The sequence below is a fragment of the Mus caroli genome, unplaced genomic scaffold (assembly GCF_978045245.1).
Source record: "Mus caroli unplaced genomic scaffold, Mus_caroli_1 scaffold_4, whole genome shotgun sequence".
Classification (NCBI taxonomy): Eukaryota; Metazoa; Chordata; class Mammalia; order Rodentia; family Muridae; genus Mus; species Mus caroli.
In genome coordinates, this window is record NW_028227259.1 from 19,677,154 (window position 1) to 19,821,332 (window position 144,179).

At 41.1% G+C, this 144,179-nt stretch overlaps 2 protein-coding genes and 2 pseudogenes across 4 annotated transcripts; 1 reads left to right on the forward strand and 3 right to left on the reverse strand.

Annotated features, from left to right (window-relative positions):
• The first annotated feature begins 5,396 nt into the window (after positions 1 to 5,396).
• On the forward strand, positions 5,397 to 41,709 carry Crot (carnitine O-octanoyltransferase). Its single transcript, XM_021163000.3, has 18 exons — positions 5,397 to 5,505; positions 6,037 to 6,132; positions 8,859 to 8,994; positions 12,764 to 12,888; positions 14,314 to 14,495; positions 14,707 to 14,831; positions 26,453 to 26,561; positions 32,256 to 32,349; positions 32,965 to 33,090; positions 34,422 to 34,523; positions 36,299 to 36,382; positions 36,463 to 36,570; positions 36,800 to 36,930; positions 37,734 to 37,857; positions 38,669 to 38,747; positions 38,832 to 38,925; positions 39,029 to 39,148; positions 40,971 to 41,709. Exons 3-18 carry the CDS (start codon positions 8,880 to 8,882, stop codon positions 41,089 to 41,091), a joined length of 1,839 nt encoding a protein of 612 aa, XP_021018659.1. The 5' UTR covers positions 5,397 to 5,505; positions 6,037 to 6,132; positions 8,859 to 8,879; the 3' UTR covers positions 41,092 to 41,709.
• Positions 41,710 to 48,514: 6,805 nt separating this feature from the next.
• Abcb4 (ATP binding cassette subfamily B member 4) lies at positions 48,515 to 109,793 on the reverse strand. 3 transcript variants are annotated; one of them, XM_021162750.2, is made up of 28 exons: positions 109,637 to 109,793; positions 109,362 to 109,438; positions 106,925 to 106,979; positions 103,789 to 103,939; positions 97,239 to 97,296; positions 95,956 to 96,147; positions 94,180 to 94,351; positions 92,748 to 92,872; positions 88,344 to 88,515; positions 84,821 to 84,934; positions 83,330 to 83,440; positions 83,001 to 83,126; positions 79,622 to 79,825; positions 79,014 to 79,184; positions 76,916 to 77,077; positions 73,655 to 73,825; positions 72,656 to 72,802; positions 70,690 to 70,794; positions 69,324 to 69,401; positions 68,074 to 68,157; positions 66,868 to 67,071; positions 63,345 to 63,445; positions 62,013 to 62,153; positions 58,414 to 58,570; positions 57,655 to 57,852; positions 52,023 to 52,229; positions 49,291 to 49,437; positions 48,515 to 48,772 (listed from the first exon to the last, which is right to left on the reverse strand). In XM_021162750.2, exons 2-28 carry the CDS (start codon positions 109,430 to 109,432, stop codon positions 48,566 to 48,568), a joined length of 3,831 nt encoding a protein of 1,276 aa, XP_021018409.1. In that variant the 5' UTR covers positions 109,433 to 109,438; positions 109,637 to 109,793; the 3' UTR covers positions 48,515 to 48,565. The 3 variants fall into 3 exon arrangements, with proteins under 3 accessions (XP_021018409.1, XP_029333981.1, XP_029333983.1); XM_029478121.1 differs by lacking the exon at positions 109,637 to 109,793 and having other exon boundaries at positions 79,760 to 79,825; positions 109,362 to 109,630; XM_029478123.1 differs by lacking the exons at positions 97,239 to 97,296; positions 103,789 to 103,939; positions 106,925 to 106,979; positions 109,362 to 109,438; positions 109,637 to 109,793 and having other exon boundaries at positions 94,180 to 94,274; positions 95,956 to 96,043.
• Positions 88,522 to 92,741, reverse strand: LOC115031141 (calponin-3 pseudogene; annotated as a pseudogene).
• An 11,909-nt stretch (positions 109,794 to 121,702) lies between the features above and the next one.
• LOC147004972 (small ribosomal subunit protein eS19 pseudogene) lies at positions 121,703 to 122,209 on the reverse strand (annotated as a pseudogene).
• Positions 122,210 to 144,179: the final 21,970 nt, after the last annotated feature.

A 144,179-nucleotide genomic window follows, 5' to 3' on the forward strand; every position in this document is an offset into this window, starting at 1 on the left:
TTCCTTCCCTGAAAGATATAAAAAACATCCGCCCCTCCTTCTAAGGTCCCAATAGAGAACCAATATATTTATTAGACTTATGCACAGAGCAATGAGTGTAGGTGTCTGCATAGAAGTATTGCTGTTCAGAAAGCATCCACACTGGACAGTCTGCTATCAGTACAGTCCTTCCCTATATTCTCTGGTCCTTCCCCAAGGCCATGTATAATTTTGTCAGAATTGTAACCACACAGCCTATTGCAAGAGATGACTGATACTAAGAAAAGGGTCTCATGACTCCTTCTCTCTCTTTCTTAACGGGAATATCAGTAGTCAAAAAGCCCAGCTATTATAGTGTTTTGAGAGCAGACCAACAGAACTCTAAAGATGATGGTGGTGTGGCTCAGAGGACAGTTTACAACAACTTGTAAGTCAACAATAAGATGGAGTGAAAGATCAGTAGAGACGTTTATTTAAAGGTGTATAAGTGGCTAGTAAGAGCATGAACTTAAGTCAGTGATAGTGTTTGTAGAGATAAACAAAATAAAACCTACAATAAAACCTGCAAATAAAACCTACAAGCTGTACCCACTAGGCTGGTGATAGTGAAAATGGCAGGAGCAAATGGTATTTATTGTTTCCTTAGTGTAATCTGGAAAATGGAAAAGTGTTGGCCGATACATAAAAATGTTACAGCAATTTTACAAAACAGCTTGACATTTTCTAAAAGTGTTAGACATAGAATTCCTATCACACATTTCTACTCTTAAGATGTGCCTAGGGTAACTGAAAACATAAGTGTATAGTTGGACGGTTTTAAAAAATCAAAAGGGAAGCTGGCATGGTGGTACAAAATTGGGAAGCAGAGATAGGAGGGCCAAGAAGTTCAAACTTATCTTCAACTGATTTCTTTTTTTTCTAGTTCAAGACAAGCCTGGGCTACATGAGACCCTATTTCAAAAAAAAAAACAAATGTTGGGGTGAGACCTTAGTCAATAAAAGGCTTGACTTGTAAGCATAAGGACTTGAGTTTTGACCTTAGAACCCAGTTTTTTTTTTTTTAAGATAGGTGTGCTGGTACACATTTGGGGCTGGAGAAGCAAGTGGAGACAGGGAGATTGTAGGGCTTGCTGGGTTTGCCTACTCAGGGAGTTCCAGGCCAGTAAGAGAACCTATCTAAAAAAGGAAGAGAAAAGGGTAGACGGCAACCCAGGAACAATATCTAAGGTTGTTCTCTGATACCAACATGCACTCATACACATACTAATGCCCACAAACATAAACAGACACAAAGAAAATCAAAAGGTGGCAACAGTTACCTAATGAATGGATAGACAGAATATGGTATATTCATTCATAGATTGTGATATTATATGGCGCATTAAAATAAAGAAATAGTTATAGGCAAAACCAGAGGTGAATCTGAAGAGTGTAAGTAAAAGAATTCCAGTTACAAAAGGCCAGCTAGTGTATGATTCAGCTCCTACAAAGTTCCTGGATCAGGTACATCTACAGTGACAGACAGTACATGGCTGGTCACACAGGGCTGGGAAGTCAAGGGCAGGGATGGATAGTGAGTGACTGCTGATGATACTTCTTTGGAGGAGTAACAAAACATTCTAAAAATTACATTATAACTATGCGTTGGCTAGTTTTTGCCTACTTGACACAAATTAGAGGCACCTGACAAGAAGAAACCAGATGAGAAATTCAGATTGGCCTATGTACATGTCTGTGGGGGCATTTTCTTGATTGATGGGCTATGACTTCCTGGGCAGATAGTCTTGTTAACAAAACAGGCTGAGCAAGTCACAGAGAGCAAGCATTCCTCTATGATCTCGGCTTCAGTTCCTGCCTTGGCTTCTCTTAATTATGGACTGTGATGTAGAAGTATAAGCCAAATAAGCCCTTTCTTGCTCAAGTTGCTTTTTAAAGGGCTAATAACTCCCAAACCTCAGGTGAGCTGAGAAACTGGACAGGAAAGTTGACACATTGCTAACAGCTTTTGCCGGTTAGGATCAGGGACACATCTATTCCAACAAGGCCATACCTCCAAATAGTGCCACTCCCTAGGCAAGCGTATTGAAAGCATCACAGGAGGTGTAGAAGATCCTGGCCACTGAGTTAAAAGCATATTAAAAATAAGCTAATGTGTGTGTGTGTGTGTGTGTGTGTGTCTTTCACTTGAGGATCCAAGGGAACCTGTGCAGGGCTTGGTTCACCAGAGCTTAAAGCAGGGTACTAGAAACCACACACTACAGATTTTTTTTTTTAATTTAATTTTTTGATACTTGAAATGTTGAGACTGCAAGGGAACAGAACTGGAGAGACCTCTGCCCTTCATTGCTCTGATCAAAGCACAGTTAGCTTTTGTAGAAGTTGGTCTCCCTTATTTCCATGTTGTTGTCTCCATCATTTCTACTCTAACAGAAGTGGTCAGTGCTTTACTACAGGACTAGATAGCAAACTAACACAGACAACATAACTACAAATATAATTAAGTATTTATTTATACACTTTAAAGGAGTGGGTTTTTTTTTTTTTTTTGGAATATAAGTTACATCTCAATACAGCTGTAAACATTGAAATGCTCTGTTTGGGAGTAAGGAACTTGTCTGAGGTATGAAGAGCTCATAGTTAAGTTACACGTCTCCTAGGATTCGGAAGCAGACTTTTATACACAATGGCAATCAAAAGCTATCTAGTGCTAAAGTGAGCCCATCTGTGTGAGACAGTATGCATATGCCCTTGTATGGAGGATCGTCATTTTAGAGGGCCCAGTGAGACAGCACAGTTGATTTTTAACATCATCTATTTGTATCTAGCTTACTCTAGTTTGCTGTTGGCTGTTCCCCAAAATCACTATGCCCATACTATCCCCTCATTAAAAATAAGAAAATATATTTCTTCAATTTGGATAAATTTGGGTTAGAGGCCTATCCCATAGATTAAGGCTATATACTACATTCCATTACTCAATAAATTCACAAGCCTTATAAGTAAGCTAGCTTTAAAGATAGATACAAGAAATTAGGACATTCTTATAATTTTTGTGGTCCACGCTATCCAGTCTTGTCTGTAAAAGTCTTCCTTTTAATTTGGTAGCGTATGGAGAAAGAGCTACACTGAATGGACTCTAGCCAGCCCGAGCACGTCACAGATGGCTCTGGTAGGCATTGCCTTTCTCCCTGATTCCCACTGTCTTGCTAGAAACTATTAGATTCTATTCCTAAAGCTAGCCAACAAGGTCGATTCCCTTTTTTGGTCATTTCCGTCTCCTGAGGCTGACTACCAAATTCTAGTTATCAAAGTATTGCAGTTCACCTATCACCCTTCCCCTCCTTTGACTTACCCAATTTGTCTAATGAAAGTCAACACCTCATCCTAGCCCCGGGCTTGCCCTTGACTTGACACTGTCATTTGCCTATGTGCCACATCTGCCTCCTCTCTAGCCAGAGGTAGTCCCTTGCCCTGGGGTCTTGGGTCCATATGGATCCCTTCATACACATAAATGAATGATTTTTTTAAAAGATTTATTTATTTTATGTATATGAGTACACTGTACAGATGGTAGTGAGCCTTCATGTGGCTGTTGGGAATTGAATTTTTAGGACCTCTGCTCACTCCGGTTGGATACTCCAGAAGAGGGAGTCAGATCTCATTATGGATGGTTGTGAGCCACCATGTAGTTGCTGGGATTTGAACTCAGGACCTGTGGAAGAGCAGACGGTGCTCTTACCTGCTGAGCCATCTCTCCAGTCCGAATGATTTTTTTTATATAAACTTTAATAGTCAATTTTAAGACTTGGGACAAGTTGTTGCTATAAGACATACTCCAAAAGCTTGGAATATCTTCCTCAGCCATCAAGATCTGTCTATTCTGAGCTAAGAAATACAAGCTTGTTCAAATTTAATCTGAGTGCTACCCGATTTTAAATTTGACATTAAAATGTCTATTATACATTTGGTGGAAAATATTTTCAGGACTCTGCTTAATTATAGTTTTCCAGAGATGGTCATTTTCCTCACATTCTCCAGGTTCCACTGATTTTCTTCAGTCCCGAGGTTTTCTCTTTGTGAGAAGCCACGATCTTCATGGAGACACTGTTTTTGCTTAACAAAACCAGGAAGAAGAGAAACTCGCAGCAGGGCTCATAGCTCAGTGTTAGAGACCCTGCGTAAAGGCCTGGTTTGGTGAGATTACCAAACTCACAAAAACAGTGAAGGTGAGTGGCCCTAAATTCTTTGCCACCAGCAACACATTCAATATGCGGAAACTTCTAAAGAGGTGCCAATTTTTTTTTTTACTAAAAAAAAAAAAAAAAGACAATGAAGGTTTCTGAGAAATCCAGTCAGTCTAAGAATTCTATTTTCTAAGCATAATATAATATCCAGAACGGAACACTTACATACTATGAGGGGGAAAAGTTCTTTAACACAGTCGCTTTGACAAGCTTAGAGAGATTATCCAGCTTGATTATGTAATAATACCTCCAGCAACCCTGTGCAGTCATGAAACATATTAGAAATTCTGCAGGAAACTCAAAAGGATTTCGGAAAGACAGCAGCTTTTAATATGCCAATTTGAAATGAAGTCTTTAAACTGTTGTACAACTTAACTATGCATGAGCAGGTAAAATATTTTTCCTTCCACGAAAACAAAACAGAAGTACAAATAAAAAGTGTATATACGCTTAAAATTGTATCAATTTATTTCAGGAGGTAAATGGAAAAAGGGCATTGACCTGTGAAACTAAAATTACCTCATAGTCTTCCTCTAGAACGTGCTAGCTTTTTAAAAACGCAACTTCTTGGATGATAAAAATATTCAGGCCAGATCAAAGCTTGAAGCTTGACCATCGCTAGAGACTGCAAGGGCTTGCCCTAGAGGGCTGGGAGTTGGCCAAATCTTAGTCTCAAAGAGGCGACGAGGCCAAACCGGATCCATTCGCCTGCTATTCTCTTGCCAGCACACAGGGTAGACAAAATAAAATGTCTCAGTATAGATGCTTAAATTTATATCTAAAGTAGTATAAATTCTTGCCTGGGCCATGCAAAGGAGGCTGGCACTCGCAAGGGGGAGCGACTGGGAAGAAAGAACACAGCGCCAAGCCCCTAAGAGTTCGGCGAAAAGCAGGCTGAGCCGTGGGCCTCCTTACGCAGCCACAGAGCTGTGCCCGAGAGTGGGCAGAGCCGCCTACATCTCTGGACGGAGGCCAATCTCCCGCAGCATCCGGAAGGAAGCTGCGGTAGCAGGGACTGCAGAGCGCTCATCCGACTTTCTGTTCGCGTTCCCGGGGTCCGCAGCCTTGGACGCCACCAGAGCCGGAGAACCCGGCGGGGGCGGGACCAGCAAGCCTCGACAGCCCACCCCTTCCAGCGCGGGGTGGGACCCTCGCGGCTTCCCGTCCAATCCCGTTCCCCGACGCGCGCAGGGCGGGACCCTCGCGGTTTTCCGTTCTGGTCCGGCCTCAGGGCAGCCCAGAGCTTGCAGGCCGACGCAGAGGGACAAGAGGGGTGCGGGAGGTGAGGATTCTGGGGCCGGCTGCTCCCTCTCCTTCCCCTCCCACATGGCGAGGGGGTCGAAGGGTATTGCAGTAGCGGGAAGCCGAGCTGAGTGCGGTCGGGCTGTGCGCTGAGGCGTGGTGCACCCCCCCTCCCCCCCGAGCATCTTGCCCTTCTGGTTTGGGGTGTCCCCTCTCAGTTGCACCGGCCTTGCTAGAGTATGGGGGTGCTTGATCGATCGATTGGTTTTGCGTGTGCATGTTTCTTGGTTGCATGTTTCTTGGTTTTTCTCCCCTTGTCCTTACCCTCGGTGCGAAGCTGCCCTTGTTTTGGTGGGAGGAGTTTCTGAACTTTATTGCTTTCTGCTTCTGCGGGCACGGAAGGTTCCTGATGCCCCTTGGGTCCATCTGATAGGCTGCTTGGAACATAGCTAGCTCTGTAGTGATATAAACTTGATGTCTAGCAGATGTCCGTTCTTGTATTTCCAGCTTCTGTCACTAGCCTTTTCTCTTTTCCTGATCCTTACTTGAGTGTATTTCTTCCTTTCCGCAGTCACCAGGCTTGGCCAGTTCGGGTTCCCTGTGGTTTCCAATCCGAATTGTTCAAGCACGCTCCTGGAGGTCCTGAGCACTTCTTCGCGGTTTACTGGTATGTGACCCTATTTGTTTACTTCCTGGTTCTGTTTTCCCACCTCTCTCGCGTTCATATCACCTTGCTTTCAGAAAGTCCACTGTCATCGTTTTCTTAATTTTATTGGAATCATTTAACTTAGTTTTATATGGTTGAAAACTTAAGACAACTCTTAAAGAATCTGTAGTCGGCTTAACCTTGCAGGGGCTAAGCACTACAGCAGGCATAAAATTAGTACTCCGGTCTTCTTTGTGGGATCTGTTAAGTGACAAGGAAGTGTAATGAGAGCAGCTTGCCCGGCATGCTTGCATTAGTTTCCTATTGCTGTTAGAGCAGACAGTGACAAGTTTAGTGGTTAAAGGAACACAGACTTTGAGTTTCTGAAGATCTGAAGTCCGAGCGAGCTTAGCTGCTTACCCTGCATGGACACACAAAAGGAGAGACCAGGGTTTCTGTTATGAGTTACTTTCTGAAGTTTGAGGGGGAGACTCCCTTTTCAGGTTCATTCAAGTTGGCAGAGTCTAACTCCTGTTCACTTGCATTAGAATTAATCCCATTTCCTGCGAGTCCTGTTTGTCTCTGAGTTCGTTAAGGACATGGATGTAGACACAGATCATTAAAGACATAGATGTAGACACAGAGGTATGGCAGTATCTCTGCCCAAGCACTCAAATGATTAGGTTAGGTCCTCTCTATTTTAAGCTTTTTTTTTTTTTTTTTTTTTGAAACCCAGTTGCAACCATAGGAGCAATGATGTTCTATCATAATGACAAGTTCTTGGGACTAAAAAGAGTAGGTAGGAGTTTAGGTCATCATAACAATTCTGCCCACTATAGTCCATAATATAGTTGTTTCAGGATGAGTTGTTTTTATGGCATTAAAAAGTCTGATGACTAATTATATGGTTATACATGCCAAGATAAAGAGATTCAATTAAAGTTACTTGCCTAGAGCTGGGTGGGTGTTGGTGGCATATATCCCCAGCACCAGAGAGTCAGAGGCAGGCTGACCCATGTGAATTCAGGCAAGCCTGTCTGACAAAAGTTAGTTCCAAGCCTGTCTGGGGTATATAGTAATATTCTAACCCCTGCCCCCCCAAAAAAGACAAATTTTGAGGCTCAGTGAGATGGTTCATTGGATATTGACACCTGCAGGCAAACCTGATGACCCAAGTGTGATCCCCAGGACCCACATGGTAGAAAAGAGAATGAACTCCTGCGAGCTGTCCTTTATTTCCTCATGTATGCTATGGCAGCCCACTACCAAATAAATGGTCCTGTTTTTTCCAGTCACTTGCCTAGGAGCAAATGGTTAGAACATGGCTGAGTCTATATTTAGGACCGAGAACTATATTTCTGTCAGATCCAAAGTGGTTTATCAATATTCAAATGGGATGTAAGCAAAACCATTAAAAAGGAAGGGGTGGAGCTTTGAGGTCCAATGCATTGTCTGGTTATATTACTAGAACAGTCTAACCTCCTCGCTGTAACAAAGCCAACAAGACATGGTATTAAGAAAGCAAGAGGGCTTTGTTGTTATCATCTAGTCTCACTACATTACCCTGGGCTGAAGCGTCCTCTTGCTTCTGCAGCTAGGTACATGCCACCATACCCAGCACTGGGCCTTGTCCTCTCCTTCCATTTCCTTTCTCATCTAGAAGTAGGGCCAGAAAGGTGATTCTGGCAAAATGGCTTCTGTAAATGGGTCCCAGGTGCTTGTTCTGGTTGGCAGCCAGCTGGATCAGCACTGAGAAAGAGATAAAGAGTAAGGAAAACATATGCCATGCATCTGAGGACTGTGACCAGAAGGTGACACATGCAGAGGACAGGAGAAATATGGATAGGTCACTATATATGTATACAGCAAAAATTCTAGATTTGGTTAATAATGGGAGAAAAAGGTATTAGTCAAAAATAATCTACCATGCCTTTGTTTTTGGTATTGTTAACTTTTATAACATATGAATAGTATATTTTATTTAACTTTGCTATTTTAAAATAGGATATAAAAGGACAGGAAATTTTCACTCAGTATCAATTCTCTGTTTTCTTAGTTATTGGTTTTATATAGGATCTATAAATGATTTTCTCAGAAAACTTATTTTTTACTCAATACCAATATAGCCTATTCATATATGGTGTTTGTTTTATTTTGATGAAAATTACCACAAATGTAGAAAATATTGAAGTTTGGTTTGTGATATTCAAAGCCAGTGTGATTAGGGCCCATGCCATCTGCACAGTGTTAAGTGACATCAGCCTGTCACATGAATTCTTACAGTCTATAATATCCCATGCTCTACACCTCTGCATATACTTTTGAGAATTTCTCAGACCATAATCTTGTTCTACACATCTAATCCTACCCACCCAGCAAGACTCTCTGCAGTTCCCTAATGGCCTGTAATACCTCCTGGTCAGCGGGGAGATTGTAACCTAACACATCGGCATTTGGGTACCAAGTGTGACTTCTTAAACGTGACTAAACCTGAAATGCTTGTTTGCATATGTGAAGTGGCAGAGAATGTTGCCTCTAGAAGACAGTGTGAAGGTTAGGAGTAAGCATGTTTTCTCTAACACCGCACTACCTGGTGTTGGGTGGCCACATCTTTCTGATGACACATTGTTCCTGGCATGCTAAGCTCACATTCTTAATAGTGAAGCTACTTTTCCTTATTTGACAAGTTTACAAATAGCTCAGGGGTTTGACGTTGTGACCGATGTCCCGCCTGTTTTTTCTTTTAGTTTTCTTACTGTGACTATATCATGGAAAATCAATTGACTAAATCAGTTGAAGAACGGACATTTCAGTACCAGGACTCTCTTCCGTCATTGCCTGTTCCTTCACTTGAAGAATCATTAAAAAAATACCTCGAATCAGGTGTGTTCATAATTGTCCAGTGTAGCTTAATGTTGTTAGTAACGTAGAAATGATGTTGATTGGGGTCTCATTGCGGGTGCCTCCAGGCTCATCCTTAAAACATGCAAAGCTTTTTGAAAGTTGTTTCCCCATAGTTTGGAAAGTCAGATAGTATTAGTAGGTCTGCAGTGTAAATGGAAGTCCTCTGTCTCTACCTCCTTGTACTAAGTCCACAGAGGGCAAAGATTTTGAAATCCTCTCTGTTTCTTTTGCTCTCTCCATATTTGAAATAATCTTCCATTTCTTGGATCTTGTAGTTTTGACATTATGAATTAATTCCTTAAAATAGTTTTGATGTTTGTTCCCTAACATCTGTCTAGAGCATATGTACAATCCGTCATATCCAAATTTCCCTCACATTCTCATTATCTATATATAAAATCAGGATTTTAAATTAGCAGCTACCTGATCTTTTTTTGTTGTTGTTTCTTTTGTTTTTCGAGACAGGGTTTCTCTGTGTAGTCCTGGTAGTCCTGGAGTTCACTCTGTAGACCAGGCTAGCCTCGAACTGAGAAATCCACCTGCCTTTGCCTCCCAAGTGCTGGGATTACAGGCATGCGCAACCACTGCCTGGCCCACCTGATCTTAATAAATCTTTACCTTAATTTGGCTGGCCGTTCAGGGTCTAGAGCAGTGGTCCTCACCCTTCCTGATGCAGTGGCCCTTGCTGCTGCTCCTCATGTTGTGGTGACCCACAGCCATAAAAGTATTTTTGATCATACTTTGTAACTGTAAATTTGTTACTGTTTTGAATCACAATGTAAATTTCAAATGTGTATTTTGGTGGTCTTAGGTGACCCCTGTGAAAGGGCCATTCAACCCCCTAAGGGTTGCACAGGTAGAGAAGCACTGGCTTACAGCCTTATAGTTGTTCATGAATGAGCGTGTCATTTCACTTTGGTACGTATTTGCTGCATTTCCTCTTTCTTCATTGCTTAATTTTTTTCTTTGTATTCATAATTTGTTCCTAAACATTTGCCTGGGTGAGTACTCTTGACTCAGTTGTATTTCCTCTTGGAAACCATGCCTTGTGGAGCTCTCTCCCTTCTCCTCCCCTGCCCTCCTTTCTTTCTCTTCTCCTCCCTGTCTTCCCTCTTTTCTTTGCACTTGCTGCACAGCTGCTGTGCAGAGCGTTCCCTTTGCTAACACTCTTCGCTTCTCTCCTACCTACTCTTTCTTAGTATACTTCCTCATATCGCTTCATCCTGCCTGGGGAAGAATATTTGAGGAGGGCAAAAAAGAGCTAAATGTTTTTACTTGATTTTTATCTTCTTCTTTTTTTTTTTTTTTAGCTGAGTGTAGATTTCTGAATTGGGTGTGCTTTAAGACTTTGGAAGGCCTTGTTTGTTCCTTATGGGAAATGGGGCCATTCTGACTTTGGGGTCCCTCCTACTGAAGATCTTAGTGCTTCCCGCCTCTTCTCCTTCCCATCTTCATGTACCTGTTAAAGCCATTTACTGATTTATCTAACTAACCCGCAGATTCTAGCTACTGCTACCTGTATGAGTCCTGCAGTGGGACAGGGGAGCTGATAGGTGCTACACTTCTAAAGAAAAGTAATTCTCTCTCAGTAGCCATCAGCTCCTCTCCCTCTGCTAGCGGTGAAGCCTTGAGAGCCCCTCCCCACTCCCTGCTGGAATTAGCTCTCTTGGTCTTGTGCAGATAAACCCAGGGCCAACATCATGAGCACATCAGCGGTGTTGTGTCCAGAGGACTTCAGTTCACAGCACTCCTTCCTGTACTCGAGTTCTGAAAACACACACACACACACACACACACACACACACACACACACACACACACGCTCATGAGCTGCCACTGTGTGATTTCACTATATGTATACTGTATAATGTTTATAGTAGGTCAAACATCTGTCTCTTCAGACATTGTTTCATTATGTCAAAAACATTCAAAAATCTTCTCTCTGAGATACTCAGGAGAAGTATTCCTGTCTGCAGTAGCCCGCCATAACGTGAGTCTCACTTAGTAGCCACTGGCTACTTTCCACACCCTCCCTGCATCTCCCCCTCCAGGTATCAGTGTTTCCGAATGGTGTTGGTTACCATTCTAGGCTTTGTTCATTTAGCATTTTCCAGTTCCATTTGGGTTGTAACCAATGTCAGTATTTCATTTTATTTTTTATGGCTCAGTATCGTGTCAGTGTGTGTATAGTACAGACAGATACTGTTTGCATCTGCTGGTTTTCATGAATATTGAATATAGGATGTGTATTTTCAGTACAATTCCACTTATTTGATGTGGACAGAATCCAGGCATTCTGTTTCATGTGATTCACTTTCAATATTTTTCCTGGCGCTGAGAGAGTTGTGAGATGGGTGCCTGGCTCTGATTTGGGAGAAGACCCTGCAGCCATCTTGTTCATCCTTCTTTGTCTTCTGTTTGTTTTTGGAGGTACCTTGTGCCTTGAATTCTTGAACCCTGGATTCAACTATCAGAATTAGCTTGTTTCTTGACTTACATTTGACCATTTTTTGTATTTTCTGTGACTTTTATTTCCTGGCCTTAGATACTTCTTTTCTCTATTTTACAAGCCAGTCATCATCTCCCCCAGTTGGTATGTTTGTTTACCTTGGGGTTTTTGAAACAGGGTCCCAGTATGTTGCCCGGGCTGACCTTGAACTTCTCCCACCTCAGCCTCTCGAGTGGCTGGGACTCTAGGTATATTTTTAAGTATTTTATGTATATGAGTGCTTTGTTTGTATGTCCGTCTAAAATACCAGAAGAGGGCATCAGATCCCGTTGCAGGTGGTTGTGAGTTGCCACGTGGGAGCTGGAAAGTGAGCTCAGGGCCCGTGGCGAGCAGCTAGTGCTCCTAACTGCTGAGTTCTCTGGCGCCCCTGCACTCCTTCTGAAAATTGCTTTACTGTCACTTTAGTGGGATTCTGGAAGGATTGGAGATATTTATATGTCTGGTTCCCTGGCTGAACTGGAAGCAGGCGTGTGCATGTGAATGCCATCCCTTTTCATTTGTTATTACTATTTTTTGGATGGTGTATACCTGCTTGCCTCTATCTCATACTGTTTGTATTTTTGTTTGTTTGTTAATTTTTAACATGGGTTCTAGGTATCAAACCCAGGCACTTATGCCAAAAAGTAGCTGTCATCTCAGACCTATTTTGTTTTGCTTTTTAAATACCTTTTTTTTTCTTTAAAAAAAAAAAACCTATCATAGTAGCATATTTTAAATTCATAGATTATTGACTCTTTTTGAGTATTTACTTTACTTTTTTCTGAAAACATATTTTGGAATGGACTATACATTGTGCTAGTTCAGATTTTAAAGAAGCAAATATGAAAGAAAAAGGATACATTAATTTGATTTCTAACAAACTAATTTTCAAAACAGTTGATTTTCATAAGCAATAATGGAAAATGCTTTAATCTCTCTTATTTGTGGTTATATAGGACTTACTTTCTATTACAGTACTAGCTAGATGATAGCTTCACCTCTTTAACTATCAGCTACAGTAATTTGGGGATAATTTCAGGATATTGTGACTACATTATTACAATACCCACTGTTTTCTTTCTTTCTTTCTTTCTTTCTTTCTTTCTTTCTTTCTTTCTTTCTTTCTTTCTTTCTTTCTTTTTTAAATTACAGTTTTCATGTTGCAAACTAAAGCCTTCCTGTGTGCTAGCAGTGTTTAGATTTATGTACGAGTGGTTGAGATGGTGTGGAGATACTTATGTCGAATCACTTTTTCTATAGTGAAGCCATTCGCAAATGAAGCCGAGTATAAGAAGACTGAAGAAATAGTTCGAAAGTTTCAAGAAGGAGCTGGCAAAGGCTTGCATCAGAAGTTACTTGAAAGGGCTAAAGGAAAACGAAACTGGGTATGTATACTTATAGCTGAAAACTTGATATTGAAAGGAGACTTAGAGTGTGCTTGGCTTTATGTTTACATCATTGCTAGAAAACACCTGAAGTCATTGTCATGGTCACACACAACAGCGTGACTCATTTAACTGGAAAGCATTTGTTTTATAAGTGAGCTTTTCTCCTTCTTGAGAACGTGTTAAAATAGAGGTTTCCTGGAATCAGTAGTTTCTGACTCAGTAAGTCCACAATGGAGCCCAGACTCCCTATTTTAATTCTTGTGTGTGGTATGTGTGTTGGTCACTATTGCCACAGGAGTCAGAGTTACACATGCCAGGCAAGCTCTCCACTGAGCCTTACAGAGCCTCGCCCATCCATGTGGTGAGCTACAGACGTGCTTGCTAGAAAGGGCCTTCCAGGCCACCGTAGCCTGACAGATCCTCAGGCACAGGTGGCACAACAGAGCTAAACAGAGCGTGGAGAGGTGGGAGTGGACACGCTCTGACTTCCTAGTCTCCATTCCCAGAAGTCTTTCCCGACTCTTTGAAAGTAACCACTTCTCCAGTACATGGATTAGAGGGTGGTGTTTCACCATTAGAAAGCGTTGCCTTAGTTGGAAAATAATGATGGTGACTTACAATTTTATAGAGAAAAATGCCTGATGTTTTCATTGAGACATTGCTCTTTGTGATAAAAAACAAAAAAACAAACAACAACAACAACAAAAAAAAAACAACAAAAAAAAACCCCAAAAAACCAAACAAACCAATCTGCTTCCAATTTTCTTTGTTCTCAATTTTGAGGAGATTTTCATTAAAATGGGGGTAAAGGTAAAGAAGTCTTTTTTCACTCTGGTCTTTTTCTGGGTAACTAGCTACACTTCGTGCCATCAATTAAAAAAAAAAAAAAAAAAAGAATGCCAGGTAACTGATAATATCAGATTACTTCGGTGAGAAATTCAGTTACTTGCTGTGACCGGGGACACGGTAAAAAGGGGTATCAGAGAAAAGTGTAAATTAGTTTGAAGCATACTGAAGGGTCTTGCATTTCTAAGTAGAATTTTAGGGTTTTTTGTTTGTTTGTTTTGCTTTGCTTTTGTTTTTTTGATTTGGTAAAGCAACATTGTAAGTGTCTTACTCAATAACTGTTATTAAGTGTGCTTCAGTGAATATCTCTTAGACTCTAGGACTCCTAAATAACTTGTTGGCTAATAGGGAAAGTTGGGTAGTAGGGTTTCATGGCGGAGCTAAACCAGCTAGTGTTTAGGAGTTAATGGTCGAAAAAGTGAGAAGGAGGGAAGAAGGGAAGGGAGGTCATTGCAGCCGCATTTCTCATTCTCTGTGGTTTTGAGCTGGAAGGGTAATGGACAAATGTAGCGTGTTCTCTTGCTAGCAGCTACATATGGAGCATTTGGAAGAAGTAATGTTCTTAATTCCTTTTAGCTGGAAGAATGGTGGCTCAATGTTGCCTACCTGGACGTACGTATTCCATCACAACTGAATGTGAACTTTGTGGGTCCGTGTCCTCATTTTGAGCACTACTGGCCTGCAAGGGAAGGCACTCAGTTAGAAAGAGGAAGCTTACTGCTGTGGCACAACTTGAACTACTGGCAGCTGCTAAGAAGGTAAGAGTGCCAAGGATCCTGGCACGGGTTGGACTGAGAAGGGACAGGCACCAAGGGCCCTGACAGAGGCTGAGAGGTGAGCTTGCCCAACGTGGGAAATAAGCAGATGCTGTCAATTTAACTAGGCTATTTGGGGGGAGAATAACATAGTTGTGGTAGCTCTATAGCAAGTTTTAATAATGACTTTTTAATCAAAATGCTTTTTTAATAGAGAAAAATTGCCTGTACATAAATCTGGAAATACTCCTCTAGACATGAACCAATTCCGAATGTTGTTTTCTACCTGCAAGGTTCCAGGAATTACTAGAGATTCGATTATGAATTATTTTAAGACTGGTAAGTAAAGACATGGAATGTGGCTGATATTTGGCAGGGCAGGGGGGGCACTGACATTTGAGTAGTTTTGTGGTGATTTCTAAGATACTATTTTAAACAGTTGGGTTCTGGAAAGTTTATCAGAGACTTTCTGTGAAACTGTCTTCTCTCCCATTACTAGCTCAGTAATATTCTTGATGAACATTACGGAGAATGGCTTTAGCTCCTAGTTATACATTATCCAAGGCCTTATTTTTTTCATCAGAACCTTTATTTCAGTAAGGTCTTTTTCCTGCAGATACACCCTAGACCCTGTTAACTTAAAACTCCATCACCCCGAATGTTGCAGTTTCCGTTATCCCTGGGAACAGCCACATCCATCAGTGGTCCACCTTGGCTGTTTTGGTGTCCACATTGTGACACACCATATCATGGCCTTAGTGCTCTGGACAGCCACACTCTTCTCTCTCTTTTGGCCCATAGTGTCTTGCTATAATTGTTAGTGTTTTAGTTAGGGTTTTGCTGCTGTGAACAGACACCATGACTAAGGCAAGTCTTATAAAAACAACATTTAATTGGGGCTGGCTTACAGGTTCAGAGGTTCAGTCCATTATCATCAAGGTGGGAGCATGGCAGCATCCAGGCAGGCATGATGCAGGAGAGCTGAGAGTTCTATGTATTAATCCAAAGGCTGCTAGTGGAAGACTGACTTCCAGGCAACTAGGGTGAGCCCACACCCACAGAGGCACACCTACTCCAACCAGGTCACAGCTCCAAATGGTGCCACTCCCTGGCCCAAGAATATACAAACCGTCACAGTTAGTTTATTCCTGCTCTTTGCCTTGTGCCTCATTCTCAACTATTGAACTTTTTCTGAAGGAATCCTATTTTCATTTATTCATGTTAAAGCAAGATGGCCCTACCATTTCTGATGGTAGTGGTGAGGATAGATGGCTAGCTTCCATAAGTACCCATACCTTCCCTTCTTGGGAAACCCACAGAGTATATAACTAACTCTTGTGTTTGACCTCATGAAGCAAGGACTTGAACATTCCTCACTCAGCCTCCTCAGAGTGACAGTGGATCCCAAACCTTTATCTCATGCTGAGTGACATGAAGAGAGTATATAGGTGGAATCGAGGTTTATGTAAGCTGCTCTGTTTGACCTCTGTACACCCAGAGACTGTGGTTGGTGGGGATGTTCCTTGTCATATTTCTTTTTTTTTTTTTTTTTTTTTAATATTTTTATTACATAATTTCCTCAATTACATTTCCAATACTATCCCAAAAGTCCCCCATAGCGCCCCCCACTTCCCTACCCACCCATTCCCATTCTTTTGGCCCTGGCATTCCCCTATATTGGGGCATATAAAGTTTGCAAGTCCAATGGGCCTCTCTTTCCATTGATGGCCGACTAGGCCATCTTTCGATACATATGCAGCTAGAGACAAGAGCTCCAGGGTTCCAGTTAGTACATCATGTTGTTCCAACAATAGGGTTGCAGATCCCTTTATCTCCTTGGGTACTTTCTCTAGCTTCTCCATTGGGAGCCCTGTGATACATCCAATAGCTGACTGTGAACATCCACTCCTGTGTTTGCTAGGCCCCGGCATCGTCTCACAAGAGACAGCTATATTTGGGTCCTTTCAGCAAGATCTTGCTAGTGTATGCAATGGTGTCAGCGTTTAGAAGCTGATTATGGGACGGATCCCTGGATACAGCAGTCTCTAAATGGTCCATCCTTTCATCACAGCTACGAACTTTGTCTCTGTAGCTCCTTCCCTGGGTGTTTTGTTCCCAATTCTAAGAAGGTGCACAGTGTCCACACTTTGGTCTTCATTCTTCTTGAGTTTCATGCGTTTAGCAAATTGTATCTTATATCTTGGGTATCCTAAGTTTTGGGCTAATATCCACTTATCAATGAATACATATTGTGTGAGTTCTTTTGTGATTGTGTTACTTCACTCAAGATGATGCCCTCCAGGTCCATCCATTTGGCTAGGAATTTCATAAATTCATTCTTTTTAATAGCTGAGTAGTACTCCATTGTGTAAATGTACCATAATTTCTGTATCCATTCCTCTGTTGAGGGACATCTGGGTTCTTTCCAGCTTCTGGCTATTATAAATAGGGCTGCTATGAACATAGTGGAGCATGTGTCCTTTTTACCGGTTGGGACATCTTCTGGATATATGCCCAGGAGAGGTATTGCTGGATCCTCCGGTAGTACTATGTCCAATTTTCTGAGGAACCGCCAGACTGATTTCCAGAGTGGTTGTACAAGCTTGCAATCCCACCAACAATGGAGGAGTGTTCCTCTTTCTCCACATCCTCGCCAGCATCTGCTGTCACCTGAATTTTTGATCTTAGCCATTCTGACTGGTGTGAGGTGGAATCTCAGGGTTGTTTTGCTTTGCATTTCCCTGATGATTAAGGATGTTGAACATTTTTTCAGGTGCTTCTCTGCCATTCGGTATTCCTCAGGTGAGAATTCTTTGTTCAGTTCTGAGCCCCATTTTTTAATGGGGTTATTTGACTTTCTGGAGTCCACCTTCTTGAGTTCTTTATATATATTGGATATTAGTCCCTTATCTGATTTAGGATAGGTGAAGATCCTTTCCCAATCTGTTGGTGGTTTTTTTGTCTTATTGATGGTGTCTTTAGCCTTGCAGAAGCTTTGTAGTTTCATGAGGTCCCACTTGTCAATTCTCGATCTTACAGCACAAGCCATTACTGTTCTATTCAGGAATTTTTCCCCTGTGCCCATATCTTCAAGGCTTTTCCCCACTTTCTCCTCTATAAGTTTCAGTGTCTCTGGTTTTATGTGAAGTTCCTTGATCCACTTAGACTTGACCTTAGTACAAGGAGATAGGAATGGATCGATTCGCATTCTTCTACATGTTAACAACCAGTTGTGCCAGCACCATTTGTTGAAAATGCTGTCTTTCTTCCACTGGATGTTTTTAGCTCCCTTGTCGAAGATCAAGTGACCATAGGTGTGTGGGTTCATTTCTGGGTCTTCAATTCTATTCCATTGGTCTATTTGTCTGTCACTATACCAGTACCATGCAGTTTTTATCACAATTGCTCTGTAGTAGAGCTTTAGGTCCGGCATGGTGATTCCACCAGAGGTTCTTTTATCCTTGAGAAGAGTTTTTGCTATCCTAGGTTTTTTGTTATTCCAGATGAATTTGCAGATTGCACTTTCTAATTCGTTGAAGAATTGATTTGGAATTTTGATGGGGATTGCATTGAATCTGTAGATTGCTTTTGGCAAGATAGCCATTTTTACAATGTTGATCCTGCCAATCCATGAGCATGGGAGATCTTTCCATCTTCTGAGATCTTCTATAATTTCTTTCTTCAGAGACTTGAAGTTTTTATTATACAGATCTTTCACTTCCTTAGTTAGAGTCACGCCAAGATATTGTATATTATTTGTGACTATTGAGAAGGGTGTTGTTTCCCTAATTTCTTTCTCAGCCTGTTTATTCTTTGTGTAGAGAAAGGCCATTGATTTGTTTGAGTTAATTTTATATCCAGCTACTTCACCGAAGCTGTTTATCAGGCTTAGGAGTTCTCTGGTGGAATTTTTAGGGTCACTTATATATACTATCATATCATCTGCAAAAAGTGATATTTTGACTTCCTCTTTTCCAATTTGTATCCCTTTGATCTCCTTTTGTTGTCGAATTGCTCTGGCTAGGACTTCAAGTACAATGTTGAATAGGTATGGAGAAAGTGGACAGCCTTGTCTAGTCCCTGATTTTAGAGGGATTGCTTCAAGCTTCTCACCATTTACTTTGATGTTGGCTACTGGTTTGCTGTAGATTGCTTTTATCATGTTTAGGTATGGGCCTTGAATTCCTGATCTTTCCAAGACTTTTATCATGAATGGGTGTTGGATCTTGTCAAATGCTTTTTCCGCATCTAAGGAGATGACCATGTGGTTTTTATCTTTGAGTTTGTTTATATACTGGATTACGTTGATGGATTTCCGTATATTGAACCATCCCTGCATCCCTGGGATGAAACCTACTTGGTCAGGATGGATGATTGTTTTGATGTGTTCTTGGATTCGGTTAGCAAGAACTTTATTGAGGATTTTTGCATCAATATTCATAAGGGATATTGGTCTGAAGTTTTCTATCTTTGTTGGGTCTTTTTGTGGTTTAGGTATCAGAGTAATTGTGGCTTCATAGAATGAGTTGGGTAGAGTACCTTCTGTTTCTATTTTGTGGAATAGTTTGTGAAGAACTGGGATTAGATCTTCTTTGAAGGTCTGATAGAACTCTGCACTAAACCCATCTGGTCCTGGGCTTTTTTTAGTTGGGAGACTATTAATGACTGCTTCTATTTCTTTGGGGGATATAGGGCTGTTTAGATCATTAACCTGATCTTGATTCAACTTTGGTACCTGGTATCTGTCTAGGAACTTGTCCATTTCATCCAGGTTCTCCAGTTTTGTTGAGTATAGCCTTTGGTAGAAGGATCTGATGGTGTTTTGGATGTCTTCAGGATCTGTTGTTATGTCTCCTTTTTCATTTCTGATTTTGTTAATTAGGATGCTTTCCCTGTGCCCTCTAGTGAGTCTGGCTAAGGGTTTATCTATCTTGTTGATTTTCTCAAAGAACCAGCTCCTTGATTGGTTGATTCTTTGAATAGTTTTTCTTGTTTCCACTTGGTTGATTTCACCCCTGAGTTTGATTATTTCCTGCCGTCTACTCCTCTTGGGTGAATTTCCTTCCTTTTGTTCTAGTGCTTTTAGGTGTGTTGTCAAGCTGCTAATGTGTGCTCTCTCTAGTTTCCTTTTGGAGGCACTCAGAGCTATGAGTTTTCCTCTTAAAAATGCTTTCATTGCGTCCCATAAGTTTGGGTATGTTGTGGCTTCATTTTCATTGAACTCTAAAAAGTCCTTAATTTCTTTCTTTATTCCTTCCTTGACCAAGGTATCATTGAGAAGAGTGTTGTTCAGTTTCCACGTGAAGGTGGGCTTTCTATTATTTATTTTGTTATTGAAGATCAGCCTTAGTCCATGGTGATCTGATAGGATGCATGGGACAATTTCAATATTTTTATATCTGTTGAGGCCTGTTTTGTGACCAATTATGTGGTCAATTTTGGAGAAGGTACCATGAGGTGCTGAGAAGAAGGTATATCCTTTTGTTTTAGGATAGAATGTTCTGTAGATATCTGCCAGATCCATTTGATTCATAATTTCTCTTAGTTTCACTGTGTCCCTGTTTAGTTTCTGTTTCCATGATCTGTCCATTGGTGAAAGTGGTGTGTTGAAGTCTCCCACTATTATTGTATGAGGTGCAATGTGTGCTTTGAGATTTACTAAAGTTTCTTTAATGAATGTGGCTGCCTTTGTATTTGGAGCATAGATATTCAGGATTGATAGTTCCTCTTGGAGGATTTTACCTTTGATGAGTATGAAGTGTCCCTCCCTGTCTTTTTTAATGACTTTGGGTTGGAAGTCAATCTTATCAGATATTAGAATGGCTACTCCAGCTTGTTTCTTCATGCCATTTGCTTGGAGAATTGTTTTCCAGCCTTTCATTCTGAGGTAGTGTCTATCCTTTTCTCTGAGATGAGTTTCCTGTAAGCAGCAAAATGTTGGGTCTTGTTTGTGTAGCCAGTTTGTTAGTCTATGTCTTTTTATCGGGGAGTTGAGTCCATTGATATTAAGAGATATTAAGGAAAAGAAATTGGTGTTTCCTGTTATTTTTGATGTTAAAGTTGGCATTTTGTTCTTGTGGCTGTCTTCTTTTAGGTTTGTTGAGGGATTACCTTCTTGTTGTTTCTAGGGCGTGGTTCCTGTCCTTGTATTGGTTTTTTTCTGTTATTATCCTTTGAAGGGCTGGATTCGTGGAGAGATAATGTGTGAATTTGGTTTTGTCGTGGAATACTTTGGTTTCTCCATCTATGTTAATTGAGAGTTTGGCTGGGTATAGTAGCCTGGGCTGGAATTTGTGTTCTTTTAGTGTCTGTATAACATCTGTCCAGGATCTTCTGGCTTTCATAGTCTCTGGTGAAAAATCTGGTGTAATTCTGATAGGCTTGCCTTTATATGTTACTTGGCCTTTTTCTCTTACTGCTTTTAGTATTCTATCTTTATTTAGAGCATTTGTTGCTCTGATTATTATGTGTCGGGAGGTATTTCTTTTCTGATCCAGTCTATTTGGAGTTCTGTAGGCTTCTTGTATGTTCATGGGCATCTCTTTCTTTAGATTTGGGAAGTTTTCTTCTATAATTTTGTTGAAGATGTTTGCTGGTCCTTTGAGTTGAAAATCTTCATTCTCATCCACTCCTATTATCCGTAGGTTTGGTCTTCTCATTATGTCCTGTATTTCTTGGATGTTTTGAGTTAGGATCTTTTTGCATTTTCCATTTTCCTTGATTGTTGTGCCGATGTTCTCTATGGAATCTTCTGCACCTGAGATTCTCTCTTCCATCTCTTGTATTCTGTTGCTGATGCTTGCATCTATGGTTCCAGATTTCTTTCCTAGGGTTTCTATCTCCAGTGTTGCCTCATTTTGGGTTTTCTTTATTGTGTCTACTTCCCTTTTTAGGTCTAGTATGGTTTTGTTCATTTCCATCATCTGTTTGGATGTGTTTTCCTGTTTTTCTGTAAGGACTTCTACCTGTTTGATTATGTTATCATGTTTTTCTTTAAGGATTTGTAACTCTTTAGCAGTGTTCTCCTGCAATTCTTTAAGGGATTTTTGTGCTTCCTCTTTATTGTCTTCTTCCTTTTTAGCAGTGTTCTCCTGCATTTCTTTAAGTGTGTTATTAACGTCCTTCTTGAAGTCCTCTATCATCATCAGGAGATATGCTTTTAAATCCGTGTCTAGCTTTTCCGGTGTGTTGGGGTGCCCTGGACTGGGTGAAGTGGGGGTGCTGGGTTCTGATGATGGTGAGTGGTCTTGGTTTCTGTTAGTAAGATTATTACGTTTACCTTTCGCCATCTGGTAATCTCTGGGGTTAGTTGTTATAGTTGTCACTATTTAAAGATTGGAGCAGAAGTTGTGTTCCACTCACCAGCAGTCCCAAAATCCTGCGGCGGGCGTCGTGGGTAGCTGGCGGGTGTCAGGCAACCCTGCGCTCCCGCTACCCTGGCGCTGATCCGGCCGGGTGAGGCCTGTGGCCCTACTCAGGCTGGTTTCTGCTTCCCTAACTAATGCAGTCTCAGGTCCCGCGCAATTGGATTGGAGCAGAAGCTGTGCTCCCCTCACCAGAAGTCTTAAGATCCTGTGGCGGGTGTTGTGGGCAGTTGGCGAGTGTCAGCAGACCCTGCGCCCCAGCTGCTCAGGTGCTTTTCTGACCGGAAGAGGCTTGTGGCCCTGTGTGGGCCGGATTTCTCTCTCCCCAACCAGAGTAGTCTCAGGTCCCGCGTGATTGGACTGGAGCAGAAGCTGTGTTCCACTCACCAGCAGTCCCAAAATCCTGCGGCGGGGGTCGTGGGTAGCTGGCGGGTGTCAGGCAACCCTGCGCTCCCGCTACCCTGGCGCTGATCCGGCCGGGTGAGGCCTGTGGCCCTACTCAGGCCGGTTTCTGCTTCCCTAACTAATGCAGTCTCAGGTCCCGCGCAATTGGATTGGAGCAGAAGCTGTGTTCCACTCACCAGCAGTCCCAAAATCCTGCGGGGGGGGGGGGGGGGTCGTGGGTAGCTGGCGGGTGTCAGGCAACCCTGCGCTCCCGCTACCCCGGCGCTGATCCAGCCGGATGAGGCCTGTGGTCCTACTCAGGCCGGTTTCTGCTTCCCTAACTAATGCAGTCTCAGGTCCCGCGCAATTGGATTGGAGCAGAAGCTGTGCTCCCCTCACCAGAAGTCTTAAGATCCTGTGGCGGGTGTTGTGGGCAGTTGGCGAGTGTCAGCAGACCCTGCGCCCCAGCTGCTCAGGTGCTTTTCTGACCGGAAGAGGCTTGTGGCCCTGTGTGGGCCGGATTTCTCTCTCCCCAACCAGAGCAGTCTCAGGTCCCGCGTGATTGGACTGGAGCAGAAGCTGTGTTCCACTCACCAGCAGTCCCAAAATCCTGCGGGGGGGGGGGGGTCGTGGGTAGCTGGCGGGTGTCAGGCAACCCTGCGCTCCCGCTACCCTGGCGCTGATCCGGCCGGGTGAGGCCTGTGGCCCTACTCAGGCTGGTTTCTGCTTCCCTAACTAATGCAGTCTCAGGTCCCGCGCAATTGGATTGGAGCAGAAGCTGTGCTCCCCTCACCAGAAGTCTTAAGATCCTGTGGCGGGTGTTGTGGGCAGTTGGCGAGTGTCAGCAGACCCTGCGCCCCAGCTGCTCAGGTGCTTTTCTGACCGGAAGAGCCCTTGTCATATTTCTAACTGTGAAAACATCTTGAATGTTTGTTTCTCATTTGGGGAAAATAAAATAAATAATTCTTTTACTTTGGTAGTTTCCCACAAGGTGAGGGAAAGATGACATCTTTTTATCCTTTTTGCTGTGAATGTCATGTGTCTTGTTTTTTTTTTTTTTTTTTTTTTTTTTTTGGTTTAGTTCTCTTTCCTGTGCCTACAAAAGATACAGTGTCCCAAGATCATTAAGCCTTCCAGTTGCTGACAGGTGCTTAATAAAAGCTCACATAATCAGAATGACAACCTGTCTACATAGGGGGAATAGTAGCCCTGTAAAGGAGCTGTGTCCCAGTCTCCAGCAAGGACGGATTAAGGCTGTTAATGTGTTGACCTGGAGATGAGGTTAGGATGAACTAATCACACAGATCTGAGAGTCTTAACAAAGAAAACCAGAGGTGGCAGCACAGCCAGGCTGTGATCTCCCCTTGATGGCTTTGAAGGTAGAAGGAAGGGCTCCTGAGCTGAGGAGGGAAACTGTCTTTCCAGAGCCTTCAGAAGGAAGAGAGCCTCACCTTCATTTCATCACAGAAAAAGGAACTTCAGATTCATCCTTTAACCCCCTAAGATATAATAAATTGGTTGTTTCAAGTCACTCAGGGATAATTTTTTCAGCAGCCCTAAAATAGTTAGCCACATATTTGCCCACCCTATTTTCTTGTAGTATTACATAATTGCACATTTGTGTAGTTTACAAAAGTAGATGGTTAACAAGCTGGGGGTAGCTCAGAGGTGGGAGGCCCTGAGCTCCACCCTACAGAACCACAGACAAAAGAAACTTCAAAAGAATCCCTGGCCAACTCTTGTGGTCTTGAGGACAGCTGCTGTGGGTCAGATCCACTTCCTGCTTGTTCCTTACCCCACCTTCCTATTGTGTTAGCAGTTCTCTTGCTTTAGGAGGTTGCTCCAATTTGTGTTATTTCTTGTACTAAAAGAAAAGCAGTTACCTCTTTTTTCCTGCAAGTGACACATCAATCAAAACCATCATCTCTGAAAAGCGAGAAGATGCAGGCCTGTAGTCTGTACCCTGGAGACTGAGACAGGATTGGGAGTTCAAGGCAAGGCTGGGTTGCATACTGAAACCCTCCCTCAAAAACCAACCAACCAACCAACCAACTAACCAACCAACCAACCAACCTTACAGCTCCGTTAGGTTGTTCTCACCTGAACCCCCTTCATTATCTACTAACTGATCTAGTTATGTTAAACTTTTCTCCACTGATCCGTTCATATAGTCCCTGGAGGGACCTTGTTAAAGTACTGGTCAGATCACGTTACACTCTCCTAAGTTAAACCTCCCTTCGCTTCCTGCCAATCATCCTTAGCACTCAAGCCCTTTCTGAGTCACAGGTGGTCTAGTCTCAGCCTGACTTACCACTCTGCCTTCTCTCTGCTGACGTTCACTGAGCTCTTTTGCATGTAGCAAGCCAGGTCACTTTTGTCCTGTAGGTTTACAGTTACTGTTCCCTCTGCACAGTACTGTCTGCAGAATTTCCATGGTTCATATTTTCCATTTCATTCAGCTCCCTTTTCACACATTTCCGTCAGGTCATTGTGTGACACCACACTCCTGACACACACTCTCCCAGGTATTTATTGGTTAAACGGGGGTAAGTCTATTTTCTTTTCAAGCTCTGAGTTTTGGGAAGGATGTCAATAGAAGATGGTAATAAAGGGCATGTATGGGAAATGTTAAGGGACCTGGGGATGTTTAAAGGGGTCAGAGAGAAGAAATGGCTTGGACATATTCGGAGGAACAAAAACATTTATCTCCTAAATATTGAGGAAGTAGATGATAGAGAAGGTGGTGGTGGGGCTATGAAGAGATGGTCTTTCCTCACAGTAGAGGAATAGATTTCAAGAAATCATATGTATGAAGCAATGAATAAGTTCCAACCAATAAACATTGTTCTGTGGTACTGTGCATCTCATCCTTCATCCCTTTTCACTCTTCTGTCTGAGAGACAAGGATCAGGGACATAGATTGCTAAAGTTCTTCCCCTACTGAGAGCTTTCATTGAGGAATTGTTAAACTGTCTGACTACTCCAGGTATAGTGCTCCAGCTCCTTCACTTGGGGATTAGGGGAGGGGCTACGAAGGTTCGGAGTGGTGTAGGTCTAGATGTCAATAAGTTATCCAGTGATAAATGAACATTAAATAATCTCAAGGAGAAGTTCTCTCAAGTGGTTCCCCCAGAGTTCCTCAGGTCCCCATCTTCTCTTCCCATTCCTCTTTGTTTGGTTGGTTTTTAGTTATTACTTTTTTATTACATTTCAACTATTGTCCCCTTTCCTGGTTTCCCCCTCTGTAAACGTCCCATCCCAGTCCCCTCCGCTTTTGCCTCTAAGAGGGTGCTTCCCCACTCTCCCATCCACTGCTGCCTCACCCCTGTAGCATCTCTCTTCTCTGTGGCAACAAGTTGGTTGCTTTTTTGAGACAGGGTTTCTCTGTGTAGCCCTGGCTGTCCTGGAACTCACTCTGTAGACCAGGCTGGCCTCAAACTGAGATCCGCCTGCCTCTGCCTCCCGAGTGCTGGGATTAAAGGCGTATGCCACCCCACCTGGCTTCCCATTCCCATTTCTGTCTCCTAAGTTAAAAAACTCTTGCAGCACTTTGGTATCTTTCACAGAACACAAACACTTGAAACTTAACGAGTTCAAGATTCACATGGTCAAGTTCCAAGAGTACTTATTTATATCATAGTAACTGAAATTCTGCCAACTTATCATTTCTTCCTTATGATATAGGGACCATACTTGGTCTCAGGCATCGTAGGCAAGCAGTATACCACTCAGCTATACCTAGTGTCTTGAGTTTTTTCCTTAAGTTGTGTTTTCTGATTAAAAAGATATAAACATAAAAGTTATACAGTATATATATTATGTACTGTATGATGTCAGAATATGTCTACATTATGTAATCAAGTTAAATATGCCTGTCTCCTCAAACATCTGGCACTCTTTATGGCAAATTGGAAGTCCTTTCTTCTAATTTTTTTGAAATATGCAGTTCATGGTCCGGTGTCTGGTTACCTTGCTGTGAAGTAGCACACCCGGACTTACTGTTACCTGACTGTAGCTTTGTGTTCATTGGCGGATTTTCCTCGCTCTCTTCTGTGAGCACTTTGTCTAGGAGATTCATTTTACATATCACACATGATAAATTTATCATTATTTAAAATTTATCATTTATGATAAATAAAATACTAGCGTAATTATAATGTCTTGGCTGAATGTCACTTTACTGAGTCGTCTGTTTTCTGTGTCCTTTTCCAGAGAGTGAAGGGCATTGTCCAACCCACATTGCCGTGCTGTGTCGAGGCAGAGCGTTTGTCTTTGATGTACTACATGACGGATGTTTGATCACCCCACCAGAACTTCTCAGGTCTTTAAACTACTTTAATTAATGTTGTTCTTTAACAGTTTTATACATGTGTAGACTGTATTCTTCTTCTCCCCACGTTGATGTCACTCCTGTCCTCCCTGTCAGCCTGCCTTTTCCAGACAACTCTCTTTCCCACACTCCTGACATTTTGTTTTGTTGTGATTCATGGAGTTTGCCCAGGGCCGTCGGGCTCAGCAGTGAATGCACAGGTCAAGACTATGAGCTTTCTTCTCTGAGAATCTATCAGTAGTCAGTCGTCTTAGCTACTGTTCGATTGCTGTAAAGAGACACTGTGTCTAAGGAAACTTATAGGAGACAGCATTTAAGTGAAGGCTTGCTTACAATTTCAGAGGATTAGTGCGTTGTCATCAAGGTGGGCAGCAGAGTGGCAGACAGACAGGCACTTGTGAACTGTCCATTTTACTGAGTACTAGTACTAAGTTCTCCACAGGGCCTCATGGAGCTGCTAGGGCCTGTGCTCTTCCAAGCATGTGTATTTGACTGGTTATTAGCACTAGGTATGGAGCCAGTGTGGCAGGAGTTGGTTACCCCGATAGCTTTCATTACACGGGCATGGTATTGTTCATGGTGTTCGCAACAAGGGGAGACTGTTGATGCCTTTTCTTCCCCAGAAGCCTGCAAAGCACCAGCAGCACTTTTGAGAGCTAGCCAGCACTGGGGGCCGTTTCTTGCTCAGTTCCAGCTCCGTTCCTCTATTTTGCAATCAGGGTCTATGGTGTTCTATCTGGCTTTAGTTGGTGACTGACTTGGTTAGGGCTTCTATTGCTATAATAAAACACCACGAGCAAAAGCAACTTGGGGGAAAAAGGTTTATTTCAGCTTATATTCAAGTCCTTCATGAAGGGCAGTCAGGGCAGGCACTGGAGGCAGAGATCATGGAGGGGTGCTGCTGACTGGATCACTCCTTATGGCTCGCTCAGCCTGCTTTCTTATAGAGCCCAGGACCTCCTGCTCAGGAGTGGCATCAACTACAATGGGCTGAGCCTTCCACACCAATCACTATTTAAGAAAATATGCCACACCTATCCTACAGGATAATCTGGTAGGGACATTTTCTCAGTTGAGGTTCCTTCTTCCCAAAGGGCTCTCTGTAGCGTGTGTCAAGTTGAAATCAAAGTAGCCAGCACAGCAACCAAGATGAATAGAAGGGGCTATTATTTTGGATTCTTTTTGGGACCTCCCTGAACAGCAGCTTCTATGAAAGTACCCCATACCTGTCACTGCAACTTTTAGTTAGTGACCTGTTGCTTCTAGAACCACCATTATGTAACCTGTGTGGAGTATCTCCTTTCAAATTTGTTTTTCATATTTTTAATTTAGTTACAAGATAGTAGGCTTCCATAGCTTTTTTATACCTGCTTTTTGAAAAAGCTTTATCTTTTTCTTTTGAAATTAAGATACAAGTATGTCATTTCCTCCTTTCCCTTTCCTCCCGCTGACCCTTCCCATGTGCACCCCTCTTGCCTTGCTCTCTTTCAAATTCATGGCCTCTCTTTCTTTAATTGTGCACATGCACACACACACGCGCACACACACGCACGCGCACACACACAGTACCGAGAGGTTAGTCATGGACTTTACATACGCACACCTTTGTTTTAGTTACGCAGCTCTCTCGTGTCCCCTGCCCTCCTGTGTAAACCTTTGTGCCCCTTGTGTTTCTCTTGCCGTTTTCCTTCGCTGCAGTGCTGGCACAGAGGCCTGCCCTTCCAGCAGGAGGATCAGGAGTGAAGGCTTTTCAAGATCATCCTGGCCGTAGCCAGCTCCTGGCCCACTTACACTATCTGAGGAGACTGTCTCAGACCACTCTCCTGGATTTCCTTAGGTCTCAAGCTCTTGCTTGGGTTAGAAAATAAGTGTTCAGAATTTCCTTTCTTTAAATGACAGTAAGTTTTACAATTGGAATTTCATAATGCTGTTCTTAAAAATACCTACTTTTAATTTTCAGTTTTACCAGATATATTTGCATGTATTCTAGTTGGAGAAAAGAAAAAAAATTCCATGTATTACTGGTCCCACGTCCCTACTCTGGAATTAGATACTGTTATTAGTTTAGTGTGTCCCATCCTTCCAGATCAAGTGTGGTGAAGTCACTTGTACTATATATTGTTATCATGTACCTTTTTACAGTACTCCTGGGTTTCCAAACATAAAGAAACTCAGTTACAAGAGGCAGGCCTCATCATGCTCAGCTCCTGACCTCTGACCTCTGCAGTTAGGACTAGGATCACTTTTCAACTGGACCTTATTTTTTCTTGGCTTCCAAAGAATTGGGTTTCATTATGACATTTCTCAGGCAAAACTTGTTTTTGTTTACCTTCCCCAGTCTCCTCATCCCCTTCCCCTGTCCCTCACTCTCCAGTCCTTTCAGTTTCCACCTCACTTGACCTTCTGTCCCTTCCCGCTTTCTCGCATGCTTATGGTCTTCAATACCTCTTCCCTCCAGTTGTATTCTGTGTCTCTCCCTTCAGTTCCCTGTGGGTAGTTTGAAGTAAATCTCAGACAATGTGTCTGTTACTGTAAATATTTTAGTATGTGTCTCTAAAATATAAGTAAAATATACATATAATTGCTATATCACAGCCAATGGCTTGTCTCGTAAATTAACAGCTTCCCTTTAGTGTATTAATTTATAGTTACTTCATTTTCCTAAATGATTTTTATAAATGTTGAGTCGTATATATCTGTATATAATTTAAATGACTTTTAAATTTTTATATATTTGAATGCATATGTGTGTGTGTATGTGGATACATGTACTTATACCTCTGTGTGTATGTGTGTGTAGGCCAGAGGTGGAAGTTAGGTGTTGTCCACTATGAGTCTTCACTGTCTTTTCTGAGAGAAGGTCCCTTACTGAACCTGGTGCTCTGTGTCTGCCTAGAATGGCTGACCAGTAAGCTCTGTAGATATACCTGTCACTCCCCTCCCCCACTGCCGTCCCAGCTCTAGGGTTACAGGTGGGTATTCCCATGCCTCGACTCATCCATGGATGCTTGGGGCTGAGATCAGACTTTCTTGCTTGCACAGGAAGCACACATTGAGTTATCTTCCAGCCCCTTAAATGATGTATTTTTCTACATATTACACACAAGTAGAAAAATACACTCAGAGTATAGCTAAATACTCATATAGTATACATCCCCACACAGGTCAAAATAGAGTAATGAACTTAGCTACTGAGAAACCCTTATACAAGACTTAGATGTATTCAGAGAACTTGACAAGTCATGGAGTGTTTCAGGCAACAGCAGTAGGCAAGGACAGGTGCCCAGCACAGTTTTACAAATAAGCATCCTAGCTGGTGTGTGAATGCTGCGGTTCTCTGCATGAGAGCTCTTTCTTGGATTTAAGTACGCTATACAAAATAGGATATGAAGCTGAAATAGGTTCTTCTCCTCTATTGGAGGCAGTTTTTAAAATAAACAGTCCATAATTTGAATGTGATCCAGCTTATTATACTTTGCCACATGAGCTCTATTTTGTTTTCTATTTATGTATGTATTTATTTACTTATTTATTCATTTATTTAATGTATGAGTGCTCTGCTGCATATACAACCACATGCCAGAAGAAGACAACAGATGCCCTTACAGATGGCCGTGAGCCACCATGTGGTTGCTGGGAATTGAACTCAAGTCCTCTGGAAGAGCAGCCAGTGCTCTTAACTTCTGAGCCATCTCATCAGCCTATTTTTATATTCTTTATTTTTTTTCCCCTCTAAAGTAATCAGGAGGAGGCAAGGAAAGCTTTCTCGTAGATGCAGGTGGTTTGATGAAGAAATCCTCCTGTACTCAGAATACTGTTAGTTGGAAATACAGCCCAGTGGTGGCGGCGCACACCTTCAATCCCAGCACGAGGGTGGCAGAGGCAGGCGGGTTTCCCAAGTTGAAAGCCAGCCTGGTCTACAGAGTGAGTTCCAGGACAGACAGGGATGCACAGAGAAATCTTGTCTCAAAACCAAAACAAAACAAAAAAAGGAAGGAAGGAAGGGAGGGAGGGAGGAAGGAAAAGAAGGAAGGAAGAAAGGAAAGAAGGAAGGGAAAAAAGGAAGGAAGGAAGAAAAGAAAGAAGGAAGAGAATTTTTTTGTTGTTGCTGGGAACAACAACAAAATCTTTCTTTCTTCCTTTCTCTTTTCTTTCCTTTCTCTTCCTCCCTCCCTCTTTCTTTCTTTCTTTCTTTCTTTCTTTCTTTCTTTCTTTCTTTCTCTCTCTCTCTCTCTCTTTCTTTCTCTCTCTCTTTCTTTCTTTCTTTCTTTCTTTCTCTCTTTCTTTCTTTCTCTCTTTCTTTCTCTCTTTCTTTCTTTCTCTCTTTCTTTCTTTCTTTCTCTCTTTCTTTCTTTCTTTCTCTCTTTCTTTCTTTCTTTCTTTCTTTCTCTCTTTCTCTCTTTCTTTCTTTCTCTCTCTCTTTCTTTCTCTCTTTCTTTCTTTCTTTCTTTCTTTCTTTCTCTCTCTCTCTCTCTCTCTCTCTCTCTCTCTCTCTCTCTCTCCTTCCTTCCTTCCTTCCTTCCTTCCTTCCTTCCTTCCTTCCTTCCTTCCTTCCTTTCTTTCTTTCTTTCTTTCTTTCTTTCTTTCTTTCTTTCTTTCTTTCCTTTTCCCAGACAGGGTTTCTCTGTGTAGCCCTGGCTGTCCTGGAACTCACTTTGTAGACCAGGCTGGCCTCGAACTCAGAAATCCAACTGCCTCTGCCTCTCGAGTGCTGGGATTAAAGGCATGTGCCACTACTCCCAGCCAAAATCTGTTTCTTTATCAGTGTTACAAATACAAATAAACAGAAGAACCTGCACCCATCATTTTTGACTGATGAAACCATAAATAAAGGATATAACTGGTGGTGTTTATTGACCATTTATTAAGCTACAATAATCTCTTGAGTAAGCCCTGACTATTTAAGTTATAGCTTCTTACCATGCTATGTGAGGAAGAGGGGTAAAAACTACAGCTGTCGGTTTGGACTACTGAAAGTGTCATCATGTGCAGTCCCTGTTACTCACTTGCTCCATGTTTAAAGAGAGATAAAACACTTTATCCTCATCCCATAAACTCTTTAGACAACATGAGCTTCCTGCCCCCTTTTTTCTCTCTTTGAGTCAAGGTCTTACTATATTATTCAGGCTTGCTGTGCTGCCCTGCCTTCTACGGTGCTTGAATTACAGGCTGTGCTCCATCACATGTGGTCAAGTGTTTAGAATATACTTGTCAGCATTAATACAATGATACTTATCAAACCATTTCAAATTGGTTACATGGTACTTCTGTTTCTGGGTAAAGCACAGATAATTGAGCATATAGTAAGTTTTCTAGTTTTATACATGTGTTTACAATTTTTAATTAGAAGTACATAATACCTATGAGATTAACTATCAAAATACTTTTTTAGATTTTTCCCATAGAGAAGGTATTTATTTGAACCCTGGAAATGCTCATATATTCCAAGTTTAAATTATATCATGTAAGCTTATTTTGAAATATAAATTATTGTCCAATATATTTTTGGTATAAATAGAATAATCACTACACATATAATATACACATACACATTATATATAGTGCATGTGTGTGTGTGTGTGTGTGTGTGTGCGCACGCATGCGCCGTGTGTACAGGCTTCTGTAGCTCCTGTGTGTCTTGTCCATTCTCTTTTTGAGTATGCTTTTTTTTAAATCTTCTATAAGACAACTGACATATATCCACAAGAAGTGCTGGAACGAACCTGTTGGACCCAGTATAGCGGCATTAACTAGCGAGGAGCGAACTCGGTGGGCGAAGGTAATAATTCATGCTATTCTTCTTTGCATATGCTAATTTCTTCTTTTGTTTTTATTCTTTGAAATTTCAAATCGTATATTATATTCTTTCCCTCTCAGATTCTCCTCCCCCTTTCTACCTGCTCAACTTGAAGGTTTTTCTTTCTTAAAAACAAGCGACTAAAAGCACAGAGTCACATTTGTGTATGCCAGCTCCTTCTGAGGGTGAAGCCTGCTCTGGAGCACGGTTGAGTGGTCCTTTCTGTTGGAGACAACCGACCTTCCCTCTCCCAGCTGTCGTGTGTGAATAGCTGAGTCAGGGGTGTGACTTCGTGCCGTTTCCCTTCCTTCGTGCTGGGATTTTGTCTGGCTAGAGCATGTGCAGGTCTTGTGTGTGCTACCTCAGCCTCTGTGAGAGTTCACATAGGTCCCGAGCCTTGAGGGGAGGGGTGACAGAGACATCCCATCAGGACTGAGCAACCCAGAAGTCTATCGCGCTGTTCATTGTCCAGTCATGAATCTCAGTGCTAGTCACAATCTTATGTCGTTCTTAATAAACTTTCTCTAACAAACCCTTGACATTTTCTAGATGTGCTATATTTAAACAGTGATATTTAATCATCTCCTTTCCCTTTAGGCAAGAGAATATCTGATTGGTCTTGATCCAGAGAACTTGACTTTATTAGAAAAAATTCAAACCAGTTTATTTGTGTATTCCATAGAAGATACCAGTCCACATGTAACCCCAGAAGAATATTCTCAGGTAACTTTTTGTTCTCTTATCTTCCTAGACAGTTTTCTTGAAGAGTTTTTCTATTTGTTAAACATGAGATTTTTTTTTCTTTTAAATCAGGGTCTTAGAATTTTTCTTAGCTATGAACTATATTGTGTAGGGAATTGACTCCCATACATAGTGAAGAGTGCTCTGTAAATACTTGATGCTTAGTCTGTTTAGATGCATTTTGAACCTTGTTTAAAGAAGAGTGGCTATTATTTATTTGCATACATGTCATGTTTTCTAAACTTTTCCATCAATTGCATGCATAGAATATTTTTATGAAACACTGAGGCAAGTTAGCTTCTCGTTCCAAAGGTGATATAAGACTCTAACCCACCCTGGTGGTGCTGTATTGATTGGGGTGGAGAGTCTATCTTAAGGATTACATCACCCTTGCAAGTCATTGACTATATCATTCAGGTTGATTGAACACATTGAATGTTTAAGTGAGTTTAAGTATAAATGTGGCTTATTTATTCTTTTTATTTCCCAACCCTGGGTAGTGCTTTTACCTTCTAGGAAACATATTAGTAAAGTCTCATCTTTGGGAAGAATTTGTTACTTCATAGTACATTAATTAGCATTAAATTATAGGAGAGAAAATGCAGGATTAAAACCTTCTAGTTAAAAAGCAAAACAAAACAGTTTTTAACTATATTTCAGAGAGGAGGAAATTGCTGAAGTGCCATTTAAGGAAAAATTCAATGTTATTCAAACCATAGTCTATACTTGCAAACACAGATTGTAGCCTACTACAGTTAAACACACACACACACACACACACACACACACACACACACACACACACACGCGCGCGCGCGCTTATGAGCATTCACATATTTAATTGAAGTTTCATAAAACAATGAGTACTTTTACTCTCGTCATGTACTTTGATATTTCTACTTTGTTTTATTACTTGTAAGGAATAGTATTTATTCTGCTGTAAGTTGTTTCATGACTCAGTGTGTGAGGACCTACAGGTTGAAAAACATTATGTTAGTGTTAGTATATGAGTTGTTAAGATGTTTTACTCTTAACTCTCTAGGCTTCTTATACTGCCCACGTGTCAGAAGGCTTCTGCTTGTAATTATATGTATGCTCTGGAAACATTAGTGAGTAATTATTAACATCCTATTTTCTGGTTAGATTTTCATAATTTGAGCTTTAAGAAATAGCTCAAGCCAGACCCAGAATTACCTGCTGAGTCCTCACAAAACTACCATTGCATGGAATTTGGTTGCCTTAGAAGTGAGATGATACATGTTCTTAATCAGTGTCAAAACACTTAATTTTGGAAAAAATAAAATGTTTTCTAGGTCTTTGAAATGCTTCTTGGTGGAGATCCATCAGTACGCTGGGGTGACAAGTCCTATAATTTGATTTCCTTTGCTAATGGAATATTTGGCTGTTGCTGTGATGTGAGTATGCTGTTACCAGGGTGCAACTCCCCCCCCCCCCCCTTAACTTCTTACGTTAACTTGAACATACAAAGAGTACAACTACAAAGACTTGTATCATTCCATGGTGCACTGTAAATAAACAGCTTTTTTAGTTTTATGTTATTATAATAAAAAGTTTTGTCCTGAATTGTCAGGGAAAGCTGAACATCGGTCAGTTCTGTTGTAGACAACAGTTTGAAGCATGTCTGCAAAAAGGATTTTGAATGTAATTTTTATGCAGAGTAATTTCTTAAAACCTATTGTTATCAAATAGTTCTCCCCAGGGAAGAGCACACCAATTGATTGCCCAATAACAAACAGTCATCCCTGAGAACAAACAAGCAACATTATACAGACTGAATGGGTTGTATTTGCAAATACGTGTGTATGTACATATATGCAGATAACAACCATTAATGATAAAAGAGGCCATAAATTTCACAGAGAACAAGGAGGATTTGGAAGGAGGAAAGAGAATGGGAAATTATGATATTATAATCTCAAAAGGAAAGGAAAAGTTGTTTTTTTTTTTTTAATCAGTGAAAAAAATTGAAAAAAAGTGTAGAGACTGCTGCCATTTTACCCTTCACAAAATGACAGCTTCCTTGTTTCTCTTGTATCATTTCCCATGGACTTGACCTGCTCTGTCTCACCAAGGGAATGAAATAAAACAAAGACTGCAAACCTCAGGCTTGCAGTGGGCTCTGAATGCCTTAGTGGTGTGGAGAGTGAACATAGGGTTCTCTGCATGTTAGGCAAGTGATCCACTCTGAGCTACCTCCCTCATCTTGTGACAGTGGTTTTATTAATGATAACTTATTCCGTTTCATTTGATGGAATTTAATCTGGCAATAGCTTAAGAAGACGTTGGCATGTCATATTCTTAGATACGTCTAAATGTTCTCATTATAAAAATATTTCCTCACTTTTGCAGTTGGGGCTGCTTTTCAGGGGCAGTGCCCAGTGTGGTTATTGTATTTACAGATATAGGGTCACTGTAGCTCTCCTAGCTGTGTGACTAGCCAGCATGTTCTAGTGGCTCCAGAAGAGGTCCTGAAGTAGTTCTCATTGGTTGTTATTGGCTTGTGTGAAATGGAGTCCTTGGGAGTTAAGTGTGCCCTCATTAGCCTGGCTTAGGCTAACCTTGGAACATTGTGGACAGATCAGTTTCCTTCAACTTAATACGAGGGCTACGGTGGTTACCTAGAGAACAGGAAGTAGCTATTATTGCAGAAGTAGGTGGAGATGGAAGTAGCACAGCCCATCTTTCCCACAGCGCTTAACATTACAAGTTATGTCTGCAGAATCTAGGCATGTGTGTAGATCTGTGCGCACTAGCCCTGCTTTCTAGTTCTTTCTTAGTGGTCTTCTCTTAGCCAGAGATGTTCACACTCTTGATTGCTATAGTCTGGTGTCCTCACATGATTACTACACTATAATTCCATAATATTTGCACCAGACACAGGGGGTGTACATGTTGCAACTCCCAGTAATTTCTTTGGATTGTTGTTACAGCCAAAACTCCAAGAGCCCTACTATGTGCTTTCAGTTTTGAATACTTGTTCTTTTTTTTTTTTTTTTTTTTGTCTTGAAAAATCAGCAGCTCCTATTCTGTAGGACAGAATTGTATCATTAGGGAGTCAGATACTGGAAGGCGGGCATACCTTTTACCAGGTAAAAGTAAAAAAGTGAAAAGTTCTGGGTCAGATTTTAGTTTGACACAAACTATTCAGACTCTTGTGTTTTCATTTCAGCATGCTCCTTACGATGCAATGGTTATGGTGAACATTGCACATTATGTTGATGAGAGAATCTTAGAGACAGAAGGAAGATGGAAGGTATGTCAGAGCAAGCCCGTCAGCTTTTCTCCTAGATTTTCTCCCCCCACAGATATATATTTAACGCCTTCTCTTTTCAGGGTTCAGAAAAAGTCCGGGACATCCCATTGCCAGAGGAGCTGGTCTTCACTGTGGATGAGAAAATACTGAATGATGTGTCCCAAGCCAAAGCCCAGCACCTCAAAGCGGTATGGTTTAGTTTTTCATTTACATTAATATTTTTTTTTTCTGTTAGCTGACATAAATGAAAATGAGGTCATTACTCAAACATGGCTTCATAAGATATCTTAAAATTATAACCTTAGTACCTTTAATTCTTTATGTGTGATGATTAATGCAAATAATAATTTGATTCCCTTTGAGCGTTGAGTTTGCTTTTCTGTGATATCTCACTGCTTCTGCTTGGTTTTCTGTTAGGCGTCTGACCTGCAGATAGCAGCGTCTACCTTCACATCTTTTGGCAAAAAGCTCACCAAGGAGGAAGCCCTTCACCCTGATACCTTTATTCAGCTCGCTCTTCAGCTTGCCTACTACAGACTTCATGGACGGTAAACCATTTTCCTGCTTCATGTCTTAACTTCACATGGCCATTGCTTCCTAACTGCATAGTGCATTTTCTCACCTGCTCTTCCTTTGGTGTCCCACCAGTTTAGTAGAGCCCAGTCTGTGACAGTTGTGTATGTTTTTCTGTTGATTCTCTGTCACGATCCTTTGAAGGATCTATGCTCTAAGAGTGCTTTACCATGTGAAACCACTGTGCACTCCTGTTTAAATTCATTTTTATATATGGTGTAAGGAAAGAGTCTATGTTAGGATTCTTCATAGAATCAACCTGTTTTGTGTATGCCCATGCAGTTGAGGGAGGGTATTTAAGGGATGAAGTTTATTGAGGAAATTGGCTTACATGATTAGAGAGTCAGTGTCCCATCATCTGCCAACCCGAGAAACAGTGAAAGCCGCTGAGCTATAGTAAAGAACCTGTGTTAGCTGGGTGGTGGCAGGACACATCGTTAATCCAAGCACTCGAGAGACAGAGGCAGGCAGAGCTCAGTGAGTTCCAGGCCAGCCTGGTGTACGGAGCAAGTTCCAAGACGGCCAGGGATATTGTACCGAGAAACCATGTCTCAAAAGAAAACAAAATAAAGGGAGAAAAAAATAGTCGATGCTATCAGACTGTTTTCTTACTCTTTGGTTTTGAAAACAGCCTTTGTTGAAAGTCTCGCTTTTAGACTGACTTGTAGTCTTGGTCTGTGATTGGAAAATTGTTTTAGTATTTGACTATATTTGTAATATATTAGAAAATTAGAAATGAATTAGAAAATAATCTTCTGATACCCTTAAAACTATTTAGCCCTGGTTGCTGCTATGAGACAGCTATGACAAGATACTTTTACCATGGCCGAACAGAGACTGTGCGATCTTGCACAGAGGAGGCCGTCAGGTGGTGCCAGTCCATGCAGGATCCCTCTGCTAGTGTGAGTATTGGACAGAAAAGACCGACAGAGTTGGCCTCTCAATGGTGGTTTTGCTTCTATTTCCTGGATTATTTTAAGGCATTTTCCTTAAAGTTTGAAAAATATTAATTTGCCACTGATGTATGTGCCCAGGAGGATTAGGCCTCAGATCTGAAAAACCTATTGGTATCATTTTCTAAGGCAGATGTCTTCAGTTCTGAGATTTTCAGCAATGTTCATTTACCTTTAGACCAGTGACAATACAAAGTAGAATTTTCCAAAGAGTTTTAAAAGGATGCATTCATCATGTAGTTGAATGTCTAGTTCTTGTTGGAAGTCACTAGGACCAGAGCTGGTGTATATGTTTAGTTTTGAATATTTTTAAGTATTTAGACAACAGTATGATTCTTCACTATTATTGTGAAATCTTGCCTGTTTTAGTTTGGAAAGACATGATTATATAAGTTTATACAGGGATTATTTTTGTAGTTAGGTTTTCATTTTTAAATTCCACTGTTTGTTTATTAATATTACAGGTATCGCAAAGCAGTTGTCAGCTCTGCTCTTTCGAATTTTAGGGAAGAAGACAATAAAAAAAAAGAAATTCAAGGCTGATGGGGAAGGGAGGGCAATAGGACTAAGAGAAGAGAGAAGCAAGCGTCACAGTTCTACCGAGGGCTCTTCTCCTCCTCCTCCCCTTTACCCCGTTCCAACAATAGCTGAGTCTTCTCTCGCTGCTTGGGTTTCATACAGTTTGGTATTGAGTTGATTAATAGATTTGTTTTGAAAATTAACTGTTTTTTTTTTTTTTTTTTTTTTTTTTGTGGCACAGCTCCTTGAGCGTCAGCAAAAGATGCTAGAAGCTTTTGCCAAGCATAATAAGATGATGAAAGATTGTTCACACGGAAAAGGTACTTAAACTTGAATTGTTCTTGTTTAAAAAATCTTTTCTGGAAACTCTTTTTTCTGATGTCAGGCTTGGGATTTCATTGCAGGATTTGACCGTCACCTTTTAGGTCTTTTGCTCATAGCAAAAGAGGAAGGTCTCCCTGTTCCAGAACTATTTGAGGACCCACTTTTCTCCAGAAGGTAACTTGGGGTAGTGGTCCATCGTGTGCATCCCAGAGTTCTCTCTGGATGTCAGAACATGGCATCTGCAGCCTAATGGACATCTTTTCTTTGTGCTACACAGTGGAGGAGGTGGAAATTTTGTGCTCTCAACAAGTTTGGTTGGTTACTTACGAGTTCAGGGCGTCGTGGTTCCCATGGTACACAATGGATATGGATTTTTCTACCACATCAGAGATGACAGGTAAGCCTCCTGCCCTTTGTTCTTCAGACTCAGTAAGAATTGTAACTTGTCCCTGGTTTTCGTTTTCTCCACACTAGGACTTTACTCATGTTACCTGCCATTGTCTACAGGACTAGCTACTTTGCCACCCAAGTAATTAACATGTTACCTGCCATTGTCTACAGGACTAGCTACTTTGCCACCCAAGTAATTAACATGTTACCTGCCATTGTCTACAGGACTAGCTACTTTGCCACCCAAGTAATTAACATGTATTGATAGTTCTCTCCTCTGCTTTTGAGATCTTTGTAAAATCACTGTCTGGGGCTTTTATGCAGAATGATATTTAAGGATGTTTCCCTGTGTTACAGTCACATCATCTGTGAAACCTGTACATTTAAAAAACACAGTTGACCATACAAGTACTTTTGGCAAGTTAAAATTGGAAATGTATGTAGCTCTCCATACTTGTGGGTCTACCTGCAGACTGAAGTTGGGCTTGGGGCACTTCATGTGGGATGCAGAAAACTGAGTGATAATTACTACTTTTGTTTCCAGTGATTTTTTTTGAAAAACTAAATTCTTAAATGCAGATAATTTAGAAATATTTTTGATATTGCTAAATATTTGAGAATTTTATTCACATTATAGTTGGAAAATAACTCATTGCTCTTGAATTATTAGATAAAAATAAGGAACAAGTTCGGGATTCCTATAGGTTTTTCAGTATATGCTAAAAGCACCCAAGGCCAGCTCCTCTGTCTGAGAGTGTAACTGAACTGTAGCTTAGCTTCTTAGCATGAAGGAGGCTCAGGTTCATTCTCTAACATTGCACCCGTAAAAGCTTCATCATTAGATACGAGGACAGAGGGGCAGAGTGTGCTTTTATTTCATTTTGCTTGAGCTAAAGCCCACGTTGAAGATGTGCTTTGCCATCATTTCCAGTGATGTGAAGGTTGCATAGCTGGCCAGAATCTTTGCCCTGCATATTTGGCTTTGATATTTATCCATAACATTCCGTAAGACTTTGCGAGGCTAGTCCCAAGTAGGAACCACATGTTCTGTTGGGAATCGGGCAAAAGCCAGGCTTTCTCCTATTTACTTGAGCTCCCTGGGAATCACTTATTTTACTTTCCAGATCTGGAATTGTACAATTAGGAGATGGTGGAAGGGAAGACTGTCGTAAGAGACCACTTTAGCTCATGTAGAAATAGCTTTTCTTAGTCTTATCTGTCCTATTTAAAATGCTTGTCAACTGATAAACAGGTCAAATTGCCTTACAAAGAATGACATAAGATCATACTGTAGTATGATCATTCTAGTATCAACTTTTAGGAAGAAATTTCTTGTGGGCTTTTGTTTGTTTCTTTGGTTAGTTGGTGGTTGATTGGTATTTGGTTGATGGTTGGTTGGTGGTTAGTTGGTTGGTTAGTTGGTGATTGGTTGGTTAGTTGATGGTTGATTGGTGGTTGGTTGGTTGGTGGTTGGTTAGTTGGTGATTGGTTGGTTGGTTGGTTGGTGGTTGGTTAGTTGGTTGGTTGGTGCTTGATTAGTGGTTGGTGGTTGGTTGATCATTTGATGTTTGGTTGTTTGTGTCTAGACATAAACTTCTGCTCCAAAGGTTGCTTACGGACGATTGTCCTCAGGCATTGTCTAATCCATTGAGGTAGAGATTCCATAGCCTTGTGTAAGTGTGTTATCTGTGGCTCTGTCTTCTTGTGTCAAGTTGCATAGACCTAATATCATCAAGAACTCACATTTTATGTTTGAGGAGACAGGTAGAGTGTCCAGCATCACAACTTGGAACTATGACATAATCGTTCATGTGTTGTGTATTTCTCAGGTTTGTGGTGGCATGTTCATCCTGGAGGTCATGTCCGGAGACTGATGCTGAAAAGCTTGTTCAGATGATTTTTCATGCTTTCCACGATATGATACAGCTGATGAACACCGCTCATCTTTAGAGACTCAGACAGACACAGATCATAGAAACTCGGTATGAAGAGTAGGATGGTGATGTGACATGGAAGGAATGTTGACTTAAAGGAAGCCTGTTAATTTAGGGGTTAGGAGAGTGATGCTCTCTAGAGTCATTCTACCTTAAAGCCTCCTGTGTTGCAACCGCAGTGCAAAGTCAGATATAGTGAATAGAACTATGCAATGTTTAAGCCTCAACAAAGCAAATCTATATATCTTAACATTACAAATCCTACTCTGATGTTAAAATATTTTTGTTGGCACATGTGTAGGTTGCAAGTCCTCTGTGAACATGATTATAGAGTCTATTTCTCAAGCACTTTAATACTTTCTAATTGCCAGAGGGATAAAGCACACAGTTAGAAGCTAATTTCTCTGACATCAGTGCCTTCCACACCCAGCACAGGAGTACAGCCTGTGAGAGTTCATGGGAAAACCACTATTGTACAATAGTGATCTTAAATAGCTCCTTTGAGCAGACAAAAGGATCAAGTTGTATTAGAAATTTTTACACTACCACAGAAAAGAATATTAGCAAAACTCATTATGATATGTTGTAATTCATTTTGTGAATATAAAATTAAAGCATTTCCATTTAATCCCAATTGTTAGAGCCAGCAGCTTTTAATGGGTTAAATGTTGAGTATGATTATCAGAACTTGACAATTATTTCCCAGTGTTATTCAAAATGGTGGCTTAAAGACGTTCTCCCATTGCTATTCAAAGTGGTTTATATTCTCAAAGAATAAATCATCCAGAATCCTTATAATTTCTCATCTTATGGTTGAAAAAAATGATTGTCTGCTTTCTTCACATTTTCTGATATCAGATCAATATTGTGTAATAAACTACTTAAAACGTAGTGTCTGGGCTGAAGAGATGGCTCAGATGAAGAGCACTGGCTTTTACTTCAGAGGGTCTAGGTTCAATTCTGTGTGGAGGGTAAGCATGGAACACTTGGAAAAGACAAGTGTGTGTAGCGCAGTTTTTGAAGTGACTGAGAACTTTCCAGTTATTAAGAGAGAAATTGGAAGGGGATCTCACATCTTATAGTGTGTACCTAGGGTGTTGCAGATAAAAGCCATCTTTGGAAATGAAGTGTTTTAGACTGGCCTAAAGGTCAGAATCTCCTGCCCATTCCTCTCTGAAATTACAGATATTATTTGCTTGTGTTCGCTACCTGTGACTCCAACTTGGCACAGCAGAATGTATAAACTGGGAGATGGGGTGTTTGTCGTCTGAGTGCAAGAACAGGATCGGCAGTATGTAGAACTGGCTGATGTTAGCACTTAGACAGATGTTCCCACTTCCCTCAGGGTGCCTACCTATTACAGGGCACAGAAGGGCCACTGCTCCCAGCCTGTGTCCTGCCCACAGGTGCCTACTAAGAGAGAACTGAACAAGTCAGGAGTTCCAGCTGTTGCTCTGACAGGTTTTCGTAGCTCTAGAAAGGAGGGCGTTCCCAAGGTTGGTATTTTTTCTTTTGTTTTGGTATTGGGTATGTGTGTGTGGGGGTCTTTTTTTGAGATCGGGGTGGGGGGTGTCTATATAGTCCTAACTGTCTAGGAACTCACTTATGTAGACTAGGCTGACCTTGAACTAATGGAGATCTACTTACCACTATCTTCTAAGTACTGAGATTAAAGATATGTGCCTCCAGAGCTTGCTCCAAAGTAGTTTTCCTCAGCTCTAGCCAGGGTCCTTTTTTTGGATAGTCACTACCACAAAAGGAGCCAAGAATACCTCAGCTCTCATTGTTGCTTCTGTTGTTGCTGTTGTTGCTGCTGCTGCTGCTGAACCTCACTCGGGAATATAACTGATAAGGTAAATGGAATGCAGTTTCCACTGCTTCTCTGATTTTTTTTTTTTTTTTTTTTTTTGTTTTTTTTGTTTTTCGAGACAGGGTTTCTCTGTGTAGCCCTGGCTGTCCTGGAACTCACTCTGTAGACCAGGGTGGCCTCGAACTCAGAAATCCGCCTGCCTCTGCCTCCCAAGTGCTGGGATTAAAGGTGTGTGCCACCACCGCCCGGCCTGCTTCTCTGATCTTATGCATGCTATAGCTGAAGTAGTCAAAGATGGAGCTCCAACCATCGGTGCCAACACACATGCCCAAGCAGGGCTGAGTGGAACAGTGCCCAGTACCAGCCATAGTCCAGTTCCTGGATGTGCACTGCCATTTCAGAGAAGAAGACCATGGAACCTCCTGCTACATACATAGTTCTTGCTGCCTCTCCTCCAGGGAGGGCTGTGTTTCCTTCCACCACCACATCTCATCAACTTCCTTCTGTGTCTACCACTGACTGGTCAGAGGAGAAGTGCTTTAATAGCTTCACCACTGCTGAGGCATCCAGGACCAGAAGCTCTTGCTAGTAGCACAGGCGGCGTCAGCTGTGGTAGGGGAAATCCCCCATTGTTCAGAGAGTACACCATTTCCACTGCCAGAGCCAAAACCTATACCACACTTCCCTGGACTATTAGGTGTCCCCACTTTCAGATGCCCCACAGAGACAACTCCACCAAGGTAAAGAACTGTCTTCAAGTCAAACACACTGAAGAAGCCAGATGAGACAACACTATGGTGCCCACCTGGAATTAAAGCCAACACTATAGCAAAGCAATACCTCAATCTACATTTTTCAGAAGTAAGCTGCTAAGGGCAGCCCATGAAGGAGATGCTTCATCTACCAGATGCACAAATCTCAAGGCACCTGTGAAAGAAATAGAGAAAATAAGGCAGCATGCCTCCAAAGGAAAACATCTCTAGGCAAAAATGTAGAGGGACTTATAGGGGCAAACTACCCGGTAAAGGAGTGGAGACTGGGGATACTGAAGTACTTGTTAGGCAGCAGAAGAACCCAAATTCAGTGCCCGTGCAGAACGCTAGGCGTAGCAGCATATGCTCCTGAGAGCTGCTGACACAGAGATGGGGATCCCTGGGGCTTGCTGGCCAGCCACCCGAGCACACTCAGTGAGTCCAAGGCCAATACAGGCCTGGTCTTAAAAACAACAGCAACAACAACAAAACCAGCACAGAGCAGTACCACAGGTTGACGTTGGCCCCCCTGTTAAGTGGCTTTTCCTGAAGATGTGTAAAAACATGTCTGTACCCTCCAGACAGAGCACTGACTACAGAAATCATTTGTACCCAAGACTAGCTTGTTGAGTGTGTGAGTTTAATGAGTTTTGGTTTGTTTGTTTGTTTGTTTTTACAAGATTATGGGTAAGGAGTTGCTTAATGGGGCAATGTACATCTCAGAAGAAGCAGCAGCAGTGAAGAGCCCACCCAAGCATGGGATGGCTCAGGAAGGCTGTGTCCCTGAAACACTCTTTGTGACTTGCTGTGGATCTGTGACTTAAGTGAATCTAGTCAGAGATTCATTTCCCACAAAAATAGTTACTATTTACATGAACCCAAGGAGGGGCCTTGTGTTCTCTCAAGTGTTAGAAGTTTCCTGAGATTTCTAAGTTTGTTTACTTTCTGAGTCTTTCATTAGTTCCTGAGTGTTAATGAGTTCCCAAACACACATCGAAATGTTTTAATGTAATCACTGCACATACCCTGTGCATGTTTGCATACAAGCAAATATATAAGAAGAATTTAAAGAAATATTCATAGTGCTCAATAAAGTATAAGAGACCACGGGGTAAACAGTACCATGAAATTGGGAAGATGATGTGGGGTATGAATGAGAAACTCAGCAAAAAGAGTGTTGAAAAAATAAAGCATGGAACCTCAAAGGATTCAACGAGTTAAATAAAATGGACTGTAGAAAATGGCCGCAGATTAGATCGAGAAGAAGAAACGATCTGAACTTGGAAATAGGTTTTTTGAAGATGCTTAAGAAGTGGGGGAATGAAGTTCAGGGAGCAAAAGGAAGAGAGGAAAAAGCAATGAACAAAGAATTGATAAGACTTAAAACATTGAGCATTGTTGTACAAATACCCACATATTTTTGAATATCCAAAGGTGAAAACAAAAGTTAAAGGCTTAGAGAGACCCATTGAGTTAAATCATAACAGAAAATATCCTCGATCTTAGGAAACATAAACATTCATGGCATATAGGAAGCCAAATAGATAATGGTGTGAAAAAAAAAGATCAGCCATATAGGACAGCTGTGGCTTTACTGTACTTCAGTGACAGAGCGTTTGCCTAGCATGTACTATGTGACACTACGCAGGAAGGGTAGACATGATATAAAGGAGAAATAGAATCACATCACAGTTAAACATAGGGAATTCATGACTGTAGGATTCTCCTTAGAAAAGATACTTAGTGGAGTCCTACAACCAAAACAGTAAGTACCATCAGAAAGCACAATCAAACCTGAACAATAACTGCCATTATGAAAGCATGTGGCATATAAATTCCACTAGAAGAGTAGATGCACACAAGAGAAAAACACTTAGGGGTCTGGAGAGAGCCTCTTTTAAATAAAAACAAACAAACAAAACCCTACTACATTGAAGTATACAATTATCCAGCTTTCTGGAGGATTAAGAGGTCAAGGCCAGTGTAGGTTAACAGCAAGTTCAGGGCCAGCCTGTGCTGCATGAGACACTGCATCAAAAACAAACTAAACTATATTGGTATTCTATCTCGTCCCAGTCAGTGGGCATACATCAGGAAGGCAAACAATAAACTATGACAAAGATGTATAGAGAACGGAGTCCTTGCCTATTGGTGGGGGGTGTACACTGAAACGGTCACTATAGAAACCAGTATGGAGGGTTCACATAAATCTAAAAGAAGAGCTGCAAGCATACCAGAGAAATACCAGGTCCACATTTATAGTCACACTCTTCACTTGGCTGAGACATGAAATCACTGTAGGGGTTCATCAGCAAATGAATGAATAGAGAAATGATGGTGTATATACACAATGAAACTGTATCCAGGTGTAAAGAATAAAATGTTGACATCTGGAGAAGATGAATGAGACTGGTAATCATTAAGAAAAATAAAACGGAAAAATATTGCTTATGTTCTCTCACATACTGTTCCTAAAATTCCTTTCCTTACGTAACATCTATTTCTCCTAAGATCTTAGTGACAAACTGAGATATGATTTCATCAAAGTTTACATGGGAAAAACAATAAATGTGTTAGACTTACTTACAGAGCAAACTGGGGAACGGTTCCACACAGGTGCATAGTTGACCTTACAGCAGCCACACTAGAAGAATTTGCACTCGGTGGGGATGATGGCTTTCCCATGGCTGTGTAGAAGGAGCTCCTTCCCTTTATCCTCTCCCACCTTAGCCCCTCCCCCAAGACAATAGTCAGAGAATATTTGCATACAACTCCACTAGGAGGCTGGACACTCAGGTAAAGGGTCTAATGACCTTTCTCAACCCTTCTGTGCTGAATTGTTTTTAACATTAACTCAACATAGGTTAGAGTCATAGACAAGGGCACCTCAACTGAGAAAATGCCCTCTACCAGACTGGCCTGTGGACAGACTTGTGGTACATTTTCTTGATTGGTGTGGGAGGGTCCAGGTCACTGTGGACAGTTCCATCCCTCAGCAGGTAGTCCTGGTTGTTACAAGTGGGTAGCTGAGCAAGCCACACAGAGCAAGCAAATAAGCAGCATTCCCTCATGGCTTGAACTTCAGTTCCTGCCTGGAGTTCTTTTGATGATAGAGTGTGATGTAGAGCTATAAGCTTGAAGTAAACCCTTTCCTTCCATAGGTAAACAGTCAACAAACACAGCTATGATAATTGTTTAGGAGAAGCCCCAGTAGAGTCCTAAAGATAATCTAGGTAGGTGTGTCTGTGTGTGTAGGTTATGAAAAGAGAGGCCATGAAAAGAGAGGAAGAAGTTTGTAGCAATGCAGAACAAGGTCATTGAATGTATGAAATGAAAGAAGGAAGCCAAGGGTCATGGTATTTATCACAGCAAACAGTAAAGTCAGTAACGCAGCACTCCAGCTATGTCTACGAACATAAAGAAAAAAAAAACTACAAATGTAGCTGAAAAAGGAACGTGCATGCACTGTTGGTAGGACTATATTTTACTATTAGGATTATGGACAACAGGAGAGATTTTAGTCAAAAAGCTGAAACTCGAATCATCATATGATCCAGACAACCCACTTCTGAGTGTATATCCACAGGACATGGAGTGAACACGTCTGGTGCCTATGTTTTGCTTGCTAACTGGCACACCGGGAGGAGGAACCTCAACTGAGGAATAGCCTCTATTATATTAGTGAGTGGGCATGTCTGTGTGTGCTGTATTTAATAGTGGAATATTATTCAGTCGTAAGGAAGAAAGGAAGAAGCCTGAGCATTTAGCTCAGTGTTAGAATGTGCCCTGCCCCCATCCACAAGCAGGCTGATCAGACCTTAATTATTTGCCACAGTCCAGTCAGTCTTCTGCCAACCTGAGTGGTGTCTTCCAACCTAAGTGGAAGTCTCCTGCCTTGCTCACCTGCAATTTCTTACAGAAGCAGTCTGCCTGCTGAGCTGCTGAGTTTGTTTTGCAACAGAATCCAGCTGACACAAAGCACGAGAATGCAGCTGAAACAAAGGATGGGTTTTTGAGGTTTCCCCTCTATAAACGCAGAGCTGAAAATTAAACTTTGAACCTTGATCAGAGAACCTTTGTCTTGGCTTCATTCTTCTCTTGCCTGCCCCTCCTATTTCATTCCCAGCCTCCCTTTCAGGTGTACTCAGTTCTCTGTGGCTGCTAAGTTTGATCTCTAGTAGCACAAGAGGGAAAGAGCCAAGGAAAATGAAGTCAACATTTACAGCAATATGGATGGAATGGACCAGATGTTAAGCAAAATGAGCCAGACAGAAAGATGAGTACTGCATGTCCATGCAAAGCTAAAATGTGACCACCTGAACACAGAAATAATGTTTACTAAAGGCTGGGGAGGGAACGTGAGGGGATGGGAAAGGGCGGTTGGATCTGCTGCTGCACATTCCAAGTATGACAATACCACAATTGAACCCATTAGTGTGTCGGATTGAATGTGTTGATGAAAAAATAAACAATCCATATGGTCATGACAGCCAACACCTTCTATTCCATAGTAGAGGGATTCAGAATGCTAATTTAGTTCTCCTCTGTACTTGGAAACTTGTTCCCATACCATCCTGTCACACGTCTACCTATTTAGAACCATGGGAATGTGTCCTCATTTGGGATTTCTATTCATGCTTCCCATGCATGTCTGGTCTCTCTGAGGGATGCTGACAGCTCAGGGAGAGAGAGAGCCACGCTGTAGTAATTCTTCTGTTTTGTCAAGGAAGGGGTCACATTTGTCCAGGCAGATGTTGCTTCCAGGTTTCTAGTTTCAGATGCTGTAGCACAAAGCATCAAGGCTGAACTTTAAACTGATGTGGAATAAGATAGATCTATATTTTGTAACTCCAATGAGAAACTTCTTTTACACGCTATAAAGTGAAAAACAACTTGAATTTATTTTAAAAATATACTGTAACAAGAGTTCATAAGTTCTGTGTGCCGGCCTGGATGTTGACCATTGAGAAATAGATGCCCTTCTGCGCCAGCAGCTGCTGGTGGGTGCCGTGCTCCTTGACCTTGCCGTTCTCAATCACCACGATCAAGTCTGCGTTCTGGATGGTGGACAGGCGGTGAGCGATCACAATGCAGGTGCGGCCTTCTCTGGCTTTGTCCAGCGCTTCCTGGACAACCTGTTGAAAGCCCAACCAGAGCTTTGTACTGAGAACTGCAGTAGCAAGTCTGATGAATTTCTAAAGCTTTACCATCTGAGTAGCAGCAGCTACCATAATTCCTTTTTCTAATCTCTGTGAACACGGCTGTAGGCATGTGTATTTTACATGGCTACCATTGTGCCCCTCATCGGATTGTTTTGTTTTGTAATTATGACAGAGATGGGCTTCCATGATACAAATGACCCTCAAAACTGTTGAAACTTTCTAGTTAATTGCCAGTATCATCTTCTTAAGTTCCTTTTAAAGGCCCTTTTCAGTCTTTTCATTACAACTAATATATCAAAATTGTGATTTTTTTGCAGCATTTTTCCTTTTGAATGCTGCTTTTATGTTTAGAAATATATATGCATTTTTTTTTTAGAAAAACACATTCTATTACTTCAAAATAATCACATCAAAGTCTAGTGTCTGCCTTTCTCATGTTGGCGTTCCTCATCACTCTTTCTGCTAGGTTAGTAAGACAGGTGGAGACAGACCTTTTCGCTCTCAGTATCCAGAGCTGACGTGGCTTCATCCAGCAGTAGGACCCGAGGCTGTCTGATGAGGGCTCGGGCGATGGCAATCCTCTGCTTCTGGCCCCCAGAGAGCTGCGTCCCCTTATCTCCTACTCTTGTGTTATATTTCTGCAAGTTAGTCATCAATAAAGGTAATACAGTTTTAAGACAGTTGTCTTTACAAGAAAAAAATTAAAATCAATAGATGTTTCTATAATAAGATATTGTTTTCAGTAATGTATTTTCAGTTCCATAGAATATTTGTCTTTAAAACTGAACTAAAATACAGTGCCTGTAGATTTCAGTGGTATTCTGTTACAAGAAATTGAGCTATTTCAAATTCCTGCCATTAACATGAATAGCATTTAATCTGATTTCCGTGGAATCACAGCTTAGACTCACAAAGGGTTTTTTTTTTCAGTTTGAAGTAGTTATTTGATCCATGTAAAAACTAGTTTATTCTCTTTTAATAGCTTAGCAATCAATATCTACTTAAATGTTAATTATAATTATTATCTAAAAACAATATAAAAGAGAAGGAAGGAATGTGGAGATAAGATGGAAGGGGAATTTTTAAAAGAGGAGGTAAATACAGGAAAGAAAACTTTGTATACTTTAGGAGACTGCATTTAGGAAAGCTTTCAGGCTTGGGAAAAGAAAGGATGGCAGATGTATATTTAGATGTATATTTCTTTGCAAAGCTCAGGGTGCTGTGCAACGAGTGAATTCATCTCCTAAGGTCCAGTGTCAATATCAGGTCAAAAGGTGAAAGTTAAAGTCTTCCTGCAGTCGTCACTTCTTGATTCAGTCAGTGCCTAGGTACCAGAGGTTGACTGGGAGACATCACAGAAAAATTTAAAGTCATTTATTTGTGTGACTCACTTTTAATTCCCAGGGGGAGGGAAACAATTAAGCTCTTCTGCCTTGAGTTCTGGAAGCACTCATAAAATGAAGTACCTCTACCTTCACCCTAGTGGAAGTCGTCTTGCCATAATTATATAGGACTCAAGTAATATGAAGCACAGAATGGACCATACACTCGAAGGTAAGTTGTAAAACAACCAGACTCCTTTAAAATAGAGAGCATCTTCCAGACAGGAATGTGTAGACTTTGGGACAGATTTGACATCAGAAGCAAGATGCATGAAAGGAAAATAAATTCACTAAGATTGAAAGTTCTGTTCTGTTAAGCCTCTGCTTAAGAGAAAAAAAAGCCCAAATGATAACTTGAAGAAAAATACATATCATAAAATCCATATCTAAAAGTAATTAGGATAAAAGACTCAAAGCTCAACAGTTAAAAAAAAAAAAAACCTAGAACATTTTACCAAAGAGGTTAAATGACAGGGACTTCACTTTCCCTTTAGGAAATGCATATGAGGACCATTGTGATGTATCTTATATTCCTATCAAACTGTTGCAAATAAAAACCTCATAGCTGGGCTCAAAAGATGGCTCAGTGGTTAAGAGCACTGAAGGCTCTTCCATACGTCATGAGTTCAAATCCTAGCAACCACATGGTGGCTCACAGCCATCTGTAATGAGATCTGATACCCTCTTCTGGTGTGTCTGAAGACAGCTACAGTGTAGCTATAATAAATAAATAAATAATTTTTTTTTTTTTTTACAAAACCTCATAGCCATATTAAATGCTGGAAAGTCTTTAGAACTTGCTGGGAGGGCTATAAGTGGCGGTTACAGGAAGTCTTTTGGTGTACTGTTTTGTAAAACAAACAGACAATTAGGATATGTTTCAATGATTTGCTGCTGAGCATTTATTCCAGAAATATTAGGACCTAGGTTTATGTAAAGTATCAGTATTCAGGAATTTACAACCTCAAATTTAGATTAACTGCCGTAAGCTTCTCTAGGAGACAGGTAACCTGTGGTTTAGCCATGCATGGAATGTCATTCAGCAAATAAGAGGATAGCTGTGCTGGGTGAGAACCTGGCCATGCAAGTTTACATCCTATGTGTATATACTGTCTCTACAATGGCAAGTGATACAAACTGAGAACAGATTAGAGTTGCCAGAGCTGTGGAGACTGAAGTGGGAGGAAGGGGTATATGAATGGAAGGATGGTAGCTCGAGGGATCTTCATGTGATGAACATGCTCTGTATCTTCAGTGTCAGTACAAGAATGTGTACCTTCACTGCAGCTGCATAGAATGCACAGCTGTATGGCAGCTGCCCAGGATACACAGCTGTACTGCAGCTGCCCAGGATGCATAGCTCTACTGCAGCTGTGCAGAAACACACACACACACACACACACACACACACACACACAAGCATGAGTAAACTGGTCTGGATGTCAGCATCCTGAATTACTGTTGTGTTATAGTTCTGAACGAGGTTAATATTAGGGAAGACTAGATAAAGAAAACAAAATCTCTGTATTCCACACAATGATATGTGGATCTATTATATTCTCAAAATCAAAGCATACATTTGTGGGGAAGTAGCATATGGACAGCACCTAACTGAAATGCACATGTAGTCTAGAAACTAGTGTGAGACCTGGGGTAAGGTCTTGCCTCCTTGGTGTCTCATGGCCTGAGGGTGATGAAACATCCTGTCATCAAGGCCAGAGTCTTCTCCCAGATACATCAGCCCCTTAGCTACCAGACTATTGCAAGAACTTTGGGAATAGCTTCAGGGATAAAAATGAGCCTGCCTTGATTTCAGCTGAGAAGTTTGGAGTTTAACTCACTTGGGGCAGCGTCTCGATGAAGGGGTGTATGTTGGCCTCCTTGGCTGCCCTCACAATCTCATCACGAGACACGACCCGGCTGTTGTCTCCATAGGCGATGTTCTCGGCGATGCTACAGTCAAACAGGATGGGTTCCTGGGACACAATGCCCAGTTGAGCTCGGAGCCACTGAACATTGAGTTTCTTTGCTTCTTGACCATCTAGGAGCTTAAAAACAGAAATCCACAAACTATTAAGGTTTTTAAAAAAAGAAAACAATGCTAAATAGCAAGTGGCTGAACTGAGAAAAGGACTGTTAAAGTGTGTACCTGCAGCTGTGAAATGCCAAGCTTCGTGTCTAATGCCAACATGCTGAAGGAGAGCATGGCTAGCAGAGAGACTCTTATGACGAGCCTCTCTTGCTGTGGTCTAGATGGTAAACTGAAACACATTTGGCCATGTCTTTCAACATGTCTTTTGTCTTCATGTGCCCTCCACCAGGCATCTGTGCCATCTGTCTTTAGGAAGTCTGCATCAAATGTGACCCTCAGATCCGCTGTCCCTAGAATAACCTTGACTTTCCTTGCTCTCCTAGGCATACCAGGAAAAGAACGGAACAGATTGGTAATGCAGTGCAGCCCTAGGTTTGAGAAGGTGGTCCCTGTTCCTCTATTCTGTGAAAGCCACTGGCTTTAAACTTCCCCCCATATTTTTGTGCAATGTATTTGCATGCATGAATATATGCATATGATCATGCATGCACGCAAGCATATGTCTACACATGCATGTGCTAGAAGTTGATGTTGGGTATCTCCCTCAATCATTTTTCCACCTTACTTTTTTTGAGCCAGGGTCCCTCCCTGAACCCGAACTCACAAATATAGCTAGATTTGGCTGGCCAGTGAGCACCGGAGGTCTGCTTGTCTCTGCCTCCCTAGTGTGGGATTACAGACAGACACCTCTAGGCCAGACCTTTTAAACTTACTTTTTTATTAAAAATTTTTGCACACAATATATTTTGATCATGTTCTTTTCCTTCCTGGGCTCTTCACAGCCTCCCAATATCCCTAGCTCTCATGCATGATCTCTCTCTCCAAAAGCAAACAAGCAAGAAAAAGATGAAAATCAAAACACACAGCAAGATAAAAACAAAAAAGTATACATGAAAAACTAAAAAAAGTCAACCAAACAAACATGGAGTCTATTTTGTGTTGGCCAAGTATGTCTGGGCATGAGGCAGGTTCTAGGGATTGAACATGGGTCCTTGTGCTTGAACTGCAAGCACTTTGTCCACAGAGCCATCTCTCTAGTCCCAGCTTCTACATGTTGACTATATCAGGTAGAGACAGATCTTGAGGAAGCAGGTATGTGCCATACATCTATGATTAAAGCCAAATGTGACTGGGCTAGAGTTTGAGAGTCAATGTCAGAGAACCCAGAGTTCAAGGTTAGAGGGATTAGGCAAAGCAGAGGGTACTGGGTAAAAATAAGCAGGCACATGCCTGTTTGGAGAGTCTCTGGTTGATTTTGGCATTACTCTTCTCTCTCTGAGAGCTGCCAGTCTTCAGCTTCCCCCTCTTCTCCCTTCTCCCAACACAGGGTAAGAATTTAATGGAAAGCAAAGAAGAAACAAGTGAAAGTAAAGAGCTAGAGGAAGCAGAGCCTTTAGGAGACGGGGTTCTGATGTTAATTTTGTTCCTGTTTTGTTCCTGTTGCTATGAGTGAAGGATGTGGTCTCCTTCCTGCCTCCAGAAGTTAGCTCAGTTTTGGTTTAAAAAGATTTCCTAACCCACAACTCTGGCAGCAGCCCTCTTCTACACTGAAAGCCATGCTAGTACCCGGAACCCCAGGTAAGACATTGCTCATCACCTGAACACTCTCCACCCGCCGGCAGCTGTCTTGTTGGGAGCAAACACATGAGACTTGTCCTAAGTACTGCCATTTTGTTCTTAGACTCCATTTTGAACATAAGGTGAAATTAAGCTCAATTTCCCAGGTTCTAGAGGGGCTGAAGACTTTCCAGATGGCTAGCCTGCTTTCTTCTTCTTCTTCTTTTTTTTTTTCTTATTTTTCCTTTGTTCCACAAAACATAATGATTATTTCTAGCCACAAAAGAACAAATGATCCTGATTGATGAAAAATTGTAACTGTATTCTGGCACAGATGCTTATGGGTTTTGTGATTTTTCTACTTAAAAAGTTACTAAGATGAATATTTGGGGACTTGGTCAGCTCACAAGTCTGTGCTATTGTCCCTGACCTTTAAATTTCTGCTGCCTAATTCAAATAAACATTTTGCTTTGCATGTACTCTTGTGCCCACTTGGGTTGTTTTGGATGTTTAGTCCTAAACAGACTCCAACAGTACTCCCACCACCTCAGCCTCATATCCAGGCCCACAACTTCAGCAGAAGCCCTCAGCTCTACCAAAGGCCAACCTGGGACCCAGAATACCAGAGACCTGAAAACCCAGAGGCCATGCTGGTATCCAAAACCCCTGAAGCTCCCTGTTCTACCCGAGGCAATCCTATTATCTGGAACCCCAGAGGCTATGACAGTTCCCAGAACCATAGAACCACAGATGCAATACTGGCACACAAAATCCCAGAGATCCCACAGGCTGTCAAAAATCCCAGAGATCCCACAGGCTGTCAAAATCCCAGTGGAGACACCCTACTACACCTGAGAGTTTTCCTGTCACCAGAACCACAGGCCACTCAGGCCAGAAGACCAGAGAGGAACCAGAAACCAAGGTTTCAACAAAGATAAACTCAGAAACTGACACCTAAACCTATAATTACCCCTAACCCAGATTCTCATACGCTGGTGTAAGAACACAATTAAGAGCAACTAGAGCAATATGGCACCACTAGAGCCCAGCTATCATACTATAGCAAGTCCTGGATATTCTAACGCAGCTGAAGCACAAGAAAATGACCCTAAAACCAATTTTGTGGAGACGATAGAGGTCTTTAAAGTGGAAATAAATAAACACATCAAAGAAATTCAGGAAAAGCTGGGTGGTGGTGGCACATGCTTTTCATCCCAGCACTTGGGAGCCAGAGGAAGGTGGATCTAAAGTCTTAGTCCAGTCTGGTTTACAGAGTGAGTTCCAGGACAGTCAGGGCTACAAGCAAACAAGTGGAGAAAACGAATAAAATTCTTAAAGAAAGCCAAGAAAAGATGAACAGATGAATGAAATCAGTAAAACTATTCAAGACCTGAGAACTGAAATGGAAGCAACAAGAAAACAGAAACTGAGGGAGATGGAAAATCCAGTTAAGTGAACAGAAACTACAGACATAAGAATCAACAACAGAATCAACACAACAATTCTTTCAGATCTTAAAAGAACATCACTTAACTTCACATGGAAAAAACAAAACAACAACTACAGAAAAAAAAAAAAAAAAAAACAACCCAGGCTAGCTAAAACAATCCTGCCCAATGAAAGAACTTCCACAGGTATCACCATTCCTGATTTTAAGCTGTACTACAGAGCTATAATAAAAACAAACAAACAAACAAACAAACATGGTACTGGCATAAAAACACACCTATGGACACCTTATTTTTTGATAAAGTAACCAGAACCATACAATGAAAAAAAAAAAAAAAGAAGAAAGAAAGAAGGCATCTTCAACAAATGGTTCTGGTCTAACTATATGTCAGTATGTAGAAAATGCAAACAGATCCACATCTATCACCATGCACAAAATTGAAGTCCAAGTGGATCGAAGACCTCAACATAAAACCAGATACACTGAACCTGATAGAAGAGAAAGTGGAAAATAGGCTTGAATGCATGGCACAAGAGACAGTTTCCTGAACAGTACACTAATAGCACAGCCACTAAGATCAACAATAATAAATGGAACCTCATGAAACTGGAAAGGGGAAATAGAAAGATATTTCAGGTGGACTGGCCGTGGTTGGGGACGGGAACAGGAGGGATCAGACATCAGGAAGATGGAGGGAGAGACTTCTGGGAGAGACTACTGAAATTGGGGGATATTTCTAGGTTGAGGTAGAAACCTAGTGCAATGGAAACTCCCAGGAACCTACTAGGGTGAGCCTAGCAAAGACTCTGAGCAATAGTGGGATAATGAGCCTGAAGTGGCCATCTCCTCTAACCAAGCAAGGTTTCCAGTAGAGGGACTGGGGCACCAACCCAACCATAAAACCTTTAACCAACAATTTGTGCTGGGGTAAAGATGGTGCAGAAATTGGGTGAGTGGCCAACCAATGACTGGTCCAGCTTGAGATCTATGCCATGAGAGGAAGCTCAGTCCTGATATTGCCTGGAAGGCCAGGACCCAGAGGCTGGATAGTCCAAAAACCTAGTACTGAAACAAACATGACTGGTCCTCTCCCCAAATTAATGAAATTATTCCTAATGCTGTTGGGTTATACTCATAGATTGGTGCCTAGTCCAATTGTCATCAGAAAGGCTTCATCCAGCAACTGGTGGAAACAGATACAGAAACTCACTGCCATACATTAGGCAGAGCTTGGGACTCCTGTGGAAAAGGGGAAGAAAGCAGTGTAGGAGTCTGAGGTGTCAAGAGCACCGAAAGAAAACCCACAGAATCAATTAACCAAGGCTTGTAGGGGCTCACAGAGATTGAACCAACAATCAGGTTCAATGTTTGCCTGCCTGGGTTTGACCTAGGTCCTCCGTATATATGTGATGGTTGTGTAGTCTCTTAGTCAGGGTTTCTATTCCTGCACAGACATCATGACCAAAAAGCAAGTTGGGGAGAAAAGGGTTTATTCAGCTTATACTTCCATATTGCTGTTCATCACCAAAGAAAGTCAGGACGGGAACTCAAGCAGGTCAGGAAGCAGGAGCTGATGCAGAGGCCATGGAGAGATATTCTTTACTGGCTTGCTTCCCCTGGCTTGCTCAGCCTGCTCTCTTATAGAACCAAGCCTACCAGCCCAGAGATGGCACCACCCACAAGGGGCCCTTCCCCCTTGATCACTAATTGAGAAAATGCTCCACAGCTGGATCTCATGGAGGCATTTCCCCGACTGAAGCTCCTTTCTCTGTGGTAACTCCAGCTGTGTCAAGTTGACACAAAACTAGCCACTACATGTAGCTTGGTCTTCCTTCTTGTGGGACTCCCAACAGTGTGAGCAGGGGCTGCATCTGACTCTTTGCTTGCTTTGCAGATCCTTTTCTTCCACTGGGTTGCCTTGTCCAGCCTCGATATGAGAGATGCCACCTAGTCTTATTGGAACTTGCTATGTCATGTTTGGCTGATATCCCTGGGAGGCCTGGCCTTTTCTGAAGGGAAACTGAGGAGGAGAAGTTTGAGGATAGATAGGAGGTGTGGCGGGGGGTGGGGCTGAGAAGGGAAGGGAAACTGCCTTTGGGATGTAACATAGAATAGATAGATAGATAGATAGATAATATTGGACCAGGACAAAAGGCCCACTGGCTACCAGAGATTAGTCTTATATTGTATTTTTAGTACAATACTTTTTGATATTCTGCCCTAATAGCCTGGTATATTTACTTCATACAGGTGCCAGTTTAGAGTTTACAGGCTGTGGTTATTATATCAGGTAGGGTTTTGGACCTTCTCTTGACCATTAGTTTGATCATCTAAAATACATTCATGAATCAATTCATTAAGAAAATGTGCTCACCACTGATCCAGCCATGGGGTCATAGAAGCGCTCGAGCAGCTGGACCACTGTGCTCTTCCCGCAGCCACTGCTGCCCACCAGGGCCAGCGTCTGGCCCTTCTTCACCTCGAGGCTCAGCCCCTGAAGCACTGGCACGTTGGCCCGGGTGGGATAGTTGAACACGACTTCATTAAATGTCACGCTTCCTTCAAACTTATCCTAAAAGTTTTTTACATTTTTTTAAAATTGACCTCACAGTCATTAGAAATAAAAGTATTATTACAAGGAAACTTTACCAATAATATTGAAACATGAAGTGCCTATTTGGTATAGTGCTTGCACAAGTTCACATGGTTAGCAAGTCCATTATGATAGAGAATAAAGATGTGAGTACTGATTGGACAAAAAGTCACTACAAAGACAGGCTACTGAAACTCAAGTTTCTGATTTGTGCAAACCTAACACTGAGCCAAGGGCTCTGAGGCTTAAGAAAAGCTGCAGCAGTGTCTAAATCTAAATTGCTAACTGTATCATCGTGACTGAATTATATTGCATAGACCTCCATGTAGAAGTGGCTAAGCTATTATCAAAACTGTTTTGTTTCAGTATATCTTCATTTTTCTTTTCTAAAGTTGTGTTAAATTTTTTTAAATGCTAAAAAAGTTGTTGAGATACTAGCCACATAAATATCACAGTGAAGCAAAGTATGTGATCATGTCGTTGTGATAGAAAGAAAACCTTTAGGACAGAGCTCAGCCATCTAGCCTGACAAACACTTACAGGCCACAGCCCTTCTCCACTGTAGCTGTCAATCAGAGGTTGTCTTTCAAACAGGCTGAACAAGTACGCTGCAGACAGCTTGGCTTTTGCATAGTCTGGAGCAAATGAGCTGGCGTGTCCTAGAGCCACTGCGCCAAGCACGATTGCAGAAAAGACCCTGGAGAGAGGTTGAGGGGTTCAAATTAGCTCCACAGTGTTCAAAGTCCAAAGGCAAACTTTTAACTAACATTTACATAGTTTTTCTTCAATTGTCATTTCCCCAAGCCCACATACATTGCTGTGAGATTCCAGTAACTACAGCAACAAGAATTTAGAGGGGAGGCAAGACCCACTGTCTCAGTCTAGTCCTCTGTTCACCTTCTGGCTGTGGGGCGCTCGTTCTGAGTTGGTGTACACCTCCAAAGGTTTTCATTTTCCTGAAATGGCTTACAACTGAATCTGATTTGTATCTCAACTCATTTTAGATGCCAGGTATACCCCTTTTAACATTAAAAAAAATCCCTGAAGCCCAAAGTACCTAAGAGGCTCAATGAGAGGCAGAGCTAGCTATCATTAGTTTAGGGCACTGCATCCCAAGTGTGTGGTTTTGATAGTCCTGTACCACATGTGATAGCAATCTCTGTAATAAATAATTTTTAATAGGTATACATCAACAGATTATTTTATCTAACACATACGGAATATACATTCTTAGCAGTTCATGGAGTTCTTTCTAAAATAGATTAGTCTTAGATCAAAAGAATTGAAATTTTATCTTCCTGATCACAGGGGGAGATGCCAACAACTAAAGACATTTTAGAAATTTTCTAAGTGCCTGGAGACAGAACAAAAACTTTTAAATGAACAGTAGGCTACTTACTGATGAACTGAGAAATGAAGTCAGTCTCCTAAAACAGATGCATTTGGGAACACAGCGTAGTGTTCAGATTCTCATGCAGGCTGCAGAGAACCAATACCAGGAAGAAACTGTATAGCAGTGAGTGCCAACATCAAAAGAAGAAATCTTCAAACTACCTAAAAAATGCACTCCCAGGATGGAGAGATGCAAGAATAAGGGCCTAGGGCATGGCTTAGTGGGGAAAATGGCGTGTTACACAAGCCTGAAGAAGAGAGTAAGACTCCCAAGGCATCCCCTGCCCTCCATACTTGTGTATGTGCTATGGCAAATACATAATTCTCTTTCTCTCTCTCTTTCTCTTTCTCTTCTCTGTCTCTCTCCTCCCCCCTCTTCTTTAATGCACACACATATATACACTACACATTAATAATAATAATAATACACAAACAAAAATTAGAAGATCAGAGCAAAATAAACAAGTACAAAAGATAAGTGAAACAGAGTTAGTCCTTCAATAAAATTAAAAGAAAATAAAAAACCTTGAACTAGATTGGCCAGGAACAAAAAAAGACCTGTATAAATAAAATCAGAGTTGAAAACTACAAGTCAATCTCACTTTTCATAGCTACAAAAATAAGTAAATAACATTGGGATAAACTTTACCAAAGAATGGAAAGCCATTAAAAATAATGATTTTAGAAATTGAAGAGAATAAGAAAAGGAAAATTCTTCCTTCTTCATGCTACGCCCTGGTCGAGTCAACTGGACAAGCCGAGAGGCTTAAAAGTCACTCATGAGGCAAAAGAGTTTCAAAGAAGCTCTCCTCCTGGAGTCTAGCGTTCCCTACCCATACAGTAACTTTTCATTCCCGAGTTCCATTCCCGAGTTAGTCTAATGTATGGATCCACGTGCTCTCTTTCAATATTTTCCTATCATAAGTGCCTTTTAAGATTGAATTCTGACATAGCTAAACCAGTGTTCCAACAGTCCTAGTTCGTCCTTAGCGAGACCTTGGGCTTGGATTTCAGTACTGCCCCTGGTATTACACTAAAAGTTAGGTCACTGCCCTTCACAGGAATCTACCATCACCTAGGAAGAAAGAAGTTTCTGATCGTAGGGGAAACCAGAATAGATGCTTAGTATTTATAGCGGAATTACACCTATTTACAGGAATTTACTATGGTTTAGGAAACAGATCGGGCTGTGGTTTTAGAGTATTGTATTATTCATGAGATGGTTAGCTAGAACGGAACTCCCTAGTTAGAACCATGACTTGGGTGTGAAAGCCCTTGCCCTAGGAGTGAAAAGTTCTCACACCTGGCTTCTATGACTATAGCTGACCTTAGATAGAGCTGACTTTGTCTCAGTTATTTTACTGCCCAGTTCCTTCCGATCTTTGTGTTTTCATTCCTCTGTTCTGTGTAAGAGTCATTAAGCATCTGGTTACCTCATTTGTACCTTGCGGGTATGTCACCCAACTTCTTTATTGTCTTCTGTATAAAAAGTCTGAAGCTCGAATTGTAAAATTACATTCAGATTCTACACACGAACTCTCCTGTGTGTGTCTGTTTGTCACTCGCTCATCCATGCTTTGCCCACCCGCGATGAGAGACCCCGTTCCACGCAGACACAGGGACCCAGAGGGTCTGCAGCATCTTCATGAATTGGAAGTATGTTGTGCAATGTTCATATTACTCAAAGCAATCTAAAGATTTAATGCACCCAGTCTCCACCAAAATACTAATGCTATTATCTACAGAACTATAAAAAATGTTTAAAATCTTATGAAATCAGACACAGAAAACTAGAATATAATCTTGAGCAAAAGAACTAAAGCTGAGGACATCATTATACTTGGGTTTTAAAAAAACATATATTTATTTATTTTATGTATGTGAGTACACTGTCACTGTCTTTGGACACACCAGAGGAGGGCATCAGATCCCATTACAGATGGTTGTGAGCCACCTTGTGGTTGCTGGGAATTGAACTCAGGACCTCTGGAAGAGCAGTCAGTGCTCTTAACCACTGAGCTATCTCTCCAGCCCATAATACTTGGTTTTAAGACAAACTACTGAGCCTCAGTAACTAAGATAGCATTGTACTGGCATAAATACAAACACACAAACCAAGCGAATACAACAGACATCTTGGAAATAAACCCATGTATCTGTATCTAATGGCTTTTCAACAAAACAAAACAAAACAAAATAAAACAAAACAAAACCCCCTCCAACAATAGACACTAGCAAAGGGCAGCCCCATAATAAATAATGCAGGCAACACTGGGTGTACATATGTAAGACAGACACTCGACCCCTGACTCTTGACAGTTAGGGAAAAGAATAGATTTGCCAGACTTTAGGCAGACTTCTCATCCCATTGTCAGGGCCATGGTTTGGTTATAGAAATTTAATCCCACCCTGATTTGACTCCACTATCTCTAACAACTTCCTAATTGCATTTAAACAGTTTTCTCTGCTTACTTCTGTCCTGAAAAGGTTCACATACACCTTCATGCTTTGCAGTCAATGTCACAAGCTTGGTGAACTTTAGACCACTGGGATGATGAAACTGCTTGGTGTGGTGACAAGATCAGATTTCTGTGCCTACCAGGATAACAGCTCCAGGAGACTGAACTCCTTGATCTGTTCTTTGCATGGTTGATCCCCCCACCCCATGGCACACTTTTGCATAAGCCTATTAAAACCCTATTATAGGATTAGTATAAATTAATCCTAGTATTTTTAAAGCTACTTACAGAATGACATCTTTGAAGCGCATATGTCCATTCACAATTAGGTAAGAACCAAATCGAAAACAGCCAGCATAAGAAAAATACATGAATGCTTGGGAGATGCTAAAAGTGATGCCGTAGATGTGTGCCTTCCGCACCGAATTCCTGGAAAGCAAATCATTTATTCAAATTAATACTCATAGACATTATTCAGCTTCTTTTACCCTGTGTCTAGCTGAAAGAACTGGCTTAGCCTGTTCTAGCCTAGCCTGGCCAACCTGAGTTAAACTCCTGCCTTAAAAGATAATAGGTTAAGTAGGAAATTCAGTGGATTTCTGACTTACACAATGGAATAGTTCTATAATGAAAAGTTGTTTGGGGAATTAAATGCAGTAAACACCATGAATAGCCATCATAGTACCTATCATGTCATGTAGGTTCAAATGATAAGTGGTATTGACATTATTTAATAATTCATATATTCACACCATATTGTGAAATGATTGTGTCAAAATACTAGGATAGCATTGAAATTATCTGAACACCATATATTATTACAGGTCCCGAAACAACTATAGTCACATGTTAAGACTCATTTTAGTTTCACAGAAGTTGGATAATTGATGTTTGTATAAATACACAGCCAAGGTTCTCCAAGCCAGATCCTGCTTGGAGGATCTAGCTTTTTGTTTTACATTATTTCTAATTTAGAACTGTGGCTATACTTTATTAGATTTCTAAATTCATCCACAGTAATTTACTTATTCTCAAAGCAGGAGGTATTTGGCAAAGAAATGCATTGTATTGTTGATTTGGGTGGCATGGTGGTGTGTGTGCTTGTGTGCACTTGCGTACTGTGAGCCTGGTGCTATGCTGACTTGGGAGGTATCACTTGCATACTGTCAAATACTGTGACTACAATGCCACACTTAACAGTATGAAACCGTTTTCAGTCTTTAAATTATGATCACATGAATAATGTTTTCAGCTTTTCATTCTCTAGAGTTCTAAATTTTCCATAAAGTAATGGGAAAATGCTATACCCTTAAGTCAACCTACATACTAAAGAAAACAAAACTGTAGACAGCTCTTTCAGAGAATGCTCATCCTGAGTCACCCAGCTGGGTTACACTGCAATGACTGGGTTGTCATACAGCTCTCTGTACCTCTTGGCCCTCAGAGACCTCATCTTACTGTGTTCACAATAGAAATGAAATTGAGTCCTGGGACTTGATGAGATAATTATCGGACAAGGGTCATTATCATTGTTCCGAGCAGACATGTCTAAATGCTCTCAGGGAACGGCAGCACAGCCCTGGGGAAGCAGCAGGTATGTAGCAATCGTATGTATATTACCTGTAAGGTCCATGCAATTTTTCAACATACATTGACTCAAATTTTCTTTCTTGGGTCAAGGATACAACAGTTCGAATATTTTCTATTGCCTCTGTTGCAATCTATAACAGAAAGATCTTCATTAGAAGTGTTACTTTTATTTCTGAAGTGAAAAATAACTGTCAGGTGTAATTTAAGTGCCAAGTAAATGTGGTTCCTTCCAATAAAATCAAAAGGCAGAATATGTTCTTTAAGACCAGGTCTCTAACAAAACCGGGCTTGGGTTGGGCACAGTAGAGTAGCTAAGTCTCTGGGTGCTCATGGAAGCTTATACCTGAGGCCCAGAATGGAACATAAACCCTTGCCATCAGGCAGTCACTTCAATCACAGCCCTTTAGTGACCTTGCTTTCTTTATAGGGTAGAATCTAGAAGACATGATTTAGCAATGGTTTCTAGAGGTCATTTGAAATCATGACCATTTTCACCTTGGTCACATCCTTTCTTAAACAAGCTGTCTGCCCACAAGCAGGAGACTCCAACTGGAAATGAATTGACCCGGCTTTATATTGTTATTTAAATGATGGAAGCATGCCTGAATCTGGTTAATCAGATTTGGTTTCCTGGAGCTGGAGGAAGTACCTGTTGGAAGGCCCTGTGGAGAGGTAGCCGTCATTTGGGGAGCAGATATGAATGCAGATGGTTGAGGAGTAAAGCAGATGTGCAGAGAGGCTTAAAGAGAGCACAGACCGGGGGTTCAGGAGGCAGAGACTCAGAGCGAATGTAGCCCATGGGACTAAGAGACAGAGACATACGTACAGAGAGACTCAGAGACAATACAGCCTGAGAGTCTAAGAGACAGAGGCATATGTAAAGAGAGACTCAGAGACAATAAGGCCTGTGGGTCTAAGAGACAGTGAGCTTACTATTGTCTCCTCTTGAAATACATTCTTTATGTCAAACCACTTTAACCCAAGCCAGTCAGAAGTTTTGCTGTTTTGTTTTTAATTCTTATAGCCAAACCACCCTTAGTGTATTGACTGTGATTAGCTATTGAGTCTAAATCACATCAACACCAGGATTATCAGATGTTAAATTTTGTGTTTTCGTTTCATCAGCTTCAACACTTGTAGCCTTCCGTTGTAAGTAGGTGAAAGATTTTTTTACATTAGGCTAAACTCTATCTTTAAAATAGTAATAATAATCTAATAGATAGTACAAGCAGCCAAAATGTTGCCACATTGAAGGACACAGTTTCCTTTAGCCTGAGGACAGCCCTGTAGGGTAATATTACTCCTGTTTTTACAGATGAGGAAGTAAGGTGCAGAGGGGGTTCCCCACAAGCCTAAAGACTCAGAATTAACTCAGAGCATGAGGACTGCCAGGCAACCTGATGCCAAGTCTGCTCTTAGCCAATTGCACTGGCTGCTCTGTCTATTTTGAGATTTTGCACATGGAGAAACCAGTTACAAACAAGTTTACCATTAACCCTTGATTTTCTGGTCATGGAATAACTTTGTGGTCTAGTTCTGATACACAGGCTCCTGAGCTCAGTAAATGGGATCTAGTCAAGATGGTCATGATATAAATTTGTTATTTGGATCACAAAGGATGGTCTGATGGAACTAATTAGTAGGCTGTGCATATATTAATGTTATATTTAGAGGATTGTATTACATGTGTAATATGATTTATAACTATAATCTTATTTTGCTATCTTCCTCCTACTGCCTAGCACCAGTTGCTCATATTAAGAAGTCCTCCTTGGAAAATTGAAATGAGACTATCCCAATTCCTGATATATTTTATTCACTAATAAAAATTTGTACCCAAGTAAAATATCATATCTTTTTGAGCAAGTGACCATGTTCTCTTGAGGAATGAAGAAGGACTACAGGATGGTGGAAGACAGAACTTTTTTTTTTTTAAGGGGGATTTGTTTGTTTGTCTGTTTGGTTGGTTTTGTTGTTAATACTGTTGTTTTTTAGTCTGTGACATACAGTGTGAAGAAAATGGTACCCTTCAGTACCTAACAACAGTACATAAGAAACAGCTCAGCACCTGGGAACAAGAATGAAGTCCAGGACCCACAACACACAGGTTTCCAGAGAACTCTTATTCCAGGGCAAGGCCATGCCTGCAGAAGTGACAAGTGTCTGGGGGACACTGACCCCACGGAATGGCAGCCATGACCACTGATGGGAGGAAGTGGCAGATCTCAGTGAACGGAACTGGTTAAGTGGAAACATGCATCACTGCAATCCTGGTCTCCGTTATGTTTTTGTTTATTTTATGATAGTGTATTGCTATGTTAACCAGAATGGCTTTGAAGTAACAGCAATTCTCATGCCTCTAACTCTTGAGTAATGAGCGTATAAGCATGTGCCACCTCTCATGTCAGCCACATTTAGGTAGACAGTCACTCAGTACCAAAGCCTGTCTCTTCATAAAGTAGAGACACTGTCTTTCCCACTATACATAGTTGTTATGAAAGTGTTTGCAGCGATGCTTGTGAGAGAATTTGAAGACTGGTGCTGTAGAAACTATCAGTTTATACTAACCATGTGCTTTACTTCCTAATTTTTCATTAAAGGATGATGTATGCTTTGCCATCTGAATGTGTGTGCCTTGTGTTTATATGTAGATTTAGACATAGATACGTAATGAGAGACTAGTAATGTGCTTTGGCTTGGACTTACTTCCTGTCCACATGTCTACATTTGCAAAAGTGAAGGGTCTGGCTCAGCAGGTCAGAGTCCTTGCTCTCAAAGCACCTGGACCTCAGTTCAAATATGCAGCAAACATACAAGAAGCCTGCCAGCCCAGTGGCCAGGAGCAGAAGCAGGCAGATCCTAGGAGTTCACTGAGAGGCCAACCTCTCTAAGGAAAACAGTAAGACTGAGGTTTAGTGAGGGATCATCTATCAAGGAATAGCAGAAAGCAATAAAGGACCACACTCAATATACTTCTATGGTCTTGCACACTTGCCTGCATATGCACAAACACACACATACATCTACACAGGTAAGATAGCATTATCATCTACCTCACAGGATGGCCAGGAAGATATTAAGTCAATAATAACAATGAGTTCCCATTGGTAGTACAGTTGTCACACAGTCTCATTTTTTCACTACATGTTAATTAGAATTACAAAATAGGGAAATACTGCCACCTGGTGGAGCTAACTTTAACAATAAAAAATCATATCAGGGTGGGGGACAGGTACCAGGAATCTTCTCTTAGATAATTCATTTCTATACTCTGCCTTACATTTGTAAAAACAGAGACATTTATTCTATCAATGATGCCAGGATATGATATCATGATGAAATACATTCAGGCAGTTTGAAAGATTTATAACAAGTTCTGTCTGGAAGCTAGAAATGTCACAAGAACTATCTCGGTCTCAGTTCCAGGCATTATCAATACAGTAGAACATTTCTGCACAGCCCGTGTATTATCAGCTGTAGTGTGTAACGTGACAAAGCAAGCCAGGTGTGTGTACCAGCAGCCCTTCTGTTAGCTGATCCCCGCTTAGCTCACCTTTCCAGCAGCTTCCATTTCCTTTTTATCTCTCTTGGCATTGCCAGCCAACATTTTCATTTCAACAATTCCTGCTACAGCAATGAATGGAACAACCGATAACAGCAGAAGTGTCAGTTGCCAACCGTAAATAAATGATATAATAATACCGGTTCCAAGGTTGGCTGTGTTCTGTGCAATTAAAGCCAACCTGGTTCCCGTGGCCTGCAAGAGAAAACGAATAAGGCAGCTGAGTGCCTCGGAAAGCCATGTGTTCCAGGCTTAGGGCCCCTACTCAAGAATGTGACGAGTTTCACCTGCTCAATAAACCCACAGCTTGTGCCTAACCCACAAGGCTGGACAGGGTCTGTTCTCATCCCTCCAGCCCATGGAGTCACCTACTGTACAGATAAGCTGTGAGGACATGAACCTTTCAAAAGGGGAGTCTAACCACAACCCCAATAATTTAAATAACCACTTGTTTCAATTGTTCAGATAGAAATTTACACTCTCCTTGAAACCAAGTTACCAAGTATTCACTTCCTACAAGACTGTCAACCACCAAACACTACAGTTGAATTAGTTGTTGTGCAGTTCAAAAAATCAGGACCATTGTCATAGACATTGCTGTCAACTCTCTGGTGTGTCTCTTCCCTTCTCTTCTCCTGTGAGATCAGTGAACCACACAGGGTGGGGACCTAAGCTGGCCAGAGATCAGCCTTCTCTTGAGCTAGCTATTGGCTCAGGCTTGAGTGTGTGACTTCTGAGCTGTTACAACAAGAGTTATGGAAAGGGCTTTCATTGGATGGATGAGGTACAGATTTGTGTCCTTTTCAGAGGAGAAATGAAGAAGCTTTTAGTTCTAGTTGCTATTGGCCGCTAACCAGGAGATGAGCCCCACAAAGCCATCATGGAAGAGGCAATGCACGAGACAGACAGAAGGAACCTGGGCCTCTGATGCCTGTACCAAGCCAGCCCATTAGTCTACTTGAAGTCTAAACTTTCCATTGCTGTTCAAGTCCGTTTCACCTGGATGTTCTTGGTTTTCCAATTAAAAATATCTTTGCAAAACTGTTTTTAGGGCCTTGTGCACTCCAGGCAAGCTCTCCACCACTGAGCTATCCACTCCGCCCCCACCCCCAACCCCAGCTGAAAGCATCTCAGTAGATGGAGCAATGCCATGCTTGCTTTCTTAAGGAAAAGACTAGCAGAGCGCAGTCTTCTTACTCCTTGGACTTGCGCAGCATCTGTGGCGAGTCTTGTAGAAAGTGCACCAGTACTGTTTTTATGATCATCAAACCAGCTCATGTCCTGTGGGATAAAACACACCTTTAAATTAACTCACAGTTAAAACCAACAAAAACAAAGCACTCTCGAAGTACTTCAGTGAAGAGAGATATCTAAACTGACTGTGGGTATTGGAATTCAGGGGAGACCTTCTATACAGAGTGGGGGTCCAGACACAACCCTGAGCACCCCACTGAAGACACACAAGGCCACATGTCCTAACTATTCCCCATAAGAGAAAGGGGTCCTAGTCAGAGGGAAGGAATGGGTTCACCTGCCAAGTCCACCCAAGGCTGGGCTCCTGTGGGTTCTCTATCTACCAAATTGTCACAGATAGCACTTGTTACAACTTGTACTGTGGACACCTCTGCTCTCTAGGATGAAATTCTCACTAAGAGACAAGTCTTTTTTTTTTTAAATAAACTGTAAACAAGGGAATTAATTAAATGTTGAATTCTTGCTATGCTTTTATTTTGTCTGCACAAGGATTTTTAAAGTGTGTCTTGGTTTGATACTAATTATAAGTATTTATTGGCAGTATATTTTACTTTCATTTAAAGTTATTTCTCCCACATAGCAGGAGTTTGGAAGGTCTCCCAAAGAATTCATCAATTCAGACATGCTCAAACTGCGATGCCTGCCGTGTGCCCAGTGTGAACAGGGACAATGCCAATTCAAGTCTACTGGCTCTCTTCATGACCTGTTCTTTAAAGATGGGACACATGTTTTCACTTCCCATACAACCTACCCCAGAATAGGAACTTACACAATATGTACAATTTCAATAAATGAACAGGTGAATAAAAGTGAAAACAGGCACAAGACAAAACATAATTCAATTTCTAGCATTTGGGAAAACCTAGTTGGAAGGTCGACTGTGACAGATGAACATGGACACCATCTTCTCCAAGGACTGGCCAGTGTCTGCAGAATCCTAAGATCAGATACACATACTGTAAATGACTACACATGGAGACAGATAGTTGCAGAATAAGCCAAAGAGCTCTTGAAATGTCTGCTCCCAGGAAAACCTTGAGAAGTCATGGGCTATTTCAGAACCCCAGTAACTTGTAGGGCCCTAGTCATTCTTTGCATGGAAGTCTTGGAGGGGAAATATGAGCATTGGCTTGCCAACAGCAGCAGGCAGAGTCCTAAATCTAAACACTACGCACCATCTGCAATGCACTCACCTGCCTTAGCATTGCTTTAAAGGCCATGGACCGGAGCCTTGTGGTGAGGATCTCTCCAGCTTTCCCAAACGTGAAGCCCTAGGGGAGACAAAAAGTCTCAGGACCCCTTTGCTTCTCATTAGTGTCCTGACACAACTACAGACACTCACACTTATTTTACTATTCAGCCAATAAAAGTTAACTTGAAATGTAGGTGCTGCTGAGGTTTGGAACTGTAACACCAAAAGTCCCAGTTTGGCTTCTCTCCCATTTCAATAACTTTTGAGGGCAGAATCTCAGTAACTAAGACACCGTGTTTTTATGTGTTCCTAACACTTTGAATATAATTCAAAGCGCCTAGCTTTTAAATTCTGCAGTTGCACTCTGGTTGCTGCACTCTAGAAAGAAAGATGTTCCAGTAATGCTATAAGCCATGGTGCAGAGACCTTGGGAGCATGTACTGCTGAACTCTAGTCTAAACCAGGGATGGGTGTGTGGGGTGAAGCTGCCCCACAGGTTCCTTATTCAGGACTGGCCTGTCCTCACCTGCCTTTTCAGGAGGGCTGCTGCACACTACCCCATTGCTCCTTTATGTTTAGAATTCCCCTTCCTGGTGAGCATGGGTTTGGAATTGCATCAGACCTCTGAGGTGCTACTAGCATGGCAATGATTTCCAGATGAGGATTTCATCTTACTGTTGCCTCTGACTCCATAGTGAAAAAGGAACGGCATGCTGGGTGACTAGTTACATCTTTCGGGCACTCTGGATTGTGAAGTCTGTCATGCAACTGGATTGAATGTAGCTTGGGGGAAAGCTTAATTAGGTAGAAAAGAAAACAGGCACCAAACTCCTGCTCTTGCTTGACTCAGGATCTCACTGTGTAGCCCAGCCTTACCTGTAACTTGTGATCTTTCTGCCTCAGCTTCCAGAGTGCTGGGATTTCAGATGTACGCCATCTGCCTAGCTTTGGCCAGCTTATTTTCTGGCCAGGTCTACAGTATATGAATGTAAATGTATGTTCTTTCTAATAGTTTATTAATTAGGAAGGAGAAAGGTCAAAGTTACTTGGTATTGGGGAAAGTAACAACAAAGAGAATGTTACTCTACTGTGGTTTTTGTTGTTGTTATTGTTTTGGTTTGGTGTTTTGGTTTGTTTTTCAGTTTTCAACCAGTAAGCCCAAGTCTCATTCCATGATAGTGATCATTTGCTGAAGATACACTCGTAGTTTTCATGGTCAGTTTCCCAGTCAGTGAAGGAGGTTGCATGTTACCAAGCCTTGCCCCCGCTAGATTCTCAACTCATCTCAATGTGATGATCTGGAAGTTTGGTTAGAGCTTCACTAATTTCTCTATCCATAGATTTGAAGAACAATTACCTCTGCTTACCTGAAGGAAGAAAGTAAAGAAGGAAAGGACTCCTAGGCCCAAGAAGACCAGCGAGAACATGTTACACTTTTGCTGCTTCACTGCGTCATCCCCAGGGCCGAAGATCTAGAAGAGAGCATAAAAACCTGGGTGTCTGGATCCACCCTGCTAATTCCTACCCCAGGCAGTGGCTTGAGGGTCACATCAGTGAAAATAGATTTTGAATATGTGGTTTTTCTAAATTATGATAAAATACAACTAGCATACCTTATTAAGTGTACAGTCCAGGGGCATTACATATATGCATCTTGTCATACCACCACCACCACCACCACCACCACCCCCAGTTGCCAACATGTTTTCATGATCCCAATAGACATTTCCTTGTTTCTGCTCCTGCATTTGTGTCTTTGGAGATTATAGGTCATAACTAGGTTGAGCCCAGCAATGGGCCCCCCTTCTTCTGTCCCCATCCCCAGACCTCCACCTTCCATTCTGGGGGCGCTGACTGACCATCACCTTCCTCCATCACCATACACTGCTTTTAAAGCACTCATTAGCATCTGGAACATTATAAATCTGTATTTTTGTTTCTGCCCTGTGTGTGTTAGCACAGAAGAAGTTGGCTTTTGTAGGCACAACTTAGTTTCTTTTGTGAACTGTCTTTCTAGTGACTGGATTCTAAAAAAAATTGTACCTGTAACTTATGTATGTCTTGAACTGCAAGAAAGCCAAACATTGTCTTACATTGAAATTTAATAGGATTCAGAGGGTCGTTTTAAGCTTTTCATTGTTTGTTTATGGTCTTAACGTATAGCAACGCCCAACATCATGAGACTAATATTAGCTTATTGGAGGAGAATTTGTTCTTATCCAATGTCTCTCCAGTAATAATAGAGGGTGTACTGGCTAGTTTTGTGTCAACTTGACACAGCTGGAGTTATCACAGAGAAAGGAGCTTCAGTTGAGGAAATGCCTCCATGAGATCCAACTGTAAGGCATTTCCTCAATTAGTGATCAAGGGGGAAAGGCCCCTTGTGGGTGGGACCATCTCTGGGCTGGTAATCTTGGTTCTATAAGAGAGTAGGCTGAGCAAGCCAGGGGAAGCAAGCCAGCAAGGAACATCCCCTCCATGGCCTCTGCATCAGTTCCTGCTTTCTGACCTGCTTGAGTTCCAGTCCTGACTTCCTTTAGTGATGAACAGCAATGTGGAAATGTAAGCTGAATAAACCCTTTCCTCCCCAACTTGCTTCTTGGTCATGATCTTTGTGCAGGAATAGAAACTCTGATTAAGACAGAGGGTAATAAAGGAGTTTATATAACATAAGGACCAACATTTTGAATAACTTTGTACACATATCAGTCAATAGATTTAATGATTGACTAGTATGGATTTACTTTTTTAGTTGCAGACTTCTGCATATGTAGAGAATTGCTAAAGCACTATGTTTTGAGGTTGCACAACTGGGAAGCCACTCTGAAATGCACCCATGTGATTACCTATGTACTCTCAATCCTCAAAAACTCTTTGAAACAGGTTTATTTTGTAGATGAAGAATCCATGGCGCAGATGAAAGGAATCATTCCTGGTCTTACCCACTTGTTCAATGTGGAGGCCAGGCTGTGTCTAAAAACCTGGACTTACAGGCAGGCTAGCATATGAAGTCACCTTCCACTCCATCCTGACCTCTCCAGGTCCACATCCTGTGAGCCAAGTGCCAGCCCTCCCCCAAAACAAGTAAGCACCATCTCTGGACCCAAGTGATGACAATTAGAGAGCTTTCTCCATTGATCTTGTACTTTGTAAGTCCACTAATATTGGAACAGGGTGCTTCAAAGGTAAGTCCTTTTCTCTTATAAGGAGTTTAACTTTAAAACAGAATTACTTTGGCTTAATTTAAGTTAAAGCTATTAACCCCAGAATTGGTGGGGCTTTAACTGATGGGCTGTTTCTGTTTTGGTCACTGTGGGATGTTTTTAAACTTACAGCTATCATCTCAGACAGGATGATGGAGAAAGCCGGCTGGAGGGCCCCATTGGCAATGGCACAGACTGTTCCCACCACAAAGTAGGGCCACTCTGTTTTATTCAGTTTTAAGACCTTCAGAAAAGACACAGGTGGCACGTTTGCATCCTAGAACATAAAAATACAGGACAAACAGCTAACACAAACATTTGGTGTTGCAGACAGAGAAAACATGACTATTATCCTCAAAAGAGTTTTCAAACTAGATACAATAAAAATATCCTGCCCTTGACTAGAGAATAAGGGGCAGAACCTACTGTCGAGCAGAGCATGAATCTTACACACAGGTGGATATTTCCAGGGTGCAGGCACTGCTGTGCAGGCCTGGTCCACACGTGTGAGACACCAGCTCTGGGCATGGATAACTGGGTCTGTGTGACAGTCATGACTAGGCTATGTGAGGTAACCTGTAGTTTTTTCATCAAATGGGATGTCCCTGCCTCTCTAACAGTGATCCTATCAGCATCACAAGGCAATAGACACAAGGGACAGCCCCCATCTTCTCAATTTAGAGCAACTTCATGATCATTCACAAAAGGACATGAGCTTGTCCTCCTTGCTCTGCCTAGAGCTGCCAAATTAATCACCACCCCTTTTCCGTATCATCATATGCTGACAGCAGGACTCATTCTAGACTAGCTTTATTATCCAGGGACTAAAAATATACTTTATAAAATTATTTTTATAAAATATAAACATATTCACTATATGTAAATATAAATAAATTTGATTTTAAAGTTAAACATCTCAGCACAAAGATTATATTTTGTCTGTTTTGCCCCCTGGAAATTTATTTTTAATTGGCATTCATTTAATTCACTGTCAGATACATCAAAAAATTAGATTTTTTTCTTTAAAGTAGCATGTGACCCATTATAAGAGTCATGTGTTCTTCTGGGCTAAAGATTTCAATAGCAAAACTCTAAGGTAAAGGCTTCACTGGCATGGGAAAAAACTTACAAGTTCATTGGTTTCTACATCCAGCCTATTCTGATGTGGACTTTTAAGACTTTTCTTTGTAGAATTCCTAAATATGCGTGCTTTCCAGCCATTTGGGGCCACATCTCCAGCAGTCTTTTCGTCACTTAGCTCAACTTCAAATTCTTCTGACAGGATCTGGTTTCCTGATGTCTGAATGACAAGATAAGACATTAAATAGTGTGTGTGTGTGTGTGTGTGTGTGTGTGTGTGTGTGTATGCATGCATGTGAATATGTCCACATGGATAAAATCTTGAAGTTTAGAATAATAAAGTAACTCTATTACATGTATCAAGATTTTTTACAAAGTTGAATTAAAACTATGTTGAGGTTTAAAATCAAGGACAGGACACTAAATTGAAAAATCCAGTGAATCCTCACAGGCACTGTGGCACCATCCTCCATCTCTCCAAGAGAACCAACAAGGAACTGGGAGTGCAAAACAAAAGTCAGAAGTAGGCATGCTGAGGGAACCAAGAGAGAAAGAAGCATGCACTGGTCCTGAGAACCACAGAACTGGTGGTAGCAGCTGAGGTGACTTCATAGCAAGCCCCGTTCACTTAACAGGATAATATCAAGGCCCAATCATGCTAAATTTAGCAGCACTATGGCCAAGTAGTTTATTATTTATTCCTCTGCCCAGGGAATGGTTCCACCCACAGTTAAGATGGATCGTCCTACATCATTAATGACATCAAGATAATTCCTCGCCTAATATAGCTATCTCCTGAGTCAGAGCCTGACAAATACAGAGGTAGATGCTTGCAGCTAGCCATTGAACTGAGCATGAGGTCCCCAATGGAGGAGTTAGAGAAAGGACTGAAGGAGCTGAAGGGGTTTGCAATTCTACAGGAAGAACAACAATATCAACCAACCAGACCCCCCAGAACTCCGAGGAACTAAACCACCAACCAAAGAGTACATGTGGAGGGACTCATGGCTCCAACCACATAGGTAGCAGAGGATGGCTTTCTCAGTCATCAATGTGAGGAGAGGCCCTTGGTCCTGTAAAGCCTCAATGCCCCAGTATAGGGGAATGCTAGGGCAGGTAGGTAGGAGTGGGTGGGGGAACGCCCTCATAGAAGCAGGGGGTGAGGAAATGGGATAGAGGGTTTTTGGGGACGAACTGGGAAAGGGGATATTAATATTTGAAATGTAAATAAAGAAAATATCCAATTAAAAAAAAAGATAATTCCCCATGGGCATGACCCACAGGCTCATTTCCTTGTGGCTCTAGATTCTGTCAAGGTGACAATTAACATTACCCATTATAATTTTATACATTTTTAAAGCAGTAAGTTATAAAGAGGTTATATAAAACTGAATTATAAAACTTTCTAACACTCCACTCTTTGAGTAATTTGAAATTTTCAGTAACTATTTTGTGTTGGGTTCTTTAAAAAATAGTAATAGCTCAATGACATGTGATCCAAATAATAAATCCATCTTTTAAAAACCAACAGTGGCTTTCCAGTATACTCAGACATTCATGTCATTTGTTTTTTGGGATATATATATATATATATATATATATATATATATATCACAAATACTAATATATGTGTCTTATTTGACATATATTGTACATATTTATTGAGCTCAATATGGTACTTTGTGTATGTGTGTATGTTGTAAATGTATGTGTGGGAATGTGTATGTGTGCCCAAGCAAACAAGGGAGTAAGGCCAGGAGACAACCTCAGATTTTGTCTCTTTCTTTTTTTTGAAAGGGGGTTTCTTATTGGTCTGGAGTTCACCAAGTAAGGTACACCAGCTAACCAGAGTTCCTAAGGATTCACCTGTCCTTCCCAACAATGGGATTATATGTGTGCATGGCATCATGCCTGGCTCTTTTTCTTGCCTGAGCACAAACTTAGGTCTTCATGCTTATAGGATAAACACACTATCAGCTGAGCTACTGACCCCTGCCACCAGAGCACTTTTCAACATGTGTATATGCTCATCATTGCTCATAAGGATAATTGGCGTATTGGTCACTTTAAACATTATCGTTTTTATTACAAAGATCCAAAGTCTTCTTCTTGAGCTGGGGAAATGACTCAGTGGTGGGATGTTTGCCTTATATAAAGAAGGCCCTAGTTTCAATCCTTACAACTGAAAAAGAAATAGACTCTCCTAGCCATTTTGAAGCACACAGCTCACTGTTGTCAGTCATATTACCCTACTGTGCTCCAGAGCATTAGTTATTTCTCCCCTTTGCCTGTGCCTCTCTGTACCTGTCAATCATCTTCTCCCTTACCCTCTCCAGTACTCCCTGGGCTTTACAAACCATTACCCTGCTGTCTTCTGTAAGAGTAACATCTTAGCTCACACATTTTAGTGCTAGGCAGGCATTTGTTTCTTAAATGCACAGCGATAGCTCACAGTAGGATTGCTAATCCAAATGAAGGATTGATGCTCAGCAGACTGGTGCTTGTCAGAACTTAGGGATTCGAGGCTATTTTTAAATTTGTGCTTGTCCTAGCAGTGTTTAAAAAGAAAACATAAATATTGAAATAAGCTAATTATTCATCTCTAGAGAAACTAAGCTATAAGTTAGTTTCTAGAGAAAATAGGTTACATGAAACATATTTCTTATAAGTACTGCTGAATAATTGAAATAATATTTCATGGAGTATATCTGGAATGTCAAGGGGAAAAATCTGAAATACACATGTATAAGCTTTTTACAAGGCCAAAGTATACATAGTTAGTACACATAGTTTAAAGTTTATGAACTCGAGTCATAGGAAAGCTTTAGGTTATGTATCCTGAAAGTTTGCTAAAATGATAGTGCAAAATATGAGACAAACTAATGATTTTTTAGTGAGAAGAGCAAGCAGTTTTTAAAACCAACTATTTAACCTGCTAAAGCTGCAAATGTTGCCATTTGAGCTATACCAGGTTTGTCTACAAAGCATTTATAAATTGTACCTCTCTCCCAACCACTATAGATCTCTTTCTCTTTCCACTGGGAAGAACTTGTAGTTTGGACACATTCCCTAGACAATCTTATTGACCTAATGAATACATTAACTGTGAGTTTTACATTTGCCTTTCTTCCCCTGAGCCCTTCACTCTTTCCCAGGTTCTGACTTAAGACTTCGGTTTTACCTAATTTTAATGCCTCATCCTAGTCATGGTTTCTTTGTATACCATCAGCTGTAATCTATTTTAATAACTTAAAGACTACCATATAAGCAACCCAGGCAACAGAGAAAACCATCCGAGATGTGCTTATACCTGCATGTTAACGAGTCTGAAGTAGATCCCTTCCTTCTTCATCAGCTCACTATGACTTCCTTGTTCCACAATGACTCCATCCTCAAACCCAGCGATGACATCTGCGTTCCGGATGGTAGACAATCGGTGAGCTATCACAATGGTGGTTCGGCCTTCTCTGGCCTAAAGAGGAAAAGGACAGATGTGTGGCACACTAGGGTTGTGGCACTAATAAACCAGCAGTGAGCAGGCACAATTAACCCTTGGGCAGATGCTGCTTGCAAGCAGCGGTGAGAAAGTGACACTCCATACTTCTGTGTACTTGAAGCACGGGTACCACTCCTTTTTAAAAAAAAAAAAAAAAAAAACAGAAGTCACTTCTGAGTTCAGGACCAGACTGGTGGCTGACCCTTTCAATATGAGCAAAGGTTACTCTGGAAGCTATGGTGGTTTCTGATACTCAAGAAAGTTAAAGATTTGCCCTGATAAGTATCCTCACACTTGTGGGATGAGCCCTAGCTCTGAGCTATTTGGTGTACCAGAGACTCTGGCAGAAGCATTTTAGGGAGATCATTATGAACTGACAGCCTTCGCCAGAACTCCATATTTACATAATTCCAATGGACTATACGGCAGTAGTGTGGGTCTCTGAGGATAGTTCAAATTAGAACTCAGAGATCTTCAAGAGTAGGGCCAATTCTGCTGCCTTTTAAACTCTGCCCCACTTGGCTTTCATAAACACTGAAATCAGACCAGTCCTCTAAGTCATTCAGTGACCTCACATGTTGGTTTAATGGAGTTAATGACCATTTAAACAGTGAGTTATGCCCACCAAATTATTCATGTTATATCAATTTCTGGTGCTCATTAGCTTCATTTGACCAATAATCTCTTGAGATGAATACCTACATCATAGACTCATCATAATTTAGTTTAATTGACCTAAGTAATTAGAATAATAATAGCTAAAGAAGTAGGAATAATCTAAATTCTCATCAGTTGAAAATGGTTAACCAGATGTGTTATGTCTATACAACTGGAATCCACTGAACCCTGTAAAGAATGACATTCGATGCCAATTACTACATTGGTTAAGCTTGAAAATTCTGTGCTACATGAAAAAGACAGTAACGAAGGCCAGGAAGATGGCTTAGCAGGTAAGGGTGTTTGCGATTCAAGCCTGGTGATATCACTGGAGTCTGGGAACACATGCCAAGATGGAAGGAAAGAACTGACTCCATAAAGTTGTCTTCTGACCTCTGCACAAGTGCTGTGGCATATGTACCATATCATACACACACACACGTGTGTGTGTATATACACACATATATATACATATGTGTGTGTATATATATATATATATATATATATATATATATATATATATATATATAATGTACACATAACAACAGCAAAAACAACAGCAAAGTATGGTTACATCTATATAAAATGTCTAGAACTAGCATAGCCACAGAGACAGAAGAGTGTGCACAGGGCTACTGAGAAGTAGTCAACTAGTTTCTTTTGGGCAATGAACTATTTCTGGAATTTAGGGCAGTGTTTAGGTAATCAGAGTTACATGTATATGCATATATGCATATATGAATTACATTCTCATATATATGTATTTATATGTATTTCCACATATACTTGAATATAAGTGTTTGTCTTTTTACTGATTTAACAAAAAAAAATCCACAAAGAAATAGATTAAAACTTAGAATGAAATACAATACATCCAAGAAAATGACAGCATATCATCACTAAAACTTGTTACATAAAAATACCTGAATTTATAAATTAATTTCTTCACATATTTTAGCATATTGTTATCAAATAAAACCCATGTGTGCAAGAAAGAAAAAAAACCAACCCCCACAGTTCCTCCACAGGCCTGGGTCTAGGTTCACTGAACCATGGAGGAAACCTGTAAAGATCATTGACCTCTCTCTGCGACAATGTAACCAACTGGCTGCTAGAAATCAATAAATCCCAAGAGACAACCTCATCTGCCCTTTGGGTTTTATTTCTCAATCTAGATTCCCAAAGGACTGGGAAAAGTCTGCAAAACAATTTGCTCCCCATCCCCCACCCTGGGTGTTTGCCTCTGGGTACTGACCTTATCCAGTGCGGCCTGCACCTCAGCTTCACTTTCAGTGTCCAGGGCTGATGTGGCCTCGTCCAGCAGGAGGATCTTGGGGTTGCGGACCAGGGCCCGGGCAATGGCGATTCTCTGTTTCTGTCCCCCACTCAGCTGTGCCCCTCTATCACCAACCAGGGTGTCAAATTTCTAAACAGAAAACCCAGAACAGCTCTGGAAACCTACTCATTCATTCAATTTTATAGTGTTGGGGATCAAACTCAGACAGGACCTTGAATATGCTAAGAAAGGTCTCTATCACTGAGCTAGCTATATGTCAGCCTTTTAAAAGTATTTTAAATACAAAAGTATAGAGAGTTTTGTAGAAATAAATGAAGACAACTGAAACTTTGACTCTTGTAGTGTATCATGAAGTATAATAAATTAACACTGAATTACAATAATTACCAATACATGTCCTATATGTCTTTATGTTATTTACATATAGAATATAGTCTTTAAGCCTTGTCTGAATAATTTAAGGGATTTGCCCAACAAGGTTGAATAACATTATAACCCAAAGCTTAGCTTTTGAAGCAAGAACTTGGTGCCTCACATTTCAGTTGTGATTTTAAGGGAAACTTTACCTGGGGCAGTTTCATGATGAAGTCATAGGCATTGGCCTCTTTGACAGCTTTCTCAATCTCATCCATCGTTACATTCCCACGGCCATAGCGGATATTTTCAGCGATCGTGGTAGAGAACAGTACAGGCTCTTGACTTACCACACCAATGATTTCCCTCAGACACCTGACGTTAAAGTTCCGGATGTCCTGCCCGTCGATGCTAATCTGAAAGAAAGAAGGATTTCCTAGTCAATGTTTTAAGCAACCTGATTTCAAAGGCACAAGGGCTTTTTACTAGTATTGAGTTCATTCAAAAGTTAGAAATAAAAACTAAACATTAATAAGCAGGAATAAAATAAAGCAACCATATTTTTCCTGATATATATACATATATTTTTTTCAAGAACAGATTATTGGAGACAGCTATATGAGGGTCCTGTTGGCATGCACTTGTTGGCATCCACAGTAATGTCTGCGTTTGGTGACTGTATATGGGATGGATGCCCAGGTGGGGCAGTCTCTGGATGGTCTTTCCTTCAGTCTCTGCTCCACACTTTGCCTCCATATTTGCTCCCGTAAGTATTTTGTTACCCTAAGATAGCTGTATCCTGAGAGGTTCTACCAACCTGACATATACAGAGGCGATGCTCGCAGCCAACCATTGAACTAATCACAGGGTCCCCAATGAAAGAACTGAAGGAGCTGAAGGGGTTTGCAACCCCAATAGGAAGAACAATAATATCAACCAACTGGAGCTCCCAGGGTCTAAACCACCCAAGGAGTACACTTGGAGGGACGAGTGGCTCCTGCCGTATATGTAGCAGAGGATGGCCTTGTCAGGCATCAATGGAAGAAGATGCCCTTGGTCCCATGAAGGCTTGATGCCACAGTGTAGGGGAATGCAAGGGCAGGGAGGTGGGAGTGGGTGGGTAGGGGCACACCCTCACAGAAGCAAGAGAAGGGGGGATGAAATAGAGGTTTTCTGCCGGGGAAAACTGGGAAAGGAGATAACATTTGAAAGGTAAATAAATAAAATATCCAAATTGGTTATCTACCATAAGAAAATTTGGATATATTAGTTAATTGTCATAGTGCTTAAAAAATGATCCCAAAGCGTCTGTACACTCAGGAAAGCACTCTGGGACATAGCCTCCAGCCCCAGTTAGGTTTTAGGCATGCCACTATATTTAATTTCCGATGATAAATTTAAGCTAAAATGTCCCCTTATCCAACATATATATAGATGACATTTTGGTGTTTTGCTATGCTTAACACACCATAATCTACTTTATCATTTCTTAACTTTTAGCCATTTAATATTTTCTTAATTGTTATAAAAGCAAAGAATCATTAAATTGAAAGACATGATTTATGTTCCTATGTTAATATCAATTGCTTTACTGTAAATGACTAGTGTTTATGGGGCATTTATTCCTTGATGAACATAAGCTAAATAAATGACTCTTTATAAGTAATTTAATAATGGACATCAGCGAAATATATAATACATCTGCTTCATTGTACTTTGTTAGATATGGGAGCTCTTGAAGGAGCAGTTTATCTTTGTAATGCTGATCACTTTTTAATTAAGTTTGTTCTTTGGTAATTGAATACAGACATACATACACCCCCCTCCACACACACCCCCCACAGACACACAGACACAAACACACACACTGTTTCTTTTCTTTTTTCTTTTTTCTTTTTTCTTTTTTTGTTTTGTTTTGTTTTGGTTTTGGTTTTTGTTTTTTGAGACAAGGTTTCTCTGTAGCCCTGGAACTCACTTTGTAGACCAGGCTGGCCTCGAACTCAGAAATCTGCTTGCCTCTGCCCCGCAAGTGCTGGAATTAAAGGTGTGTGCCACCACGCCCCGCCATATTTTCACCCTCAACCTCTACCTTCCTCCCAGCACTGTCAACCTTCCTCCTCCCTATAAATCCTTTCCCTAGCTCATGTCTTTTTGCTGTGGGTTTTTTTTTAATCTACTGAGTTTAACCAAGACCATCTATGTGACTGTGGGTTTGAAATATCTATTAGTGCCCAGAGGGCTCATGGCACTAGGGTATATAAGTAAAGAAATGATTGCTCCTCTTCCAGTATCCATCATAGCCAATAATTTAAGCTGACCACTTCTCAAAAATATATATTTATCCTCTCTTTTAAAGATTGTTTGAGAATTTCATACTTTGTGTTTTTATACACCTACCATATTGTCCCCCTCCACACCCTCCAACTCTGGGTCCTCATTTAGAATACCCATGGAATCCAACCTGTGTTGACTTCATATTCTTGGATGTTGTCATCCACTAAAATGTAGGAGGTCTACCAAGGCCCATAAAGAAAAATAACTCTCTGTATTTATTCTCAAATCACAGGTAGGGGTGCTTTCATTAATTTCTTAAATACTAAACTGCTAAGTGATGTAGGAAGGCCCAGCACACTGTCCGTAGTTCCATTGAGAAAGTGGTTCTGGACTAGAGAATGTAGCTGATCATGGTCCAGAAGGAGCCAGCAAGCAGACATTCTCTGGGACTTCTGTTCCAAGCTCCTTCACGAGTGTCTGTTCTGACTCAATGATGGGCTGTAGCCTATAAGTATAAGCCAAATACACCCTTTTCTTTCCCAAGGGGCTTTCCGTTACAGTGTTTGTCAACACAGCAGAAAGAAAGCTAAGGCCATTTGTAAAGTTGTGTTTTACAGTTGTTGACTAACATTGGAAAACTCAATGTCCTTAAGTTGGGACAACTGATGAACAAACTGTGAGTTAGTGTTGTTTACTTAGGATTTCATTAGTACTGATCATTGTTCTCTCTGTAAGAGAATATCGTTCTTTGTAAACATATTCTGAAGTATTTGTCTGTTTAGAATGCATATATAGGAAAGGAGAATAAATCAAGTGGATAAAAATAAAATTAGTGAGTAGAGCTGTGGGAAGGGTATATGTGTTCCCTGCAAGAAAGAGCATCCTGACCTAGTCTCATGCTCTATGCACCTTCCAGAGATTCAGGCTTCTCTGTGCTATGCTGTTCTTTGTTTTAGATGACCCAAAGATAAAGAAAATGATCATTTTGCTGAATTTAATTACTGTTTTAAGATTTGTGGCTTCTATTACCAGGCTGTCAAGAATAACTATATGGAATTTGTTTGGGGAAATCAAACTCACTGGGAGCGACCCTCTTAGTCTTTGAATAATAGAAGAGTCCTTTCTAGCTCCAACTGTTTTCAAGGCTTCTACAAAAACACCTGCCCAAAAAATACATGATTTGTCCAGATACATTGCAATATTGCATACTCTTTCCAAAATCAGACTCACATACAGATTTATTTGTAAGGAAACAATTTCTAAGGGCCTACTTCTGCCCACCGTCCGATGTTGGGGACCTTTGTTCTTCCCACTTACCGTACCCTCTGTGGGGTCGTAGAGCCTCTGCAGCAGCTGGACAGTCGTGCTTTTTCCACAGCCACTGTTGCCAACCAGGGCCACCGTCTGTCCACTCTTCACCTTCAGGTTGAGGCCCTTCAAGATCTGCAGAGGAAAGCGAGGAAGAGCACACTTCACAACCAAGCTCCAAGAAAGGACTAATTCAATTCTATTTAGAATTTAGAAAAGAAGTATGACTTAAGAGTTTAACTCCAATAGGGCAAAGTATATAAATATCAAAGGAATCAGACTCTATTGGGAAGATCAGAGATCAGCTTAAGATAGGAAACTAGTGTTGCTAACAGTACCTTGATATTGGCCCGAGATGGATAGGAAAAATGAACATCACTGAACTCCAAATTTCCTTTGATGCTGTCTGGTTTGTGTCCTCTCTCTGAAAAACTGTCAATTTTAGGATTCTAAATAAAACAAAATTCAATGACTATTTTATCAAATAAGAAATTGTATGTTTAAGGAATAGGGTGCATTAAATTCTAAACACAGAGTTCAGAGTATCACAATCCCCTTCATGTAAGCGAGCTCACAGTGAACATGCGGGATATGTGTGTGTGTGTGTGTGTGTGTGTGTGTGTGTGTGTGAATCCACACATGCATGTGTGTCTGCACGCATGTTGGCACACAAGTGTATGTGCATGTATGTGTGTATACATTAATCTCCTTCATGAGAGTGAATACACAGTGAACATGTGGGATATGTGTGTGTGTGTGCATGCACACATGCATGTGTGTCTGCACGCATGTTAGCACACAAGTATATGTGCATGTATGTGTGTATACATTAATCTCCTTCATGAGAGTGAATACACAGTGAACATGTGGGATATGTGTGTATGTGTGTGTGTGTGTGCATGCACACATGCATGTGTGTCTGCACGCATGTTAGCACACACGTGTATGTGCATGTATGTGTGTATACATTAGTCTCCTTCCTGTGAGCCAACACACAGTGAACATGTGGAATGTGTGTGTGTGTGTGTGTGTGTGTGCATGCACACATGCATGTGTATCTGCACACATGTTAGCACAAAAGTGTGCATGCATGTGTGTATACATGTGTGTGATTTACTAAAACTTTTCTGAAAATGCATAGGGAATATTCATTTTATTTCATGCAACACTTTATTTCCAGTTTTTGGCATATATTCGTAAATTTTATAAATGGTCAGTTACATGTTTAGACAAATAACAAAAACATATTGGATAAGTGCTGTTATTTCTGCCTTTAGTGAAACTTATTTCTTCCTAAACAATAAACAAGAACATGGATTGAATGACAAGCACAGTATTACTTAGGAACCATGTAAACTTCCAATACATTTAGAATTATAAATTAGATCTACTTCTATAATTTCAATTTCCAACTTTGAATTTTACTATGTAGATGCAGTGGCATGCTTTAGTATGTAAATCTTTTCATTTTCAATGTAGTCAGTTCAGTTTATTCAGTGTAGTTGATTTAAGGTTAGGGAGAAGAGCAAACCTCATAGCAAAGTTCACTGTTAATTTGGTCCTATACACAATTTATCCCCCTGCCCACTCTACTGTATAGAAATCATAATCTGGTTAAACACGGAAAGGAAGCATCTTTAACCTACACTATCGTGATGGACTAATATAAACAGACTCAAGTGGAATCAGTGATTTGATGTTGCCAAATAAACTTGTAGAGTTTCCTGTTGTTACAGTGTACCTTACTAAATAACTTAATACACTTGATTCAATACTTGTTTATCAACACCGCCATGACTCTCTCAGCTTTCAGACAATGAAAAACTTACATTATCAATAATGTCAAAGATCACATAGGCTGCTCCTCTTGCATTAGCAAAAGCATCAATACAGGGGGCAGCCTGCCCCACACTGAAAGCCCCAATGAGGATTGAGAAGAAGACCTGGGTGAAAGAGTTAGGAACAGAATATTGTCATCTGAGTTAGAGCTTGCTTGAAATATAATATATGAAGGACCGAATTTATGATTTATTGGACACTTAATAACTTTTTTCTTACTGAGAAACAATATTTGTACATCTTTATAAAACACGTTGTGATAATTGGATACATGTATATAATTAGTGTGATAAGACACCCATCAACTTGCTAAAAATAAAATTGCTTCAGTAAAGAACAAAATTTTAAAAACTAACACAACATTTCATTATCTAAATGTGTTTATTTATATTTTATTTCCCTTTGTATGCATCAAAAATAAGCTTTGTTTAGTCTGCCAAACCATTTGTTGCTTTTTTCCCTGATCACATAAGTATTAGTCATAAAGACATCTGACTCCTACTTCATTAGCTCTGAAGCTAATGCCACCAGAAAAAGCATTCCTCCTGTTAAAGTTTCATTTCGTTCTTTATCATTTTATCTAACTCTACAAGGAATTGCACAAAATATTCAATAGGAAACATACAGATTTTAGCCCCATGTGGTTTTCCTTTAAAAGGCTATTATAGACTTATATATGGTCAGATCAATGGAAGTCTAACACTTCCTTTATATTTTAAAAACAGGGTGTCTTCCTGCAGGCCATGATGGTCTGGAACTCATTATAGTCTCTATTCTCCAGCCCCAGCCTTCTGTGTGCTGGGATTAAAGGTGTACATTACCATTCCCAGTCAGTTCATCCATTTATAGAACATAAAATTATGATCATTATATTTTGCAGCACACAAAACAACACATTTCACATCTGTTTCATTGGAACATAAACTGATGTATAAATCTAACACAGTTTCAGGAAAACAGATTTATAGCATATATAACTTAAGAAAGATATAGGAGAAGAGAAATTACTCCTTTCTCTCCAGGCATGGTAAGAACTTCTGCATATATCTATGTTCTTTGAAATAACAGTGACATACGTGTTTACAAAACCCAAATGCCTTTCATTATCTATCTCGTATCTCAGGACCAATGAGAAAAAATTCTTAATAGAAGTAGATGTTAAGACATTATTGCAATGAAGTCATAGCCCTTTGTGTAGAAGGCTTGCCAGTTTCCCGTTATCTTGGAAGTTACTTTCTGCCCTGTGACACAGACATTATGTACCAGGGCTACAAATGTGGACAAATTCACCATGCAAGGTTAATGGCAAAGGTTAATGCCACCTCCCTTATTTATAAAACATCGGGAGGAAATGCCGAAGTGAAAACATGTGGTGAGCTGCCACAATGTGCCAGAGAAGAACAGGAAGTCGGGAGACTGCTGTTACTGATACCCCCCAACCTTCACCAACTTCAGGCCCCTGTAAGGCACACTGTGAGATTCAAATTCTCATATGGAGAAAGTCTAAGGACCAAGTTATATTTAGAATTTTCATTTTGAAAGAGTCAAGTGCAACTTTTGAAACATGATCAATCCCAACATGGAAGATGGTCACAAAATGTCGCTGGTTTATAGAAAAGATTACCAAAAGATCTACGTATTATGACTTAAGTTTGGAAGAGAAAAACGTACATATCTGGGAAATACATATAAAAAAATCACTACCAAGTATGCATGGGTTCTTAGAACGTACGTAATTTAACTTTTAAAAGTTTTTATTTTAGTCATTAGTATAATTCAAATGCATTACCTTCACAATCATGCTATGAGCGTATCTATATCTTCATATAGCCATATGATCTAACATGAATTTTCTTTTCTATCTTAAAAAGCTGCATGATGTGTGAATTGAATTCTCTTTTACACAATGACCTATCTATAGTAATAAATGAAACTCTCTCCCACAGTTAAACTCAACAAGAGAATAAGGATAATTCCATTATCTTCTTATTCTAATCCTGTTTCCCATTTCATTTCCCTTTGTGTGAATATGTATTTCTCCAGCGGTCAAGCAACAAGCTGTTATCTTGTCCTCACGCACCATGAGGACTTGACTTGTATATTCTAGAACACCAACTCTACCCACAGGACAGCAAAGATCAAACCTACAATCACAGCTTTTCTTCCAAAAGGAGAAAGGTGGGAAGGGAGCAGGCAGGGGATAGAGAGCTGGCTCAGGGTCAAGCATGCACACTGGGCTATTATCCACTTATCAGTGAGTACATATCATGTGAGTTGTTTTCTGATTGGGTTACCTCACTCAGGATGATATCCTCCAGATCCATCCATTTGCCTAGGAATTTCATAAATTCATTGTTTTTAATAGCTGAGTATTACTCCATTGTGTAAATGTATCACATTTTCTGTATCTATTCCTCTGTTGAGGGACATCTGGGTTCTTTCCAGCTCCTGGCTATTATAAATAAGGCTGCTATGAACATAGTGGAGCATGTGTCCTTGTTACTGGTTGGAACATTTTCTGGGTATATGCCCAGGAGAGGTATTGCTGGATCCTCCAGTAGTACTATGTCCAATTTTCTGAGGAACCGCTAGACTGATGTCCAGGCCAGAAACTTAGAATACCCAAGATACAATTTACAAAACACATGAAACTCAAGAAGAATGAAGACCAAAGTGTGGACACCTCACCCATTCTTAGAATTGGGAACAAAACACCCATGGAAGGAGTTACAGAGACAAAGTTTGGAGCTGAGATGAAAGGATGGACCATCCAGAGACTGCTGCAACCAGGGATCCATCCCATTATCAGCCACCAAACACAGACAGTATTGCATACACCAGCAAGGTTTTGCTGAAAGGAGCCTGATACAGCTGTCCCTTGAGGCTATGCCAGTGCCTGGCAAACACAGAAGTGGATGCTCACAGTCATCTATTGGATGGAACACAGGGTCCCCAATGGAGGAGCTAGAGAAAGTACCCAAGGAGCTGAAGGGGTTTGCAACCCTATAGGTGGAACAACAATATGAACTAACCAGTACCCCCTGGAGCCCGTGTCTCTAGCTGCATATGTAGCAGAAGATGGCCTAGTCGGCCATCACTGGGAAGAGAGGCCCCTTGGTCTTTCAAACTTTATATGCCCCAGTACAGGGGAACGCCAGGGCCAAGAAGTGGGAGTGAATGAATAGCGGAGCAGGGTTGGGGGAGGGTATAGTGGACTTTTGGGATAGCATTTGAAATGTAAATGAAGAAAATATCTAATAAAAAATGGAAAAAAATGCATACTGCTCTCACAGTGACCAAGTCTGGTTCCTGGTACCTATGGCAGGTGGCTCACAACCTTCCATAACTCCAACTCCAGGGGGATCCTACACCTCTGGCTTCCACAGCCACGTATACTCTACCCTTCCACCCAAAACTTTAAGTAATACTAAAAATAAACCTTATAAAATAATAAAGACAAGGTAGGTGCAGAACAATTCCAGATTTCTCATAATCATTAGCAGTATTACTTACTGTCATGGCATTTCCAATTGTATATTCTTTTGATATAACCAGAGTGGATCCGTACCAGAAGGCCAGTGCATAGGATGCATATATTAACAAGAAAGCAATGCCCATGGAGATGTTGGCTGAGATAGCCTTTTTAATTCCAATCTTTTTGGCATTTTCTAAATGTTTCTGATACCTATCGAAAAATGAAGAGGGAAATGTTATAATGTGAATAACACTTTACAACCCAAGGCGTAATAACCCCCCACTCAGTATGGAGTTTAGGGTAGAAGCCATGAAGGTAATAAAGTCTTGAGGAGTCCAGTATCCCAGGAATTGACCTGGTTCAGGATTAGTGCTCAGGAGAACTGACCTAAGCCTACTCCTGACTGGCTTGGCTCATCTCCTTTGAACTCTACTGCACTAACTTGTGTTCCCATGGCTATTCCAGAATTGAAGCCTCAGTCCTGGGATACAAAGAACCTTCCTGTCAGGATTGCATAGAGGTAAAAACAAACAAACAAACAAACAAACAAACAAACAAACAAACAAGTAAAACCCCAAATCAACCCACCCAGGGGGGGGGGGGCTATTGTAGTCTCTTTAGTGGTTATATTATATTCTTAACTATTCTAGACTCGTTAGTGGTTATATTCTTAACTATTCTAGACTCGTTAGTGGTTATATTCTTTTTTTTGCACACTGATCATAACTTTATTTAAAACTTAGCAGACATGACTGCAGGAAAAACATCCATGTGTCAGGGTCTAAAGCTGCATCTTAGATTTTAGTTGGCAAAGACCATATTTAGCAAATCAACTCTTTAGTCTTCCACGCACAAGCCAGATACGTATTAAAACTGTAAAAAAGAGAAAAAAATAGTTTCCTATTGTTCAAAAATACCAGTTTATGTGTAAGTGTAGAAAAAATGCATAGATCTTCATCGAAAGAGCTGGCTGTCCTGGAGAATCATTCCGCCCTTTCCACGGTACAGACGCGAGTTACAGGCTATGCAGTAGGGCTCCCTTGCTACAGCACTAGAAGGCAGCTATTTAGGGAGGAAGCAGGAAAAGGAGAAAGGAATGTATGTAAGGCATACTTTAAAGATACAACAAGCATAATAGTGTTTCAGGAAAATGAGAGAAGTATTATTCAAGGCTAGCTTGGGACTCACTGGATAAAACAATGGACTAAATACTGTGCTCCTGTGTGTGACTCTAGTAATCAATGCCCTGGTCATCGCCATACTGGTACTCTCGAGGGTAGTCATTTGGGTACTCGCCATGCTATTCATCGGGGTATTCTGCCTGATAATCGCTATCACTGATTTCTGACTCATTGGTGCCCGTGCCCTGGCTTCCGTTGTGAATGACAGGTTCTGTGGGTGTGGCACAGTACTTGGGGTCATACACTTGCCGCCCAAACCCATACACGCTCATTCCTTTCTGGGAAGCAACTTTGTTGGTGCCCATCTGTAGAGAAATGGTCGAGTTGTCTACTGGCTGTAATGGCAGCTTCTGGTCATAGATGTCTCTTCTGGTACCCGGTGCTAACATCCCAGCCTGGTTGGCCCCTTTGTTGGTGCCCATCTGCAGGCTAATTGTGGTCTGGTCAAAGGGTTTGTCCGTCTGCATCTTGGGATCATAAAGATGCCTCCGAGTCCCATAGGCTGTCATGCCCGCCTGGCTGGCACATTTGTTGGTACCCATCTGTAAGCCAATTACACTCTGGTCAGCCTTTAATTTGCCTTCATCAAACGTCTTGTTTGTTTTTCTGATTATTAAACGCCAATGTCAATGGTTGTTTAGAATCCTGTTTTCGCCAGACTTGCTAGAGCCACCAGCGTAGTCTGAACCTGGATCATGTTGCCATTCTCAAAGAGGTCGTTTGCTTCAAATATATCATGGGGCTTCATATCATAAGCCTAGCTAGCTTTAATGTAGTTGCCGATATTCTCCAACTGCGGCCAATTTAGTGAGGAATCATTGACTTTCTTTACAGAGCCTGGCTGTAGCTTGTTTATGAGTTCGCACAGGATGATGCTGTCCTTCAGCCCCAGCTGGAAGTTGGTGCCAATGCCTATGCCTGTCACCTCTTCTATTCAGTTGTGCAGATCTTCCTCGGCCTGCTGGTCATACTTGGATGCGATCTTGTTCTTAACTTCGGCGGAGAGCCCATAGGAAGGGCCCTTGTTGAAGTGGGTCATGGATGTTTGGACGACTGGAAGGGGCTGCACTCGGGTTCTAGCGGTCAGTTACCTTCGGTGTCCCTGCTCTTAGCCCCAGCGGTGGCTGCGCGGGTAATGCACGAGCTTGCTCCCCTGCATGGAGCCGGAGAAGCCTGAACGCCGCAGACGGACGTAGATGATGCTTCGAGGTTCATTCACTAGGACTCGAGTCCTGTGGAGGCTCCGGGTCGCTCTGGTCTGGGACTGGCTGCCCTGCTCGCTCAGTGGTTATATTCTTAACTATTCTAGACTTACTAGTGGTTATATTCTTAACTGATAAGGGACAAAAATTCCACATGTTCTTATATATAAGTCATAGGTTTCTTACTTTGGTCTTTTAAAAATCAAGCTGTCATCAATTGCCAAGCTAGGTATAAGGTATAAAGTAGATCTCACCAGAGATATGGGTCTTTCTCCATTTTTTAAAAAATTTTAGATTCATTGTCTGAGATTTGGAAGAAAGAATTCTCCTAACTACTGCCCGTTTAGAAAGACAACCATGAGACTGACAGGTAAGTATGAAGAGTAATAAATGTTCTGACAGGCACATAGTTGGCAAACTTGTATTCTTGTTCCTGTTATCCCCATCATACTAGAACACCACCTCTCATATTTTATTCATCCTATCACCATCTTAATTTGGAATAAAATTTTAGTATTTGAATATTTTTAATTTATATTGCTGACTTACACACACACACACACACACACAAATCTTCAGAATGATTTTAACAAATTATTATTTTTTTACATCAAGTTAAATCAATTCTACAGTGTAGAAATTTCAATGTTGACTTTAAAATTATGGAAAGAAATAATATGTGTTTATAATGAAACTGGGGGGCGTGAATCCCATATAAATTAGAGAATTTCTTTTTATTAAAACTCTCCAGCCACAGCACTGCATTTTAGTTAAACCAAATGGAGCATGGGAATTCATTAGTTTTTTGTTTTGTTTTGTTTTGTTTTGTTTTGTTTTGTTTTGTTTTCAGATGCGTGCTGCCACACACAAAGGCTTCTCTAACTGCCTTTCAGCACCCAGTTCTTTGGGGCAGTTCCCTCCACTGTGAGTATTGCATTAGTGGAGGAGAGCTGTGTGTGAGGAGCAGGCTGTGTACTACATCTAACACTGTGATTACCACTGGGTGGCTTGGGGCTTCCGGGTACATGCAACAGCAAGATTGACATGTGCCCCACTGTGACACAGCGCTCCAGTGAGAGTGGGCATGCTGTAATTACCTTCACTTGGGGAAGGGAGTGGCATGACTACACCGACATCCTGAGGTCCACCTGAGGGTTAGTGTGGTCTGTCTGTCTGTCTGTGTGGACTATTGTGTACAGGAAGCAGCAGTGAGAAAGAAAAAAAAAAAAAAAAAGGAAGAAGTTAGAGAACCAGAAACATGTTGGCTTTGAAGAGGGGTGAAGAACAGAAAAATAGAAAATGAAATGGAAGGGATCGAAGAAGCTTTTCATTTAACACGGGCAACTTTGTAGAGAATTTTCAGAGACTGTATTTTGGAAAATTGGGGGTATCAAAAATCTCACACATAGAGAAGATGTTTATATGGGGGTCATATTTCAATTATATCAGGGGAAATTATTTGAATGAGAAAGCTGCTGGTTTATATACATGTTTATTTATCCCCAAACTCACTGAGATATACATACTAAACATGTATAGCCCTTTCTCAATTCTACCTCAATGAGGTTGCCGCTGTTTGTTTGTGCTGTTGTGTGGTTTAAGCATTTGCCCATGTCCTCAAGCACATGACCATGGAGAAGAGCTTCCAGCATCGAGGCAGAAAGGCAGGTGGGAAGCTGTGTCTTGTTCTTACAGAGACCCACACAGCCCCACAGAAAACCCTGCATTGTGACTAGGAAATCCATGTCTCAGGGGTTTCTCTTCTGTGTTCCAGTTTGGAACCCTCTATGTTTCCCTTTAAGCATTTAAAAACATTTTTCTGACAGGTAAGTCCCTAGGGATCATCAGGCCTAAAATGGAGTTTGTAGAACACATAAGGTTGAGAACTGCAAGTCGGAGCATGACAAACCACAGCCAGCAGCAGGCAATGGTGCTAGTAGCATGCAAGGGAGGGGTTGCTATTAGGAGAGGAGAGAGTAACAAACATAAACCACAAAAGAATGAATGAAACCATATAAATGTGGATGCTCTGACCCACCAGATAGAGAAACTTCCTTACCTTTCTAGCTCTTTGTTCTGGCCCCCGAAAGCTATCACGGTCCTGATGGCTCCCAGAGCCTCTTCAGCCACGGCACCTGCTTTTGCATATGCAGCTAGTTCTTTGTCACTAAATGTTGAGAGTATCTGTGCAGAAGAGAAACAGTCATGACGTTTGCATCAAGAGAAAGGGTAAACGGCAGTCTGCACAGAGCTTTAATGCCCATTTCCCATCCAGACGTTCAGTGATGTGTGCTTTACATCTTTAAAGCCTGGTCTCAATGTTCACCTCCTATAAAGGCTAGATCTGAGCTGCCAGAGTCACCAGAGTAAGGAAAACCAGACATAAATCTGTAAGTAGCGAATCTGAGTCATGTCAAATTCTATCTCTCTCATAGATTTTCTCTGTTAACTATGAACTTGGATAAAATAAAACCTTAGGAGATTAATTATACTTTTCCTTTAGCGTATCATACTCTATTGTGTGTGTAACATGTGCACATATTTAAAGTACATGTGTGTAAAAAGAATATTAATAGTAAACATTTTTAACACTACATTTTACTCCAAATCGAGCATCTACATTTCTTAAAGATCGTCTCTCAGTAGCGTAGAGCTCACTAGTTAGGCTAGATTAATTCAACAGAGATCCCCAGGGACCTGCCTACCTCTGCCTCCCCAACACTGAGTTTATAAACTTGGAGCATCAAACCTGGGGATTTTTCAGAATTTGGATTCTGGGAATCTAACTCAAATCTTCATTCTTACAAGGTAAGTCCTTTGTTGGCTGAGTTATCTCCCCAGCCCTATGTCACGATTTTTTAATCATGATGAAAATGGTACTTTCAAACTTAATAATGGTAATTCTACTAGAAAATAAAATGCTTAAACAAGATAGCACAGGAGAAAAAAATCAAAGCAAGAGAGATACAAGTAGTTACCCAAGTGACTCTTCACACTCAGATTATACAAGAATAGCCAGCAAAATTGCTCAACTCTGAAGTACTGGGCAGTAAATGTATGTATTATATATGTATTATACATATGCAAATCTGTATGCAAAATTTCAAGAATGAGATGTAATTGTTATGGTGAACAATATCCCTACCCTATTTAAATCTTTAATATTTGTTCAATTATTTGGATGGCTGTGCTTTCAACTTGTATCTTCTTAAATAAAAATATAGCCATACATGTCATTTCATACACCACATTGGAAGATTTATTCAAAGAGATAACAGTGAAACTAAGAATTGTGATTAAAGCAAGAACTGTAGTGTTTGGACTCAGGCAAGACATTCGTTTTCATATTAAAGCTCTGTGTGAATGAAACATTCCTGGGCGTGGTTTCCACTGCCTCTGAGCACGTATGTGAGAAGGCTACAGCACTCTGCATACACAGAGCAACTGCCTTTGTGGGTTATCACACATGAACATGCCTAGGTTTCACAGACCTTTGCCCAAACAGCTGTAGAGAGCCCCAGGATGGGGCTGATGGCCATGATCACGAGGGTGAGCTTCCATCCTCTGATGAACCCCACTATGAATCCTGCAAAAAACGTGGCTATTGCTTGAAAGAACATTCCAACCTTGTCACCAATTCCTTCACTGATTTTGGAGATGTCACTAAAAAAGATCACACCTAGGTGGTTACAGGCAGGAGATCTTCAGTCAGAAAGGCGAAGTAGACATTTAATAAATGCATAGACAAGAAAAGCATGCCCCCCCCATGGCAAACCTTTTACAGAATCTTAGACTCTTGGATATTTCCCCACAGAAGAACTATACAAAGGAAACTCAGGGTTAGCTCGTGCTTCTGAGAAGCTAATGTGCCTGAAGTTGTTACTATGAAATTAGCTAATCCTATTACCGAGGCATCAGCACTGTGCACGTGGATCAGTTTGTTTAAAAGAAGGACTTAGGAAAGGTAGTATGTCAGTCAGTAAAAGAACATTCACAGGCAAAAAATAGTCCCATTCTTAATTGAATATCACTTATCCAGAATATATATACATGTATACATATACATCATATACCTATATCATATCTACATATACATATGCATCATATATGTAATTCCTTTTCCTGCCCTCCCTCATGCCTGCCCTCACTCCCTCCTCCCTTCCCTCCTTTCTTTTCCCTCTCCTTTCCTCTTTCTATATAGCCAAGGCTTGCTTTGAACCTTTGACCATTCTCTCAGTATTCTATAACTCAGCCCCCTGCAATGCTGGCGTTGGATCTCTGGGCCACCACAGCCAGTACTTGAAGCTTTCTATGAATACTGTGCTGATGCTTAAAAAAAAAAAAAAGAAATTCAGATTTTCCCATTTAAGAGTACTCCATTGGTAAAGTGTAAAAAGATATGTCACAATCCAAAAAGTCTATACATCAGAACCAACTCCTGGTTCTAAGTGTCTCAAATATTCAACCTGTACCCTTGTTTGTGTTCTTACTATTGGTGTGACTGTGATGTGATCATCTAAAGAAAGGAAGTCCTACAATGTTAGCTCCCGCAGCTCACGATTTCCCGTGGCTGCCATTTCTTTCCGAGTGAAAGCTGAAGCTTTCAGTAAGGCATGGAGGTCCTGATTGCCTTCATCTTCTCTCCTGTTCTGACCTCCTCTACTCATGTGCCCGAATGACAAAGCTATGTCACCCATCTTCCCCTATTGGAACAGAACACCAAGAAGACAGAGCTGCTTGCTCTGCTTGCTCATAGGACGCTTCCAGGAAGGCACTCAGCTTGTAACAGACCCTTAGCATTCGTTTAGTAAGCAAAGCATCAACACTTAAAAAGCAAGTCTTTTTGTAACTAAAGCAACCATTTGCTCAGCCATTCAACCATCTCTACTTGGGGTCTAGCGCCTGGCAGGCCTGCAGCTAGCCTCTAGCCTCGTGAAAGATAACTAGACACAAAACATGCATTTGGTTCTCAAATAATAAGAGAGAGGGAGGGAGGGAGAGAGAGAGAGACAGAGAGACAGAGAGAGAGAGGGCGACAGAGAGACATAGAGAGACACAGAGACAGAGAGAGACAGAGACATTAATATAAATGGAAAACATGTGGCATAAGCTATAGAGACTTCTAGAAATGACTACCAGAGATATGCTCAATTCATGTCTAATGCTTAGAGTAGTAATTTAATGCTGCTTCAAAGCTCTCTTCCCTTGTCGATTTTCACACAGTGCTTCATTTCCTCATCAAAGTGTGACATTATCAACATACGTACTCTGTTAGACGTGTGTTGAGTTCAGTGGTGCCCTTGATGTCAAACCAGCCCATTTCTTGTCGGAGAATGGCATGAAAAAATTTTTGCCTGATTTTCTTTATTTGTCGGCCAGCTGCCAAAGTCCAGAATGAGACTTGGATATAGGCAGCCACAAGAACTCCACCACCTAGTCCCGAATAGTAGTATGCATATCTGGAAAATAATTGGGAAGGCACTTTCATCTCTTGGTTTTGTTTTGAGACAGGGTCTCTTTGTGTAGCTCAGGATTGCCTCGAACTCATCCTGTAGCCCAGACCGAGACTGGGCTGAGACATCAGGCATGTTAGCTAGACAGGCTTTGGGGGAGAGAGTTCAGAATTGGAAATCAGTTCAATTTTCGAAACAAATCATAAACATAGAGGACATTATCACAAATATGCATCCATTTTTCTCTCTTCTCAAATGGCAGGATAACTGCTGTGGGACAGAAAACCTGTTTGCCTGAAACATGGTACAATGCAAACACAAACAGTTGTGGTTGACTGCATAAAAACAGTGTCAGGTGGCTTGTTTTAAATTGGTGACAATTTTCATAACTGAAGCCTGCGCTTGAATACAGTGAAAGTGTCTCTACTACTACCACATGGCAAACAGCAGTAAACATACAAAACATGTAAAATGGTTCTCTGTGTAAAGTTTTCCATGTTTTTAATTAAAAAAACCATCTTATTTGGAAGGCTCAAACTTTTCAAATTAATTTTATAAAAACCTAATAAATTCAAATAGATTTTGAACAGAAGTGCATCTAATTGAGGAGATGGTGTCCAAATCTATTTCTAATCTACTTTTACAAACTATTTTTAGTTAGCCTCTGTGGTCTGCTTTAGTGTGCACAAAGCCCTGCTTGGTCAGTAAGAGCGGTTAAAGTGCAGCCATATACAATCCCTGCGCTACAGGATTCTGAGGTTTCTGTCAGGAAGACTGGACAGGCTGTGGATGCCATCGATGTGCTGAAATCAAAGTGACAAATGGGAATGAAGATAGTAAACAACTTTTATTAATTTTATTAAAACAATAATTAATATATATATATATATATATGCTGCTAGGAATCATATGCAAGTGAAAGGTCATAAAGAAAGCAACTTTCTTGAAACTGGGGGCTGGGCCACAAATGATAAGAGGAGGTGGCACTGGAGAAAGACATTGGGTGTTTTGTATATTCTCACAACTCTGTAATATAAGATCATTTTTAAATGGAATGTTAAAAGTTAGTGGACAATATATACAGAAACACAAATTACCTAGTCATTTCTTCTTCCAAAATTCTTCCTGGATTTAGCATTGACAATGAAAAATTCACTAAATAAAAACAAAAGAAGTCATTTTTAAAAAGAGGGACTACTAATAGGAATTGCTGGATTAAAAAAAAATCAATCTGTTAAGAATGTGAGCAATATGTAGGAGTTTCTCAAGGAAAAATTTTTATACCCAAGGGTACTTTTAAGTTCACTGAAACACAGTTGCAAGTGTGTCGGTCCAGCTGGGGTGGGGTGGGGGGTGGGGGTGGGACACGCTCTGGTTCTACCCTATCCACACACTCTTGGGCCTGTGGTGAAGCAGCTTCCTAAGGTAGCGTGGAATTGATGACCAAAGGTGGAGACCCAGAGGTGCACACCAAAGGCAGAAGTTGGAATGGAGACTATCAGATTTGGTGGTCACTGCTATTTCATTAGTGATTTAAAAGACTTGCTTATGTAATTTTTTACTTGTATCCTTTCCTTCCATGCTTCCCTACGACAGAAGTAAGGGGAAGCCAGATTTCTTCCATTGGGAAAGAAGAAAATTCCAACTGAGTAGCTTAGAAATAAGTCACAGGATCTCTGCTAACTAGTCAAGTCCTACAGTGCATCTTGCTTATTAAGAGCACTGAGTGTGTGTGTGTGTATTCCACAGCATTAACTGAAAAAAACCATGCTAATTATTGTGAGCTAATGTGATTTTAAAAAAAAATGTCACAGGGCCCCCAATGGAGGAACTAGAGAAAGTACCCAAGGAGCTGAAGGGGTCTGCAACCCTATAGGTGGAACAACAATATGAACTAACCAGTACCCCCCAGAGCTCGTGTCTCTAGCTACATATGTACCAGATGATGGCCTAGTCGGCCATCATTGGGAAGAGAGGCCCCTTGGTTTTGCAAACTTTATATGCCCCAGTACAGGGGAACACCAGGGCCAAGAAGTGGGAGTGGGTGGGTAGGAGGCAGGGAGGGTATGGGAGACTTTCAGGATAGCATTTGAAATGTAAATGAAGAAAATACCTAATAAAAAATGGAAAAAAATGTCAGCAAGACTTTCTTAGTTGTCACACTTAAATGACAACTGCTATTCATTGAATATTTGTTAAATGCCAGGCTCTGTTCTGAATACTTCATATGCATTTGTTTAATTTTCATAACAACAATATGAGGTAAGACTACCTCAAAAAGTTTCACTTTATGGAAAAGGAAAGCGAAGCAAGAGAGAAATAGACCTGTCTAAAGCCACACTGCTAGCAAATAGCAAATATGCTGTAAACCCCGACAGTGTGGCCTTTGCTCTCAGCTCACTCTCTGCCACATTGATCTGTGTGGCGATGACTTATTTCCACTTAAAACACACACACAAAATGAAGGGGGAAAGTAAGCATTGTCTATTCACATCTGTGAAATAACTGGATAAAATATCCGTGAAGCATTGTTGAGCAAGGAGAAGGCAGGCGCTTTCCGTTCTCCTCAGTCCTCAGAGAAGAAGTGCTCTTTCTTTATCCTTCAATCCTGGGCAAATGGCCCAGGGGTCATGTTTTCTTGCTGCTGTGTAGCTGTGTTCCCTTCTTATCTTTCTCAAAAGGAAGATGAAAGGTTGAATTTATTTTAAACTTAAACGGCGTCAGGGTCAGTTGCCGCGAGTGCAGCTAGAGTGCAGTGCCTATTATTGTGGTTTTTCCCCTACTAATGTGAAAGGCTTTTGCTTAGCTGTCAACTCTTTGAGGAATCCCCTCATTTTATTTCTCTTCTACTTAGTTCTGTGGGCCCTTTTCCTTCCTAGTATTTAAACATGGAGGATAGGACTATATCTGGATTGAGAGACAGCTAAGCTCTCCTGATGCTGTGGGATTTGTGGAAATCACTAGGCATTTCTCTTGAATTTAGACATTAGGTGAAATCTTATGTTTTTATCAGTTCCACTCCCTACCTTTTAAATCTCTCCACGAGGATAACACAAGACATTGAACACTCTACCCTCTGTCTCCCGCTCCCTGTTCACCCCTAAAAATATGAATCTATGAGCATTTCAGATCCTACCTACTTCTTCCCATGAGTCCCAGGTCAGGAAGGGCAATATAATTCTGGGTGAGAACCTCTCCTCAGGGCTGCCAGGAGGTCCAGTGCCCCTGGTGCTGGGACACCATCAGACAAACGTGTACAGGGGACTCCAGGAAGATTCAAGGGATTGGAAGTTTGCAAAGAGCCTGGACCCAGCGTTGTCAGATGCTACGTAAATCTGTGTCTTATAAAGAGTCCCAGTTGATCATGTAGTTTGGTCTTTTAAAAAGTTATTGGGAACTCTGAAAATGAAATACTTTGCCAATCTTACCCAAACCCAACACACCAGTCCATTTCACTGCCTTACAATGTCTCAGTTGATTCTACTGGGACAGGATGAAGACCGCTAACCGGATCTTGTCCATAACATGAAAATGAAGAACACTTAAAGCTGCATTTTCATCGTGGAGAAATTCTGTAAAATTCACCTCTGCTAGATGGTGAAACAAAATTAGACTGGTTGCGTTATTTCCACACTCTTGACTACTCCCCACACATCCACTGAACATTTGCCACATCTTTTCATAAGTAACCAATATGACTCCATCACTCAATCCATGATCATCATTCAAACGCTATTTTAAAATAGTAACACTACACTGGTTTAGCAATTTGGTCATGCTCACCCAGCTACTGAGAGTAGGATCTGATTAATAAGGAGATATTGAGGAATAGAGAAAGTATTTAGACTACCACATTAGACTCTCAAAGTAAGTTGACACCCACTTTTCTAGAGTCTTCTTAGGAATTCCTTTATTATACAGAATTGTCCAACATCAAAACAAATGGTGTTTATTCAGCAGCTTGGGTGTTTTGGCCAGTTAATGTAACTCAGAGCTCCGGCACACTTTATCTGGTCTACCACGAAACAACACAAGAACATAGAAACTACAGCAATCTTCTTAAAGAATTTTCTAGATTATTATAGTCACACAGAGTTGTCTAAAGCAATAACCAACTCTTTGATACTCTGCAGATGAACTGTTTTCTATGACTCTGTTCTTAAGGTTTTGGATGGAAATAATGTTTGTTCACGGTTTGTGCACAACCAAATCATTGTGAGAGAGCAATCCTGTCATGAAGTAGCTTCACTCCGCTGACAAGGATGGGTTCTGTTCACAGTAAGTCATTGTCAGAGCCTCTTGTAATTTAAACCTTTTCCCCCTCTAAAATTCCATCTTACTTGGCTTCCATGAAGTCTAGTTGCCCAAGAATCCACCCATTCTAAATAACATACTAAAAAACAAAGCAAAACAAAGCTCTATTTGATGAGCTATGACTTCAGCTAAGTACACAACCCCAGTGACTTTTCAGCTCAATTCTACTTTGCCAAACATAACAGTGAATACTCTAAAATTGGAGTGAGTTCACTGATGACTTCATTTTTCTCCAAAGAGAATGTGGTATGAGACTATTACTTCCACAAACTACAGAAGAATGAATTACTCATGAGAAATTCATATGGGGGGCTGGTGAGATGGTTCAGTGGGTAAGAGCACCGGACTGCTCTTCCAAAGGTCCGGAGTTCAAATCCCAGCAACCACATGGTGGCTCACAACCATCCGTAACGAAATCTGACTCCCTCTTCTGGAGTGTCTGAAGACAGCGACAGCGACAGTGTACTTAAATAAATAAAATCTTAAAAAAGAAAGAAAAAGAAATTCATATGGCTTCCCATAGCAAATCCTTCATGACTGGCAATATGGCTAATGACCGTGTGGTTTCAGCAAGGCAAGGGTCAAAACCTCTGCATTTATAATCGAGGGTACCATGACAGAGTTGTTAACTCTCTTGAGTCTACCACCCCAGTAATCTCTTGCTTGGACAGTTTCCCTAGAGAGACCTTGAGTTTGTCCCTTAGCACAAAGTGCCTGCCTGCCTCGTTCAACTTCAAAGCCATGGAATTGCATCATTAGTTACAAGTACAAAACAAGTAAACTGCTTCAAAGAACCAAGTCATTGAGTTATTCTAGAAAAACAAAACAAACAAACAACAACAACAACAACAAAACGCAAAAGTGAAAAGAACAAGGCTCTGATACTTGGTCCAGAGGCAAATTCATTCATAATAAATAAATTCAATTGTTTTAGCTGATTTACTTAAAAATAAAAATACATGTAGAATGAAATGTACCATCTCGATAGTTTTAAACCTACAGTTTAATAGTTGTAAATATACTCATATTTTTGTCCAACCAATCTTTCTGAACGGTTTTTACTCTAAAGAAGAAAACCCCTGTGCCAATTCCACAATAGCTCCCCAGGTCCCTCTCCCTAGCCCCTTGTAAGTACCATTCAAATTCATGTTTCTATGAATTTAACTGTTCTAGATAATCCGCATAAGTCGATGGTTCATGCAGAAGCCATCATTTACCCACTATTCTAGCTTAGCATAATGTCCTCAATGTCCTCCAAGTACATTCATCCTGCATCCTGCATCAACAATTTTCTCTCTTAAAGGCAGAGTAATATCCTTTTCAATTTTTTCACTATATGAATCTGATTTTTTTAAACCCTAGAAGAAGTCAGTTTTTGGTTGGTGTTTTCTACTATGGGTACAACACGTGTGTGTGTGTGTGTGTGTGTGTGTGTGTGTGTGTGTGTGTGTGTGTGTGTAAAACTAATATGCAACAAATGTAAAGATGTAATTGTAACAGATCAATACAAAATGTCTACCTCTTACTCTTCCTTAAATATTTTTATTATTTTCTTTATTTATGTATCTGATTATTTGCTTGCTTTTTTGTTTGTTTTGAGACAGGTCTCTCTATATAATCCAAGCTGTCTTGGAGTCAGTTATGTAGACCAGGCTGATCACAAACTCACAGAGATCCACCTGCCTCTGCCTCTGAAGTAACTGGGGCTAAAGGCATGCTCCACCATGTCAGTCTCAACTTTTTTTTAAACAAAGATTTATTTTTATTTAATGTACTTAGGTGTTTTGTCTGCATATGTATGTCTATGCAAAACAAATATACAGTGCCCCTGGAGGCCTCTGGCAAGCTGCCATGTATGTTCTGAGGTTTGAACCCAGGTCCTGTAGAACAGCCAATGCTCTTCACTGCTGAGCCATCTTTCCAGACCCTATTAATGACCTTGTCCTATTTCCATTTATCCAGTCCATTAAAACTATCTTGTCCTATTTCAACTTATCTTTATAGCATTTCTGTTAAGGTCACCAGCAAAGCATCAGAAATCCAAATCCATCTAAAACAGATTTTTTTTTTCATAGAAAAGCATAGTTATTTATCCTGGAAAAAATATCATGGTCCTGATTATAGCTGAGATGATAGAAAGACCTGGGTTAGAAGTCTGTCATAACACAGGAGCATACTATGGACACTTTCACTGGACTTCTGAAAGGCATTATATTTATCGCCATTAATGTAAACATATTTTCTGTATTGATCAAGCAACCACATTTTCTTTATATAATTGCATATATGCCTTCTAATGGCCACTAAATATGTAGTTCTCAATCAGCGATCTATGCTAATGTATGTAGAATGATATCTAAGTGATGAGTGTACTTTACTCAGTTACATTTGTAATGAAATTTGCCTTCCTTTATTATTTTTTATTCTATTGCCTATGTACTGTTACAGCTTCATTTTGATTTTTTTCCACCCTAGACCCTTATTGTCTCTTGGAAGAACAAAGCCTTTGGTCTTGGGATAAGACATGGGAATATTGCTGGCCATGATGGCACACACCTTTAATCCCAGCACTTGGGAGGCAGAGGCAGGCAGATTTCTGAGTTTGAGGCCAGCCTGGTCTACAGAGTGGGTTCCAGGAGAGCCAGGGTTATACAGAGAAACCCTGTCTGGAAAAACAAAAAACAAAAACAAAACAAAACAAAAAACAAAAGACATAGAAATATTTCTAGATTAAATTTAATTACTATGAAGACAAGTGTGGCCATCTGCTCCTTACCACAATGGTACTGGTGTGCCCTTTTTTGCAGTGACCTCTTTTGTGGTGACATGAGCCCATGTGACTCCATTACTTTAAACCTTTACTGAGGTCGTTGATATTTAGTAAAGTGTCACATTCAATTCTAGTTACTCTTGTTATTCCAAAACATCAAACATAAAAAGTAGACATTTTGAAGATGAGAGTGGGCAAGAGAGAAAAAATAAAACCCAGACAGAAGCCTACAGAAGTTACCGTGTCCAGGAAGTACCGCTGTGCTACCTGTGCTGTAACATTTGCTCCTGTGATCACAGAGGACAGACGCTGCGTGAGATACTATAGGCCCACCTTATTTAGCTGCAAAGTTTTCTTTTTGTTTTAAACACAATGTACTTTTTGAGATTTAAATGAGCACTTAAATGTTATAAAAATTTCACAATTCCCCTTGTGGTATTTAGGGTCACCTGGATGTCTAAATCAATAAACAAACAGATGACGTAAATTAAAACTAGTTCCTAATACCTTTCACCCAGTTAGGTTAATATAATGCATTTTTTAAGAGGCAAAGAAACAATTACCTGGCAAGGAAAAGTTCCCAGTATTATCTACAAACTTATCTGTCATTTCTCCAAAGACTATCATCATGAGGGGAAGACCTGATCCATGAGCTATGGCCATGAGGGTGCCCAGGAACATAAACAATTTATCCTGCCAGTCAGAGTATCGGAACTGAAAAGAGAAAATAAAATAAGATTTCATTTAATAATTTGTCCTTTGGGGATTTTTGTTTCAAGTTAGTTCTAGTATCACAGTGACAAATGTGCTTATCTGAGCGAATATATGAATTGCAATCCAGATAACTGTAAGCTTAATTTCATGATTTTATGTATATAAAAAGAAATCAATCTAATTCTACTTAATTAGCATTTAACTGGGGCTAATTATTACAATGTAATCAAGGCAACAAAGATTTGGATCCATGTAGAAATACTGTTTAATCTTCCAGTGGTTGTGTGTAGTGAGTTAAGGTGAGCTGGGGACCAACATAAAGTTCACATGAACGGGTGCATCCTTCAGAGACGTGCATGTGCAGAAACATAGAGAGTAAACCAGGAACAAACAGACCTCAGCTGGAAGCCAGATCCCTCTGAAAGGGTGAAATTAGCCTTTAAAAGCAGTTCAGTACAGAAGAGCTCAAAAAAAAAAAAAAGAACTTTATGAAGTATCTGTGAGCTTTATGGAAGTCTTGATTATGAAAAACCTTGAAAAATGAAAGAGAATCAACTGGAAAAGAATAGGAATTGTAGAGGAAGTTGGGATTTTAGGCTTGCAAAGAAAGATGGCTTAGGAATGCACAGAGCACAGCAGGATCACATTATAGGTACGCAGAAACTATCAAAACTTTTGGGTTTAGTGCTCAGCAGGGCGGCTACCAATTATTACAGCAAAATATACAACTCCTACTTACTAAGCAAATGCCTCTTCAGAAGACAGAAATTCACCGTCCTTTTAATCTTCTCCAATTTACACCTTTTGCTCAACAATTTTGATGGGCTCCTCTGTGGGTTTCCCTTTGCTCTTTTTCCTGTCTTCTAGACTAGAGCTTTGTTGTTACATTCCCCTTTCCAGCTTCCTCTCCACCCCTTGCTTGTTTCCTCTCCTTTTAAACTTTATACTCTGTTCACTTCCCCCCAAATCTCCCCTTTGGAGACAAGAGACAGTTATTTAAGAGTATACAATGAGTCAGGATGGTGGAGTGGGTAGTGTCTTTGACTGATTCACACTGCCCAGTGAGGCTGAGGTTTGGAGCGCATAGCAGGCCCTGGGCATGTGTGCAAACTGTTCTCCAAGGGCTTTAGAGTTCATCTGGGGCCAAGGGCAGCAGGGGCAGATTCCACTCAAGCACACAGGACAAAGCAAGAAAACAAAAAGAGAGGAAGGATGAGAACCAGGAAGAACTCAGAAAAAAATCAAAGGCAACGACAAACACAGAGACTGAATGGAAAGGTATCCTAATGGCTACAGGGGACTAGTGTCTTCAAGGTCCACTGTTGGTGGCTTCTAAACGAAGGGAGTTAGAACATCTGGGTCTTTCAACATCCTTTCAGGGCACACAGTCAGATTTTCCTGCGGCATTTCTTTTTAGTGGACATTATATGACACTGAAAAGGGTTTTAATGCTTTCCATGTTGGTCGAATTAAATTTAAGTTTCTAAGATCAAATTTAAAGTTAGGATACATTCCTACGTAAATCTAGATTAGTTTTTAGTGACCCTTTTCAACAAAACAAGATATCTCTAGTCCTATTACACCAGCTTTGTTCTGAGGTTTTTCTACGCAGACATCTACTCAGATGAACGATGATTAAATTTAAATTCAGGGTCCACTAAACTTATTAAATGCAAACAAAAATATCAATTATTCTACTTTTATGTATATATTTTTCTTTTTTCTGTAGGAAACAGATTCTAAACTGACACTAAAATTACACATATTATCTGCAGCACTAAATAAAATTCTTTTTCTAGGCTGGTGAGATAGCTCAGTGTGGAAAAGCATTTGTCCCTCAACACTGACAACTTGAGTTCAATGCCTGGAACCAAAAGGTTTAAAAGAAGAGAACAGATCCCCAAATAATTGTCACTTGACTTCCATCCATGTCCTGTGGCACTGTACACCTGTACTCACACACATCGGACACATAATATGTTCGGATCTTGGTCCACTGTCTATTGTAAATCAATACAACATAAATACATAATAAAAACTGAAAAAAAGTTTGCTCTCACTGAAACTTTTTAAAGCAAAAACAAAGAGTAGAGGAAAAAGTGTGAGCAGAGCCTTAGACTGACAGAGAACTAAGTTGTTGTGTGCCAAGTGTTTGGATGCCCTTCCCTGCATTTGCTTTCTAACTTGATGGCTTCAATTGATATGCACTTCTCTCTCTCTCTCTCTCTCTCTCTCTCTCTCTCTCTCTCTCTCTCTCTCTCTCTCTCTCTCTCTCTCCCTCTCCCTCTCCCTCTCCCTCTCCCTCTCCCTCTCTCTCTCTCTCTCTCTCTCTCTCCCTTCCTTCCTTTTTTTTTTTTTTTGTCAAAGACTGTCTGCTTGAAACACATCACTTTTTTCAAAGCAAGCAAACACTTTCCTGACCTGCCTCTCTGAGACACATTACAAATGAAAACACATTTGATTTCTTCAAAACAACACAAAAACAAAAAAAAACAAAACCAAAAACATGTTGGCTTGCCTTGTACCCTTGGAAAACCCTGGGAATGGCCTGAAACAGAATCAGAATACGTGATCATTGCGTCAAGGTTCATTAATTTCCTAGTAAGCTAGTTGTATGTGTGGATTTTTTGTTTTAAATGTTGTTTTGCTGGGCAGGGGTGGGGGTGGGGTTGCTGACAGGTTTTATGAATGGAGATGTTTATCTGAAGCTAGTGGGTTTCCATGGTATTTCTGAAATGCTTCTTCTTTTTAACCTTCCTGAGAGTAGTGAGCTTGAAGCCAGCTTACCCCACCCCCTTCATCGTCTGTCTTGTGACTTAAAGCCATCGTTTATAATTAGGCAAACCATAGGCACAAGTGCAACAGAGGCAATCCAGTGCTGCATAAGACAGACAGACTTAAAGCACTGGCTGGCTGGCTATTGACTCAAGTCTCCAAATTTGAACGAAGGCCAGGATTATTAGTACTTAGTATTTCACAACTTACCAGTGTCAACAGGCCAATTAAATTCACTTTCTTCTTCTTTTCTCTGCCTTGGTTGCTGTAAAATATAATTGTTCAAATTTAAAACTGTTATGAGCAATCGATTGAAAATAAACTCTAGCAGCTATGGTTTTGACTCACAACATTTTTAAATACAAGAAGACAACCATTGTCAAAATTATCCAGCTTCACACATGCTGCAAGGCAGCCATCAAGTACAAAGGTAACTGTCCAAGGTACTACAAGGACATCCGGATACAGGAGAAAGGGTCAAGCCGGCCAGCCTCACAGTTAGTCTACAGCGAGGAGATGCATAAAGTAATAATGCTTACCAAATCACCGAAATTGTTCTTTTTCTAAGAAAAGTACGAGTTGTTCTATAGGGAGACTGCTTTTCTGGATTATATGGGGAGTGGTTTTAGGAAATACTGTTTTTCTGGATTCAAGATACATCTAAGATTATGTTACTTCTCCCCATTTTTCCTGCTACATTCCCATTAGAATAGTCCCACTTAACTTCTATTTACATTTGCTGTAGTGTACTGGAAATTGTAGCCAATATAATTACTTAAGAACTCAGGCTACTTCTCTACTCAGGAAATAACAATGGCTCCAGTTCTTCTCAGAGTGAGATCAAAACCTTTATATTGGCTACTCAGTCCACACTCTGAGGGTACCATCATGACAGCATCCTCCGCTTCCAGCTGCTCCCATAGGCAGACCTGGTTTCTCTGCTACTTTGTCAATGCAACAAATACAGTCCCAACCTCAGAATCATTTAGCTCTAAATTACTGCTGCCAGAAAATGCTCCCCAAATACCCATGGTTCTTTCTGCTTATTCCCCCTTTCTCAGTATTGACTTCAAAATAAGCCCTACCCTAACCACCCTCCTTAAAATTGATAGACAAGTCTGCTATGTTCTCCTAATTTCCTCAGTCTTCGTTAATTTTCTTCACACTTGGTACCTTTCAACAGATGGACATTTGCCACTGAATATGTACAAGAGAATGTGCCACAGGCTATGCAGCATGTCTAGAACAGGTGTATTAGCCCTCCTCGGTTTGTTGTGCCTAACAGAACTGGGCTTAGCTTTCCTTGAAGGTACCGTCCTTGGTATTATTATATAAAAATTAGTCTCATATTTCATTTTGTAATCTTACAATATCAAGCTAGTTCTAACTTTGTGTATTTCAGTTTTGAGGTGTTTCCTTCTTCCTAACCACATGCTGTGAGCTTTTTCTGAAAGCTTCCCTGAGTGTTACTACACCTTTTCCAGGGACTGCTCCTTCTAATACTAGTCAGTATGCTCAGCCAGTATAATACATAAATAGCCTTCTTCGTGAAAATGCCATCTATTAATAGAGTCACAGTCATCCCCAGCCTAAATTGCCAGATGACAAAACCACATTTTTCTATTAGAAGTAACACCATCCATACGTTTGGTTTTTTTTTTTTTAATAACTCGATATGGACAAACCTAAATTTTCTGTGAATAAATGTCACGATTCTAAGAATGGCCAGGGCGATGCCACGGTCCAAAGCAATTAACAGAAGCAATGCTTCAGTTTAAGATTCAGATAGGCATATTTGTCAGTTGGCTAATCAGGCCCCTTGCAGCTTGAGAACCAACTACAGAAGCTGATAAATTTTCTCCCTCTGGAAGACAACTTCATGACACATGTCAGTTTGTTACGGGTGGCCTAGCATGAACTCAGAGACTGTAATAGCCTCATAAACTATTTGAAGCTGAGGGTAAAAATGATTCACTGTTCCCACAGCGAAAGAGGAAACACGCACACACTTGCCTAGGCCTTTCTGCTTGACAGAAAGCCTGTATGTGTGCTTCACTGTGGCTGGGGGAGAACGAGAGTCAGGGAGAAAGAAAGACCCACTGGCAGGGGAAGCGTCGAGGTTCACCCTCTTGCAACTGGGGGAAAAAAAAAAACCTGATTTCGAAGCAGAAGTTAGTGAAGAATGAGGTTGTTCTCCACGTCACCCTCTAGAGAGGAGAAATAGGGCAAACAGTCTACAGATGGGAGAAGGGGAAGACAGAGGCAAAGAAGAGAAATACAGGAAGAAAGGAGGTCTTGCTTCGCTACCCTAGTTCAAAAGTACAGCCATCAATAGCAGGTGTCTGAAGTTCTACCAACTGGAGTAGCCAGATGATGGCTAAAAAGAGTGAAACGTTTACTTTACAAAAATACAGTGACTGTTACACAATGCCAATATTCATCAAATCACCCGTGTCCAGGGGAGGGGGGGGGCGCTTTTGAAGACAGCCTCTTCTCTCTGAACCTGTTCCAAAAGGAGCCTGGGAGACATTCCTCAAGAACACTTAAAGACTTCATCCCAAAGGCCGGAGGCATCAACCGATTCTCTCAACTTCTTTCCAGGACTCTGCTATAACGGAAAAGCCAGTGACTCTGCGGTCCTGTATACCTGATGCTGCCTAGTTCAAAGTCGCCGTCCAGGCGCCGTGCTGTTCCGTTTCTCGCTGCCTCAAGATCCATCTCAGCCTGGGGAGAAACCACAGCCTCAGGTCCAAGTGCACCGGGCTCAGCTGCCTGGAGAGGGGGACCTCCAGGCTCCAGGAGCCTCCGGCCCGACGCGCAGAGCTGGCGCAGAGCCGGGGGCACTGGTGGCAGCCGCTCTCCCGCAGGTCCCACCACAACTGCCTTCCCTCGGTTCCTTTCTCCCGCCGCGTCCTCCCTCACCTGAACTTCACGCGCGTGTTGGCCGCAGCGGGTGGCGCGCAGACCTGGACTTTGCTCGCCGCGGCTCGTCCCCGCCTCCCACACGCGCCCAGCGCTGGCGACGCCTCCCGCTGCGGCGGGGGCAAGGGCCGGGGCCCGCAGGAAAGCTCCCGCAAGCCCCGCAGGCTCTGCAGGCCCCAGCGCCACCAGCGCGTCGCCCTCGCCGCCAGGGGCGCGCGTCTCCACTGCCGCCCACCCGGGCGAGCGGCCAGCAGCCCGCAGCGCAGCACCAGCTGCAGCCGATAAGCCTGCCGGATGCCTCCTCTGGCAGGCTTCGGGCCCCTAAAAGTGACTGCCACACCTCCCCCACGCTGAGTTTTCTTTTAGAACACACCGGGGAAGTAATTTCCACCAGTTCAACAACCAGGCGCTCTGAGAACCCAATAGGAAGTAGCGAGGTCGCCACTTATGCATCCTCAGCTTGAGTCTATATGGCACCAGATTGCAACTAACACCCCAGATGCTGAAGATTAAGCAGGTCCAGCCCAGAATCGTCAGCTTAAACTCCTTGGAGATGAGGAATATCGCTGGTGTCCCACACGGGGGAGGGCACATAGAGACACAGAACTTGGGGGCTGAAAAGGATTCCCCTATTAAAAGCACACACTTAAAAATATTATTCATTTTACATCCTGATCGCTGCCCCCTCTCTCGATACCCACCTCACACAGTCTCTTCCCTAATCCCCCTTACCCTGTCTTGTCAAGTCTCTGCAGGAATAGGTGAGTCCTCTCCCACTGAGACCAGACAAGGCAGCTAGCTTCCGAGCTTCACAATTTGAATTTGATCTCTGCTACACACGTAGTGGAAGGAGACAATGGACTCTCAAATTGTTCTCTGATTTTCATACATGCATCATGGAACATGTGTACTCCTATACATCAAACCACGTGCAGAAAATAAATAAAATAAGAGAAAAAAGCACATACTTTTGGTTTGGTTTTCACAAAAGTGAAGACATCGGTGTTCAGAGTAGCTAAGTAACATCCCCATTCGCAACGCTGCATCTTTCAGACTGGCACCGATGCAAAGCCTATTGACTGTGGCTGTTCTGATTTCCTACTCTAATCCCTCTATGCCAAGTCGTCTTACTCCTAGGGCCTATGTGAATATGGCTTCCTTGTGAGTTCTCATTGATTTCTCCACTCTTCCCAAAATGAAGACGCTAAATCAGATAATAAAGCGACACCTTCTGAGCTTCAAGCAAGCGAGTTTCATACTTAAGAGCTTCACAGATCAGTGTGTGGCTGTGGCCACTGCTTATTTCTCTGGGCTTCAGTTTCTTAAGAGTCTGTCTTCCTTATTAGGTTACTGTGAAAGTACTTAGTGTTGCTTTTAAAACATAGCACCTGTATAACAAGTGGCTTGCTTTTCTCCTAGTCCAGTAGCTGAATTTGCGGCTGAGCCTTGTTCTGTGTGGCATTTGCACAATAGCTGTCTAACTGCTTTCCAGACAACCTTAAAGGATGAAGAGTAGAAGAGTTGTCACACAGACCCTGAAGGCAGCTCTGCTCTGCCGTTTACCGATGCTCTGGCTTTGGATGGGTTATTTAAATCTCAATTCAGTCTCAACATCCATTAAAATAGGGGATCTAGTAAGATTGGAGACAATGAGTATAAAGTGTCCTCTACACTTAATAAATGACAACTACTGTCATGGTTAAAAGCTTAGAAGAGATAGGTGGGAGAGTAGGAAAGAGCTTGCAGATACATCCAGCTGAGTGTCCTGGGCATCTCCATCTGGCTCTTCACATGGGGGGAGCTGATTGCAACTATGAGATAGACATGAATGTAGTTACATATTTGGGCTCAATTTCCAGTCTACCCCAACCACAAGAAGGTGTCTTGATGGAACAGAAGGCCTTTCCTTCACCAGTTTACCAGGTGTTCAGATTATTATTGTATGGTATCCCGAGGCTAAAGCAACTACAGAGGTGAAAGTAGTTAGAATTGCTAAGTTCAAGAGGGGAGTTTTAGGTAACTGGGGGACATTACAGAATTCAGTAGCGTCTAAGGGATGACATATGCCTGCCAATCTCTAATATAAGACAGCCCGAGGGAGTGGAATCAAGACTCATGAAGGAATGAGAAGAGTCTGAATTAAACATAAATGAACAAAAACCTGGAAGGAGCGAAGTGGGTTACTTTTTCTGACTGTCTGATTCAACCCACAATGTTGTCCTTGCAAGAGGTTCTCTGCATGAACACAGAAGTTAGAGGTAGGCCCACAGTGTCTACAGGGAAGGAGAGGTCACATCTCCATAGCTACACTTATATATTTGGCCAAAATGAAAAGCTGTACCATCTAAAATCCCAGTAGCACTATTATGGAAAAAATTAAAATTATTTAAAATATATCTTGGAGTCCTTTTTATTCCATTTTGTCTCCACTAAGAAACTAGACCATAAACAATTAGCTATCAATCCTACAGCTGATCTGCCTGTCTGAGTTGCTCTGAGGCTAGAAGCTGCAGTTTAGTACCTCATAGTAAAAACTGTGGGAGGCTAGGTAAAGAAGCCTTTTGTTCTATCTCTGCAAGAGACTCTCAGCTTTGAGTTAAAGTCTAGGGAAGAAAACTGGAGGGAGGCCTGTCTCTGATCTCAGCACTGTACAACAACTTAAGAGACTGTATTCACCACAGGACCCCCAATGAAGGAGCTAGAGAAAGTATCCAAGGAGCTAAAGGGGTCTGCAACCCTATAGGTGGAACAACAATATGAACTTACCAGTACCCCCCTCCCCCAGAGCTTGTGTCTCTAGTGGCATATGTAGGAGAGAATGGCCTAGTTGGCCATCAGTAGGAGGAGAGGCCCTTGGTCTTGTGAAGATCATATGCCCCAGTAAAGGGGAATTCCAGGGCCAGGAAGCAGGAGTGGGTGGGTTGGGGAGCAGGGCTGGGGGAGGGTATAGGGGACTTTCAGAGAGGAAACTAGGAAAGGAGATAGCATTTAAAATGTAAATGAAGAGAATATCTAATAAAAATTTTTTTAAAGTAAAACCAAAAAAATTAAAAATAAAGTAACAAAATAAAAAATAAAAGAGAGACTGTGTTCACATGGTAAAAAGTTAATTACAAGTTTGCACATACATTTAGGTCATAAATTGAATAAGAGATTTATAACAGAGAATTCATATATGAATATCCCCTAGGATTAATTATCTGGCTGAACAATTCATCATTTGTTACTAGTTTACAGATTCATGGAGAGTTAAAAACTATAACTAAGTTTTCCTTGTAGTTTTGTATAGATAAACTCAGTCACTATTTTATCTTATGTCTTTGCACCTGTGGTATATATCTTTAGCTCCTTTTTTTTATTGGATATTTTCTTTATTTACATTTCAAATGTTATACCCTTTCCCAGTTTCCCCTCTCAAACCCCCATCCACTCCCCACCCCACCCCCTGATTCTATGAGGGCATTACCCTCACCCACCCACTCACTCCTGCCTCACCGCCCTAGCATTCCCCTACACTGGGGCATCGAGCCTTCACAGGACCAAGGGCCTCTCCTCCCACTGATACCCTACAAGGCCATCCTCTGCTACATATGTGGCTAGAACCATGGGTCCCACCATGCCTACAGACAAACCTTATGTAGGCATTTTCTCAAATGAGAGTTCTTCTTCCCAAATGATTCTAGCTTGTGTCAAGTTGAAAAAAGAAACCAACCTAAAATAATGCCCATCAATAGAAAAATAGATAAGAAAAGCACTGTACAGGTACAGAATGTAATATTACTCATCTATAAAGAAAAATGAAATTTGCAAGTAAACAGAACTAGAAAAAAAATCAGACTTAGGAAATTAAGACCTAGATAGACCAATCCTACATGTTCTTACTCATACATAGATCCTAGCTTCAGATCTTTGGTTTTGTATTTTTAACCTGGAATCTAAGTATAAGCAAGTGTAGAACAGGACTTTTGGAGTCATGTCAAGGGAGGTGGAATACTGGGAGCCAAAAGACTTAAACAAGGAAGGTCATGGTGTGTTTGGGGAAAAATCTGGGAATAAAACAGGGGTGGGTAGCTATTTCAAAGGAAAGGAATATGATAAGCCATATAGAAGCCATATCATGAATGGTTAGCCAGAATCAAAGGTCTATGAAAAAGTCTTATAGAAACCCATTACTTAAAAATTTCAAAATAAAGTTTCTATAAAGAGTTCAAGGAATAACATTCATGGATTGATGATGTTACTCCCAGAATAGGGGTTATTAGATAAAAATCACATGATAAGTCAAAGGATAAAAGGATACCTCCCTATGAGTTATTGGCCAGGGATGTCCCAGAGGTAAAAAAAAAAAAAACAAAACAAAAAACAAAAAACAAAAACCAAACCAAACCAAAACAAAACAAAACAAAACTCAAAAAAACCAAACTAGTGTCCTTGATTGCCCTTGGTTATTGTGATGGTTTGAATATTAGGAGATGTGGCCTGGTTGGAGGAGATATGGTCTTGTTGGAGGAAGAGTGTCGCTGTGTAGGTGGGCCTTGGAGGGTTTCTAGTGCTCAAGCTCCACTCAGTGCAGAAGAGACCCTCCTGGCTGCCTTTGCATTAAGATGTAGAACTCTTGCCTCTTCCAGCACCAAGTCAGCCTGCATGCTTCCCACCATTATTATAATGGACTGAATCTCTGAACCTGTAAGTCAACATCAACTACATGTTTACCTTTATAAAAGTTGCCTTGGTCATGCTGTCTCTCAATAGCAATGGAAACCGTAAGACAGTCACTTACCATAACTATATTGTAAGACCCTACTAATGAAGATATCACATACTTTGGTTTCAGGAAATAGATAAATCAATCTCAAATCTTTCTGGAAATGCTATCCTTGCTGGCTAGTTCTTACAATGTCAGCGGTGCTATGCAGGCTGCTAGGAGAGAAAAGAAATAGATGGTCCTACCTAGCATTGGGTCCTGTGTGCTACAATAAAGACTTGATGGGCAAGATGTGCTCACTGGTGCAATAGTGGCTTGACTGTTTTGGAGAACTGTTTTCAGGTTGAATTTGAGGCCTGTTACCCAGGAGGAAATTTCATGCCTCAGGCTGTAATCCTGATTAAAAGCCTACGGTTGGAGAGATCATAGGTTCTAGGGTAGAAACCACTATTTTTTTTTTTTTCTATCTAAATGGTCAAGGTGTCAAATTGCCTCTGAATGTTTATCCACAGATCTTGGATGCTCACTGCCTTGGTCAGAGTAGCTTGTTTTGGGAATATACAGCAGTCAATGGACTGAGATTAAGAAACTGAGTACTCAGCCCCAAATAGGGCGTGCACACAAACACTGCACCATACAAGGCTCAAAACCATCACAGAAGAGGAAGCAGAAAGAATATTAGACTGAAAGGAGGAGAAGAATGCTGTGAAATGTTGTCTTTTGGACTTTGCGTGGCTATTGTACTCATGAATTCACAGCAGTGGTCACCGGCACACAAACTATACAAAATCAAGTCAGCCCAAATTTCCAGCATAAATGGAGAAGATGATCTCTAGGCCCTGCCCCTTGCTGAGGAGCAGTGGATAGTTGCTGGGAGAAGGATGACCATTTCTGAAGATGTGGCTATTAGCAGGTTTCCCATGATTCAGTGGGTAGTTTCATACCCATGCACGGACGGACAGTACTAACTTGACTTTAATGGAATACAATATTAGACATGGAGTTGAAAGAGTGCTTGGGGGGACATGGAGGAAGGTGGACGAGGGAAATGGGAGTAGAAGTGATTGTGTTTGATTATATTCCTATATGAAATTCTCAAAAGTATAATAGAAACCAGTCAAATATGAGTTGTATAAAGATATACACCATAGCTGGCTGATGTGAGCACTCAATTATATCACTGTGGCCATCTGAACGGTAGTAACAAGAAACTGGGGAGATGCCTCGGCTGTAAAGAGTACATGTTGCTCTTACAGAGAAGCTGAGTCTGGTTCCCATAACCTATACTGGGCAGCACACAACAGCCTGTAGCTCAGGTCCAGGAAGGTCCAACACCGCTGGTCTTCATGGGCACCTACACTTATATCTCCTACCTACACACAGGGACACACACAGGCACACACAGGTACACAACTTAAAAATAATTTAGAAAGTAGATTTTTGAAATACTGTGACAAACAGCATAAGTCTTCTGGTACTATTAGTCACAAATCTTGCTGGGGTCACTACTGAGTATGGAGCTCACCCAAGGAGTCAAGGTCCTGAGAAATTTTATCTTTTACAAATGTAGGTATTTAAGGAGGAGAACTCCATTTGCTGAAGAAGTCTGAATGTTTTTTTATACAGGGTTGCTTACACACAAAGTATATGAAGTGTGTGACAATGCACTTTAAATTTGCAAAAGATGCATAAAACAAATTAGGATTCTCTAAACATCTGTGTATAATTTTTATGTCAACATGGAGCATGACTAAAAGAAATATATAACAGTGGATAGTAAAGAATAAGAATTAATGAAAAGTTTGAAAAATAAAAATACTTTGTAAGAAACAAACAAATAAAAAACCCAAATGGGCAGTGGTGGCTGGCGCACGCCTTTAATCCCAGCACTTGGGAGGCAGAGGCAGGTGGATTTCTGAGTTCAAGGCCAGCCTGGTCTACAGAGTGAGTTCCAGGACAACCGGGGTTACATAGAGAAACCCTGTTTTGAACCTCCTGCCCCAAATAAACAAAAACAAACAAACAAAAGCCCGAAACCAAGAACCAAGAATAATGCTGAAATTCAAATGACAACAAATAAAATAGCAGAAGTTTAAAACAACAACAAAAAAGAACTTTCGACCTTCAGTAATTTAACATTCCGGTTTTAATCGGGATCCTGGTTTTGGAGGGTTTAGGGCTATTGGTGTTCAAGAAGGTGTCTTTTAGGATTATGGTGAGCACCAGTTTATCTGAATCCTACTTAAGTCAAGAATTCCTTCTGCGTATGCATAGTAACAAGAACACCTCTGTCTTATAAGTGCCTCCAGTTAGAACGTGAGCATTTACTGTATTTAAGCCATAATGTTGCCAGGTGCAAGGCAAGCTGGAAGAATCTGCTGTCTTCCTGTTTCTATTTGTCCTGTGGGAATTTTTCTTTTCTATATGAATTTTTGATCTCTTTTAGATAAATGTTCTTTTTAATTAATGCTTTCATTTCTACTCTTTAATATAGTAGTTACTGCCTCCATCAGGATTACAGCAGTCACCTTTGACTAACCATTGTGCTTTTTACTTCCAGGATAATGTGTGGAGTCTGGAACTCTCAGGCTCACTTACTCCACCCCCAACTTTGACAAAGTTACCTCACATCTTATCTATGTATTCATGGCTCTTGGAATGTCATCACATCATGAGTTGACACACACACACACACACACACACACACACGCGTATATATATTACATATATATATATATACATATATATAATCTTTCTTTTGATTTCTTTATACCTCAGCACTACTATCTTGGGCATTTTCCTCAGGCTAATGCATCCACACTTGGTCTACTTTTGCTGTCTTGGGTAGTATTCTTTCCAGCTTAAAAAAACACTCTTTAGTATGTTAAAGAAAAGTTGATGATGAATTTTCTCAGCCTTTTCCCTCTGACAATTCATTTCACTTTTAGTTTGAAAACTTATATGTTGTTTGGGATCTTGGCCCACTAGAGATGAAAGCTCATCATGCAACTACAGTAATCAAGAAGATGTGTGCAGCACATCTGTATTCCTCTGCATGTCTACACCCACAGTCCCTCCTCTCACTCTCTTAAGGTGCTCCTATGCCATGGATTATCTATCTCCTCTTTTCATCCCTGCACCCCATTTCTCCTAACATACACACACCCATACTTCTTCCTTCCTGAAAGACTCCTGGCCCTCTTTCCTCACAAGTGGCTGTGATGGTTTTTTCTACTTTGAAGGTAGACTTCTTGAAAGAGATGTGCCAGTCACCTCTGTTGCCTGTCCCTTTATTTTTTCTTAGATCCAATCTAAACAGGAATTTGCACCTTTAATACCAATGAAACTGCTCTCATGAGGGCCACTGATAACCTCCATGTTGCTAAATCGGAAGGCCTTACTTAGTCCAGTGGTTCTCAACCTGTGGGTTACAACCCCTTTCAGTGTTGCACACAGACATCCTGTCTTGCTTTCTCAGTCTTCTCTGATGGCCTTCTTTTTTGACAAATTTTTATTTTGTTTTATTTTTGAGATTATAATGATTATGACATTTCTCCCTTCCCTTTCACCCCTCTCCTATACCTCTTCCCTCTCTCCTTAAACATCATGACTTTTCACTAATTGCTATTGCATGCATATATGTATAAACATATATATTTCTAAATACAATTTTTCAATCCATATAATGTATGTATGTCTTCAGGAGTGATCATTTGGTACTGGAAAATCAATTGGTGTGCTCCCATCTCCAGTTTTCCTTGGTTGCCTGTAGTTCTTGGTGTAGTGTTGAGATCTCATGGGCTTTTCTCTGTCTACTTTGGCAAGCTCACCTTTGGGCTGAATGTTGGTGAGACTTTATGTGTATTGTCTGATGTTACAAGGAGACACAATCTCAGCAAATTTCATGATCCTCTGATTTTTACAGTCTTTCTGCCTCCACTTCAGCAATGTCCTCTGAGCCTTAAGTGCAGGAGTGTTTTGTATCCATGGGGACTGGGCTCCACATCTCTGCATTCGGAATGCTCGTGGTTTTCTGTAGTCACCTCTGCTGGAGCACAGGCAGTGGAACCTTGTAGTGCCAAGGCACAGGTGGCCAGTGTAGACTGGGGCACGGGCTGTGGGACCTGATCCAGGTATGACGACCTGTGGATAAGTGAAGGTTGCATATAGGGGTACTCACCAGGCCAGCTTGTGGAGGAGGATGGAGTGGTGGAGGCGGCCTTTTGTTAATTTCTTAAGTTACATGAGGTGCTCCATAACTCACTTCTTGGTGTTTCAGTCTCACCATTCTTACTTTTTTTTGTCATCTCAGTCTCACAGCTTTAAATATTGTTCAGATCCAACAGTTTCTCAGTTTTATTTTTATATTAGATCTCTTTCCCAAATCCTGCTTTTTATTTTCAAGGCATCCTAAATGGTTGTATTGAATGTTTGGTGCCATCTCAAGTCTAATATGCTCACTTGATTCCTGATCTGTCCTTCAAGCTGACCCCTCCAACAGGCCCCTCCTCCTTGGCTGGTATGTTGTGTGTAATGTTTTTTTTCTGCTACTGCCTTTGCCCTGGAGCTGCGATTGTGCTACCTCCCGAGACCCTAGCTCCGTCAAGCCACCAGCACTGACCCGGCTCCTTTCTCTACCTGCCTTGCTCCAGGAGTTGACTGTTTCACCAGCCCATTTCCAAGACCCTTTCTCCAGGAGGGGTCAAGTTACCAGTTCCACCAGAGACCTTTCAATCCAAGGATAAAAACCACACAGATAGCTCTATTATTTTAAAGCTTGCTGGCTAGGCACAATTGCTGAGCGCAGAATCTCCTGCCTAGAATGTGTATCCTCATTAATTCATTATCCCATCTCTCCTCCATATCCTTGGTCACCTGCCTGTAGTGGAGGCAGCTGGCCCTAGCTGTCTCTAAGGCCTTACATGATTGCAGCATCCCTATTCCTCCAAGGCATGGCAGAAAAACTCCTGTCTTTCCCTGCTTCTGCCTTTTCTCCCAGGGACCCAGAATGCCTAGCTGTACCTTTCACCCAGCAATTGGCTCCCACTCTTCTTTATTGACAAAATCAAGGACCAATCAGGGAACAAGACCTTAATGTCAGCACCTCCTTCTACACTGGTAGCTCTGGTTTTCTAGTTGTTAACACAGAGTTACCTATATCCTTCTATTTTTTTCATTATTCTATAATCAGTCTGGAATTATGTTGATTTTCCTTTAATATATACTCCAAATCTGAATCCTTCTCCATATGTCCAGTTCCACTAGTGTTACACAAGTCACTACCATCTCTAGCCTGAGTTGCTATGAGAGCTTAATTGTTCCTCTGCTTTGGTCTCTGCCCCATCTCTATCTCTTTCTCTTTCTAAAGAAGGGTCCAATCCTCAGTGATGCGAGAGGTGAATCAACTTGTGTTACTCCACCCTTCCCAACTCTGACTTGTGCCAGTTCCAGTTCCGTAGTCACAACCCTCAATGCTCCGCCCTCACCCTAGCCTTACTGACCTCATTCTTTTTCCTTTCCTTGCCCAACTCTGCCCTACCCACACTTGCATTTTGGATTTTGCTCAAATCGGAGAAGTGGTACACAGACCAGTTCCCTTTGCCTCAAACTCATTCCCCAGTTGTCACACGGCTCCACTTTCACCTCTTCTGAGCCAAGTCTCAGTTACCATCTTTGTAATGATGTCAGCCCGGTTTCCACTTAGAAGCTGAGTTCCACGGACCTTAGGCCTCAGTTCTGCCTTCTCTACTTGGTTTGATTTCTCTACAGCATCACTTGGTTTCTAAAATACAACTATGAATGCAATAGTTATTGTTATCTCAATAGTATGTAAGATTCATGTGAGCAAAGATAATTCTGTATTCATTCATGGAGCTATTCCACAACCCACACAAGTGCCTTCCTTACAAGAATTAAGAGTGTGAAGATAGAAGAAAGAAAGGTGTCACTCTAGCTCAAAATTATCCAGGTTGACACGACATCTTATAGCACAGTTACACACATGGATATGATCTCTTCTGAATCTCAAAATCAAAAGCATATTTAAATAAAAAAAAAAAGCTAATGTTTTCAGCTTGGAGTGGGAAAACAGGGAGTCCCAAAAAGTAAGTTAATTTTATACAATTGATAAATGATGGAACTGGGGCTCTACCTCCAGCCACATGACCCCAACGTGTCCTTGCGTACCGCTGGAGAAGGCTACTTCCAGTAAGAAAGCATGTAGCTTTTTAAATTTTCTATGAATGGTCCCTTAGTATGAAGCAGACTCGTGTGTGTGTGTGTGTGTGTGTATCTCTGTGTGTGTGTCTGTGTATGGAATCAATATTACAAATAAGACTTTCCTGTAAGTAAAGGTCAAGAGAAAGCAAACTACATTTACCAAAATATTCTAAATTTGCCAAAGTACTGTCAAATACAACACAGTATTAGCTTTTTCTGAAGAAAGTGTGTTAGATTCTATTCTAGGACAGGTTGACTTTTGATGATAAGCTCTGTGGTGTTTTCTCCCAGTGTTTTGCTTTCAAGTCTACTAAAGATTGGGTCTAGCATGCTTCAGAAATGCTCACATGTTAAAGGCCTGGTCCCCAGAGGTGGTGCACTTTGGAGAAAAGCTAGAATCTTTAAGAGGTGGAACCTAGTGATAGATACATGGGTCATTAGGGAACATTTTGAAGGGGACTATGGGGCCCCAGTGCCTTCCTCTTCTTTTTCTTTTATATTTTTATTAGGTATTTTCCTCATTTACATTTCCAATGCTATCCCAAAAGTCCCCCATACCCTCCCCCCGACTCCCATACCCACCCATTCCCACTTTTTGGCCCTGGCGTTCCCCTGTACTGGGGCATATAAAGTTTGCATGTCCAATGGGCCTCTCTTTCTAGTGATGGCCGACTAGGCCATCTTTTGATACATATGCAGCTAGAGTCAAGAGCTCCGGGGTACTGGTTAGTTCATCATGTTGTTCCACCTATAGGGTTGCAGATCCCTTTAGCTCCTTGGGTACTTTCTCTAGCTCCTCCATTGGGAGCCCTGTGATCCATCCACTAGCTGACTGTGAGCATCCACTTCTGTGTTTGCTAGGCCCCGGCATAGTCTCACAAGAGACAGCTATATCTGGGTCCTTTCAGCAAAATCTTGCTAGTGTATGCAATGGTGTCAGCATTTGGAAGCTGATTATGGGATGGATCCCCGAATATGGCAGTCTTTAGATGGTCCGTCCTTTTGTCTCAGCTCCAATCTTTGTCTCTGTAACTCCTTCCATGGGTGTTTTGTTCCCAATTCTAAGAAGGGGCAAAGTGTCCACACTTTGGTCTTCGTTCTTCTTGAGTTTCATGTGTTTTGCAAATTGTATCTTTTTTTTTTTTTATGAATGAGGCAATTTATTAACCCAGCATCCTTTGTTCTAATGCTTCTTGTTGGCAGCTGCCACCTGTCCAGCAATCCTGTCCAGATCTCTCTGTCCCTGAGGTGTTAGCTTACGGCCCCCATCTTGGTCCTTTTCCACCATTTTCAGCCCCTCCAGGGCTTGGAGGACCCGGCGGGCCACACTCTTAGAGCCTCTGCTGAAGTGGCTGGGTCTGACACCATTTCTCTGCCGTCCTCCATAGATCTTGGTCATGGAACCAACCCCAGCACCACCTCGGAGGTACAGGTGCCGTGCTGTGGAAGCAGCTCGTGTGTAGAACCAGTTCTCATCATATGGGGCAAGCTCTTATGTTTGGCCAGCTTGACTGTGTCCACCCATTCGGGGACTTTCAGCTTCCCGGACTTTTTGAGGAAGGCTGCCAGAGCTCTGACGAACTCCTGCTGGTTAACGTCTTTTACAGTAACTCCAGGCATCGTGCGGCCTCCGCGCTGCCAGCCAGGGGAAAGGCGCAAATTGTATCTTATATCTTAGTTATTCTAAGTTTCTGGGCTAATATCCACTTATCAATGAGTACATATCATTTGAGTTCGTTTGTGATTGGGTTACCTCACTCAGGATAATGCCCTCCAGGTCCAACCATTTGCCTAGAACTTTAATAAATTATAGCTGAGTATACTCCACTGTGTAAATGTACCACATTTTTTGTATCCATTCCTCTGTTGAGGGGCATCTGGGTTCTTTCCAGCTTCTGGCTATTATAAATAAGGCTGCTATGAACATGTGGAGCATGTGTCTTTCTTACTAGTTGGAACATCCCGCAATACCTCTCCTTTTCTTTTTTTTTAGTCTCTGGCTTGTTGTATAAGCAGTTTTACTTTGCCACACATTCCTGCCAGCATTTGATGCTCCACCACAGACAGGTGGAGCTCTGCGAACCACCAAAGGAGCTGTGAGATACTTATTTCTCAAAGTGCTTGCCTTACTGGCCTGCTCCCTTCTAGGTCTACTGGCTCGAGGGTAGGGGCTTTTGTTTCTGCATGTTGTCATTTCTGGATTATTTCCTCCTTCAACTGGAACAAATGAGGCAACAAAGCAACAAATCACGAACTCGATGCCATGTACTGTTCTTTGGGTCCCAAGACCTTTGTTCAGTCTTCTGGACTATTTCCAGTTTTCAGTCTTAATTTTTTTTAGATATATCATTCAGTATTTTTAATTGTACTTAGCAGAAGAGATAGAAAACAACAGGCCTGCTTCATCTCCCCAAAAGTTACTACTGAAATTTTTAAGGTGGGGTATGGGCTGATTATTTTTGCTCATGGTATGGAAGGGTTCATTCAGTATGTGGCTTGGCCCCAAGCACTTGGGCAGAACCTTGTGGTGCAGAGTGACTCCTTCACCTCGTGGTGAATGGAAAGCAGGGGAAAAAGAAAGGGACTGGGACCAGGTATAATCTTAAAGGAGGGGACCAGAGTCATATATATATGTGTGTATATATATATATATATATATATATATATATATATATATATATATATGAGTTTTGAGCTCCAGTAAGCTGGGGCAGCCCTATCCCTGAAGCTTCTCTTCTGGACTCTGCTCACCATCTGTGGCTTTCATTGATAAACAATCTATGTTCCTAGCACCTTCAGAATCCTGGAGTCACCACTGTAGACTGAGCTTCACACACACAGGCCCCTCAGAGGCTGCCTGAAGGTATCAGACCCAATCACACATCCCATGGCCTCTTGGAGTTTCCTTTGAAATCAAAGAGGAAGCCTCCCCAACTCTTCATGCCCACACGACCAGAATCATGTGGACAATGCCAGGGCTCCATTAGATCCTGTCCGCCTTGAATGGCTAAGCAGCTGAGCACAGGAAAGACTTTCCTAGGAGAATCAGTATGTTCAGGCTCTGTAGAATTCTTTTCTCACAGCAAAGTCTTCAGATTGATGAAACCCTTTCCCCCCATGGTTGTGGTTGAGAGCGAACTGATTCATGAGACACCCTTATTACACCTTCCCTATTTTCCCAGTGCAAAATACTTGATTTCTTTTTAATTGTGCCCATTTTTTTTAAATAGCCAATTGTATTTATCCTCAGCTCTAAATGTACTCGTTTTTCTGGCCAAACTGCATATTTTTAAGTCATTCTGTTCTGCTTTTATACCCATGATTCTTACAGTAAAATTGGCTAAAAAATATCCAGAAAAAACAATACTGTATCCTAAATGTTCCACTGGCCTACAGTGTCTTCCTCCAAGTTAATTAGTCCATTATTTTAAAATTCAGATTTACTTAGACAAAATATAGACTTACCAAAGAGGAGTGAGCTATAGTACTACTGCAAATAGACCTGTTACCCCTTGTGGGCAATGCCAAGGCTCCATCAGATCCTGTCTGCCTTGAATGGCTAAGCAGCTGAGCACAGGAAAGACTTTTCTAAGAGGACCAGTATGTTCGGGCTCTGAAGAACTTTTCTCAAAGCGAAGTCTTCAGATTGATGAAAACCTCCCCCTCCCATCCCCGATGATCGTATTGTGGTTTAGAGTTAACTGATTCATGACATGCCCTTAACACATCTTTTCTATAGGGCCCTGCACCTATTCAGTGTCCAAGCTCCTATAGGTATCCTGGTCTTTGAGCTTCTATCAGAATCCCTTGTTAAGCTCTTGTTCCAGCATTCCTGGAGCCTCTCAGGACCATGTCTCCACACTTCCCCAGATTCCTACCACAAATACACATACTTAAGTGAGTATATGGAGATCAGAGGACAACTTCAGGGATTGGCCCTCACCTTCCGAGATGTTTGAGATAAGGTTTCTCCGTTGTTTTCCCACTGTGCTTGTTAGGTTGTCTGGTTCTCGGGCTTGCAAGGATTCTTCTGTTTCTACTCTCATCTTCTCATGGAGTACAGGAATTACAGATGCCCCTGAGGTGTACCCAAGGATTCATCTGTTTCTATTCTCATTTTCTCATAGGAGTGCAGTGATTATCCATGCTCCTGCTGTGTCTCCAGCTTCCACATGGCTTCTGTGCACTCAGATTCAGGCCCTCATACTTGCTCAGTGCTTACCCCCTAAGTCATCTCCCATGCCTGAGAATTAAGGATTTTTGTTGTTATTGTAATAGTTACACTGTTTCAGTCAGGGTCTCAGGAAGGAAGAAATGTCATACTCAAGTTTGGTCATCCAGCAGGGTTCGGTGACAGAAGTATTCACAAGAAAAAAGACAAAACACAGGCAAGAGTGGGACCATAATAGGTAGTATACTATCTTAAGGGCACACAAAGTTCTGAAGAGGGGTATTGTCTCTCTAGACAAGCATCGGGATGGGCGACAGTTACTAGAAGCTGTCTTTAAGTCAGAACTGCATTGAGAAAGGCCATGATGCCCACCCATCTCTTGTGTTGTCATTCAGCTGAACTCATTGAAGTTAACCCCTTAGGGTAGAGAGTAGGTAGCATGGAGAGAAGGGTGGAGATAGACAAGGAGGGTAAACAGAAAGTATGAGGCACATGTCTTACATAGAGGAATCAGGAAACTGGCTGACTGTTTGCTGGTGATCAGTGCCCACTTATGGTTTATATGTTGCTTTCTGTGCCCAAGGAAGGGTTGCATACCAGGGAGGCAGGAGAACAATAGAGATACAGATAGAGGCTCAGCCTCAGTGTGTGCAAAAAGCTACAGACTGGGAACTACACAGGAAACTAAAACATAGCCTGAAACCTAAGGAGGTGTACAGAATGTAAAGAGATCTCAATGCAAGCAATTTTTTAAATTTAAATTTATGTTTTTACTTATTCACTCACTGACTCCTCCTGGTCACCCCCTCCCACAATTCTTCCCCCATTCTCCTTTTGAGCTGGTGGGGGGGTCCCCTGGGTATTCCCCCAACCCTGGTACTTCAAGTCTCTGTGAGGCTAGGTGCTTCCTCTCTCACTGATGCCAAACAAGACAGCCCAGCTAGTAGATAACCCATGTATAGGCAACAGCTTTTGAGATAGTCCCTGTTCTAGCTGTTGGAGACCCACATTAAGGTCAAGCCGCACATCTGCTACATATGTGCAGGTTCCTAGGTCCAGCTTGTGTATGTTCTTTGGTTGGTGGTTCAGACTCTGAGAGCCCAAAGGGTCCAGATTAGTTGACTCTGTTGGTCTTCCATAGAGTTCCTATGCCCTCCAGGGCCCAATGTGGACAATTTTTAAAGTCAATTTATGATCTTAGCCTTGGTCTGCAGTACTGGTATATAGTATAAATTCAACGTTCAAGAACGTAAATTGTACTGAAATTTAATTATCTATATTAATAAATGTAATTTCATTTTTATTCATATTTATTTTAAAAAATATTCTACTAGCATGCCTGGAGTCCCAGCTTCTGAAGGAGATGAACTGCAAGTTCATAACTAGGCAATTTAGTTATAGTCTCAACATAAAATTTTTTCAAGTAAATTTTTATTTATTTTTTATGCTTATGGTATTCTCATATATAGAAAACTATAGAAAACTACATGATTGAACAGTGTGCCTTTGATTTAAATAGAAGAATACAGAAAGAATATAATGTTGATAGTTAATTATATACCATTATTCAAATAATGTTAGACTTTCATTTCTAATTTAACCTCCACAATGCATATCAACATTAATAAAACTATGAGATTATGAGATTAGGAAAAGCCACCAATTTTCAAAACAGACTAATGTGCTCCAAGGAATGCACAAATACGAACTAACACTGCAGATGTGTGCACAGACTTTTCAAGCTCCAGAGCTGAGGTTATTTTCAGAATGAGTACACGAGGCATTTATACAACATCCTTTTTTTTTTTTTTTTTTTTTTGAAAACACAGTAAACCTAAATGGAAACTCAGCCTGTATGCAGTTTGTTTAGTCACAAGAATGGATAGTTAAATGATAAGTATAGCAGTTATTCTGAATTGAAATGTTTCAGAATTAGTTCATCATGTGTGAATACATAGTATAAGTTTATGAACCAAGCTCTTTCCACCTACCCCCATCACTCCCCATCTCCCCATCCCATACCTCCTTCTCTCTCCTCACACACAGCCCCCTAGTCTCTAAGAGAATGTCCTTAACCCACCTCTACCTCCACCCCACCAGACTGCTCCACTCCCTGGAGCCTCAAGTTTTTCAAGGGTTAGGTGCATCTTCTCTCACTGATGCCAGACCAGGCAGTCCTCTGCTGTGTATGTGTCTAGGGTGGGGGTGAGGGGGGCTCATATCAGCTGGTGTATGCTGTGGAATGGGGAAGTAGCTCTATGGTAGATCCCTTGTCTACCATATGGAGACCCTGGTATCAACTCCCAGTGTTCCCCCTCCCCCATAAAGGTTTTAATGGTCTCAGAATTAAGATTATGCAAAAGACTAATTCATGAATAGAAACTGATGAAGAACATCGGTGCGTTGTGTTTAGCCCCTCACACATTTCAACACTCCTTTCTGTATTCCTACAGAGGAAATCTTTAACGTTTGCTTGTCTGGCCTGGGATATCAGTCAGCCTGACCATCCGAGTTCAGTCCCCAGAACTCACAAGGTGGAAGGAGAGAACTCTGATCTCCACATGTGTGCTTTGGCATGTGTGCAACACACACACACACACACACACACACACACACACACACGCATCTCCACCATTAGGCCTGTCTCTCCAGGCTGTGTCTCTGTTCAGAAATCTGGGCTCCCTGACACTAAATGTTTTAGCCTAATGTGGTTGAATATTGCAGTTACTGGGATTTTCAGACACGCAGGTAGTATCATCCACAGCTTGGTTGAAACTGGTACTTTCTCAAAACAACATGGAAAAATCCATGGGTGAGTTGTGCCTGAGTCATCTGTTTAAACTATAAAGAGTGGAAGTAATGGGTCATTGCCCATGCTGACCAAGATTTTTTCCCAGTCATGCTTACATTGAACCTGTGCCTAACAAAAATGTGATCCAACCCCCAGAGATCAGGCTGAGGGTGTGTCTCCTACAATTCATGTGATATATATATATATATATATATATATATATATATATATATATATATATATACACATACATACACACACACTGTACACAGTACTGAATTTATAAGGACATTTCTGAAGCTAGTACACATTGCAGTCTAATCATGTTCCCCCTAAACCCCCACTTGTCCCCCTCCCCCACTCCTCTCAGGCCCTTCCTTCCTCTAAACAGGATGTTTTGCATATCACATAGTTGAGGAGTTACAATGAGTTCTTCCAGGAATGCAAACATTTTCATACTCAAACTCTGAACAAGGATGCCAGCACTGTCAAGTGGCCTAAATATAGCAATAGAATAGTCCTAAGACAGACAATTGTCGTTCATTTCCAAGCTCCCAACTAAAGAGAAGGAGTTGTGCTCCCTCCAACTTCCATGTCCCCCTCCTCCCCTGCCCACCCCTCCACTGTCTATCTGACAAATATGAACTTAGTTCTCCATGAAGCTTTTTTGTTTATGACCTGTTTCGTATGCTATGATATTTTTAAGAGTAGTTTTAGATTTATAAAGCAAAATTGAATTCAAACCACACAGCTTTCCTATAAACTCTCTGGAAAGTTGTCTTCTGATCCCCACACTAGTGCTGTGGCATGCTTACCTCCCATGAGAAAATTAACAAGAACAACAATAAATGATAATAATATACAAATCTTTAAAATTTCCCCACCAGAGAGGAACATTTGTTACAACTAGCACACAGATACGGATACACCCTAACCATCTTCAGTCTATACTTTACAGTACTTTTTCAGGAAGGATTTGTTTTTTGGCTTAAGTTTTATTGCATTTTTTTTGTTTTATTTTTTTATTAGGTATTTTCTTCATTTACATTTCCAATGCTATCCCAAAAGTCCCCCACACCCTCCCACACCCACTCCCACTTCTTGGCCCTGGCGTTCCCCTGTACTAAGGCATATAAAGTTTGCACGACCAATGGGCCTCTCTTTCCACTGATGGCCGACTAGGCCATCTTCTGATTCATATGCAGCTAGAGACACGAGCTCCGGGGGGTACTGATTAGTTCATATTGTTGTTCCAACTATAGGGTTGCAGATCCCTTTAGCTCCTTGGTTACTTTCTCTAGTTCCACCATTGGGGGCCCTGTGATCCATCCAATAGCTGACTGTGAGCATCCACTTCTGTGTTTGCTAGGCCCCGGCATAGTCTCACAAGAGACAGCTATATCTGGGTCCTTTCAGCAAAATCTTGCTAGTGTATGCAATGGTGTCAGCATTTGGAAGCTGATTATGGGATGGATCCCCGAATATGGCAGTCTTTAGATGGTCCGTCCTTTTGTCTCAGCTCCAATCTTTGTCTCTGTAACTCCTTCCATGGGTGTTTTGTTTCCAATTCTAGGAGCAAAGTGTCCACATTTTGGTCTTCCTTCTTCTTGAGTTTCATGAGTTTCACAAATTGTATCTTATATATATATATATATATATATATATATATATATATATATATATATTATTACATATTTTCCTCAATTACATTTCCAATGCTATCCCAAAAGTCCCCCACACCCTCACCCCCACTTCCCTACCCACCCATTCCCATTTTTTTGGCCCTGGCATTCCCCTGTACTGGGGCATATAAAGTTTGCATGTCCAAAGGGCCTCTCTTTCCAGTGATGGCCGACTAGGCCATCTTTTGATACATATGCAGCTAGAGTCAAGAGCTCCGGGGTACTGGTTAGTTCATAATGTTGCACCTACAAGGTTGCAGATCTCTTTAGCTCCTTGGATACTTTCTCTAGCTCCTCCATTGGGGGCCCTGTGATCCATCCAATAGCTGACTGTGAGCATCCACTACTGTGTTTGCTAGGCCCCGGCCTAGTCTCACAAGACACAGCTATATCAGGGTCCTTGCAGCAAACACTTGCTAGTGTATGCAATGCTGTCATTGTTTGGAGGCTAATTATGGGATGGATCCCTGGATATGGCAGTCTCTAGATGGTCCATTCTTTTGTCTCAGCTCCAAACTTTGTCTCTGTAACTCCTTCCATGGGTGATTGTTTCCAATTCTAAGAAGGGGCAAAGTGTCCACACTTTGGTCTTCTTTCTTCTTCAGTTTCATGTGTTTTGAAAATTGTATCTTATATCTCGCTATATTAAGTTTCTGGGCTAATATCCACTTATCAGTCAGTACATATCATTTGAGTTCTTTTGTGATTGTGTTACCTCACTCAGGATGATGCCCTCCAGGTCCAACCATTTGCCTAGGAATTTCATAAATTCATTCTTTTTAATAGCTGAGTAGTACTCCCACAAATTGTATCTTATATCTTGGGTATTCTAAGTATCTGGGCTAATATCCACTTATCAGTGAGTACATATCATGTGAGTTCTTTTGTGATTGGGTTACCTCACTCAGGATGATGCCCTCCAGGTCCATCCATTTGCCTAGGAATTTCATAAATTCATTCTTTTTAATAGCTGAGTAGTACTCCATTGTGTAAATGTAACACATTTTCTGTATCCATTCCTCTGTTGGGGGACATCTGGGTTCTTTCCAGCTTCTGGCTATTATAAATAAGGCTGCTATGAGCACAGTGGAGCATGTGTCCTTCTTACCAGTTGGAACATCTTCTGGATATATGCCCAGGAGAGATATTGAGGGATCCTCCGGTAGTATTATGTCCAATTTTTTGAGGAACCGACAGACTGATTTCCAGAGTGGTTGTACAAGCTTGCAATCCCACCAACAATGGAGGAGTGTTCCTCTTTCTCCACATCCTCACCAGCATCTGCTGTCACCTGAATTTTTGATCTTAGCCATTCTGACTGGTATGAGGTGGAATCTCAGGGTTGTTTTGATTTGCATTTCCCTGATGATTAAGGATGCTGAACATTTTTTCAAGTGCTTCTCAGCCATTCGGTATTCCTCAGGTGAGAGTTCTTTGTTAAGCTCTGCACCCCATTTTTTAATGGGGTTATTTGACTTTCTGGATTCCACCTTCTTGAGTTCTTTATATATATTGGATATTAGTCCCCTATCTGATTTAGGATAGGTAAAGATCCTTTCTCAATCTGTTGGTGGTCTTTTTGTCTTATTGACGGAGTCTTTTGCCTTACAGAAGCTTTGCAATTTTATGAGGTCCCATTTGTCAACTCTTGATCTTATATCACAAGCCATTGCTGTTCTATTCAGGAATTTTCCCCCTGTGCCCATATCTTCGAGGCTTTCCCCCACTTTCTCCTCTATAAGTTTCACTGTCTCTGTTTTTATGTGGAGTTCCTTGATCTACTTAGATTTGACCTTAGTACAAGGAGATAGGAATGGATCAATTCACATTCTTCTACATGTTAACCGCCAGTTGTGCCAGCACCATTTGTTAAAAGTGCTGTCTTTATTGCATTATGATGAGAAAAGATACATACTTTCAATTTATCTGAATTTGTTAACATTTAAAAACATGTCTTGAGTAAATAGACTTACATCATATTCTTCTTTCCCTTTTATACCCCAACTCCTCCCAGAGACACCCCCTTCAAAACCTACAATACCTTTCATTTTTTATCATATTCTTTAAATTTTATAAAATATTTTAACAATAAAAATGAGTATTATAAAAGTTGTTTGATATAAAACAACAATCAATTGAAGTCTTATGTAGATGCTTGTCTGCAGCAATACTGAAAATACATATGTTTTTCTCAATATAAATTTTAAATAACTCCAACTATATTAACAGTATGATATTTCAAAATAATATAACACTATTAGTTTTTTCAATGAACATAAATAGATAGAGTCTTTTTGTTTGTTTGTTTGTTTTATTTTCAGTAGAGCTTAAAATTTTGGCTCTTACTGTGGTACAAACACAAAATAAGAACAATTTTTGGACATTGGAGTTCATTGTAGTAAGGCTGTACTTCAATGTCTCTCATATCACCAAGGCATTTTTACCTTCATAGTAGCTAAGCTAAGAGTTGACAGTTCTGCTGCGCCAAGGAATGAATTGTAGGCACGATTATTTGGATACAGATTTCCTGCTATGGTCAAAGCTATTTGACTTGAGTGATTGTTGTTATTCTCAGCCCGCAAGGAACAGGTTACATTCATTTAAGAATTGGTGTGAGCCGGGCGTGGTGGCGCACGCCTTTAATCCCAGCACTCAGGAGGCAGAGGCAGGTGGATTTCTGAGTTCGAGGCCAGCCTGGTCTACAAAATGAGTTCCAGGACAGCCAGGGCTATACAGAGAAATCCTGTCTCGAAAAACCAAAAAAAAAAAAAAAAAAAAAAAAAAAAAAAAAAAAAAAAAAAGAAAGAAAAAGAAATGGTGTGAGTATTGAGATGGTTAATCCATGAAGTCATTCATCAACTGTTTCAAAGAAGAATGGTTCTGCTTGGAGGGTGGCACAGACGTTAGGTGAGGGGAGGATTCTGGTGCATTGGCTGTGATGATTTTGTAGGGATCATTCTTGGTATTGTACGTTCTGTGAATCTGAGCAAGCCTACAATGACATCTAGCTACTACTACAGTTTCTTATAGAATAGTTTCATTGCCTTAAAGAAATCTTAGATGCTTTTTCTATCCAGCTTCCCTTCCTGTTCATACATGGACTCCTGTGGTCTTACAACGTGCATGGCTTTGCCTTACCCAGGTTGTTATATATGAGAAACCTACTGTGTGCACTGTCTCAGGCTGGCTTCTTTCTCTTGGTTTGCATTTTGGTCTCCCCCTTATTTTTCTACAACTCATTTCTTTACAGTGCTCCTTATCCCACTGAGTGGATGTACATAATCAATTTATCCCGTCGCCTTCTGAAGAGTAGCTTGGTTACCTGGGAAGCTTCACAACCCTCCAAGCACGCCCAGATGTGATGTCTCTTCTCGGCATTCTCCTTCTCCCCACAGGCTTGCATCATGACACCAACACACCACTATGTCTTTAGATGAGAGCTCCTTCTCTTTTAGGGTGCACCCAACTTGCACTCTAGAAAGCATCTAAAATAATTGCTAAGTCAATCAATACCAAATAAAATCTTGCTTTCATCCAAGACAACAGTATTTATGAAGATCAAGAAAACTGTGGACTAAAAGGCAGTTGACATTTATTTTTGCTGTGTTCTACGTAATGGATCATCGCCCTAAGTGCTTTTATTATATTTAGTACCTAAGCAATTCAGTAAAGCAACTGGTGAAAGAAATTATTATTATTACTATTATTATAAATAGGGCCCTTGAGAAATAAGTAACTTGTCCAAGGAATCACAAGCCAAAAAACTGATGTTCTAAACAGAAACTTGGGCTTCTCTGACTGTAGAGCCTAGGTCTCCTCTGCCACCAAGCAGCAATCAATGAGAGGGAAATATTGAAATCTGGCTGCTCACAGAGAAAGAGGAAAGCTCTCAGGTTTCAACTCAAAGGTCACTTGTGCTCCACACTGGCTCTTTTGAAAGAGTCTGGGCAAAAACATTTCATCATTTATCTTTGTCCCTGAGCAGAGGTTTCTCTTTGCTATCCTAATTTCTCCAAGGACAGAGAGAGGTCTTTCACCTTAGTGTTTGACATTCCAAGTGGGACATAGTAATGCCATTGTGGAAGTGTCCCAAGACAATCATTTGGCAAATTGCCTTTTCTCCTCCCAGAAAAGCATGCCATTTTGTTTCATTCAACAAATATTTGTACAGAGGACTTTCGGTGTGTACAGCATTGGTCGAACTATCAGGCACAATGCATGACATCCACCTGCCAGGATCCTATAGTCTTTTGATGACCAGGAACATTGAGTTATATGGCACACAGAACCTTATTGATTCTGGTTACTCAATGGCTTGAAACGCTTAGTGTTTCTGATCACTTGTCATTCTACGGACTGACTGGGCTCAGTTCTTGTCTCAGAAACCTGTGGGCAGACACCAACTGAGGCTGCAGCTTCCTGAGTACGTGACAGGCCTGTCCACGTGGCTGGCATGTGATGCTGGCTGAGTACCAAGGACTTTGTAGGATCAAGTCACATAGCAACTTCACAGGACTTTGGTTTCTTCCCATAGGAAGGGGCTCTGGTTTAGAGAGCAGGGATCGTCATCACAGCTTGGGATCTTGCCTTCAGTTGAAAATAACTCTAGTTGCCATATTGTCAGGTGGGGCTTGCAGGGTGAAGATGGTCCCTGTTCATGTATCAGGGCTTCTCATGCCATATGCCTTGCTCAGCACACTCTAGCCATGGGTCAAGGTCTTGATCTTCAAATGTTCCTTCAAGTGCTCCTCATATCCTCCTTCTTCGTTCTTTCCATTCCCACCCTTTCTAACTTGTTTTTGAGGAGCTGTCTCTATGTCTCTCTGTGTCTCTGTGTCTCTGTGTCTTTCTGTCACTGTCTGTTTACCTGTCTGCCTGCCTGCCTCTGTCTGTGTGTGTGTGTGTCTGTGTGTGTGTTGTCTGTCTGTCTGTCTCCCATCCCCCTCCTGTGTGTGTGCGGTGTCTGTCTGTCTGTCTGTCTCCCCCCTCTCCTGTGTGTGTGTGGTGTCTGTCTGTCTGTCTCCCCTCCCCCTCTCCTATTTGTGTGTGTGTGTGTGTGTGTGTGTGTGTGTGTGTGTGTGTGTGTGTGTGTGTATGTATGTATGTAGGAAGAATTTTAATGCTTTAGGTAAGAATACTGTTGCTCTGTCTTGCATTAATTTCCAGAAAACCTGACACAAGGTCAGAGACAAATAGGACCAGAGTTTGGTACTTACTGCCCCTTTGCTGTATGTCCAGGGGTTGCCAAGCTCAGCAGCACAGTGCTGTAAAGTGATCCTCCCTTTCAAAGGTCTGCAAACCTGGAGCACCAGGGTTCTGAGCTGAGTAAGCAAAACTGGATTTTTCATAAAAGGACTTGTTATGGGATCTGAAGACAAATGGCTGTTTTGTATATCAGAACAGGTTGAAGCACAACTTGGCTGGAATTCCGAAGCTGATTGATGCTGGTGAGTCAAATAGAAGGCCATCATTGTTCATAGCTGTGCACCACTGGATAATTTTTGAGATGGAACAAGAGAAATCAAGCCCAGGCTAGAAAAAGAATATACTCACTAGATGGTACACACTGCAGCCACCTGTATTTAGTGAGTATCCTGAGGACCTATATCAGTCAGGGTTCTTTAGATAAACAAAACTTATAGAATGGATCCAAATATGTATTCAGAAAAATGGGTTTATTAGAGTGGCTTACAGGCCATGGTCTAGCTAGTCCAACAATGGCTTTCTCCCAATAGAAAGTCCAAGAATACAGTAGTTGTTCAGTCAACAAGGCTGGATGTCTCAGCTGGTGTTCACTATACTCTGGAATCCTGAAGAAGCAATCCCTAATATCAGTGAAGCAAGAGCAAGGGCAAGCAGGCAAAGAGCAGAAGGTTTTTTTCTTCCTTGTCTTCTTATATAGGCTACCATGAGATGTGGCCCAGATTTAGAGAATGTCTTCCCACTTTGAGTTTTCCAAATTTAAGGTAAGTCTTTCTACCTCATGATCCAATTAGCTAAAAATCTCCTATAAGTGTGCCTAGTGACTTGACTTTTTAGTTAATTCCAAAATGTATTTGACAACCAAGGAGAGCTGTCACAGGAAAATGCCTTAAATACCTGTGTCCATGTAAACAAGTTCTTTCTCTGGAGAACCTTAGCTCTGTTAGTCACAGCAACATCTCAACAAATCTTTATCTTTCCTCCTTCATTCCCAACTACTCTAATATATATGATATATGATATAAAATACATGATATATTATAGTATATATGATACCATATATGACACATTATATCATAATGTATAATATTATATATAGTGTGATCTATATGATATACATAGTATATAATATATAATCATATATGATACATTACATGTCATGTATCATATGTTATTTGATATATAAAATACATGGTATATAAAATATAACAATACATTATATAATAATAAATTATACTATATAATAAATAATAATATATTGTTATAATAATATAGAATATATATTCATCAGCTCTTTGTTGTATTTGAGGAAGCTGTGTTCTTTTTGTGTCTTTTGCTTATTCTCTGGTCTTTGCTTTGCTCTACTTTGTGTCTTCTTGTTTCCCAGTTCTGGATGTGCATTGTTGGGTTGCATTGTGGGATAGTGTTCATTATTATTACCCCTCTTCTCACACATTCTGCAGAGTTTGGCACTGGGTCAGGGACTCAATGTGAGTTCTTTCACCACTGAGGGGCATCCACAGCCCCAATGTGCCCCATTTAAAGCTGCTTCAGTTTATACGTTTTGGGTTGTTGTGTGTCTTTCCCTATTGGAAATTGGTTGAATAATTTTAAAATATGTTTTTCATTCCATAGAGCATTGTGAGATCTCTCTCCACACATACGTTCTATGGTTTCCTTTGTTGATTTCCAGTTGTGTTTCATTGTTGTCAGAAAAGATAACTGTTCTTATTTCATTAAAGTATATTGAGATTTTTTTTTTTTTTTTTTTTTTTTTTGCTGCATGATATAAGAAATACTCTGGAAAATGTCCCATATGCTGATGAAAAATTTATTCTGCAGCTGTTTGCGGGACAGTTCCATGAACACCTTTCAGATTCTGCTGGTCTAGAGTATAGCTAACTCCAAAGTTTCTTTTTTTTTTTTTTTTAATTTTTTTTATTACATATTTTCCTCAATTACATTTCCAATACTATCCCAAAAGTCCCCCATAGTGCCCCCCACTTCCCTACCCACCCATTCCCATTCTTTTGGCCCTGGCATTCCCCTATATTGGGGCATATAAAGTTTGCAAGTCCAATGGGCCTCTCTTTCCATTGATGGCCGACTAGGCCATCTTTCGATACATATGCAGCTAGAGACAAGAGCTCCAGGGTTCTGGTTAGTACATCATGTTGTTCCAACAATAGGGTTGCAGATCCCTTTAGCTCCTTGGGTACTTTCTCTAGCTTCTACATTGGGAGCCCTGTGATACATCCAATAGCTGACTGTGAACATCCACTCCTGTGTTTGCTAGGCCCCGGCATCGTCTCACAAGAGACAGCTATATTTGGGTCCTTTCAGCAAAATCTTGCTAGTGTATGCAATGGTGTCAGCGTTTAGAAGCTGATTATGGGACGGATCCCTGGATACAGCAGTCTCTAAATGGTCCATCCTTTCATCACAGCTACGAACTTTGTCTCTGTAACTCCTTCCCTGGGTGTTTTGTTCCCAATTCTAAGAAGGTGCACAGTGTCCACACTTTGGTCTTCATTCTTCTTGAGTTTCATGCGTTTATCAAATTGTATCTTATATCTTGGGTATCCTAAGTTTTGGGCTAATATCCACTTATCAATGAATACATATTGTGTGAGTTCTTTTGTGATTGTGTTACTTCACTCAAGATGATGCCCTCCAGGTCCATCCATTTGGCTAGGAATTTCATAAATTCATTCTTTTTAATAGCTGAGTAGTACTCCATTGTGGAAATGTACCATAATTTCTGTATCCATTCCTCTGTTGAGGGACATCTGGGTTCTTTCCAGCTTCTGGCTATTATAAATAGGGCTGCTATGAACATAGTGGAGCATGTGTCCTTTTTACCGGTTGGGACATCTTCTGGATATATGCCCAGGAGAGGTATTGCTGGATCCTCCGGTAGTACTATGTCCAATTTTCTGAGGAACCGCCAGACTGATTTCCAAAGTGGTTGTACAAGCTTGCAATCCCACCAACAATGGAGGAGTGTTCCTCTTTCTCCACATCCTCTCCAGCATCTCCTGTCACCTGAATTTTTGATCTTAGCCATTCTGACTGGTGTGAGGTGGAATCTCAGGGTTGTTTTGATTTGCATTTCCCTGATGATTAAGGATGTTGAACATTTTTTCAGGTGCTTCTCTGCCATTCGGTATTCCTCAGGTGAGAATTCTTTGTTCAGTTCTGAGCCCCATTTTTTAATGGGGTTATTTGACTTTCTGGAGTCCACCTTCTTGAGTTCTTTATATATATTGGATATTAGTCCCTTATCTGATTTAGGATAGGTGAAGATCCTTTCCCAATCTGTTGGTGGTTTTTTTGTCTTATTGATGGTGTCTTTAGCCTTGCAGAAGCTTTGTAGTTTCATGAGGTCCCACTTGTCAATTCTCGATCTTACAGCACAAGCCATTACTGTTCTATTCAGGAATTTTTCCCCTGTGCCCATATCTTCAAGGCTTTTCCCCACTTTCTCCTCTATAAGTTTCAGTGTCTCTGGTTTTATGTAAAGTTCCTTGATCCACTTAGACTTGACCTTAGTACAAGGAGATAGGAATGGATCGATTCGCATTCTTCTACATGTTAACAACCAGTTGTGCCAGCACCATTTGTTGAAAATGCTGTCTTTCTTCCACTGGATGTTTTTAGCTCCCTTGTCCAAGATCAAGTGACCATAGGTGTGTGGGTTCATTTCTGGGTCTTCAATTCTATTCCATTGGTCTATTTGTCTGTCACTATACCAGTACCATGCAGTTTTTATCACAATTGCTCTGTAGTAGAGCTTTAGGTCCGGCATGGTGATTCCACCAGAGGTTCTTTTATCCTTGAGAAGAGTTTTTGCTATCCTAGGTTTTTTGTTATTCCAGATGAATTTGCAGATTGCACTTTCTAATTCGTTGAAGAATTGATTTGGAATTTTGATGGGGATTGCATTGAATCTGTAGATTGCTTTTGGCAAGATAGCCATTTTTACAATGTTGATCCTGCCAATCCATGAGCATGGGAGATCTTTCCATCTTCTGAGATCTTCTATAATTTCTTTCTTCAGAGACTTGAAGTTTTTATTATACAGATCTTTCACTTCCTTAGTTAGAGTCACGCCAAGATATTTTATATTATTTGTGACTATTGAGAAGGGTGTTGTTTTCCTAATTTCTTTCTCAGCCTGTTTATTCTTTGTGTAGAGAAAGGCCATTGATTTGTTTGAGTTAATTTTATATCCAGCTACTTCACCGAAGCTGTTTATCAGGCTTAGGAGTTCTCTGGTGGAATTTTTAGGGTCACTTATATATACTATCATATCATCTGCAAAAAGTGATATTTTGACTTCATCTTTTCCAATTTGTATCCCTTTGATCTCCTTTTGTTGTCGAATTGCTCTGGCTAGGACTTCAAGTACAATGTTGAATAGGTATGGAGAAAGTGGACAGCCTTGTCTAGTCCCTGATTTTAGAGGGATTGCTTCAAGCTTCTCACCATTTACTTTGATGTTGGCTACTGGTTTGCTGTAGATTGCTTTTATCATGTTTAGGTATGGGCCTTGAATTCCTGATCTTTCCAAGACTTTTATCATGAATGGGTGTTGGATCTTGTCAAATGCTTTTTCCGCATCTAAAGAGATGACCATGTGGTTTTTGTCTTTGAGTTTGTTTATATACTGGATTACGTTGATGGATTTCCGTATATTGAACCATCCCTGCATCCCTGGGATGAAACCTACTTGGTCAGGATGGATGATTGTTTTGATGTGTTCTTGGATTCGGTTAGCAAGAACTTTATTGAGGATTTTTGCATCAATATTCATAAGGGATATTGGTCTGAAGTTTTCTATCTTTGTTGGGTCTTTTTGTGGTTTAGGTATCAGAGTAATTGTGGCTTCATAGAATGAGTTGGGTAGAGTACCTTCTGTTTCTATTTTGTGGAATAGTTTGTGAAGAACTGGGATTAGATCTTCTTTGAAGGTCTGATAGAACTCTGCACTAAACCCATCTGGTCCTGGGCTTTTTTTAGTTGGGAGACTATTAATGACTGCTTCTATTTCTTTGGGGGATATAGGGCTGTTTAGATCATTAACCTGATCTTGATTCAACTTTGGTACCTGGTATCTGTCTAGGAACTTCTCCATTTCATCCAGGTTCTCCAGTTTTGTTGAGTATAGCCTTTGGTAGAAGGATCTGATGGTGTTTTGGATGTCTTCAGGATCTGTTGTTATGTCTCCTTTTTCATTTCTGATTTTGTTAATTAGGATGATTTCCCTGTGCCCTCTAGTGAGTCTGGCTAAGGGTTTATCTATCTTGTTGATTTTCTCAAAGAACCAGCTCCTTGATTGGTTGATTCTTTGAATAGTTTTTCTTGTTTCCACTTGGTTGATTTCACCCCTGAGTTTGATTATTTCCTGCCGTCTACTCCTCTTGGGTGAATTTGCTTCCTTTTGTTCTAGTGCTTTTAGGTGTGTTGTCAAGCTGCTAATGTGTGCTCTCTCTAGTTTCCTTTTGGAGGCACTCAGAGCTATGAGTTTTCCTCTTAGAAATGCTTTCATTGCGTCCCATAAGTTTGGGTATGTTGTGGCTTCATTTTCATTGAACTCTAAAAAGTCCTTAATTTCTTTCTTTATTCCTTCCTTGACCAAGGTATCATTGAGAAGAGTGTTGTTCAGTTTCCACGTGAAGGTTGGCTTTCTATTATTTATGTTGTTATTGAAGATCAGCCTTAGGCCATGGTGATCTGATAGGATGCATGGGACAATTTCAATATTTTTATATCTGTTGAGGCCTGCTTTGTGACCAATTATGTGGTCAATTTTGGAGAAGGTACCATGAGGTGCTGAGAAGAAGGTATATCCTTTTGTTTTAGGATAGAATGTTCTGTAGATATCTGCCAGATCCATTTGATTCATAATTTCTTATAGTTTCACTGTGTCCCTGTTTAGTTTCTGTTTCCATGATCTGTCCATTGGTGAAAGTGGTGTGTTGAAGTCTCCCACTATTATTGTATGAGGTGCAATGTGTGCTTTGAGCTTTACTAAAGTTTCTTTAATGAATGTGGCTGCCTTCGTATTTGGAGCATAGATATTCAGGATTGATAGTTCCTCTTGGAGGATTTTACCTTTGATGAGTATGAAGTGTCCCTCCCTGTCTTTTTTAATGACTTTGGGTTGGAAGTCAATCTTATCAGATATTAGAATGGCTACTCCAGCTTGTTTCTTCATGCCATTTGCTTGGAAAATTGTTTTCCAGCCTTTCATTCTGAGGTAGTGTCTATCTTTTTCTCTGAGATGAGTTTCCTGTAAGCAGCAAAATGTTGGGTCTTGTTTGTGTAGCCAGTTTGTTAGTCTATGTCTTTTTATCGGGGAGTTGAGTCCATTGATATTAAGAGATATTAAGGAAAAGTAATTGTTGTTTCCTGTTATTTTTGTTGTTAAAGTTGGCATTTTGTTCCTGTGGCTGTCTTCTTTTAGGTTTGTTGAGGGATTACCTTCTTGTTGTTTCTAGGGCGTGGTTCCTGTCCTTGTATTGGTTTTTTTCTGTTATTATCCTTTGAAGGGCTGGATTTCGTGGAGAGATAATGTGTGAATTTGGTTTTGTCGTGGAATACTTTGGTTTCTCCATCTATGTTAATTGAGAGTTTGGCTGGGTATAGTAGCCTGGGCTGGAATTTGTGTTCTTTTAGTGTCTGTATAACATCCGTCCAGGATCTTCTGGCTTTCATAGTCTCTGGTGAAAAATCTGGTGTAATTCTGATAGGCTTGCCTTTATATGTTACTTGGCCTTTTTCTCTTACTGCTTTTAGTATTCTATCTTTATTTAGAGCATTTGTTGCTCTGATTATTATGTGTCGGGAGGTATTTCTTTTCTGGTCCAGTCTATTTGGAGTTCTGTAGGCTTCTTGTATGTTCATGGGCATCTCTTTCTTTAGATTTGGGAAGTTTTCTTCTATAATTTTGTTGAAGATGTTTGCTGGTCCTTTGAGTTGAAAATCTTCATTCTCATCCACTCCTATTATCCGTAGGTTTGGTCTTCTCATTGTGTCCTGTATTTCTTGGATGTTTTGAGTTAGGATCTTTTTGCATTTTACATTTTCCTTGATTGTTCTCTATGGAATCTTCTGCACCTGAGATTCTCTCCTCCATCTCTTGTATTCTGTTGCTGATGCTTGTATCTATGGTTCCAGATTTCTTTCCTAGGGTTTCTATCTCCAGTGTTGCCTCATTTTGGGTTTTCTTTATTGTGTCTACTTCCCTTTTTAGGTCTAGTATGGTTTTGTTCATTTCCATCATCTGTTTGGATGTGTTTTCCTGTTTTTCTGTAAGGACTTCTACCTGTTTGATTATGTTTTCGTGTTTTTCTTTAAGGATTTGTAACTCTTTAGCAGTGTTCTCCTGCAATTCTTTAAGGGATTTTTGTGCTTTCTCTTTATTGTCTTCTGCCTGTTTAGCAGTGTTCTCCTGCATTTCTTTAAGTGTGTTATTAAAGTCCTTCTTGAAGTTCTCTATCATCATCAGGAGATATGCTTTTAAATCCGTGTCTAGCTTTTCCGGTGTGTTGGGGTGCCCTGGACTGGGCGAAGTGGGGGTGCTGGGTTCTGATGATGGTGAGTGGTCTTGGTTTCTGTTAGTAAGATTATTACGTTTACCTTTCGCCATCTGGTAATCTCTGGGGTTAGTTGTTATCGTTGTCACTGTTTAAAGATTGGAGCAGAAGCTGTGTTCCACTCACCAGCAGTCTCTAAATCCTGCGGCGGGGGTCGTGGGTAGCTGATGGTACCCCGGTGCTGGTCCAGCCGGAAGAGGCCTGTGGTCCTACACAGGCCGTTTTTCTGCTTCCCTAACTAATGCAGTCTCTGGTCCCGTGTGCAATTGGATTGGAGCAGAAGCTGTGTTCCACTCTCCAGAAGTCTTAAGATCCTGTGGCGGGTGTTGTGGGTAGCTGGTGAGTGTCAGCCGACCCTGCGTCCCAGCTGCCTCGGTGCTTTTCTGACTGGAAGAGGATTGTGGCCCTATGTAGGCCGGATTTCTCTCTCCCCAACCAGAGCAGTCTCAGGTCCCGCGTGATTGGACTGGAACAGAAGCTGTGTTCCACTCACCAGCAGTCCCAAAATCCTGCGGCGGGGGTCGTGGGTAGCTGGCGGGTGTCAGGCAACCCTGTGCTCCCTCCCGCTACCCCGGCGCTGATCCAGCCGGATGAGGCCTGTGGTCCTACCAACTCCAAAGTTTCTTGGCTATTTTTTTCTTTTTGGTTTGATTTGATGTGGCCAGTAAAATAGGGTGTTGAAGTCTTTCATTATTATTTATTAGATCTCCTCTGTCTTTTTTTAAAATATTTTTTATTACGTATTTTCCTCAATTACATTTCCAATGCTATCCCAAAAGTCCCCCATAACCTCCCCCCTACTTCCCTACCCACCCATTCCAATTTTTTGGCCCTGGCGTTCCCATGTATTGGGGCATATAAAGTTTGCATGTCCAATGGGCCTCTCTTTCTAGTGATGGCCTACTAGGCCATCTTTTGATACATATGCAGCTAGAGTCAAGAGCTCCGGGGTACTGGTTAGTTCATAATGTTGTTGCACCTACAGGGTTGCAGTTCCCTTTAGCTCCTTGGATACTTTCTCTAGCTCCTCCATTGGGGGCCCTGAGATCTCCTCTGTCTTTATAAATCTAGCAATGTTTGCCTTATATTGTTGCACTAGGTGAACATAATTTTAAGTTGTCAAATCTCATCAGTTGGCCCCTAGAGTGTTGCCTGGTGAGCCTCCTTGTCCCTTGTGGCTCTGTCGTTATGTCTGGTTTGTACAAATGTGCCTAGCCCTGGGTGCTCTTGATGATTGTAAGTATAGATATCTTGGTACAACCTTTCACTTTCAGCTTCTATTTTTTTTTTTTTTTTACACATGAAGTAACTTTCTTGTATGTAACACTTCTTTTTTTCTTTGTTGAACTGGTTTGTATCTTTTACTTCTAGCAATTTAGTTCATTACATTCACGGTTTCGAATGACATAAAAATTTTACTCCTGTTTAGTAAATTCTGTGGGCTGTGTAATATATGAGACAATAAAAAAAGTACTTGTCATTTTGTTGATTTAAATGTATATATATATATATATATATATATATATATATATATATATATATATATATATATTTGATGAAGCTGTGTTCCCAAATATATATATTCCCTCTCTCTTCCTCTTTCACTGAGACAGGATCCCACTATGTAGCCCAGGGTGATCAGGACCTCATGATCCTCTGGCCTCAGTCTTTTGAGAGCTAGAGTTTTAGACTTATGCTATCTTCCCTGGTTTAAGTAGCTTTCAGTCATTCTTCCTGGTGTATTTTGTAAGGCACTATTGGAGGTGATGGACTGTCTACATTGGCTTGTCTTAGGTTTTTATTTTTATTCCATATCCTCTTGGCTTACAATAATTCTGCTAAGAATCTGCCGCTAATCTAATACACTAGGTGACAGCTGACAGGTTGACTAATAAACCGTGGGCTGCATTGCTTCATGTCATGTCTACTTGGGGTCCTATTGTGCTCCTGAATGCTTACCCAAGAGAAGAGAGAGTTTCAGTTACTGTTTTGTCTGGCTGTCCTCCTTTCTTTCTCCTTTGGGTTCTGTAAAAGGCAGGAATGCACTCCTTAGAAAGTGGGCTCAGCAGAACAGCAATGGCTTTGATCCTCTCAGACACACACCTCCCCTCTTCACCCTGCCCCTTCCTTTGTCTCTCTCAGGGCAGACACTTCCAGGAGAGGATGTGCTTT

Bases quoted from the DNA above. Each gene is read 5' to 3' on its own strand.
- Crot (XM_021163000.3), top strand. From the start codon at position 8,880: ATGGAAAATCAATTGACTAAATCAGTTGAAGAACGGACATTTCAGTAC. The intron at 12,889-14,313 runs GTATGTATACTT...AATTCCTTTTAG, and splicing joins CTAAAGGAAAACGAAACTGG to CTGGAAGAATGGTGGCTCAA. The intron at 39,149-40,970 runs GTAAGCCTCCTG...TGTATTTCTCAG, and splicing joins TACCACATCAGAGATGACAG to GTTTGTGGTGGCATGTTCAT.
- Abcb4 (XM_021162750.2), bottom strand. From the start codon at position 109,432: ATGGATCTTGAGGCAGCGAGAAACGGAACAGCACGGCGCCTGGACGGC. The intron at 77,078-79,013 runs GTCAGTACCCAG...TTTCCTCTTTAG, and splicing joins TGCAGGCCGCACTGGATAAG to GCCAGAGAAGGCCGAACCAC. The intron at 63,446-66,867 runs GTGAGCTAAGCG...TTTCTGTTATAG, and splicing joins AAATGGAAGCTGCTGGAAAG to ATTGCAACAGAGGCAATAGA.